Source organism: Saccopteryx leptura, chromosome 10, assembly GCF_036850995.1.
Source record: "Saccopteryx leptura isolate mSacLep1 chromosome 10, mSacLep1_pri_phased_curated, whole genome shotgun sequence".
NCBI lineage: Eukaryota > Metazoa > Chordata > Mammalia > Chiroptera > Emballonuridae > Saccopteryx > Saccopteryx leptura.
Genome location: NC_089512.1, coordinates 74,780,108 through 74,924,286, shown reverse-complemented (window position 1 = coordinate 74,924,286; position 144,179 = coordinate 74,780,108). Strand labels below are relative to the sequence as shown.

The 144,179-nt window shown below is 40.4% G+C and overlaps 1 protein-coding gene and 1 non-coding gene across 4 annotated transcripts; one reads left to right on the top strand and one right to left on the bottom strand.

The window, feature by feature from the left end:
* Window positions 1–28,097: 28,097 nt before the first annotated feature.
* On the bottom strand, window positions 28,098–140,930 carry LOC136382094 (cadherin-related family member 3-like). 3 transcript variants are annotated; one of them, XM_066350986.1, is made up of 19 exons: window positions 140,818–140,930; window positions 121,591–121,787; window positions 117,763–117,934; window positions 114,952–115,040; window positions 90,444–90,538; window positions 87,813–87,920; window positions 86,381–86,577; window positions 83,526–83,703; window positions 81,086–81,248; window positions 79,399–79,501; window positions 63,292–63,390; window positions 59,467–59,699; window positions 39,140–39,311; window positions 37,675–37,919; window positions 36,403–36,602; window positions 35,677–35,696; window positions 35,497–35,561; window positions 32,909–32,960; window positions 28,098–28,551 (listed from the first exon to the last, which is right to left on the bottom strand). In XM_066350986.1, exons 1-19 carry the CDS (start codon window positions 140,858–140,860, stop codon window positions 28,394–28,396), a joined length of 2,589 nt encoding a protein of 862 aa, XP_066207083.1. In that variant the 5' UTR covers window positions 140,861–140,930; the 3' UTR covers window positions 28,098–28,393. The 3 variants fall into 3 exon arrangements, 2 of the variants coding, with proteins under 2 accessions (XP_066207083.1, XP_066207084.1); XM_066350987.1 differs by having other exon boundaries at window positions 90,444–90,520; XR_010747193.1 differs by lacking the exons at window positions 28,098–28,551; window positions 32,909–32,960; window positions 35,497–35,561; window positions 35,677–35,696 and having other exon boundaries at window positions 36,532–36,602; window positions 37,494–37,919.
* TRNAD-AUC (transfer RNA aspartic acid (anticodon AUC)) lies at window positions 105,222–105,297 on the top strand. The gene has a single exon. It is a non-coding gene; the product is annotated as a tRNA-Asp (tRNA).
* Window positions 140,931–144,179: the final 3,249 nt, after the last annotated feature.

Sequence of the window (144,179 nt, the reverse complement as noted above, 5' to 3'; positions counted from 1 at the left end):
GGATGTGATGAAAAATGAAGATGGGACACCTGAATCTGCAGTGAGAAACCTAAGTTGGCAACGTGTTAACAAAAAGGAAAAACTACATTCCAGAATATCTAAGGCATAAAAAGTGAGGAGACAAGATCAGGTTAGACTTAGTGCTTACACCTCTGAACTGCGCAAGACAGGACTTAACTAAGGCAGGCCTTCAGGAAATTTAAAATTCTCTTTTATGTTGAGAGAAACATCATTCCCTCTAGCATTTCTGCCTAAATTCTGGCATAAACCAGCCCTGTGTTTTTAAAAGCAGGCTACTGTAACACCACGAGATTTTAAGAATCGATCCATTAGGCGTGCCTGGCCCCTGATAAATGCTATATATTAGTTAGGGATTATTTGGGGATTTTAGGAAGGCAAGCAGCACATAAAGATTTACATTTTAATGAGATCATTTGGGCAGAGGGATGGTTGGAGGATTGAATGGAGGAATGACACTGAGAACAGGAAGTTCCATTGGGAAGTAGTGACAGGAGAGAGACCATGGTGGCCGAGACTTCCTGGCTGCCTTCAGGATTCTGATGGTTCAGGTCATGGCAGGAACTGGCTATGAGTGTAGAAGTAAATAGAGAAGTCGTGGATGACACCCAGGTTGTCTGGGCAAGTAAGAGGATAATAGTGGCATTTACTAAGATAGGAAACATGGAAAGAGAGCAATTGGTTAGATAATCCAGATTCTATGCCTCAAGTGCTTCAACAGTAATACATAAAGTTATTGAACTCAAGTTTTACTCATCATAAAATTCATATGACTCATCACTGTCAAAACTCTCATCCACTAGTTTGTCCTCATCTGTGTCTGATGATGAATCACTGTCGTCATATATTGCCTCATCCTCAGTTCCATCTATGGCATGTGAAATGCCACACTTCTTAAGTGACTTGACAACAATCTGAATCTTGATATTATCCCAGGATCTTTCACCCAAGCACAAACTTCTCCTACAGTTGATTTCTTCACTCTTCCTGCTGGTGTCAAATTATCCCCAGAAGGCTTCATCCATTGGTTCCATTTGTCTCTCATGGCAGCTTTGAAGGGTTTGTTAATGCTGATATCAAGTGGGAGGAGCTGGGATGTCAAGCCTCCAGATATGATAGCAAATTTTGTTTTTTGCTCTGCAGCAATCTTCTTTGTGTTTTTTGTTATGTGTGCTCTGAACTGATCAAGCACCAATAGGGCAGGTTTGCATAAGAGCCCACCTGGTCTCCTCCAAACTTTCTCAAACCAGATCTTCATCCCACCCTGATCCATCCAACCCTTGTCATGACAAGAAGACAATGTTTTCTTTTGACATTGTTTTGCATTTGAAAATCAGCATAGGAGGCAGCTTGCTTCCGTCGGCACAACAAGCTAGAATAACTGTATAACAACTCTTTTCATGTCCACTTGTCTTCACCATTACAGTTTTCACCCCCTTCTTATCAACAGTTCTGTTACTTGGGACATCACATTGAAGGGGGACTTTGTCCATATTTGCAATCTGTCCCAACTCAAACTGATGTATCTTCCAACATTGAATGACAAAATGATGAAATTCAAGCTCATATCTTTCAGGCATCTTTTGAGCAAGTCTGGTGCATGTACGCATGCTTAGTCCCTTCCATTTCATGAACCTGAAGCACCAATTGTGTCCTCCTTTGAAATCAGTAACTTCTTTATCATCAGCCATTCTTCTTGCCTCAGGCTGAACCATCTTTGTGGACACAGGAATTCCAGTTGCCCTTTGCTCTTCAATCCATGTCTTCAATTCCTCTCTAAATCAGGCCACTTTGCTGACTGGCCTCTCATGGCCTTCTTCTGCCGTGGCGTTTTCAGTAGGATTTCTTCTTCCCGTAGCCAGTCTCAGATTGGTTTCTCAGTTGGAGGAGGGCCAAACTTACGTTCAGCAACACAATTTCCATTCATTTTTGCAAACTGGATCCCTTTTAACTTGAATTCAGCACTATATGAAAATCTTTTCTGAGCCATTTCTGAGCAGAACTGGCAAATGTAACTTACCATAATACCGGTAAGAAGTGCAAAACAATGAACGCAAAGACAAGTGCAAAAAAGCAAGAAATGCAAGTAACAAAGATCTACAACCACTGCAAAAAATGCACCCAGTTTTTAGACCCCCTAAATTTTTTTAAAAGGGTGCATCTTATACATGGGGAAATACAGTAATGTCCATCTTCCCATTCTAGGCTCTGCAACAGCTGTAACAGCTGTAACCATTTGACAATCATATCACCAGTGCCTGGCTTCAGAGGGGCACAAAACTAGAGCTTGGTAAATAATTGTGAAGTGAAGAACAGTATGTTTGTGTTTAAAGTATTATTTCCAAACTTATTTTGAATGTTCCTACCCCATCAAATACTAATACCTCTTTCCTGTGTTGTTACTTCCTGGCTGTTCTTTTGGTAAAGAAATAGCCCTTGGGCCCCTGGGCACACACACATCTGCCGTTTTCGGAGCCTCAGGTGCTCCCACCACACAATCATTTGGGTCTTGGGTTAAAGTGTCAGCTCTGCCTTTTAACAGCCATGTGACCTTAAGCAAACAACTTCATCTCTTCGAACCACAATTTCTTCATCTGTAAAATGGGGATAATAATGCTTCCTACTTTGTGAAGTTGTAGTGATATTTAATAAGAGCAAGTTGTAAAGTTCTTTGCACAAGGCTTGGACCAATTTAGTGTTCCAGATGTGTTGAGTAATATTAATATGATTGTGATTACCTTTGTATTCACTTCTAGGTGTTCCCTCCATGAAAAGAACTCCTTACTCAGCCTCTTCACAGACTCACTGTAGTTTTCATATAAAAGACCATTGTTTCTCACTCTCATTTTCTCCAACTCTTTTAACATCAAATACTAAGAATTCTCTAAACTGTCTTGATAAGAAAATAGATTTTTTCCCCTTGAATCTCACATTATCCTATAGGTCAGAGCAAAATGAGAAGGAGGATTATTGCCTTGAGGCACATCATATATTTACTGATGCAATTAGATCACCATCTTCAGCTTTGTTCTAAAATTTCCATTAATCTGAGATTTTTATCACAGGAGAAAAAAAGCAAGTAAATAAATAAATAAAGATTGTTCTCTGAAAAACAAAGATAAGATTGACTCTCTCAACTCAAAAGAATAAGCAATGTTTCCATTTCTACATCATTTGCAATAGCTGTGATTGACACCTTACCCAGGTCTTCCTGTACTTGGCCTGCATCAACCCCCAGCTTCTGCAATCATTGGCTATTGGTGCTCACACCTGAGCCTGTCTCCAGAGCCTTGCCCTTGGCTGATGACCTGCTTAGTCTAAAGCTTCCTAGGAATTATAAGCCACACTCTCAAGGACAGCCTGTGGTCAGTGATTGACTAATAAGCCCAGGCTCCTGGCTTCCAGGCAGGACAGCCTCTGAGGTGCAATTCATATTCCAGAGCTCCTCCTGGGCTCAGGCTGAACTTCACCTGACAAATGCATCTCACTTACTATTCCCCTTCCTCATCCACCCTCCCTGCCTTGCAAGTCTCTGCTGAGGTTCCCCCTCAGTGGATCATTTGCACAAGAATCCCCAGCTGGGCTCTGCTTTTAAGGAACCCAACGTAAGATATTGGCCCCTGACATGTCAAACTAGCTATTAATAGGGTTAATGGAGCCATTGTAAAAGGGAATTTTTTTTTTTTTTTGTATTTTTTCTGAAGCTGGAAACGGGGAGAGACAGTCAGACAGACTCCCGCATGCGCCCGACCGGGATCCACTGACACGCCCACCAGGGGCGATGCTCTGCCCACCAGGGGGCAATGCTCTGCCCCTCCGGGGCGTCGCTCTGCCGTGACCAGAGCCACTCTAGCGCCTGGGGCAGAGGCCAAGGAGCCATCCCCAGCGCTCGGGCCATCTTTGCTCCAATGGAGCCTCGGCTGAGGAAGGGGAAGAGAGAGACAGAGAGGAAGGAGGGGGGGGGGTGGAGAAGCAAATGGGCGCTTCTCCTATGTGCCCTGGCCAGGGATCGAACCCGGGTCCCCCGCACACCAGGCCAACGCTCTACCGCTGAGCCAACCGGCCAGGGCCGTAAAAGGGAATTTAATTAGAGCACATGAGGATAATGTACCAAAGAACAGGAAAAAGGGACATTTTAAGGGATGAACCAACATCATCCCACCCTGTCATTTCCATCACTGTATAGTTTGCAAGACATCTTCACATGTATCTCCAACAGATAAATGCTGCCCTTCCACTTTTTAAGATAAAAAAACTGAGGCTTAAAGAGATTAGACTCAAAAACAAAGAGAGAGAGAGAGAGAGAGAGAGAGAGGGAGAGAAAGGGAGATTAGCCTTAGCATATTCAGATACATAGTAAGTATTTGGTTTGAATTGTTGCTTGAAATAATTAATTGTTTAAACGCACAGCCAGATAATGTAGGTTGACTCAGTCAATACCCAACACAACCATCTTCTTTTCCTCTCTTTAGAGGTTAGAAAGTGCAATGCATACTTTCCCAGTGTTAAGCCTAATTCGGAGGGACCCATAACATTGAAGACAGGAACAAGGTTCGTTTGTTACACATCAAAGCTTTATTGTCTAGCTTGGCCAAGCTGCGGCTACTCCGACAGAATTCTGAAGGAAAGCATGCGCCAGCCCTTTGTTCTACTTAGTTTTTATAGTTTTGTAAGTGGGAAGTGCAGAAGCAAAAATTGCAATTAGGAGCCCCTTACCACTATTGATTATAGTCATATGTCCTTTAACATGATAGGACCACGTTCACTTTGCAAGCCATGCATCCTTTTGGGGAAAACAAAGTTTACAAGTCAACACAATGGTAGAAAGATGTCTCTTTACATATTAAAAGGCATTCCTATATTATCTAGTGTTCATCTGCTATCTCTCTGTCCAGAGTCACACGTGTTAACCACATGCATTTACATAGGAGAGGTAGTTTCGTTGGGGACAAATTCCCGCAAATGGCTCATTGCTATGAGAAAAGGTTTATTTTGGCTTTTCTCTCCCTGCACCTGGCTAGCCATTCACTCCTTTCCCCACAGGCGTGGTGGAATGTCTGGGGATCCATGTTTTCCTTCCCTTTGCATTTACAACACAATGCCAAGGGCTATCCTGACTATGCCAATCACACAGTACAGAGACTATTCTCACAATTTCTCTGCACACCTTAACCCAAATCAACAAAATGTTTCTCAAGCCTCCCAAAATATTAATATTAATTCTGTAGCTTTTGGTACTTTACAGCACCTGCGGGTGAAGTGGCTCAGTGGCTCCTCACCCAGAATCCTTATCTCCTAGTGGATCCCAGGTGACATGTCTCTGAAAGATATGAAATGACACAAAATAAAATAAAAACTCACGAGAAGGGCCTTTCTCAAAAATAAAAAGGCAAAGTCTCCAAATGAAATTCCTATCTTCTTCGTGGTTGCCTGGAATGGGGACCAGAGGCCAGAGGTGCAGCAGGGATCCGGGATGCAAGGAGAGTCGGGCGTGGCAGATGGTGGAGCGGAGCAAGACCCAGAGGTGCAGCAGGGATCCGGGACGCAAGGAGAGTCGGGCGTGGCAGATGGTGGAGCGGAGCAAGACCCAGAGGTGCAGCAGGGATCCGGGACGCAAGGAGAGTCGGGCGTGGCAGATGGTGGAGCGGAGCAAGACCCAGAGGTGCAGCAGGGATCCGGGACGCAAGGAGAGTCGGGCGTGGCAGATGGTGGAGCGGAGCAAGACCCAGAGGTGCAGCAGGGATCCGGGATGCAAGGAGAGTCGGGCGTGGCAGATGGTGGAGCGGAGCAAGACCCAGAGCCTGGGAGGCTGAACACGGAGCTGGTGCACACGTGGACAGCTGCCTCTGTCACAGGCACACAAACATGTGTCAGCTCAGACAGATCCTAATGCTGGTTCAGAGAAATTCAGAAATGTTGCACATGGTTAGAAGAAAACTTCAAGTGTTATTTAAAGGTTAGAAAAGGAGACGTATTGAGGAGCTGCTGTTGTAAAGTACCAAAAACTACAGAATTAATATTAATATTTTAAGAGGCTTGGAGAACATTTTATTAATTTGGGTTAAAGTGTGCAGAGAAATTGTGAGAGTAGTCTCTGTACTGTGTGATTGGCATTGTATTGTAAATGCAAAGGGGAGGAAAACATGGATCCCCAGACATTCCACAACACCTGTGGGGAAAGGGGTAAATGGCTAGCCAAGTGCAGGGAGAGAAAAGCCAAAATAAACCTTTTCTTATAGCAATGAACCATTTGCGGGTATTTGTCCCCACAGAAACTACCTCTCCTATGTAAATGCGTGTGGTTAACACGTGTGACTCTAGACAAAGAGATGGCGGATAAACACTAGATAATATAGAAATGCCTTTTAATATGTAAAGAGACATCTTTCTTTCTTTTTTTTTTTTTTGTATTTTTCTGAAGCTGGAAACGGGGAGAGAGTCAGACAGACTCCCGCATGCGCCCGACCGGGATCCACCCGGCACGCCCACCAGGGGCGATGCTCTGCCCACCAGGGGGCGATGCTCTGCCCCTCCGGGGCATCGCTCTGCCGCGACCAGAGCCACTCTAGTGCCTGGGGCAGAGGCCAAGGAGCCATCCCCAGCGCCCAGGCCATCTTTGCTCCAATGGAGCCTTGGCTGCGGGAGGGGAAGAGAGAGACAGAGAGGAAGGAGGGGGGGTGGAGAAGCAAATGGGCGCTTCTCCTATGTGCCCTGGCCGGGAATCGAACCCGGGTCTGCTGCACGCCAGGCCGACGCTCTACCGCTGAGCCAACCAGCCAGGGCCAAGAGACATCTTTCTGCCATTGTGTTGACTTGTAAATTTTGTTTTCTACAAAATAATGTATGGCTTGCAAATTGAACATGATCCTATCATGTTAAAGGACATATGACTATAACCAATAGTGGTAAGGGGCTCCTAATTACAATTTTTGTTTCTGTACTTCCCACTTACAAAACTATAAAAACTAAGTAGAACGAAGGGCCACTTGGAGTTCCCGCTGCTTGGCCAAGCTAGACAATAAAGCTTTGGTGTGTAATCGACGGACTTTGTTCGTGTCTTCTATGTTTCGGGTCCCTCCGGGTTAGGCTTAACAGTTTGAAAAATGTCAGTATAGCAGGAAATTTATTCAGCTTGCTAAAGAGGAAAGTCATGGAAGATTATGACAAATTGTTCTCTTTTCCAAGGATGTAGGACCTAACTCCAACCCTCCAAAAAAGTGAGATGTCCTTGCCCACCTGGATGGATGCAAATGTTTTTATTCCTACTGAATATAGCCCAAATGCTATTATATATTATTGACCACATATCTATTAGTAAATAGTAACCTTACGAGATAGGTTCTGCTATTACCTCCTATATATTGGGTTGGGGAATAAGTTCGTAGCATTTTTATATTTTCTTTTATTTTACAATGATTTGTTTGCTGTTTGGCAAAGGGTAAGTATTCATTCGATAAAACTCTTTCTGCTCTACAAAACTGTGTTAATTGTATTTTTGAGTTATTTAATTTTTTATTAGTTTTGAGGCTTAGAAATGGAATACCCAGGAGGCAAAAATCAACATTTTCGACACCTGCTCTTCTTTGCTTTTCATCAAGGTCAAAAAGCTGCCGAAGCAGCCCGGGACATTTGCGACGTGTATGGAGAAGGTGTCATAGGCGAGTCTACAGCACGGAAATGGTTTGCAAAGTTCAAAAATGGCGACTTTGACGTCGATGACACGTGCCGCAGCAGAAGGCCTTCTGAATTCGATGAAGAACTGGGAAATGCTCGAAAAGAATGCCACGGTCAACAAGGAGCTCTACATTGCCCAGCTACACCGTGTGAATGAGGCTATTCGACTGAAAAGACCTGATCGACATGGTCAAACCATACTCCTTCACGACAACGCCAGGCCCCATGTTGCACAAGTCGTCAAAGCCGCACTCCAAGAGCTCGAATGGGAGGTCCTTCAGCATCCGCCGTATTCTCCGGACCTTGCACCGACCGATTACCATCTTTTCCATTCCCTGTCAAACCATATGAAGGGCGTTACCTTCGATAACAAAGAGGTCCTTAAAAACTGGCTCAACAACTTCTTCGACACCAGACCAGGCGATTTTTGGTGGAACAGCATCAACAAATTGGTCGAGAGGTGGGAAGAGGTTGTAAATAGCAATGGCAAATATATAATTCATTAACTTATTGATATAATTATTGTTTTTTGTTTAAATAAAAGTCTTCGGTAAAAACGCTACGAACTTATTCCCCAACCCAATATATGACAAAGCCAAGAAAGACTCTGACACTATGCTCTCCAGTGTGATAAGCACTAGCCAGGTGAGGTTATTTTATTTTAAATCTAAGTTAATTAAAATTAAATTAAAAATTCTGTTCCTCAGTCATAGAAGCCACAGTTTAAAAGCCCACCAGACACATGTGGCTAGTGGCTACCATAGTGGACAGCACAGATATAGAATATCATCATCATTGTGGAAAGTTACTGTCAGTGAAGTTGCTCTAATTGGTAAAGTAGTTTACCCTAGATTCTATGACTAGTAAGAATTTGGACTTATCCCAGACCCTACCTCACAGGACATACAACAGCTCTCTGAGACAGTGCATTCACTTCCTATTGCTATTGTAACAAATGATCACCAACTTAGTGCCGTACACCGCCACAAACTGATTTTCTTCCAGTTCTGGGGGCAGAGTCTGAAAGGGTCTCACTGGGTTAAAACCAAAGTGTCAAGAGGGCTGTGTTTTTCTGGAAGCTCCAGTAGTGACTGCTCTTCATTGCTTTTTTCCAGCTTCTACAAAGCACCCCATCCTTGGCCAGCAAGCAGCTCCTTCTCCATCTTCGAAACCCGCAGCGTCAGGCTGAGTCCTCCCCACTCTGCCGTCTCTGGTTACCCCTCGTCTGCCTCTGTTCCACTTGTGAGAACATGTGATTACACTGGCCCGCCCAGATAAATCAGGGCAATATCTCCATCTTAAGGTCAGTTAGCAACACTGATTCCATCGTAATGTTAATTCCCCTTTGCCATGTCACCTAATGTAGTCACAGGTTCCAGGGATTAAGATGTGGATGTCTTTGAAGGCCTTATTCTGTCTCCTACATGCCCTCCAGAATATGACCCCATCTGTTTTCCAACCTTTTTCCCCTTGATTCATCTTTATAGTGTTTGTGATCAGCCATGCAAAAGTGTGTGCCCTCCTCTAGATGGGCCATTCATTCCAGTACGCATGATTAAAGATCTTCTATGCTCTTCGATCCCAGGAAAGTAAGGCTGATTAGAGCAGGTCCCAGCTAGAGGACTCCTCCATGCTTTTGTTATAAAATGTTCCTGCTTCCACACATGACATTTTGAAGCCCCACCTACAGTGCAACTAATTCTACTTATTCTAAAAATTCTATTCAAATACTACCTCATCCATGAGACAATGCCTGAAATTCCTTGATTACCAGGTGGTGGCCATGGGTCAGTGGTGGAGCATTTGGCTGAAGCTCCAGAGATGTCTGCAGCCACATCTAGTCAACCCTTTGGTGGCTCCAAGAGGTAGGTTGTATACATGCTTGTAGAATGGGGATCAGAGTATGGACTCTCCAGTCAGAAGGCTGGGGCTTAGATCCACTGAAATGGCTTTACCTTCTCAGAAAAGACATCGCTCTCCTTTGCTCTACTCTGTGCATGAGTATGGGGAAAGGGGTGGGGCTAAGGTCAAGAAGAATGTTGAGGTATTTATCTTACTCATTTAATCTTGTTTTATTTCCTTGTTTTTAAACCCTTTTAGCTGAAATGAACCTTACCAATGTTTCTTATCCTTTCATTTCCCCATTTCTTTTCATGACGTTTGCTGGTGTGAGTAGAGTATCCAGCCAGAGTCTGTGAACACAAAGTATCACAACAATGCAAAGGACATTGTGATAGTGATACATAAACTTAAATTTAAAAGAAATTTGGGACCCTTCAAGCAGGACAGATGAAAAATAAAACCACATTTTGCAATGTGATTTATCTAAAGTCATTTATGACCAGACATTTCAAAGCAAACAGGCTATATGGGAGGTACGTATCTCTCAGGAAAAATAAACCACAAGGAGGGTAAGATCATTTCTTTACAGCAAGGCCCCTAAATGCAAACCAACTACTTCATCTAGTGCTAAACTAAGAAACAGAGAACTAATACAACACTATGGGGAAAATGACTAGGTTTTTAGACCTACTGAGAGACTACAGAATATAAACAAAGTCATGGTTTTTTGGCATTTTATGGATGACTCAAAAAATTTTCAAGGGAAATATATATATATATATATATATATATATATATTTTTTTTTTTAGATGAGAGGAGGGGAGATAGTGAGGCAGACTTCTGCATGCACCCTGACCAGGTTCTACCTAGCAACCCTGTCTGAGGCTGATGCTGGAGTACTGAGTTATTTTTTAGCATCTGAAGCTGGTGCACACCAACTGAATTATCCTCAGCACCTGGTGCCACGCTCCAACCGATCGAGTCATTGGCTGAGGGAGGGAGGAGGGAGAGAAGGAGAAGTGGGGCCGAGGAAGCAGATGGTCATTTCTCCTGTGTGCTCTGACCAGGAATTGAACCCCTGAAGTCTATATGCCAGGCCAATGCTCTATCCACTGAGCCACCAGCCAGGGCCTCAAGGGTAATTTTGACTCTATCCAATTTTTGCCTAATGCGCTGACTTCGCACAGTAACTCCCACATAAGATATGACTCAACTCCTAAGTCCTTTAGCACCTGAGGCCTCAAGATCATTCATATTATATAAATTTCTTGAAAGGCTCTCTGATTCTAATTGAAACTGGTCTCACTAAACCCTAATATTCGTGTTTGTTTTTAAACAACTCCCACTTTGGTTTAATGTGCAGGAGCTTTTCCAGTCTTATTGCTGCTGCTTTTAGCATTGCGAGCTCTGGCCCCAAAGAGCTTAGGGTGAGATACGCTTTGAAGTTTAATTATTTAAGCAGCAGTTATACAACAGAGAAGAGTGAAATTGGAAACGAATCCAGCATTGGATGGTGGGGTGAATCTGAGAGGGGTCACGGGGCCTGTGAGAACTGAGAGCCACAGACACAACCAAGCTATTCACCAGGGTTTACATAACCAAATGAGAAGCAACAGTGTGCTTTAGAAAATAACAAAATATGTCTTTCCCTTCATTGTTGCCATCCTTTTACCAAAAGAGTGAATGTAATTCTGAAACATTGCCGGGCTTATGGGAAAGAGATTACAGCCCTAGAAGAAGAGACCTCAGCTCTGGACACAGCTTTCAGTGGGCAGTGAGGGCACATCAGCAAATGGCTTCATTTTTCTATTTCAAAACAGAAGAGAGTGTTCTCACAGTGTGTTCCATGGGACACCAATCATAAAATGCATTTGTTCCAAATGTAAAAAGTTTGACCTCGCAAGTCTCTCTTACCACATTCCCCTCTTGGAAATTCACAATGTACATTAGCATACTAAAGCCTCTGTGAAGTCCTGTAGTAAAGGAATTTTGTTTAAGAATGTCTTTCAGGCCTGACCTGTAACAGCTCAGTGGATAAAGCATCTACCTGGAACACTGTCATCGCTGGTTCAAAACCCTGGGCTTGCCTGGTCAAGGCACATATATGGGAGTTGATGCTTCCTGCTCCTCCACCCTTCTATCTCTCTCTTTCCCCTCTCTAAAATGAATAAAAATCTGAAAAAAAAAGTTTTTAAAACTTTCTTGAGCATAAATACATTTTTGGTGAGACATTAATTAAAATGTGTTCCAAGAAACACACTTTGAGGAAGCTGAACAATGCCACCCAGCCCTGCACGTCGAGGCCATGTCTGTGTGTTCATACTGGTACTGTGTCAAGCAGGGCTGGCAGGCTACTGCTGAGACACAAAGCCAGCCCAGGAGCGGGGTGTGCTTTGCATGTTTTAGTGGGTGAAAAAAATCAAAAGACTATTATTTATAGCATGTGAACTTTATATGAATTCAAATTCTGGTGTTCATAAATACATTTTTTGGAATATAGCCAAAAAATGTTTATGTAACTTTCATGACTGTTTTCAAACGACAAAATCAGAGTTGAATAACTGTGACAAAGGCCACAATGGCCCACAAAATGGTCAGAAAGTAAGTATCTCTTCCATCAGATACTTACTCTCTGACCCTTTACAGAGAGTATCTCTTCCATCAGATACTTACTCTCTGACCCTTTACAGAAAACTTTTGTAGACCTATGTATTCGACCAGTGGTAGTCAACCTGGTCCCTACTGCCCACTAGTGGGCATTCCAGGTTTTATGGTGGGTGGTAGCGGAGCAATCAAAGTATAAATAAAAAGATAGATTTAACTATAGTGAGTTGTTTTATAAAGATTTATTCTGCCAAACTTAGTAAAAATCTGAAATAAAATACTTGGTAATTAATTATTATTATATGCTTTAACTTGCTGTAACTCTGCTTTATAAATTTTATAAAGTAAAGTTACTTCCCTACTTTATAAATCACCATTACTGTGGAACCGGTGGGCGGTTAGAAAATTTTACTACTAACAGAGATACAAAAGTGGGTGGTAGGTATAAAAAGGTTGACTATCCCTGGACTAGACAATCAAATTGTGCAAATGAATGAATATCTCTTCCTGCCTCTCTCCACACCAAGCTGCCTCACTTTCTTGGAAGAGGATCTGATTATAACTTGGTTCCGGAATGAGGCCTCCCTTTTCAAATAGGTCTTGTCTTCTTTTTTTCTGGCCTCTGCTATAATTCAGTATTGACCTAAGCTAAGAAACTGCTCAGATTCCCAATCATTCCATACCTCAAATTGTTCCTAGTTTGCTTCATAAAAGTTTTACCCAGAAAAAAAGGGTGCACTCAGGTGGCAATGTCAGGAAAAGAAAATAAAGAAAAAGGGAGAAATGAATTTAAGTTTGAGTGACTTTGGCTGGGGTGTCAGGGCTTGTTTGCAAAAGCATCACCCACCAGATTTGTTGGAAAGGTAAGAGATGATAATGGGCTAGAAGAGGAAGGATGGGAGGGACCCTTTCAAGTTATCTATAAACATTCTGATGGAAGGCAGATAAAACCAGCCCACTGAGGACAGACCTGAACATGGATTTTCATTGCTCCAACCCTCGCTGAATAAGCCACACAGGGCACTAGAATCAGAAAGAACTTAAAATTTGAGTCCTGGCCCTGCTACTTAGCGTCCATGTAACTTTGGGCAACACACTTAATTCATCTGGAGAATTGACAAAGTAGAGTCACAGTGAGAATTAAATAGTATAGCTTTTACTTAACCATTATAAGAATTATGTAGTTGCTGTTATTGTGAGATGATGGTGATATATCCTAGTGGGTCTTTTCTAAATCACTTTCCATAGTTAATACGAAAAACTGTGTTCCATACCTTGTCTTTATAGTAGGAAATATTTCTTCATGAATGTCCCTCTTTTTCCAACTGTTTTGTTTAGAAAATCACTTCAACTAATGCTGAATTCTCATCGTCTTTATGCTATCTCATATTTAGACTAAATGAATTATGTGGAAATCAAGAATAAAAAAGAAAGTTTCTGAATCCTCACAATAGCCATGAAAAAGGAACTATTATTGTCATCTTATGCAAACGGGGAGATGGAGACACAGAGAGGTCAAGGTAGAGCCTGAACTGAAACCCAGGAAGTGTGGTTTGAGGTTCTGTGCTTATAGCCACTGTACACACACAGACTGGCACATGGAAAATATTTGGTAGATGTTAGTTTAAAAATACCTCTTAAAATTAAAAAATACAACACAGAGACATTATTAGACTGTTTCCCAACAGATATTTGAAAAACAGGATTCCATTAGCCTGACCAGGTGGTGGCGCAGTGGATAGAGTGTCAGGCTGGGATGCCGAGGACCCAGGTTTGAAACCCTGAGGTCAATGACTTGAGCGTGGGCTCCTTCGGCTTAAGTGCAGGCTCACCAGCTTGAGCACAGCAGCTCTGGTTTGAGTGTGGGATCATAGACATGACCCCATGGTCTCTGGCTTGAGCCCAAGCTCACTGGCTTGAGCCCAAGCTCACTGGCTTGAGCAAGAAGTCATTCACTCTGCTGTAGCCCCCTGGTCACAGCACATATAAGAAAACAGTCAATGAACAACTAAGGTGCTGCAACAAAGACTTGATGCTTCTCATTTCTCTCCCTTCCTGTCTGTCTGTCCCTATCTGTCCCTCCCTCTGTCTCTCTCTGTCTCTGTCACAAAAAGAAAAACAGGATTCAATTAATATTTATAGGAAGATCAGGAATGTCACTTAACCTCCAATCTTTAATGTAATCTGTAAAATGAAGATAATAATGCCTAGCTTAAAGCATCACTTAAAAATCAATTGAACTGTTGCCTGCTGAACACCTATAAGAAATTGGGAATATGATCATGGCACAGTGTTTCATGGGAGTTATTTTTTACTACCTAGAACATCCTTCCCTGCCTTCTTGGTTCGTGAAATCTTGTTCATTCTTCAGCCCTACCCCAAAACGTCTTTCTAAAATTCTTCTGGATTTCTTGTTAGAATTCTACCTCACTTTTATTATGGAGGGGACTTCAGCTGGGTCTGTCTCCCTACCTCAGGTGCATTCCTGAAGTCAGGGTTAATGACTCCTTGGCAGAATTTCAGAAGAATCCACCTGAAATACCACCATGAAGATAAGGGGTTCTGTCCACTTCCCTAAGGACTCAGCCTGATTCTTCAGCTAGAACTATTTGATTTTTTAAATGTATGAGTCACGTCATTCCTCTGCTCATCCTTCCTAGCCATCCCTCAGGATAACTCAACACGGATTCCCCTCCACTTCTCCACCATGTCCCCTTTTCTCTCTGAATCTGGCCATGCCAGCCCTCCTCTTGTTCCTCAAATTTGCCAACTCATACTTGTGTTCTTTTGGTCTGGAAGCTCCTCCCCCCAGCACCCACTTGACTATTCACCTCGTTCATGCTTTCTCAGGCCCCACAACAAAGAATTATCCAGTCCCTAATGTCAATGGTTGAGAAACACTGTCTTACTTAATGAAGGAAAATATTTGAATACTTTGAAGGAAGTCATGTATGTGTTCTGGAATGAGCCACGTTCCGCATGCTTAGCTATATTCTCTTTGGCCTGCAGGCCAGAGGAGAGTTTGAACTTACCTATTTTTAGGAATTACTTGAATGTTCTGAGTATCTTTGCTATTCACTTATCAGTGAGAACTCCTTAAGAAGAACAGGTGTGGAAGACGGGCTGAATTCTACCTATCAGCTTCAGTCTACTGGTGGTGACTGCTGGGTAGGTTCTCTGGAAGCTGACCCTAGTACAAGGTTTGTAGTATAAGGTGTTTATTAAGCTAATAAAGTGACCGATCATCCTCCTTTAGGGAGGACAGTCCTTTTGTAAGTTCCGTCTTCCCTCGAAAAGAGTACTCCTACATGTATGTCCTCCTTTTTGATATTGGAAGACTAATCTGTAAATGTTCATATTCGATTTATGCAGAGTTGATCCACTGCGTGTGATGTGACATATTTGTATTTGACATGACTATTCGTCAAGGATCAGTACAGTTCGGCGAGCCATGATTATGAGACACATGCGCTTTGTACGGGAGACCTTTGAGAACACGTTATACCAAGCGTGAATGGCTTTGTGTACTTCTTACTGAGACACAACATGGCACATACGACATTGTAGACTCACGATTATTTCTTTCTCAGTGAATATTCAATCATAGACAGGTAAGCACAATTCACATTTTATTAATTCATTATCTATTTACTAATTTCCAAATAAATATAATTTTATTTACAAGTATTTCCCCAAAATTCAAGTTTTAAAGTAGAAATCTAACCTCAAACCATATCTTTTTTTTTTCTTTTTTTTTTTACAGAGACAAAAAGTCAGAGAGAGGGATAGACAGGGACAGAAAGACAGGAACAAAGAGATGACAAGCATCAATCATTAGTTTTTCATTGCATGTTGCAACACCTTAGCTGTTCATTGATTGCTTTCTCATATATGCCTTGACCACAGGCCTTCAGCAGACCAAGTAACCCCTTGCTTGAGCCAGTGACCTTGGGCTCAAGCCAGTGAGCTTTTGCTCCAACCAGATGAGCCTGCGCTTAAGTTGGAGACCTCGGGGTCTCGAACCTGGGTCTTCTGCATCCCAGTCCGACGCTCTATCCACTGCACCACTGCCTGGTCAGGCAAACCATATCTATTAATAATGCATTTTGATCAAATAGTTGCATAAGACAAACCTTTTTTAATTAGAAAATGATAAATACACATGAATACACTCCAAATTAGTGGTTTTGTTTGATACTTAGTTTTGTTAATTTAGCTTCCAGAAAATTCGCCTACCATGATGTAATGTTTTTAGTTCCTAATGTGCCTGCATCATTCGTGTAGCTCTGTATTTTATTTTTAATTTTAAATTTTATTTAAAGGATGAAAAAATCAAAAAGAAAATGTCATTTCAACGATAAATTAAAAAAGAAATTTCCATTCCTCATATCAAAGAAAGGTACCATTGTTTTCTGCAATATTTGCAGTGGAGAATTTTGTATTGCAGTTGGGGGCAGACCAACAATAACAAAACACTTGACCCCCAACAAACATATGCAGTCATTAGATGCATCAGCTTCCAGTTGTAAAGTAACAAGTTTTTTTAAAACTTCAAATATTCTGAAGATGAAAAACAGTTGCCTGCAATGGAAAGAAACATTTGCATTTCATACCATAATTCACAATCAAAGTTTTTGTAGTATGAATTGTACAACTAAATTATTGAAAAAGTTTTACAATGCAAAATTTTCATGTGCCAGGACAAAATGCCAGGCTATTTTGAAATCAGTATTTAAAAATTACTGTGACAAAATACTTACAGAGGACTTGGAAACTGCAGCATTTGTAACGATTTTATCTGATGCATCTAGTCATAATAAATTAAATTGTATCCAATAATAGTAAGATATTTTAATGTTACCAATGGCATTCAAGTAAAAATTTTAAATTTAGAATCCATTGAGGGTGAAACTTCTGAAATTTTGTCAAACCATCTATACAGAGTAATAAATAAAAACAATTTGAAATTCAAAGTTGTTGCACTAACGGTTGAGAATACAATACAAATTTTGGTGGGTGAAGATGCAAATTTTGGTGGGTGAAGACACAAAGGGGTGAATAATGTGTATGTAAAATTACAAGAGTTTTTCCAAAAGAAAATACTAGGAATAGGTTGTGATACACATATTTATCAAATGCAATCAACACAGCATCATGTACCATGCCAATTGATATAGAAGTAATAATAACTACAGTTTATTTGCATTTACATTTTAGTCGTTTTACTGTTAGTGTTGCTACTTGAAAACAATTTTGTGAAGAAGCAAATGTTGAATACAAAAACTTTTAGGATATTCAAAAGTTAGATGGCTTGCTCTAACACCTGCTATATAGCATGCTCTACAATTATTTGAGCCTCTCTGTTCATATTTTTTAAGTTTAGACAAATGTCTTAAAATCCTGGAATTGTTTTTCAGTAATAAAATATCTGAGATATTAATGTATTTTATACATAATCAAACATCTATTTTTCACAAAACGATTCAAAAGATTGAAGATGAACACATTTCAGCTATGGAAGATAGTCTTATTTTGAATGGCTTTATCCTTCAATATAATTCTGTTTTGAAGAAAAGTTTCTTCCTTTAATTATAAAAAAAAATTGTCAGACTTAAAGGAATCAAATCCAGGCATAACAGAAAAGTTTATCAAAGAAGTGCAGAATTTTTACCAGACATGTTTTTAATATATGGAAGAATGGTCTGAAACAAACATCATGGGAAATAACAATTTTCAATGGTGTTTTTTTTACTTCATTGCAAGTATATTGGACAGATATTGAATCTTGTCTTGAGTTTTTACCTAAATAAATGCCAGACATCAAAACAGATGACGACAATTGTTTCTTTGAAGAAATTAGAAGACTGGATGTATATTTAAACTCTGGAAAATTAATACAATGGGAAAATAAACACATCGAAATTGATAAAAGATGGGTGGAAATATTCAGCCATTTAAAAAATGAACATATTCTATGTGAAAATTTATTATTCTTGTTCAATTTACATTGTGTTGCCATGAAACTAATGCAGCAGTTGTAAGAGATTTTTCAATTGCTAATGATTTTTGGACAAGTGAGAAATCGAGATTGAATGTTGATACTCTAGCTGCAGCACTTGCCATAAAATTCAATATGAAGAATATTTCTTGTTCAGATATTTCCAATATATTGTTACAAGATGATACATTGAGAAAAAAATTCAATGGAAAAGTACTCATTTTAAGTACTTTTTTCTTAAAATTATTATTAAAAATTAATAGGCATGTAAGCATAATTACAATATAAAATATTACAAATGTGTTTATTATGTATTTATTATATTATAGTGCAGCGGTTCTCAACCTGTGGGTCGCGACCCCAGCGGGGTCGCCTAAAGCCATCGGAAAATACATAATGCATATCAGGTATTTACATTCCGAATCATAACTGTAGCAAAATTACAGTTATGAAGTAGCCACCAAAATTATTTTTTGGTTTGGGGTCACCGCAACATGAGGAACTGTATCGCAGGGTCACGGCATTAGAAAGGTTGAAAACCACTATTATAGTGTATTATTGTTGCAATGAATAAAAAGTTTCTTTTATTTATGATATTATTTTCTTCAATTTATTTTTGTCCTCCTTTTCATTGAAAAAAGTTGTCACATTATTAGGGATTAGCATCCTGAAGAGAAGGGAGCAGAAGCAGGATTGGGCAGAGGAAGCACAAAGGCCTGACCAAGCCTCAGCCAACATGGCCGGGGGTAAAACTGATGATTCTCATTGAATGTATGGTTTTGATGCAACTTGTATCTAGCACTCTAGTCAGTTTCCCTCAGCCCTTTCCCTAACTAGTCATAAACCCCCCAGGGCCAACAGAAACAATGGCCAGGCCTTTACTAAGGGTCACAAGTATGGGTTTCTATTAAGCTAAAGAGCACATCTTTTTTTTTTTTTAATTTTATTTTTTCAGAGACGAAGAGAGAGTCAGAGAGAGGATAGACAGGGACAGACAGGAATGGAGAGATGAGAAGCATCAATCATTAGTTTTTCATTGCGCATTGCGACACATTGGTTGTTCATTGATTGCTTTCTCATATGTGCCTTGACCGCAGGCCTTCAGCAGATAGAGTAACCCCTTGCTTGAGCCAGTGACCTTGGGTCCAAGCTGGTGAGCTTTTTGCTCAAACCAGATGAGCTTGCGTTCAAGCTGGCAACCTCGGGATCTCGAACCTGGGTCCTCGGCATCCCAGCCCGACGCTTTATCTACTGCGCCACCGCCTGTGTCAGGCACATCTTTTTTTTTTTTTTTAAGTGAGAAGAGGGGAGATAGTGAGGCAGACTCCCACATGCACCCCAACTGGGATTCACCCAGTGACCCTGCCTTGGGCTGATGCTCAAGTATTGAGCTATTATTAGCACCTGAGGCTGATGTTCAGACCAACCAAGCCATCCTCAGCACCCAAGGTCACACTTGAACCAAATCAAGTCACTGGCTGCAGGAGAGGGAGAGGGAGCAAAGCAGATGGTCACTTCTCCTGTGTGCACTAACCAGGAATCAAACCCAGGACATCCATACACTGGGCTGACACTCTATCCACAAAGCCATGAGCCAGGGCCTAAATATCACATCTTGACCTAGACTGTTTCAGCTCCTGAGCCTTAAGGTGGAATGACCCCATGAGACCAGACAGAAGGACACCAGAGCAGACCTCAAGACTTGAAGAATCATTACCCTTACCTCACTTCCAACCAGTCAGCTCCCAGTGTGACCCCAAACCCTTAACCTATGGTGTCTGTGAGTTTGCCTTATATCATCTATAACCTACATGCCATCAAGAAGTTCAGGTTTTTGAGCATCAATGAGTTTCCATTGTCCTGGGTTGCGCCATTCATGGTAAAATAATCGATCTTTCTCCACAGTAATTCAGTGCTTAATGTTTGGCTCTGTGAGCACTAGGTAGACATACTTTCTGTTCTACAACAAGGCAGGGGTGGGGGACACTCTGGAACCGGTGTTCTCATCAGAATTGTCTGACAATGAGCTGAAATAGTGGGGCCCTTATGAGCCCCTCTTCCTTAGCCAAACGCCAGACTCAGTTACTAGTGAAGGTTGCCCTGGAAAGACCACGACACCCAGGCAGGTGGCCTGTACAGCTAAGGCTGACCTTGAAGATGCTGACAGCCGGAAGGTCTGCTGACCACACTCCCTATAGCTGGATAGCAAGTCCTTCCTTGAAAGGGAATCTGGGTGGCATATCTCCATGTCCATATGGGCTGCATCCACACTCAGCACGAAGGTGTGCTGCAATACATTGGCCATGTCTGCCACCGGCCATGTGCAGGACAGCATCTGTACCAGGTACTGGGCAACTCAAGGACCAAGGGGTAGGCGTACAATTGCAATATATGGTAATACCTAAAAGTAAACTGGATCTGGAGAAAGTAAAAAAAAAAAAAAAAGCATATAAGTCAAATGAGGAATGGAACCCGCCGGCCATCAGTTAACTATTGGGCTGGATTGAATGGAGAAACGTCCCGTTCATTCTGACAAGAAGTCACTCCTCCTCTCTTTGCTCAGTAGTAATAGTATATAGTTGCATACAAAAATAAATGTAACTTATAACCTTTCTCAAACACTTACTATGCGTTATATATTTTGCTAATAACTTTGTATAAATTGAAAACAGACTTTCATATTGGCTTCTTAAAATTAAAGGGTGAGAGGTAAGTTTTTGTCTTGGAGCCTTACCTGTTAAGATACTTCATAATATTAAATAATGAACTGTTTAAATCTTAGTTCACAGCAATAAGCACAACTTAAATTTCTTTTTAGATCCAGTGAAGTGTGTAGACTGACCCTACAGTCATACAAATAGGTAATGTTTGCAAGACATCAAGAATACAATAAAACTGCCAATTTTTTCTATTTAAAGCCATCCTGAGAGCATTGGATGATAAGCTAACAAAATGAGATGCTGGTAATTACATTCCAAGGTAATACTGATTCAAAAGGGATCATTTTGCTTTATATAACCAGAGTAAATCATTTATTACGGACTAAGTGGTGTGCTCTTGGAGCAGGTTGAAAGATAAGGTAACAATGCTGAATGGAAGCGATTCTGCAGACACTCTGGTCCAGAGAAGTGTCTTCTTTTATTTTCCTTTTTTAATATTAATTATATTGATTTTAGAGAGAGAAAGAGAGAGGAAGGGAAAGAAGGAGAGAGAGACAGGAACATAGATCTGTTCCTGTATGTGCCCTGACCGGGGATCAAACTGACAACCTCTGCGCTTCAGAATGATAACCACACGAGCTATCTGGCCAGGGCCATGGGAGCTTCTTCATCAGAAGGTGGAAATATGCTTGCTTCATCCATTGGGCTTTCTTAATAAGGAGAAACCGTATTTCTGAATTATTTAGCTCAGATTTCATACTGTCAACCAGATGTTCTTCTTCTTCAATAAAATGATTCTGATGATTGTTGTTTGACAGTGGAAAGAGCTGCCTGGTAGGTAATGAAGTTCTTGTTGTAAGGTATTTAAGCAGACCAGAATCAACACTGGAAACACTGTAAGGAAATTCTTTTTTAATATATTTTTTAAATTTTTCTTTTAGGAAGAGAGGAAGGGAGGGAGGAAGAGAGAGAGAGACAGGAACATTAGTCTGTTCTTTTTTTTTTTTTTTTTTTTTTTTGTATTTTTCCGAAGCTGGAAACGGGGAGAGACAGACAGACTCCCGCATGCGCCCGACCGGGATCCACCCGGCACACCCACCAACACCCACCAGTGGGCGAAGCTCTGCCCACCAGGGGGCGATGCTCTGCCCCTCTGGGGCGTCGCTCTGTTGCGACCAGAGCCACTCCAGCGCCTGGGGCAGAGGCTGAGGAGCCATCCCCAGCGCCCGGGCCATCTTTGCTCCAATGGAGCCTCGCTGCGGGAGGGGAAGAGAGAGACAGAGAGGAAGGAGAGGGGGAGGGGTGGAGAGGCAGATGGGTGCTTCTCCTGTGTGCCCTGGCCGGGAATTGAACCCGGGACCCCTTGCACGCCAGGCCGACGCTGTACCACTGAGCCAACCGGCCTGGGCCCATTAGTCTGTTCTTGTATGTGCCCTGACAGCAGGTCAAACTGGCAACCTCTGTGTATTGGGACAGTGCTCTAACCCAGTGGTCCCAACCTTTTATGGGCCACGGACCAGTTTTATTGTCAGAAAATATTTTCACAGACCGGCCTTTAGGGTAGGACGGATAAATGTATCACGTGACCAAGACAAGCGTCAAGAGTGAGTCTTAGACAGATGTAACAGAAGGAATCTGGTCATTTTTAAAAAATAAAACATCGTTCAGACTTAAATATAAATAAAACAGAAATAATATAAGTTATTTATTCTTTCTCTGCAGACCGGTACCAAATGGCCCACGGACCAGTACCGGTCCATAGCCCAGGGGTTGGGGACCACTGCTCTAACCAACCGGGCTATCCGGGCGGGACAAAGGAAATTCTTTCAATTAGCCCACAGATAAAGATTTGTCTAGGAATATTTTGAAAGTGATTTATTTAATAAATGTTTGCTGGTCCTTCTGTTGGGCCAGGCACTATAAAATGAAACTTGAAATAGATCACAGTTCCCGTCATCAAGCAAAAGACAGTTCAGTGATTCTTTTAACTGAGGTTCTACAAATTCATCTTAATGAAATTTATATCAGCTCTTTCTTTTTCACCTTTTCAATATTTCCTTGGGTCTCAATTTTTTAAATAACATTTTTGTGTCTGTGTTATTAAATATGAAAGGACAGCATCCCACCTGTTTTCTGGTATCAGGTTTTGCTGTATAACAAACCGGAGGCTTCGTGAAACAAGTGTTTATTACTGGAGTTCATATGTGTGAGTGTCAGGGGAAGGTTGACTGAACGGGGCTGCCTTGCTGGGCTGTTCTGCTCAGCTAGGCTAGATTCATGCTTCTCTCAGCTGGCCGGGGTAGCTCCAGGCAGTACACAGATTAGGCATGGAGAAAGTGATTGACGGCTTGCCAAGCTTTTCCCCCTCTGCACCAGAAGAGACGGTAGGACCAGCATCAGAGAGCCCTGATGCATGGATCTGGGTCTCACTCCTGGAGATCAAGCTCTCAGGACCTCTCCCCACGGCCAGAGAGACGAGACACTAGCCAATAAGGAGATGCCATGTCTCACTGGCCCACAGGGATGATTGGAAGCACCAAAAGGATTGGGTAAGTCTCCTTTGTCCCTGAAACAGAGATGACCAGCAAAGCCCTGTCCTCACAAGGGAGCCCATGATGTCCTCTGCTGTCCCGTCATCGTCAGCCCACACAGGGAGAGGCCCTCATTGCCTCCAAAAGGTCTATAGCAACTCCACCTCGGCCCAAAGCTGACAAAAAAAAAAAAAAAAGAAGAAGAAAAAGAAAAGACAAGCAGTCCAAGGGGCCCGAGAGCCTAACAGAGCAAAACACCCCAACACACACACACCTGCCTGCAACTAAAACTATGATCTTAAAACTTAAAAATCAGTAGATGAGAGGCCCTGGCTGGTTGGCTCGGTGGTAGAGTGTCGGCCTGGTGTGCAGAAGTCCCAGGTTTGATTCCCGGCCAGGGCACACAAGAGAAGCACCCATCTGCTTCTCCACCCCTCCCCCTCTCCTTCCTCTCTGTCTGTCTCTTCCCCTCCCACAGCAGAGGCTCCATTGGAGCAAAGTTGGCCCGGATGCTGAGGATGGCTCCATGGCCTCAGGTGCTAGAATGGCCCTGGTTGCAACAGAGCAACGCCCCAGATGGGCAGAGCATCGCCCCCTGGTGGGCACGCCAGGTGGATCCCAGTTGGGCGCATGAGGGAGTCTGTCTGACTGCCTCCCTGTTTCCAACTTCAGAAAAATACAAAAAAAAAAAAAAAAAAAGAAAGAAAGAAAGAAAAAAAAATCAGTAGATGAGATATAATAATTGAGGGCAATCTCTGGTGAGACTAAGATTAGTGACCCAGAATATCAAGTGAAAGAAATCTCTAAGAGCAGAGAAATAATTAGAAGTCATGAGAGGAAAGGATAAGAGATTTAGCTACTAAGTCCGGAAGAACTAACATGAGAACAATCAATTGCAAAAGGAGAAAAAGAGACAGATGAAAAGCAACAATAATTACACAAATTAAGGAAGAAAATACCCCAAGCAATAGACAGAACTAAACCTAATTTCAAATTAATTTGAAAGAAAAGCCTCAGTCTTCTCACAAAATTTCAGAATAAAGTATTTAAAAAGTAATAAATGTACCAAAGTCTCATCACCAGATAACATTACCAAAAAGTAAAAATAACATGTACAAGTTTGGAAAATTCAATTGTTCATAAACATTGATAGGAAAAGTAAAAATATCTGCCTTCATCCTCTGCATACCCTTCCCCAGAATGTCTGTACAAGGTAGTAGCTATTGAGTTCCCTGCGACTGCCCATTGCCCCTCAAGTTTATACCTGTACCAACATGTATATCTCTATAGATGTTTGTCTTTATTTATATTAATTAAATTCTGTAGTTTACAATATTGTTGATCACTTAATACATCTTGCATATTGATGTGGGCTTAATTTTAAAAAATCTTAGAGTACAATATGAACATGATATAATTTTCCAGCTGACCCCTTTTTTAAATAGACACTTTGATTTTATTCCACTTGTTTTTCTCTAGCAATGCTACCATGAGGAACCATCTAAAAAAAGAATCTCATAGATCTTTTGTGTTTTCCTATCTACAGGGACATTTCAAGCAAGGAATTTACCAGGTCAAGAATGCATTTACCCTTATATTTTTATTGATTAAAGGCCTTAATACATTCCTGACACATATTAGGCACTCAATAAATGTATTTGTTTAATTAAGTGAGAGGCAGGGAGGCAGAGACAGACTCCTGCATGTGCCCCGACTTGGATCCACTCACAATTCTCATACCAGGTGATGCTCTGACCATCTGGGCCACTCACTGCTCCATTGCTCAGCAACTGAGCTATTTTAGTGCCTGAGGTGAGGCCATGGAGCCATCCTCAGTGCCCAGGGCCAACTTTGCTTGAACCATTTGAGCCATGACTATGGGAGAGGAAAGGGGGGGGGAGAGCGGTGAAGAAGCAGATGGTCACTTCTCCTGTGCCCTGACCAGGAATCAAACCCAGGAACCGAACCCATGACTTCCACCCACCGGGCTGACACTGTACCACTGATCAAATTGGCCAGGGCCTTGATAAACAAACTAAAACATCATATTATTCTCCAGAAAGATAGTATTAATTTATAACCCATTTAAAAGACTTTTAAAATCATTATAGTTTGTAGAATGGGTGACCCTCAAAAAAGATATGTTTGTGTCTTGATTCCTAGAACCTGTGAACATGATCTTAGTAGGGAAAAATGGGTTTGCAGCAGTTAAGGCACTTGAAATGAGGCGATGTCTCCTGTCTCACCCAGGGGGTTCCTGTATCCAATAACAGACATCCCTATAGGAGTGAGGTAGAGGGAAATTGACAGACACCTCAAAGAGAAAGTGACCTAAAGACAGAAATGAGAGGGAAGTAGCCACATGCCAGCTATATGAGGGCAGCCACCAGACCTGCAGAAGGCCAGAAACAGCTTCTCCCCACAAGCCTCCCGAGAGAGCGTGGTCCTGCCGAAGTTTCATTTGAGGATCCTAGCTCCCAAACTGTGAGAGAATATTTGCTGTTGTTTAAGCCACCAAGTCTGTGTTCTTTCCTGACGGCAGCCTCAGAAAATGAACACAGTCATTATTATTTAATTGAGGCCCTGTGGGAAAGTGGAAAAGAGCATCTAGAGTTTGAAGGCAAATTGATTATGAACCAAAAAAGAGGTTGATTTCCAGATCTTGCTCCTGAGTGCAGCCCTCTTTAGCTTCCTTCCAAACTCCCTGTAGTCTGCAATGCATACATTCTCTCTTATCCAGATCTGAAACTGAAACTCAAAACAGCTAAACAGCCTGACCAGGCAGTGGTGTAGTGGATAGAGTGTTGGACTGGGATGCGGAGGACCCAGGTTCGAGACTCCAAGGTAGCCAGCTTGAGCGCGGCTCATCTGGTTTGAGCAAAGCTCACCAGCTTGGACCTAAGGTCACTGGCTCAAGCAAGGGGTTACTCGGTCTGCTGAAGGCCCATGGTCAAGGCACATATGAGAAAGCAATCAATGAACAACTAAGGTGTCAAAACGAAAAACTGATGATTGATGCTTCTCATCTCTCCATTCTTGTCTGTCTGTCCCCGTCTATCCCTCTCTCTGTCTCTGTAAAAAAAAAAAAAACTAAACAAAGGAAAGCTAACACAACTCACCAATTTTTATTGGTTTCAGCACAGGCAGATTTTGAGAAGGAAGTTTATGAATGCTTTGGGTTTCTTTTTTTTAAAGCTCAAGTGGTGGCAGATGGAGACCCACATGTCTACATCCATCTTACTGTAATTGGTCTAGTGGGAGTCTTTCTAGAGAGGTAAGAGCATTTTCCCAATCTTTAGTCTCTCCCCTGGTGAAGAATTATCATGCCATCTGGAACAACACAGTACACTCCTTTCCCAAAAGTTGTGAAGCTAATTACCAGCCAATTCCAACAACGGCTGGCTTAAAATCGAGGAGTGACCCTCTCCATGTTCCAAAGCCACTGCTCTCTCACAAGCCAGTTTTGACCTAATGAAACTAACCCTTTTTTACACTTAGATAATGCCTATGGTTTATAAAGCACTGCCACATGTAGAATCTCAATTATAAGATAGAAATGAGGCAGAGACCATTGTATGTATTGTACAGGTAGTCTAGAAGAAAACCGAACTTCAGCCTGTGCAGGCTCCAGACCTAAAACCCACTGATGTCCTCCACACCGTAATGCCCCATGAGGACTGACCCATCTTAGCTAGACAAAATTTCAAAATTTAAAATGAGCCTGTTCATGTTTAGATGGTCTCTCTTCCTGGGGGATGAGTTGTCCCAGGACCGCAAAGAAACCCTCTGCACACATGCGAAGGAGGGTGCATATCAAGGCATTCTGATCACCCATTATCCTCTGACTCACATTCATGGCTCATAGCGTGTTTTACTTTGAATAAGATATAGTTTAAAAAAAGTTGAACTCTATTTTGGGTTAAACATGAATTTAGACTTTATCACCAAGACCTCTCCGGTGTCCTGCTATCCTGTGTCTTCTGATGCCCAAGCAGGGAAGTCACCAGAGAGCTCATGTGTATTTAAAATTTACCTAAGTACAGGCCCTGGCCGGTTGGCTCAGCGGTAGAGCATTGGCCTGGCATGCGGAGGAACCAGGTTCAATTCCCGGCCAGGGCACATAGGAGAAGCGCCCATTTGCTTCTCCACCCCCCCCCCTTTCTTCCTCTCTGTCTCTCTCTTCCCCTCCCGCAGCCAAGGCTCCATTGGAGCAAAGATGGCCTGGGCGCTGGGGATGGCTCCTTGGCCTCTGCCCCAGGTGCTGGAGTGGCTCTGGTTGCGGCAGAGCGTCGCCCCCTGGTGGGCAGAGCGTCGCCCCTGGTGGGCAGCGCATGCGGGAGTCTGTCTGTCTCTCCCCGTTTCCAGCTTCAGAAAAATACAAAAAAAAAAAAATTTTTTTTAAATTTTAAAAAAATTAAAATATACCTAAGTACAAAGCTCTCAAAAGGTGAGATGCCTACATTTCCTTGGCAAGTCATCTTTAATAATAATTAAAGTTTCCAAGGTTCATTCTCCATAGTGTTACAGAGAGCAAAGTAAAAGGAAGATCATTTGTGCTGTTTAAAAATGCTGAAAAGAATTCCTTTTTTATGACTGGAAATCAAAAATGTTCTCTAAAAATAATTCCCATTTCTGTTTCATGCATTATAGGAGTAATAAGCAATTTGAATTAAAGAAGAGAGATCTAAATTTATATATTCAAATTCATTTATTTATCAAATATGTATGGAGTCCCCACTGTGTGCCAAGCATGTGCTGGGGCTACTGGAGTGAATAAAACAAAGTCTCCAGGTGTAACAAGCACACCCTCCACTGGGCAAAGGCGGACAATGAACATTATCAATTTAGCCTCTAGTTTTCAGCAAAGCATTTTAAGAGACTCAGGGTCAACCAGTCCTGCTGCCCTCACCCAGACACCTTGAACTGGAAGATCATAGAGAGCTATAAACAAATAAACAAAGCAGTTGACCTCACATCTACAGTTCAATTTTAGATAGCCAAGAAAAATTCCTGAGAGTGACATACACCAAAAAAGAAATAAATTATTCAGAGACACAGGAAAATGCTATTTCTGCATGGGAATTTTTACGGATGTGGACTCCTCAGAAGAGTGGGACTCTGGAAGGGAGGGCATGTTTGCCAAGGGCGCCTCCTGGTGCCTGGGGGGCTTCTTCCACTTTCTTGTGCCTGTCCTGCTATTGTATTCATACACATTCCCGGACACTGTGGGGAGAACACAAAACACAGAGAAAGCAAATTATGATGACCTCACAAAGCATTTGCTGATCTCACAAAGTGTTTATCGAATATTTGCTACATCGCCAGCATAGTGACAAGTTATCTTTCCAAGCTTGCTCTGTTACCAAAGGAAAAACTAGAAGCTGTATGTGATTTAACATGAACTAAAAATTGCCCATTAGAGAGCTCTTTTGTGGTGAAGAAGTGGGTTTGAATCTTGACCATGGTAGTGGTCACAGGAATCTATACTGGTAATTAACCCTTTAGAGGACTATGAACATTCATGTACATCCTCACGCCTTACTGACCATCCAGAGTAAGATTGTAACAAAAATTTTTATTTTAAAAATAAAATGTGTAAGGCAACATTTAAAAAAGGCAAATGTGCCTGACCTGTGGTGGTGCAGTATATCAAGCGTCGACCTGGAATGCTGAGGTCGCTGGTTCAAAACCCTGGGCTTGCCTGGTCAAGCATATGGGAGTTGATACTTCCTGCTCCTCTCTCCTTCTCTCTCTCTCTCTCTCTCTCTCTCTCTCTCTCTCATCTCTATTCTCTAAAATAAATAAATAAAAATAATTAAAAAAATAAAATTAAAAAGGCAAATGTATGTTCTTCTTGTTTCCATAAATTAGTTATCAACAAACATGATTTTAAGTTCATAGAACTGTAACTGGAACTGATTTTATTTTTTGAAAAAAAAACAAACCTCACTCCTGGGAGTCAGCAAGCATGAAAAAACTCACTACTCAAAGGGTTAAATGTCGTAGAACTATTCACACAGACATATAAAGAAATTAGTGCATGCCCAAACTGGTCAAATCTTAGTAAAATCTATAATCCAGTTCATTGACCAATGTCAATGTTCTGGTTTGGTGCTGTAGATAGGAACAATGTTACCTTTGGGGGAAGCTAGGTGATAGGTACAGAGTACCTCTTTGTACAATTTTTGCAATTCTTTGTCAATCTGTAATTAGTTTAAAATCAAACATTTAAAGAAAGAACATGTCAAACTATTTTTAAATTGCCCTTCAAATGATGTACCATAGTAAGAATTCAACAAATATTTGCTATGATTAGATATTAAAAGTGTCCTAATAAGATCTTGTCATAAGTCTGCAACTGCATAGTCAAATATAAAGCTTTTCAGTACAAGGAAATAATATTAAAATTAAATAGGTGATATTGCAGCATTGATAGCCAAGAGGTGGAAATAGTCCACATGTCCACTGCCGGATGAATGAATAAACAGAGTGTGGTAAACACTGAAAAGGGAACATTACTCAGCCTTATAAAGAAAGGAAATTCTGGCACATGCTACCACATGGATGAACCTTGAAGAGGTTATGCCTAGTAGAATAAAGCCATCATTGGAGGAGAAACATTATATGATTCCACTTATAGGAAGTACCTAAAGTAATCAAGTAAGTAGTCAAATTCACAGAGATGGAAAATAGAAGGTGGTTTTCAGGGGCAGAGGGAAGGAGAAAATGAGCAGTAGTGTTTCATGGGTACAGAGAAGGTGGTTTTCAGGGGCAGAAGGAAGGAGGAAATGAGCAGTAGTGTTTCATGGATACAGAGAAGGTGGTTTTCAGGGGCAGAGGGAAGGAGGAAATGAGCAGTAGTGTTTCATGGGTACAGAAACATGGTTTGGGAAGGTGGGAAATTCTGGAGCTAGGAGCAGGTAATTGCTGTAACGTAAATGTGTTTAATGCCATAGAAGTATACAATTAAAAATAGTTAAAATAGTAAATTTTATTTTATATATATTTAACCCAATAAAAATTTAAATAGGTTAAAATTATAATGTGCTTTGAATAAGCATGCTAAATAGGTATTTATTAAATACACATTCTAAAATTTTTTAGAATTTTATATGTATGATGTCAGGTGGGTACTTGAATTATTGGGGGATCACTTTGAAAATTCTATAATTGTCTAACCACTATGCAGTACACCCAAAACTAATATAAAGTAATATTGAATGCCAACTGTAATAAAAAAATATTTTTAAATTTTTTAAAGAGTAAGTGGGACCCATTTGAGCTCATCCATGCAATTATCCCCACCACATTGTCAGGCATATGATTAAGCCACTTTGGACCCACCAGACCAGATCGGCCGCCACCGAATATCACTGAAGTTCCTTTCAATAGAGAAAAGCAATGATTTGCCCAGGTGATACTTGCACAAATTTTTGACCCAAAACATTTTGAGATCTAATGAAATGGTTGTTGTTCTAAGCCAGGAAATCTTGGGGTAGTTTACACAACAAAAGGAAACAGGAGGAAAAATGTGTTTTATTTGGCCTGCACCACAAAGCTTGTTTTAAGTCAATTACTAACCTACATTTAACAATGGGCAGATTTCTTTTTCTTTTTTTTTTTTTTTTTTTGTATTTTTCTGAAGTTGGAAACGGGGAGGCAGTCAGACAGACTTCTGCATGCGCCCGACTGGGATCCACCTGGCATGCCCACCAGGGGGCGATGCTCTGTTCATCTGGAGAGTCACTCTGTTGCAATCAGAGCCATTCTAGCGCCTGGGGCAGAGGCCACAGAGCCATCCTCAGCACCTGGGCCAACTTTGCTCCAATGGAGCCTTGGCTGCAGGAGGGGAAGAGAAAGACAGAGAGGAAGGAGAGGGGGAGGGTTGGAGAAGCAGATGGGCACTTCTCCTGTGTGCCCTGGCCAGGAATCGAATCCGGGACTCCTGCACGCCAGGCCGACGCTCTACCACTGAGCCAAAAGGCCAGGGCCAGATTTCATGTAACACTTTAGATTTTGTGTGACCCTTAGATTTCATGGAACTTAGATTTCACATAACACTTAGATTTTATGTAACACTTTTTTTTCTTTTTCTTTTTTTAATTTAATTTTTTATTACTTTTTTTATTAATTTTAATGTGGTGACATTGATAAATCAGAGTACATATGTTCAGAGAAAATATCTCCAGAATATTTTGACATTTGATTATGTTGCATACCCCTCACTCAAAGTCAAATTGTCTTCCATCACCTTCTATCTGGTTTTTTTTTTATAAATAAATTTTTATTTTAATGGGGTGACATCAATAAATCAGGGTACATATATTCAAAGAAAACATTTCCAGGTTATCTTGTCATTTAGTTCTGTTGCATACCCATCACCCAAAGAGAGATCGTCCTCCGTCACCCTCTATCTTTATGTAACACTTTTTAAGTGTCAAGAATTCTGGCAACTCCAGGCCTATCCCAATGTGGTCATAATTTGATGGAATCCAGAAATAGCCATGTCTTTCAAGCCTCAATTACCATTGATAACTGAACTGTCTTACATGGCCCCTTTCAGCATTTATTTTACCTGCCCAGCCTTTAATGGTTTGCTTTAGGACAGTCACATTATGCACAGCATCTTTATTATATGCGGCTTAAGTGTCTGTTTGTCGCCGATAGCTTATTCGTTGCTTGCATAACTGTACTAGCCAATGGGGTGAAGTTGCCACGGCATTCAAATAGTCCCGCCTTCTGGCATGCCATCTCACAAATTGAGGTTAAAGATTGGAGCAATTATTATGCTGTTAAGAAATCTTAACACCAGAACGGGTCTTTGCAGTGGTACAAGACTAGAGGTTCTCCAATTGAAAAATAATGTCATAATAGCTAAGTCTTTGACTGGCTCCTCTAAAGGTGAAATACATGTCATTCCAAGAATTGATTTGGCTCCATCTCAAACAGGGTTGCCGTTTCAATTGAGACGTAGACAATTTCCTGTAAAACTTGCCTTTGCTATGACCATCAATAAGTCTCAGGGCCAAACGCTTAAGCGTGTTGGCATTTTTTTACCTGAGCCTGCATTTGGACATGGTCGATTTTATGTTGCCTGTTCAAGAGTTCGTGAAAGAACGGAAGTAAAGTTAAAAATAATTGATGGTCCTCTGCAAGGCGAGCTTAAAAATGATGGAAAGATCTACACAAGAAATGTTGTGTACAAAGAGATCTTTGACATGTGAATTAACATTTTATTATTTAAATCACCTTTATTTATTGAGCTAGTGGTGGCTCTTAAGAAATGTACCGCCAGTGGTTTCCTTCATTGCACTCTACTTTAAGCAATTAAGCAAGTAGAAGAGGGAAAGCCCGTGGGGCAGTAAGCAAAGGGGCGTCCTCGCTGCCTGCCCTGGGTAATTCAGTTTGAATTAGCAGACACCTTTGCACAAATCATTTTAATTACAATTTATAATATCTAGAACAGCAGTCATTTCGTATGACTGCCGGGCTTTCTAGTAATGAATAAGTGATTTATTCACACAGCTTAGCATCGAAGTGGGTAACGTGGACTTCACTGAAAAGATGATGCAGCACGTACCTGGGTCAATAGCTTCTCCATCAAAAATGGTTTCATACATCATGATTTCCTTCTGAAAAACAAAAAATAATAGCAATAACTTCAGCTTGATAAAATTAATTTGGACATGTGTGGAATACTTTGAACAGGTGACTTCTTATACATTACTTCATTTTTCTTTTCTTTTTTTTTTTTTTTTATTTATTCACTTTTAGAGAGGAGAGAGAGAGGGAGAGAGAGAGAGACAGAGAGGGAGAGAGAGGAGAGAGAGACAGAGAGAGAAGGGGGAGGAGCTGGAAGCATCAACTCCCATATGTGCCTTGACCAGGCAAGCCCAGGGTTTCGAACCGGCAACCTCAGCATTTCCAGGTCGACGCTTTATCCACTGCGCCACCACAGGTCAGGCTCATTTTTCTAACGTAGAGGGCTAGCGGCCTGGGTTCAAAACTTTCCTGCCATTATTGTCTCCTCCCAGCCCGCCCACCCCCGCCTCAGCCCCCCTCCACAGCCCTGCCCCAGCCCCAGCCCCGCCCCATGCCAGCCCCAGCTCAGCCCCAGCCCCGCCCCCCCCCACACCAGCCCCAGCCCAGCCCCATCCCCACCTCAGCCCCAGCCCCGCCTCAGCCCCAGCTCCTCCCCAGCCCCTGCCCCAGCTCCCCCACTCCAGCCCCGCCCCACCCCCCACACCAGCCCCAGCCCCGCCCCATCCCCACCTCAGCCCCAGCCCCTGCCCAGCTCCCCCACTCCAGCCCCACCCCAGCCCCCCACCCCGCCCCAACCCCAGCCCAGCCCAAGCCTCACCCAAGCCCCAGCCCACACAACAGTTCAGATCTTTTTCTTGATGTAAAGTCTCTTATCTTAGATGGAAGTGTTAGGAGCTGAATTGTATACCCTCAAATTTCATATGTTGAAGCCCTAACCCTCAGTACTTCAGGATGTGATGATATTTAACGATAAGGCTGTAAATAGGTGATTAAGGTAAAATGAGGTCATATGGGTGTGTTCAATCAAATACGACTGGTGTCATGATAAGAACAGGAGATGAGGACACAGAACAAATGAGGAGCAACCATGTAAGTACACAGAAAGAAGGCAGCCCTGTGCAAGCCCAGGAGAGGGACCTCAGAAGAAACCCAGCCTGCCAACGCTTCCCCTGAGACTCCTCACCTCTAGAACTGGAGGAAAATGAATGTCTGTTGTTTAAGCCACCCAATCTGTGCTAGTTTGTTTTGGAGCCCTAGCACATCAATACAGGTGATTGGCCACCATCAGTTTCATGAGAGGAGAGGCAAGGGAAGGGAGCATTGAGAGAGAGCCGGCTCCTGAAACAACATCACAGTCATTCAGGATGCAGATAGAAATGTCCGTTGTTAAGGGGCAGCAGGTAGAGAGTGAAAAGGGAAATGGAGACTAAAAATGCCTTTTCTTATTCTGCTCCACATTTATATTTCCTGGAACAGCCTTTACCCTTGTACAGTTGTTTACATGAGTTGTTTTAATGAAAGAGTGTGGGTCAAATAAGTTTGTAAATATGATATAGGTTTGCTTGCTTATAGTTTGCATTGAGTGTGGGGGACAGGCTGTAAGCAGGCAGGGTGGTTATAGCCTAAGGCTTAGTTTTAAGACTAAGCTTTTCCCCACACCCCTGACTGTTCATGATGTGGGTGGTGCACTCTCATGAGGAATCCCATTATGCCTCAGATAAGTGGCTTTGTATCAGAGACTTCCTTGTTTGTATATTGGATTAAAGGTTTTGATTTTTACACTATAAAGTGGGGCAGAGGAGCCCATGCTGGAGGAAAGCAGAGAAAGGCCATGTGGAGATGAGGAGAAGCAGCCAAGATGGTGGAGTGCTGATGGAGAGCCAGTTTGTACAGAGTTTGTGCAAAGAGAAGGAGATGGGGAAGAGAGGTGAATAAGGCTGGTGAGATACAAACCTTTGATTCTAGGAAACTCGGAAAAGTCAGTGGCTTTGGGAGCCCTGAATGGAAAGGGAGGTGTTTTCCCACTGTGTGTATTTCTTGCCTGCTGGGTGCAAGCTAGAATTAAAGCTAATGGCCCACCGTTCTTGGCTCTATTGTTTCATTATTGTCTGTCTGAATCAAATGCAAACCTGCGTTGGCCAGGCATCTGTGATGGTGGCTGTGGCTACTGGCTTTACAAAGAGCATCAGCCAGTTTCAAGATTTCAGTACTCTAGGGTGTAGATTTTACCATCTTCTAAGAAACTCCAGGGTTGAAGGACCTACTCAGTTTTTCACATATATAACCTATTTTTAAATCTAGATAGCATTTTTAAGTAATGGTAGATAATGCTGCATTTCCACTTGTCTAGAGTTGTTTATTTTTGTTATTGTTTTTTTAATATACTTACAATATTTGCAGATTTTGACCTATTGATCAAAACAAGATCAGAAATCCTAGTTTTGTAATACACAGACACTCAACAGAAACAGACAAATTGAAATAATTCTATTTCCTTTCTACAATGCCTGAGTAGGTTTACCATATGTTTATGTGAAGGAACTTTTAATTGAACAATTACAGAGGAAATGTAGTCCTACATCTTCTATCATAGTGGGATCATAAAAATTATAAAAATGAACTTACTGTTAGTACTTCTGGTTTCTTATTTCTGTTTTCCATGACAATCTTTTCTGTTTGATTTCTATCTCCTGTTAAATAAATAAATAAATAAATATATACATAAATGTAAGGTATCTGATGAGTGGCTTTTTGAAATCACATAATTCATAAAAATGATGTGACAATTAGCAATCTGTATCTTACCTGCAATATACTGTATTCTCCTGTATAAAAAGAAAATTTAACAAAATATAAGCTTCATTATGCTACCACATGGCAAAAAAAAACCACTCAGTTTTTGCAGCACATGACTATGATCACAACTCTCACTCCTAATTTTTTTTTAATGTTGTATGGTGAATAATAAACTGATCTTATTAACCATCACCATCTTTCATCACTGAGTCATAAATTATCTCTTAGTTCATAAAAACTCATAATCAACTGTACTTTTGAGGCCGTGCTATTCTACTTGTTCTTTGAAGAACTACTTTTGGATGGTGATAAAAGCATCTGCATTTTCTCTCCATTTCTTTGGCCTCTGCCGAATGTCACACAAATTCAAAACACGTGTGGAGAGGGTGCCTGGATTTATCACCTGTCTCTTGGCTAGTCCCAGAGGTTTCAAACACCTACCTGTGAACTGCTTGGCTCAAAATAATATGGAGAATTGTTTTGCTTTGTCTGTTACAAATTGATTATTTAAAATATCCTTACAGAAAATCTGTCTCAGATGTTCTAAGGTAGAACCCGAGGATATGTTGTTGTTTTGTAAAGACAGAGCGGGTTTGCAGCCATGGTGAAGGGAACCACCCAGCACTTTCCTCTGTGCCCCTCCAAAGCATGTAGGCAGAAGGTCTCAGGGAAAAATCAAACCTTAACCTGATTTCAACTCTTTGCATCAGAAGCTTAAAAAGAAAAATCACATACTTGGGTTTGGCCTTGGAGACTTCCTTGGTCATCCTCTGACAGCACTCCATAGTGTTTCCATATCTCCAAAGCAGGAAACACACCCAGGAGACCAAGCCAGCAGAGAAAACAGCCAGCAGAGTGAGGATGAAAGGAATGTACCAGTCACTGGAAGTATATGTGTTGATGGCTGTGTACACAATGGTCAGGCCTTTTCTTTGCTGGAAGAGAAATATTATTTCAAAGCAAATAGAGCAGTAGTTTACGCTTCCAGAGAGCATCTGTTTACAAATAGTAGCATCAGTATAGAGCCGTGGTCCTATACAGACAGTGGGGAACTGACTAAGATATATGAGTTTTTGTAAATACCACAGGCGATACTGAGAACACCCAAGCCCACAGAAGGCACCAGTTTAAGGATCTGAAGACTTGAACTGTATTCAATGACTGCAAAGACTGCTCGGCGAACCTGAACAAAAATATTTCTTCTCTTGACTCCAGTTTTCTCATCCGTAAAAATCAAGGGGGTAGACTAGACGGCATCAGACTTTTCAGGCTTGTCTGCCTCCATTATCTACTCTACAAAGGACAGAACCCTTTGCGCAGCATGAGAGAACAGTGTGTTGCTGAAAATCAAATATTCTAGTGGAAAAATTTATCATCCATGTTATAAAAGAAAAAGAAAAAGAAGACTGTTTTAAAGGCTAGGGGACAATAAAAGATACTGTCTCCTGAACAGATTCTACCCTTGGCTGACTCAGAAGCCATTCTGGAATCCTGAAGATGCTTTGCTTATCAAGTTTTGAAATAACAAAATACTAACTGGTCTGTTAAATTTCACAGAATTGGACCAAACATTAGATGAAATGATGAATATAAGCCATGTAGCCCAATGTGTGGCACATGGTAAGTGCTCGTGACTATGATCACTATAGAATAATGTTTAAAAGTGCCCATTTCTGGACATTTTTAACTGACTGATATCACTGCCTTGTGGACCTTTCTGGTGAGCAGGACTTTCAAACCATTCACACAGAATTAGTTCCTTGGAGCTCCTCTATGCTCCACCTGCAACTGTCACAACTTCTCTCTCCCCCATGGTTTATACTCACAGTTTATACTCACAGATGCACACTCTCAAAAGTGGCCTAGTGGATGGTGGGGCAGTGAGCAAGTGGAAAGGTATCTTGGTGAAGGGATGCCCTTACAGCCTTTAGCCTTTCAAGAGGAAGCTGGAATTTACGAGAGAACATTTCCCACACAGAGACCCAATTAAATTCCATAACTCTTTACTTCAGCATTGATGGTTGGAAGAGGTGGCACATTGGCTCTTGAGACATAAATATCTATAATAGCAGTGCCCGTCCTGGGCGTGGTGGCTTTGCCGTATTTCAGGTTGTCATCAATTACATGCACCACGAGGTGGCACTGCCTCTGCATGTCAGCTCCAGAGTCAAAGTTAAAAGGATTCTTCACAATTAATTTTGGAGTATTTGAACCTCGACTTGGGTCAAATCCAAAATGATGGTTCTCATTTCCTTTAAATGGGATAATTTAAAAATTATAATTATTTTATGATGTGTTGTTAAAAGGTCTTCTCAGCAGACATATGTAGCTTGTGAAAGACAATAGATGTAAATAAATAAAATTTCTAGCCTATGAATTTCTACATCTAACAAAGTTTATAATAAATTGAAATCTAGTAAGTGATAAATCCAGTTGGTTAGAAAAAAAATGTTTTAAAGGTTAGGATCATGAGTCTGATCTCCATATAAGGTCAACAAACATTAGGTTATTATCAAATTATTCCACCTTAATTGCTTCACCTTCTTTTATCTCCCACTTAGAGAGATTTTATTTCTACCTTTAGCTTAGTCTATGTGCCAGTCGGGCCACAAATATCTATTGAGCCCCTACTAAGTTTCAAGTCCGGTCTCAACAGCCCTGAAGACACTGTGTAAACAACAAGCACATAGTCCCCCACTATCATCTAGCACAGCGGTTCTCAACCTGTGGGTGGGGTCGCGACCCACAGGTTGAGAACCACTGATCTAGCAAGAGAAACAGACATTGAACCAGTCCTGATAATTAACTAGCAAGGTGTTTATAAATGTGTACACTCCTATTCTTTCAAATACATGACAACAGGTCTGCCTCCATACTTTAGGTATTTCTCTTTGTTATACGGTCTCATGGTACTCAATAATTTTTCTTAGTAGAACTTTACATACTTTATAATTTTTATAATTGTTGATATTACTACTAGTTTAATGAATAATGACTTCTATGAATATAAGATCCATTTCTGTCTTATATAGTTTTAGTCATATTTAGTCTCCAATAAGTTTCTTCCATATATCACAAGATGATATGGATCTTTGTGAACCCAATAGTAATACAGTTGAAAACATCTGTCCTAGAGAAAATGTCTTACCATCCCATGGAAAGGTGGCTGCTGTTTTCAGCCAGCACCAAGGACAGTAGACTTAGTTCCTTACCGCTTAACCTTCAGTGTTCCTCATGCAGTTTCAAAGTTTCTTCATTGTCAAGTATCATTATCACTGATAGTTCCACAAGAAGGATTAGATTGGATGTGTAGAAGTGAAAAGACTCCCTTAATGAAACTTATTGCCATAGATATGAAATAGCTTCACCTTATATACATAGTTATTTCTAAGGGTATATCATGTCCAAGAGGGTATAACTAATATCAATTTAACATATGCACATGATTAAAAGAAATAATAAAATTATTCACCAGAAACTGTCTCAAAGCGCATTTCAAAATCTTGTGAATCTCTGTCATGGCAATTTAGTTTGAAGCCATTGACATTTGTCCCAGCAACAACATTGTCAAAAATGACCGCCTTATATAGAGAGGGTATGCAGACAGGCGCTTCATCATTTTCATCTTTGATGTCAACAGTGACCTGTCAGCATTAAGGGAGAAAGAAACATCACATCCAAATCATATGACTATTTATACACAAAGTCAGAAATAAGCATCTGTGTAGAAACAGATCACTTAGAATTATTAAATTAAAAGTCTGAAATTTTTGAATTTTAAGAAATGTTCCTGCAGATTCGAGTTCTGGCTGTCAATCAACTATTCAGTTGGCTTATTATTCCTGGATCTACTGTGACATTCAGTGTAGCCATTGGGAGAGCTTTGGGCTCATTAGAAGAACCTGTGGAAAATTTACAAACTACATAAATGATGAAGAAAGGAGAGCTGAAGAATAATGCTTCCAAAAATTGTAATCCTTTGAACCTTATAAATATCTATGCTCAAAGGCAAATATATCCTGCATTTACTTCTTTGTTCATAATTTAAGACCTCCTCTGCATCATTCTCCCAGGCACGATATTTTTTTTTGTAACAGTATGATTACTTCAAAGTATGCTCTGATCTTAATCAAGAGCTGTTATCAACCTTTTCTTATTTAAAATACCATAAACCAGGAAACTGTGATTTACATGGAAAAAGATCAAAATATCAAGGATTTTAAAATGTCAGTGATCAAATGCAAGTCAGCTTAGAAAGGTTATTTTCCCACCTCTTAGATAAGTAATAACTTTTTCAATAATGTTTGGGGAAGAATCCCTGATGTGCTTGTATTTGCAAGTGTTATATTTTTAAATGTTTTCTGTAACATTTTAACAACACAGCTAAATTCCCAGGAAATAATTCACCCCTTAATGATACTTCTATAGATTGAATATAGTATATAGCTAACTGTTCTATTAAATATGTGAGGTGTTTTCATAAGATTTTAGGAAGATTGCTGTGATATAATGGAAACAGCACAGGACTTGAAATCAGAAATCTGCATTAAAACTTTGGCCCTTCACCTTGCCAGATCCTTTATTTGGTACAAGTGACTTCATCTCATTTTCCTCATCTGTAAAAAGGAGATCTGAATCTCTCCTTTCCTAAGACAGTTAGAGCAGGATATATTTTCCCATTCATGAATATTTAACACTTACTATGTGCTAAGCACTGATCTAGACACAAAAGATACTCTGGTAAACCAAAAAGCCTGTCCTATTGCAATTTATATTCTAAATGAAGAGGCAAAGCAATAAACAACAAATACAGTAGTCAATGTCATGGGAATTGACACTTGGAGATTGAGGTTAGCAAGGGAACTGTTTCAATAGAGTGTTCAGGGAAGGCCTTTCTTCCTGACTCAATCTCTTATTTCCTTCCTCCTCTCCATATATAATATGCCCTCAAGCAAGTATATATCCTCACAGGATGTGCAGTGTTTTGTCATGTGGTTTTAATTTGCATAAATGATATGCTATTTCTTTTTTCCTACGTTTTCCACAAAACAGCATGTTTTCTTGCTTCTTCCCTGTTGCTGTTTGGAGAACTAGTTCTCTATTTCTTCTTGATTCTCAGTATTTCATCATATGCATGTACCATATTTTCTCATTCATTCTCATCTTGATGAACACATGGGTTGCTTCAGAATTTCATCATCACATACAACAGAAGAGACCTCTGTGAGTAGGTTTTCTTTGTGCAGAAATGTGATTAAAGTGAGAATGAGTTCTGTGGTTGTCTGGATGGTAAGACTACAGCTGGAGGCAAAGGCTCTGAGGTGCAGGCTGTTGCATTCACCAAGCGCGAGAACAAACATCGGAGACTTTCAGGGGTTTGGATCTAACTTTATTGGCCAAGTTTAACCTGCGCAGGGACGAACTCTCAAGGCATCCGGAGACATCATATCCACAAGGGGCTGCAAATGAGAGTCACGCCTGGCGCTTACTAGGTCCTTATATATCCTAAGTGAGCAAGCATTATACAGAAGCAGATGTGGCAGTTCGCTATTCGCTAGGGGGGTCGCGCACAGCATAGCAACAGGGGAGGGGTTTAGCTCAGTGGCAAATTTCAAACATAAACTTCTGATAAGGGTCTCTGACCAATAGAATGCAGGATGTTTGCCCAGCTTTGTGCTGATCTCTTTGTTCTCGGCCTCACAGGGACCCTGTCAGCATTTCCCTGTTCCTTCTCCTCCAAGAGTTAGACTCTGGCAGCCACAGCACACCTCCCCGAACCTAACACAGACATTCTTGGAGTGTTGAAACAATGGCAAGAAGTTTGTACTGCTGGATTGAAGTAAAAAGGAAAGAGCTAGAAGCTAAAGACAAAAAGACCCAGCAGACCTTAAAAGATTACATTAGAGCTTATGCTAAGTATGATGGGAAGCCATTGGAGAGCTTTGAGGAAGAGGGTAATGTCTTTTTAAAGTTTCACTCTGACTGCTGTTTGAAGAGTAGATTATAAAAAGCACAAGTAGAAGTAGAGGTTCCAGCTAGCAGTCAGAAGCACCAGACCAGGCTTGGGATGATAGAGGCACAGGCAGGGTGTTAGTTGTGAATGGGTGAGAATGAAAGGATTCAGGATCTATTGTAAAAGTAGAGACACCTTATCTGATTTTGCTTATGGATTAGAGTGATAATTCAGGGCATAAAACAGTGATTAAGAATCCAGAGTTAATCCTCCTACTTCATTGTAGCTGCGTAAACTTGATAAATTACTCAATTCTAAACCTTGGGAATGAAAATTCTTCTATATGTAAAAAAGAGAATCTGTAATTATCTCATGGAATGGAACTGAAGACTAAATGAGACATCACAGCACTTGGCCTTTGGGAGGTTCTCAGTAAAGGGTGGGTGATATGATGATGATAGTGACAATGTTGATGATGGATTTCTAAACTTGGAGTCTAAAGACTTATCTCTCTTTTCTGAACTTAAAAATCACATTTATCTATATCATCAATTTACTTGCTATATACTGTTTAACTTTTCCTATGTTAAAAAATCTTAAGCTCCTTAATGGCATCTTAACATGTTTTTTGTAACCCACGGTGCTGTGCACAGAGTAAACGTTCAATAAATATATATATATATATATATATATATATATATATATATATATATATATATATATATATATATTTGTATTTTTCTGAAGCTGGAAACGGGGAGAGACAGTCAGACTCCCGCATGCGCCCGACCGGGATCCACCCGGCACGTCCACCAGGGGGCGATGCTCTGCCCCTCCGGGGCATCTCTCTGCCGCGACCAGAGCCACTCTAGTGCCTGGGGCAGAGGCCAAGGAGCCATCCCCAGCGCCCAGGCCATCTTTGCTCCAATGGAGCCTTGGCTGCAGGAGGGGAAGAGAGAGACAGAGAGGAAGGAGAGGGGGAGGGGTGGAGAAGCAGATGGACGCCTCTCCTGTGTGCCCTGGCCGGTAATCGAACCCGGGACTTCTGCACGCCAGGCCGACGCTCTACCACTGAGCCAACCGGCCAGGGCCCAATAAATATTTTTTAAAAGAAGGAAGAAAATTGTGTAACTATGTAATTGTGTAAACTATGTTTGTCCCTATCTGCCCCTCTCTTTGACTCTGTAAAAAAAAAACTAAAAAAAAACCAAACAGCCTGACCTGTGGTAGCACAGTGGATAAAGCGTCGACCTGGAAATGCTGAGGTCGCCAGTTCGAAATCCTGGTAACAGATGATGTAAGGTAACAGATGTTAACCAGACTTATTGCAGTGATCATTTTGCATTTGTACAAATATCGAATCATGGTGTTGCATAACTAAAACTAATATAATGTTATATATCAATTGTAGTTCAATTTTAAAAAGAAGGAATAAGGAGGTTCCTTTTCTGTCTTTAGCCAAAATATACTTTTTTTTTTTATAAGAACTGTCATTTGGCCTGACCAGCCAGTGGCACAGTGGATAGAGCACTGAATTGGGAAATGGAGGACCCAGGTTCGAAACCCCGAGGTCACCGGCTTGAATGCAGACTCATCCACCTTGAGCGCAGGCTCACCAGCTTGAGCACAAGTGGCAGGCTTGAGTGTGGGATCATGGACATGACTCTACGGTCACTGGCTTGAGCCCAAAGGTCGCTGGCTTGAAGGCCAAGGTTGCCAGCATGAGCCCAAGGTACTAGGGGTCACTTGCATTGCTGTAGCCCCCAGTCAAGACACATATGAGAAAGCAATCAATGAACAACTAAGGTGCCACAACGAAGAATTGATGCTTCTCATCTCTCTCCCTTCTTGTTTGTCCCTATCTGTCCCTCTCTTTGACTCTGTAAAAAACAAAAAAAAACAAAACAAAACAAAACAAAAAACAAACAGCCTGACCTGTGGTGGCTCAGTGGATAAAGCGTCAACCTGGAAATGCTGAGGTCGCCGGTTCGAAACCCTGGGCTTGCCTGGTCAAGGCACATATGGGAGTTGATGCTTTCAGCTCCTCCCCCTTCTCTCTCTCTGTCTCTCTCTCCTCTCTCTCTCTCTCCTTCTCTCTCCTCTCTAAAGATGAATAAATAAAAAAATTTTTTTAAATTTTGGTCAAAACAATTAAAAAAAAAACACCCAAAAAAACAGAGTCACTTGAAGTTGCTTTTTTTTTTTAATTTATTTATTAAATTTAATGCAGTGACATTGATAAATCAGGGTACATATGTTGAAAGAAAACATCTCTAGATTATTTTGACATTTGATTGTGCTGTGTACCCCTCCCCCAAAGTTAAATTGTCTTCTGTCACCTTCTATCTGGTTTTCTTGTGCCCCTCCCCTCCCCCAACCCCTATCTCCTTATTCGCCCCATATCCCCTCCCCGTCCCCCCCCCCTTTGCCATCCCATTCTTGTTCATGTCTCTGAGTCTCATTTTTATGTCCCTTCTATGTATGGATTCATATAGTTCTTAGTTTTTTTCTGATTTACTTATTTCACTCTGTATAATGTTATCAAGGTCCATCCATGTTATTGTAAATGATCCTATGTCATCATTTCTTATGGCTGAGTAGTATTCCATAGTATATATGTACCAAAGCTTTTTAATCCACTCGTCCTCTGACAGACACTTGGTCTGTTTCCAGATCTTTGCTATTGTGAACAATGCTGCCACAAACATGGGGGTGCATTTCTCCTTTTGGAGCCGTTCTATGGTGTCCTTGGGGTATATTCCTAAAAGTGGGATAGCTGGGTCAAAAGGCAGTTCCATTTTCAGTTTTTTGAGAAATCTCCATACTGTTTTTCACAGTGGCTGCACCAGTCTGCATTCCCACCAGCAGTGCAGGGGGGTTCCCTTTTCTTCACATCCTCGCCAGCACTTATTCTGTGTTGTTTTGTTGATGAGCGCCACTCTGGCTGGTGTGAGGTGATATCTCATTGTGGTTTTAATTTGCATTTCTCTAATGATTAATGATGTTGAGCATTTTTTTATATGCCTATTGGCCATCTGTATGTCCTCTTTGGAGAAGTGTATATTCATCTCTTTTGCCCATTTTTGGATTGGATTGTTTGTCTTCCTGGTGTTGAGATTTACAAGTTCTTTATAATTTTTGGTTATTAACCCCTTATCAGACGTATTGTCAAATATGTTCTCCCATTGTAGTTTGTCTTTTTATTCTGTTCTTGTTGTCTTTAGCTGTGCAAAATCTTTTTAGTTTGATATATAGTCCCATTTGTTTATCCTGTCTTTTATTTCACTTCCCCGTGGAGATAAATCAGCAAATATATTTCTCCGAGAGATGTCAGATAGCTTACTGCCTATGTTTTCTTCTAAGATGCTTATGGTTTCACGACCTACATTTAAGTCTTTTATCCATTTTGAGTTTATTTTTGTGAGTGGTGTAAGCTGGTGATCTAGTTTTATTATTTTGCAGGTAGCTGTCCAATTTTCCCAACACCATTTGTTAAAGAGGCTGTCTTTACTCCATTGTATTTCCTTACCTCCTTTGTCAAATATCAGTTGTCCATAGAACTGTGGGTTTATTTCTGTGTTCTCTGTTCTGTTCCATTGATCTATATGCCTGTTCTTATGCCAGTACCAGGCTGTTTTGAGTACAATGGCCTTGTAGTATAACTTGATATCAGGAAGTGTGATACCTCTCACTTTATTCTTCTTTTTTAAGATTGCTGAGACTATTCGTGTTCTCTTTTGGTTCCATGTAAACTTTTGGAATATGTGGTCTATATCTTTGAAGTATGTCATTGGTATTTTAATTGGTATTGCATTGAATTTATAGATTGTTTTGGGTAAAATAGACATTTTAATGATGTTTATTCTTCCTAACCATGAGCACGGTATATGCTTCCACTTGTTTGTATCTTCCTTGATTTCTTTTATCAATGCTTTGTAATTTTCTGAGTACAAATCTTTAGTCTCCTTGGTTAAGTTTACTCCTAGGTACTTTATTTTTTTGGTTGTAATTGTGAAGGAGATTGTTTCCTTAATTTCTCTTTCTGACTGTTCATTGTTGGCGTATAAAAATGCCTCTGGTTTCTGAGTATTGATTTTATATCCTGCCACTTTGCTGAATTCATTTATCAGGTCCAGTAGCTTTTTGATTGAGACTTTAGGGTTTTCTATATATTAATACAATATCATATCATCTGCAAATAATGATAGTTTTACTTCTTCTTTTCCAACTTGAATGCCTTTTATTTCTTCTTCTTGTCTGATTGCTGTGGCCAGGACTTCCAGGACCATGTTAAATAAGAGTGGTGAAAGGGGGCACCCCTGCCTTGTTCCTGATCTTAAGGGGATTGCTTTTAATTTTTGCCCATTGAGTATGATGTTGGCTGTGGGTTTCTCATAGATGGCTTTTATCATGTTGAGGTATGTTTCCTGTTTTCCCACTTTGCTGAGAGTTTTGATCATGAATGGGTGCTGGATTTTATCAAATGCTTTTTCTGCATCTATTGAAATTATCATATGGTTTTTCTCCTTCTTTTTGTTTATGTGATGAATCACATTGATTGATTTACGAATATTGTAATAGCCTTGCCTCCCCAGAATAAATCCCATTTGATCATGGTGTATGATTTTTTTCCATATATTGTTGGATCCGGTTTGCTAATATTTTGTTGAGGATTTTAGCATCTATATTCATCAGAGATATTGGCCTATAATTTTCTTTCTTTGTGTTGTCTTTGCCTGGTTTTGGAATCAGAATTATGCTTGTCTCATAAAAGGAGCTTGGAAGTCTTCCTTCCTCTTGAATTTTTTGAAATAGTTTGAGAAGGATAGGAGTTAGTTCTTCTTTGAATATTTGGTAGAATTCTGTTGTGAAGCCATCGGGCCCCAGACTTTTCTTTGTTGGGAGTTTTTTGATAATTGTTTCTATCTCATTTGTTGTAATCAGTCTGTTTACGTTTTCTGATTCTTCCAGATTGATTTTTGGAAGATTGTATGTTTCAAGGAATTTGTCGAGGAGTGACGTCACGGAAATGGCACCGTGAGCAGCGCATACGACAGATCTCCCCAAAATCTCAACAAATTTATCAACTAGAAACAGAAAAATTTATGCTCGGAGCATTCCAGAGTTCCACACACACTGAAGGCGAAAGGGCTGTTATCACTTGAATCTGAGAGACGGGATAGAGCTGAGGGTGTGGAGGAAGCTAACTACCACACGGACGTTCATTCAAGCCGAGGAGGGAGTGTGCCTGTGGTGAGTCAACCCATGCGTGCAACTGCCTGCCCACACTCGGGGAGGAACAGCCTGAGCGCTGCGAGCAGCCGCCGGCATGCCGTGAGAAACCGCGCGCGCCACCGTGCCGTGGTCCGGTCACAGAGCGAGCTCCCTTGCGCCGCGAGCGTCCCCAGCGGCCTGCACACTGCGAGCGAGCGTCCCCAGCCACCGGCGTGCCCAGAGCACCCCATTTGCTAGCGTGCCCTGAATGTCCCACTCACCCATGAGCCCAGAGCACCCCACTCACCCGCACACCCAGAGTGCCCCATTCTCCTGCGTGCCCAGTGCAACCCAGCCGCCAGCGGCAAAGCAAGCAGGAAGGGCGCCAAAGCTATCTTCCCTATTCCGGAGCTTCTCTCCGTGGGCGGGGCACCTCACCCAGCCATTCAAGCTAACAATCAAGCGTTGGGGGAGGGGCGCGCGGGCAGCGTGAAATACTTTCTGGAGCACAGATTCGGATCCAATCACTGAAATTAGCTTAACCCACGAAATCTGCGCACCCACGGGGCTCTAATTGATAAGATCTCTCTCAGTTCAGCGATCCAAGACAAGAGGCGTGATATTTTTTAGTGCCTCTCTCTAAAGGGGCAGGGGAAACTTCTGATTGACAGAGCCTTCATATTCAGGGATATACGCTAACAAGAGGGACTTGGCAGATGTTAAGATCTATACAGCAAGCAGCGACTAGTGCCTCTTCTTCCCAGCCAAAACAGGCTACAAAGTGTGGAAAGCCTGGGTTGAGTGGTCCAACTGAATGCTAGGCGCTGAACAGGCCTAGAGGCTTATTGAAAGTCACCTTGACAACAATTGGCTCCCAGCCCCGCCTGATTACGCTGGAGGCTCTGACTGCCAGAGCCTTACCCAGAGCCTTGCGCTGAGTGGGGATAGAGTGGGGATTTCCCAGCTCTTTGAGCCTCTTACTCCCCAGGCAGAAGCAGTGGCAGCCTCATAGCTGGATCACCAGGCTGCTAATTCAGGAAATGGAGACTAGGAGAGAGGCTCTGGGAAAGCAAACTCTCTCATTGTTGGACCCTGCAAATGCCAACAAGCCTTGACTACCAACGAGACTAAAGCCAATTATATGACATTGCCATAGAAACCCATCAACTGAAAATTCCTACCTAAGCGTGACACAGGGGCAGAGCCTGGGGTACAGAGTCACTGACCAGGAAGAGGGAGAGAAAAGAAAAAGGAAGAAGTTAACCTCTCAAAATCAAGAAAAATCCACAGACTTTATAACTTGTTCCACGATTTTTTTGTTGTTGTTTGTTTCTTCTATCTTATTGCCTTTATTATTATTATTACTATTTTGTCCACCTCGGTCTTTTTATACTCTGCCCATCTTATTCTTCCCTTGTCTTGAACTACACTACCCATGAGTGTTACATTTCATTTCTTTTCTTCGTCCTTACTCTCCTTTAGGGTTACACTCCAAAACCCTTAACTCTCACTCTCTCCCCTTTTGTTTTTTTTCTTTTCCTTTTTTTCTTCCTTTGTTTTTCTCTTTTTCTTATTTCTCCCTTTCTATTTGTTTCTTCTTTTCTCCTTTTACTTTTCTCCCATTCAATCCTCAATCATGAACAAATTATTTAATTTGGGACTCAAGGTTTTTGGGGGGTTTTTTTGCTTTTGTTTTGGGGTTTTTTTGTTTGTTTTTGTGGCATTTTGGGTACTTTTTACTTTGCTTTTTAACTCATTAGCATTCCTCCCAACCCAAGGTCTCCATTGTATTTAGTCTTTGCTCCACTTAATACAACAGACTTTTACTTATTTTTTTATTTTTTTTCTTCTTTAATTATTATTTTTTTCTCCTTTTTTCTGTTTCCCTCTTATCCCTCTCATTATATCTCTTAGTCGACCATCACTTAAAAGAAAATCATTTTATACTTGTCTAAGGTTTTCTCCTTTTTTTGCATTTAGTAGGTCCCTACTCCCTTTTTTGCCCCTTGAACTCTTCACCCCAAATCAGGCCCTATGTTATAGGCAGTTTTTGTTCCATTTAGGATAATATAATTCACAGGTCATCACGATATTTCCCTAAGGAGGGGAGAGGAGGGGAAGAGAAGAAAGAAAAAAGGGGGAAATAATAAATTATTACTGGTTTTTTTTTGTGGGGTGTTTTTCTTTTTTCCTTTTTTTTTCTTTTTTCCTTTTTTTTTTCTTTTCCCAAAAAAAAATTTTTTTTTTACTTTTTATTCTTTATTAATTCTAATTAGTGCTATCAACAAGACCACCCTCAGATGCCAATAAGAAAAAGGAAATCAAATATTATGGATACAAAAGATAGAGAGGTAACACAAATAGATGTGGAAAAATCTATGGAGAAAAAATTTAACATATTGGAAACCTTGGAGCTAAATAACAGAGAATTTAAAATAGAAATCCTAAAAATACTCAGAGATATACAAGAAAACACAGAAAGGCAATTTAGGGAGCTCAGAAAACAACTCAACGATCACAAAGAATATATTACCAAGGAAATTGAAACTATAAAAACAAATCAAACAGAAATGAAAAACTCAATTCATGAGCTGAAAAATGAGGTAACAAGCTTAGCTAATAGAACAGCCCAGATAGAAGGTAGAATTAGTGAAATAGAAGACAAGCAACTTGAGGCACAACAGAGAGAAGAAGAAAGAGACTCAAAAATTTTAAAAAATGAGAAAGCCCTACAGGAATTGTCTGACTCCATCAGAAAGAATAACATAAGAATAATAGGTATATCAGAGGGAGAAGAGAAAGAAAATGGAATGGAGAATATACTCAAACAAATAATAGACGAGAACTTCCCAAGCCTGTGGAAAGAACTAAAGCCTCAATTCAAGAAGCAAACAGAACACCGAGTTTTCTTAAACCCAACAAACCTGCTCCAAGGCACATCATAATGAAGATGGCACAAACCAATGACAAAGAAAAAATTCTCAAGGCAGCCAGGGAAAAGAAGAGTACAACACATAAAGGAAGGCCTATTAGATTATCATCAGATTTCTCAGCAGAAACTCTACAAGCTAGAAGAGAGTAGACCCCAATATTTAAAGCCCTGAAAGAGAGGAACTTTCAGCCAAGAATATTATACCCATCAAAGCTATCCTTCAAGTACGAAGGAGATACAAAAACATTCACAAATACAGAAAAGATGAGGAAATTTATCATCAGAAAGACCTACTCCAGGAAATACTAAAGGGGGTTTTCCAACCAGATTCAAAGAACAAAACAAAACAAAACCACAAGTAACAGCTCCACCAAGAACACAATAAAACCAAATTTATACTGTGACAACAAAAGATAAAAAGGAGGGGAGAGGATGGAGATTAACAGTAGCAAAGGACGATGAAGCGCAGAAATACTCATAAGATAGGGTACTACAATGAATATGGTAGGTACCCTTTTCATTACTTAATGGTAACCACCCTTGAAAAAAACACCACAAAAACACTTGACTTAAAAAAAGGTAGCAACAGAGGAAAGAAGTATGGAATACAAACAAACAAAAACAAATGATAGAAAAACAAAAGAGAAGAATCAAACAAGATACAAAACTAACAGAAAGCAATTTATAAAATGGCAATAGGGAACCCACAAGTGTCAATAATTACACTAAATTTAAATGGATTAAACTTACCAATAAAAAGACACAGAGTAGCAGAATGGATTAAAAAAGAAAATCCAACTGTATGCTGCATACAAGAAACACATCTAAGCAACAAGGATAAAAACAAATTCAAAGTGAAAGGCTGGAAAACAATACTCCAAGCAAACAACACCCCAAAAAAAGCAGGTGTAGCAATACTCATATCTAATAATGCTGACTACAAGACAGAAAAAGTACTCAGAGACAAATATGGTCATTTCATAATGATTAAGGGGACACTGAATCAAGAAGACATAACAATCCTTAATATATATGCACCAAACCAAGGAGCACCAAAATATATAAGACAGCTACTTATTGACCTTAAAACAAAAACTGACAAAAATACAATCATACTTGGTGACCTCAATACACCGCTGACGGCTCTAGATCGGTCATCTAAACAGAGAATCAACAAAGATATATTGGCCTTAAACAAAATACTAGAACACCTGGATATGATAGACATCTAAAGGACACTTCATCCCAAAGCGACAGAGTATACATTTTTCTCTAGTGTACATGGTACATTCTCAAGAATTGACCATATGTTGGGCCACAAAGACAATATCACCAAATTTAGAAAAATTGAAATTGTACCAAGCATATTCTCTAATCATAAAGCCTTGAAACTAGAATTCAACTGCAAAAAAGAGGGGGAAAAACCCACAAAAATGTGGAAACTAAACAACATACTTCTAAAAAATGAATGGGTCAAAGAAAAAATAAGCGCAGAGATCAAAAGATATATACAGACAAATGAAAATGACAATTCTTATATCAGAATCTCTGGGATACAGCAAAAACAGTAATAAGAGGAAAGTTCATATCACTTCAGGCCTATATGAACAAACAAGAGAGCCCAAGTAAACCACTTAACTTCACACCTTAAGGAACTAGAAAAAGAAGAACAAAGACAACCCAAAACCACCCAAAGAAAGGAGATAATAAAAATTAAAGCAGAAATAAACAAAATAGAGAACAGAAAAACTACAGAAAAAATCAATAAAACAAGGAGCTGGTTGCCCTGGCCGGTTGGCTCAGCGGTAGAGCGTCGGCCTAGCGTGCGGAGGACCCGGGTTCGATTCCCGGCCAGGGCACACAGGAGAAGCGCCCATTTGCTTCTCCACCCCTCCGCCGCACTTTCCTCTCTGCCTCTCTCTTCCCCTCCCGCAGCCAAGGCTCCATTGGAGCAAAGATGGCCCGGGCACTGGGGATGGCTCTGTGGCCTCTGCCCCAGGCGCTAGAGTGGCTCTGGTCGCAATATGGCAACGCCCCGGATGGGCAGAGCATCGCCCCCTGGTGGGCAGAGCGTCGCCCCATGGTGGGCGTGCCGGGTGGATCCCGGTCGGGTGCATGCGGGAGTCTGTCTGACTGTCTCTCCCCGTTTCCAGCTTCAGAAAAATGAAAAAAAAATAATAATAATAATAAAAATAAAAAAAAAACAAGGAGCTGGTTCTTTGAAAAGATCAACAAAATTGACAAACCCTTGGCAAGACTCGCCAAGGAAAAAAGGCACAGAACTCAAATAAATAAAATCAAAATTAAAGAGGAGAAATCACCACAGACATCATAGATATAAAGAATTATTGTAGAATACTCTGAAAAACTATATGCCACCAAATACAACAATCTAGAAGAAATGGATAAATTCCTAGAACAATACAACCTTCCTAGACTGAGTCATGAAGAAGCAGAAAGCCTAAACAGACCAATCAGCAGGGAGGAAATAGAAAAAACTATTAAAAACCTCCCCAAAAATAAAAGTCCAGGCCCAGACGGTTATACTAGTGAATTCTATCAAACATTCAAAGAAGACTTGGTTCCTATTCTACTGAAAGTCTTCCAAAAAATTGAAGAAGAAGCAATACTTCCAAACACATTTTATGAGGCCAACATAACCCTCATACCGAAACCTGGCAAGGATGGCACAAAGAAAGAAAACTACAGACCAATATCTCTAATGAATACAGATGCTAAAATACTAAACAAAATACTGGCAAATCGAATACAACAACATATTAAAAAATAATACATCATGATCAAGTGGGATTCATCCCAGAATCTCAAGGATGGTTCAACATACGTAAAACGGTTAACGTAATACACCATATCAACAAAACAAAGAACAAAAACCACAAGATCTTATCAATAGATGCAGAAAAGGCTTTTGATAAAATACAACACAATTTTATGTTTAAGACTCTCAACAAAATGGGTATAGAAGGAAAATATCTCAACATGATAAAGGCCATATATGATAAACCCTCAGCCAACATCATATTAAATGGCATAAAACTGAGGACTTTCCACCTTAAATCAGGAACAAGACAGGGTTGTCCACTCTCTCCACTCTTATTTAACGTGGTACTAGAAGTTCTGGCCAGAGCAATCAGAGAAGAGAAAGAAATAAAAGGCATCCATATTGGAAAAGAAGAAGTAAAGGTATCACTTTTTGCTGATGATATGATCCTATACATCGAAAACCCGAAGGACTCCACAAAAAGATTACTAGAAACAATAAACCAATACAGTAAGGTCGCAGGATACAAATTTAACATACAAAAGTCCATAGCCTTTCTATATGCCAACAATGAAATATTAGAAAATGAACTCAAAAAAATAATCCCCTTCACAATTGCAACAAAAAAAATAAAATACCTAGGAATAAACATAACAAAGAATGTAAAGGACCTATATAATGAAAACTACAAAGCATTGTTAAGAGAAATAGAAAAAGACACAATGAGATGGAAAAATATTCCTTGTTCTTGGATAGGAAGAATAAATATAATTAAAATGGCCATATTACCCAAAGCAATATATAAATTTAATGCAATTCCCATCAAAATTCCTATGAGATTTTTTAGAGAAATGGAACAAAAAATCATCAGATTTATATGGAACTATAAAAAACCCCGAATAGCCAAAGCAATCCTAAGGAAAAAGAATGAAGCTGGGGGTATTACAATACCTGACTTTAAACTATATTATAGGGCCACGATAATCAAAACAGCATGGTATTGGCAGAAAAAATAGACACTCAGACCAATGGAACAGAATAGAAAGTCCAGAAATAAAACCACATATATATGGTCAAATAATCTTTGATAAAGGAGCCAACAACACACAATGGAAAAAAGAAAGCCTCTTCAACAAATGGTGTTGGGAAAACTGGAAAGCCACATGCAAAAGAATGAAACTCGACTACAGCTTGTCCCCGTGTACTAAAATTAATTCAAAATGGATCAAAGACCTAAATATAAGACCTGAAACAATAAAGTACATAGAAGAAAACATAGGTACTAAACTCATGGACCTGGGATTTAAAGAACATTTTATGAACTTGACTCCAATGGCAAGAGAAGTGAAGGCAAAGATAAATGAATGGGACTACATCAGAATAAAAAGTTTTTGCTCAGCAAGAGAAACTGATATCAAAATAAACAGACAGCCAACTAAATGGGAAATGTTATTTTCAAAGAACAGCTCAGATAAGGGCCTAATATCCAAAATATACAAAGAACTCATAAAACTCAACAACAAACAAACAAACAAACAATCCAATAAAAAAAATGGGAAGAGGACATGAACAGACACTTCTCCCAGGAAGAAATACAAATGGCCAACAGATATATGAAAAGATGCTCATCTTCATTAGTTATTAGAGAAATGCAAATCAAAACTACAATGAGATACCACCTCACACCTGTTAGATTAGCTATTATCAACAAGACGGGTAATAGCAAATGTTGGAGAGGCTGTGGAGAAAAGGGAACTCTCATCCACTGTTGGTGGGACTGTAAAGTAGTACAACCATTATGGAGGAAAGTATGGTGGTTCCTCAGAAAACTGAAAATAGAACTACCTTATACCCAGCAATCCCTCTACTGGGTATATACCCCAAAACCTCAGAAACATTGATACGTAAAGACACATGTAGCCCCATATTCATTGCAGCACTGTTCACAGTGGCCAAGACATGGAAACAACCAAAAAGCCCTTCAATAGAAGACTGGATAAAGAAGATGTGGTACATATACACTATGGAATACTACTCAGCCAAAAGAAATGATGACATCAGATCATTTACAGCAAAATGGTGGGATCTTGATAACATTATAAGGAGTGAAATAAGTAAATAAAAAAAAAAAAACAAGAACTACATGATTCCATACATTGGTGGAACATAAAAACAAGACTAAGAGACATGGACAAGAGTGTGGTGGTTACCAGGGGTGGGGGTAGGGAGGACGTGGGAGGGAAGGAGGAAGAGGGTTAAGGGGAGGGGGAGGGGCACAAAGAAAACTAGATAGAGGGTGATAGAGGACAATCTGACTCTGGGCGAGGGGTATGCAACATAATTTTTTTTTTTTTTGTATTTTTCTGAAGCTGGAAACGGGGAGAAACAGTCAGACAGACTCCCGCATGCGCCCGACCGGAATCCACCCGGCATGCCCACCAGGGGGCGATGCTCTGCCCCTCCAGGGCGGTTGCTCTGTTGCAACCAGAGCCACTCCAGCGCCTGGGGCAGAGGCCAAGGAACCATCCCCAGCGCCTGGGCCATCTTTGCTCCAATGGATCCTTGCTGCGGGAGGGGAAGAGACAGAGAGGAAGGAGAGGGGAAGGAGTGGAGAAGCAGATGGGCGCCTCTCCTGTGTGCCCTGGCAGGGAATCGAACCCGGGACTTCTGCACGCCAGGCCGACGCTCCAACACTGAGCCAACCGGCCAGGGCCCTGCAACATAATTTAATGACAAGATAACCTAGACATGTTTTCTTTGAATATATGTACCCTGATTTATTAATATTATCCCATTAACATTAATAAAAATTTATTTTAAAAAAAAAGTAATTTGTCCATTTCATATAGGTTGTCTAGTTTTTGGCATACAGTTCTTCGTAGTATTTTCTTACAGTATTTTGTATTTCTGTTGTGTCAGTTGTTATTTCTCCTCTCTTATTTCTAATTTTATTTATTTGAGTCCTCTCTCTCTTTTTCTTGGTGAGTCTAGTTAAAGGTTCATCAATCTTGTTTACCTTTTCAAAGAACCAGCTCCTACTTTCATTGATCCTCTGTATTGTTTCTTTAGCCTCTATGTCATTTATTTCTGCTCTGACCTTTATTATTTCCTTCCTTCTACTACATTTGGGTTTTACTTGCTGTTCTTTTTCTAATTCTTTTAGATGCAGGGTTAAGTTTTTTATTTGAGCTTTTTCTAGCTTCTGAAAGTGTGCCTGTAGTGCTATGAACTTCCCTCTCAGTACTGCTTTTGCTGTGTCCCATAAATTTTGAGTTGTTGTATGCTCATTGTCATTCGTTTCTAGAAATTTTTTTATTTCTTCTTTGATCTCATTCTTAATCCATTCATTATTTAACAACCTGCTATTTAGTTTCCATGTGTTTGAGAATTTTTGAGCTTTTCTGTTGTGGTTCATTTCTAGTTTCATGCCATTGTGATCGAAGAAAGTGCTTGATATGATTTCAGTCTTCTTAAATTTGTTGAGAGCACTTTTGTGCCCTAACATGTGGTCTATCCTAGAGAATGTACCATGAGAACTTGAAAAGAATGTATATTCTGCTGCTTTAGGGTGAAAGGGTCTGAAGATATCTATTAAATCGAGTTGATTTAGTGTTTACAATAAGTCTGCTGTTTCTTTGTTAATTGTCTTTCTTGAGGATCTATCTAGTGATGTTAGTGGGGTATTGAAATCCCCTACTATTATAGTATTGCTGTTGATCTCGCCCTTTAAATCCATCAAAGTCTGCTTTATATATTTGGGTGCTCCTATATTAGGTGCATAGATATTTATAATAGTTATATCTTCCTGTTGGATTACTCCCTTTATCATTATGTAGTGGCCTTCTTTATCTCTTACTATATCCTTTGTTTTAAAGTCCAATTTGTCTGATATAAATATTGCTACCCCAGCTTTTTTTTCATTTCCATTTGCATGAAATTTTTTTTCCATCCTTTTACCTTCAATCTATGTGTATCTTTTGTTCTAAGGTTTGTCTCTTGTAGACAGCATATGTATGGGTCCTGTTTTCTTATCCACGCAGCTACCCTATGTCTTTTGATTGGATCATTTAATCCATTTACGTTTAAGGTTATTATTGATATGAAGTTGTTTATTGCCATTTTCTTCTTTAAGGGTGTATTCCTTTTTTGCTATATTCTTTTCCCACTTTGATCTGTTTATAACAGTCCCCTTAACATTTCCTGCAGCATTGGTTTGGTTGTAATGAATTCCTTGAGTTGTTTTTTGTCTGGGAAGCTTTTTATTTCTCCTTCGATTTAAAATGATAGCCTTGCTGGATAAAGTAGTCTTGGTTGTAGGTTCTTGTTCTGCATTACTTTGAATATTTCTTGCCATTCCCTTCTGGCCTCAAGTGTTTCTGTTGAGAAGTTGGATGTCATCCTTATGGGGGCTCCTTTGTAGGTGATAACTTTTTTTTCTCTTGCAGCTTTTAATATTTTCTCTTTATCGCTTAGCTTTGGTATTTTAATTATGATGTGTCTTGGTGTAGGTTTCTTTGGGTTTCTCTTTAATGGAGTCCTCTGTGCTTCTTGGACTTGTGAGAGTTTCTCTTGCATTAATTTAGGAAAGTTTTCAGCTATGATATGATTGAACAAATTCTCTATCCCTTGTTCTTTTTCTTCTTCTTCAGGAACCCCTATGATGCGGATGTTATTTCTCTTCATGTTGTCACAGAGCTCTCTAAGGGTTTCCTCTGACTTTTTTGAGTCTCTTTTCTCTTTTCTTCTCTGCTTTCATGCCTTCATTCCAGTTGTCCTCCAACTCGCTGATTCGATCCTCAGCTCTATCTATCCTGTTTTTAATTCCTTCCATTGTGGTCTTTATTTCTGATATTGTATTTGTCATCTCTGACTGATTCTTTTTTATACTTGCTATTTCTTTATTTAGGTGTTCATAATGACCATCCACTGTTCTAAGATCCCTAAGCATCCTTACAATCATTATTTTGAACTCCGCATCTGGAAGTTTGATTATTTCCATATCACTCAGTTCATCTTTTGAAGGTGTCTCTTGTGGTTTCATCTGGATTGCACTTCTTTGTTTTCTCATTGTTTTTGGGTTTTTTATTTGTAGAGTTGGTTGAGTCTATGCTTGGTGTTGTCTGTCTCCAGTTTTCAGTTATTTCTAGGTCTTCTTGGGGTGGTATCAGCTGTTATCTGTAATCCACTTTCGGATTTGGGCAGCTTTGGAGTCTTGATTTGTTTGTTTTCTTAACAGATGATAGTCTTTTTACTGATTTTACTGATCTCAGCAGGGGGCTTCCTTGAAACTGTATCCAGGAATGTGTTGGGTGTAACCTGAGACTCTGAAGGCCTCTTTAGCCAATTAATCTCTCTGGGGGCAGGGTGTTTTCTCAGCTTTAGTAGGGGGAGGTGTATCTCAGATCTCCATGGAGACCTGAGTTACTGCCCCTCCTCCCCACTTCTTGTTTTCAGCTGTGTCTTGTTGCACTGATTGGAGCTGGATAGATGTCCAGCGATCTCTGATCCGGAAGCAATTCAGCTCTGTTTTGTGAAAGGTTCAGTCCCTCCCCCAGCTATGGCCGCCTCCAGCACGGATGAGTCAGCTTTTTTAGTTCATCTCCTGCATTCCTAGCCCCTCACAGTCTGTCCCTCTCCCTGTCCTTTCCACTTGGGAGATAATCTGGTCTTTTCAACACCTCACTCTCTGGTCGCCAGGCAAGTGGCTGTGAGCAGTAGTTTCTCCCCTTTTCCCTTGTGTGAGATCCCCTCTGGGCTCTCAGCCTCCCCCCCCCCCTCCATTCCTGTAAGCAGGGGAGATTCAGGCGCTCCCTACCAGGTTTTTTGTGGCTTCTTCTTTGCTCCTTGCTTTTTGAGAGCTGTTCTTGTAGTTCAGAGTTGGTTTTTCATGTTGATTTTTCCTAAATTGATTTGTATTCCAGTTTGGTGGTGAGAGCTGGGCGTCTGTGAGTTTGCCTACTCCGCTGCCATCTTTTCAGTCCTGAAGTTGCTTTCTTTTTAATCTGCTTTCCCCACTTCTCATTTGTAGTAAGTGAATGATAATTGCAAGTGATATCATCTTATACTATTTTGGGAGCTCATAAATGTCTGCAAGAAAAACTGCTATAGATACCTAAGTATGGAGATCACTCTCATAGGTATTTTTCTGAGACAACCAAGCCACACAATTCTGCTCACATGACTGTAGTTCAGTCTCTGTGAAAGTCATTCTAATTGCTGATGTGAATGGGCCTCATGTTTTCTTCACAATGACACACTCAGGAAACCTAATCACCACATGTGCAGCAAGCCAGGGGTCTCTGTACAGTAGGAGGAAATGCACAGTAATCATCAGGGGATCTTAAAATTCTTCAATCCTATTTTTGTCTCTTTTCTAATGACAACACCCTATAGTTATTAATAACACATACCACATCATCAACATAGCAGTATTCATTCTTGATATCTTTTAAGTCCTTTGATGTCTCCAAAATAATTTAGATACCCACATACACTTTCCCCACGATGATGACCAATGAAAGAATGCACCTTGATTAACTACCTGCACTGTAAACATTACCTCCCAGTTAGAGACTGCCTAGGTTTGAGTGCAGTTCTACAAACCCTGAGTAACTTGAGGTAATTTTCCTTAACTCTGTGCCTGAATTTTCTCTTCTGTAAAGTGAAAATGATGATATTTCTTCCCATGAAGATTTAATGTGAAGATTAACTACATCAACATATAAAATGTATCAAGAACAAGAGCTTGCCCATGATAAATTCTAGATGTATATTTGCAATTACTACCATTTTTCAATCTCATGAGAATTACTGCTACTACTTGACCATTTTTCATTATTATTGTTTGACCATTTCAATGTTAATATATTAGAACTTAATAGATCTTTATTATATCCAAACCTGTAGCCCTCTACTTACCATGGTCATTGCTGTGCGAGGATGAAATTTGTCACAGTCCACCCCTTCTACAGTGAAGTTATACTGCTTTACAGTCTCATAGTCTGGCTGTGTGGCGAGCTCAATCATTCCAGAGAGAGGGTGAATCCAGAATCTTTGTATGACTTGAATGTCTCCATTGGTTATTTTGTATGTCACACAGTTTGGTGGGTGGTCTTCATCAATGGCAGTCACTCTTCCAACTTTGTAAAAAGCTGCCAGTAACATTTATTAAGGTTCATTCTTGCTACACAGATGCATGACTTTAAAAAGCTTAATAGGTCTTTGCCTTCAAAATGGTACCATATTTTCTCAAAGGATCAACCTGAACCCTTTTGGACAATGAAATGTGTTTGAAAACCCCAGCTCTACATGATGGAAGGAGGATTTATAGACAGTCTTCTTCCACTTTAAACCACATGGCATAAATCAAATTATATGAGTTAACAATAACTTCATAATATTAATAATTACTTACATGTATTGCATGCTTATTTTCTACCAGGCAATATGCTAAGATTAGCATCAGATAATGGTTAACAGTACAAACTCTGGAACCAGAGTGCCTGGGTTCCAAATCTCAGCTCTGCAACTTACTAGATGTAACTCATTGAAAAATTCTATAACCTCTCTGGGACTCATATTTCTTACCTGAAAATAAGGAATAATAACCATAGCTATTATATAGAGTTGTTGTGAGGATTAAGTAAATTTAAATATTAAATATATAAAGCATTTAGAATAATGTCTGGTATATAGTAAATGCTATGTATTTACACACATTATCTTTTTGAATATTCTCAATAACCTTATGATATATTTACTATTACTGTCCCCATTTTAAAGATAAAGAAAATATCATCCAATGGTCTTAAGTAACTACCCAAGGTCACAAAGCTAATAATGTTAGAGTCAGAATTCAAATCTGTATCTGTTGAATCTATAATCCACATTTTTAAAATCACTTTGCTATGATTTTAGTGTGTAGTTCCCTCAAATAAAGTTTTAGAAGAAAGATGAATGTGGCAAATTAATTGGATTAATAGGCTCATATTCTTTATCCTTCCCACTGTCATGCTTTTTGTCCTCCCATGTAACTTGTTTTGGCCAATGGGATATTAGCAAAACTGATGAGCGAGGCCTGAGAAGCACCCCTGCAGTTAGGCTTACCTTACTTTTTCCCCTCCCCCTCTGCCCCAGAACACATTCAGACTAGCCTGCTGCAAGACCAGACAGGAGCCAAATCCTCAGTGGCCTCAGAAGAAGCCAGGCTAGAGCAGCAAAAAGCCAGCCCAATGCCACAGCTTTGAGAAACCCCAGCCAAAACCAAAGAGACAGCTCTGTCACTTCTCAGACCCATGCGCTAAATAAGTATTTACTGTTGTATTACTCTAATTTGGGGGTGGGGTTAATACATCCCATACTTATAGTAGCAGATAGCAGGTATAACAAACTTACCCTTCAATCATTTCTCTGACTGATTATAAACTCCAGGCAGGTACCATACCTCCTCCATGTAGCGAATACTACCACACAATGACTAGTCTCAGCAACAGAGAACATTTCAGTTGCTGATAATAAAGACTAAAAACTTACAATAAAGAAACTATTTAATTGTGGGTGACAGGCTGTAAACTGACAAAGTCCTTACAGCCTAGGGCTTAGTTTAAGAATTAGCTCTTCCCCACACTCTTGGCTGTTGCATTGTGGAGGGTCATGGAAATCTTTCAATTCTAATGAAGGTTATGGGTCTTTTATTTAGGGACCCTTGAAGCCAATGCTCAGATCTTCTGTTTCATAATTTTAATTTATCAGCTAGAATATAATTAGAAAATTGTGAACTATTTAACTTCTGCCAAAGGACCCACTACAAAGCTCCTTTAATAAAACTCCCTAGAGCTAGAAGACTACTTTAGGCCTGGGAAAATACAAAGAGAGGAAAGTAGTTAAGGCACTGAGACTCTATCAACAAAAGATTACCCAGAAATCAACATTGAGTACTTCTGAGATGACAGCAAAATTCTGTGGAGGGAGCAGGATCTTGTTTATATGTAATTTTTCTGGAATTGTCTGGTCATAAATTGTAAGACTTAACTATGTTATGTTCCAGAACTAGAATAAAAGTACTAGATGTGCACTTATTTTACAGAGAGTTTTAAGGATTTGTCCAAAACTGCATAGTTAGGCCAACAAAGAACTGAAATCCAAATACATGGGTTTTTGCTTCCTAGTCTCTCCTCAAAACAATTGTCTAATCAGTGTAGTCTGTCAAGGAAATAACCTGGCTCAATGTAGTGGGTTTTACTTGATAATGTATTGGCAAATGATTAGCAACCAATTCTCTGAAGAAAAAAAAAAGAATGTGTGTGTGTGTGTGTGTGTGTGTGTGTGTGTGTGTGAATATGTCCATACAATACATAAGCTTATTATAAATTTTATTGATATAAAAAATACATAGCATAAAATTGTAAAAATAATAATAAAATGCATAGTATTTTTTATTGTGACTTTCTATATATACGATTCCCACAGAATACTTTCATTGATCTTTGCCTAACTCCCCTGTCCATACACATACTACGATTGTAATTGACAAATGATAGTAGTTCCAACATGAATGTTAACTAATGTTTTCTTTATGTTAAAGCAGAAGGTGAAAGAGAAACACTGTCAGAGTTTCACTAGTTTATCGATGATGCAAATGAGTTCTTTGCTGAATTGAGTTTTTGATTACCAGAAGAATATTTTGCAATCAACAATTCAAATGCTATAGAGGTGTTTACCTGAAACCTATGTATTCTTATTGACCAATGTCACCCCATTAAATGTAATTTCTAATTAAAAGAATAAGAAAAAAATTAAGCCCTGATATGCAGTTTTTGCCTATTTCCATGGTGTAAATACCCTCACTATTGCCAATATTGACCTATCAACATAATAATAATAAATTGGGAAGAGTGGTGCAATAGTAAACCTTCACATATACAGAATTTCACCATGCAGATTAAATAGATATAAACAACCTCGAGGCTATAGATAATAGCAAAATATTGTAACATAATTAAGAAGAGCTGAATTTTTTTAGTATTAATTTTATTTTAATATAATTTATATAACTAAATTTATATAAATGAAGTTTTAATGACAGTAATAATCAGTTTATAAAATTCTTAAAAATTGAATAATTGTCTTTTGTGAGCAAGTATGATTTAACTTCAGCACACAATCGGTTTCATCCATCCCTTGAAGTATTCAAGCTAACCCTGGAGGACCCACCACCCAGAGATGCTGAGAAAGGGATATGCTGGATGACAGAAGATATAAGCATTATCTCTGCTATCCCTTTCAAATCTAACGTTCCAGGGTTTTTGCTAAAAAACAAGTTCTAATTCATTTCTAACTCATGACTCAAAAAGAATCCTGACCAGGATTTTTCTCTGGACCTGATATCTGACCTCAGATGTTCACAGGATATAAATTGATTGGACAATGGCCACATTGTCCCTGCAATCTTTACATTGGACCTAATTCAGAGGCAAGAGAAAACAGAAATGAAACAAAATTTTTATCCTGTCAATTTGTCCATTACAAAAAATCTGAGCTCTGACATCAAATTGCAAGAAGGCCTTTGGGCAACCATCAGGATGATACACTGAAGTCGTTGCCAACAGCAATAAATTCTCTGGAGGTCTGGAGCCCCACATTGTTCCCTCTCTTGCTTATGTTTTGTCATCTTTCCCTTGGTACTCCTTTGAGATTGATCGGAGTTTCTTGTGCTTCAACACCGTGGAGAGGGGGATCTCTTACCTCCTGATGTTTCCGGGACAGAGAATGAGTAGTGCGCAGCTTTAAACACAGGGCTGAAATCATTGGCCGGAGCAACCTGTACAATGATCGTCACAGTCACTGTGAAATTGAACAGTGAATAAATGTTTTGTTGTGCTGGTGGTTTTAGTCTACAAACAAGCTAAATGTGCTCCCAGGAGCAGGCTTGCTAGAGGATTTTGAAACTTCAATGGGATTCTCTCTGGTCCCAAATAATCCCTGTTTCCAGACTCTGCATTCTCAAGGAACACAAATTAATTCTAGCCAAACAACTAGTCAAAGATATATAATGTCATATATCTTTGCCATATTTTATTTTATACAGTAGTGATATATGTGTGTATATGTCCTATATAGCACATATAAATAAATAGACGTATATTTTACAAAAGAAAGTTTACTGTATTTTTCAGAAGTACAATCTCTTCCATTAGAGTGTTTCTTGGGATGTCATTCTCAACCCTGCATGACATTCTATATTTTGTTTTTATTGTATATCTGAGGATGTGAAATGGAAAGAGACTCAGAAAATGCATGTTCAAGGATTGGCTTTGACACGTACCCTATTGTTTTGAACTAGCTTAACTCCTCAGTGGCCCCACTTCTTCAACAATAAAAAGGGAAAAACATCAGTTTCAATCTCCCACTTCACAGTGTATGTGTGAGGACAAAATGGGATTCTGCCCAAGAAAGCTTGCTTACACTATAAAAAGTTAAGTAAGAAGTGGTGAATATCTGTATCTTTTACTAATCTCATCCAGATGTTTGTATAGAGTGTGTCATAGAAAAAGAATTTTATATTTCAGACCAACAAACTCAAACTAGAATATTAGAAAATTGTCAGCCGGTTGGCTCAGCGGTAGAGCGTCGGCCTAGTGTGCGGAGGACCCGGGTTCGATTCCCGGCCAGGGCACACAGGAGAAGCGCCCATTTGCTTCTCCACCCCTCCGCCGCGCTTTCCTCTCTGTCTCTCTCTTCCCCTCCTGCAGCCGAGGCTCCATTGGAGCAAAGATGGCCCGGGCGCTGGGCATGGCTCTGTGGCCTCTGCCTCAGGTGCTAGAGTGGCTCTGGTCGCAACATGGCGACGCCCAGGATGGGCAGAGCATCGCCCCCTGGTGGGCAGAGCGTCGCCCCTGGTGGGCGTGCCGGGTGGATCCCGGTCGGGCGCATGCGGGAGTCTGTCTGACTGTCTCTCCCTGTTTCCAGCTTCAGAAAAATGAAAAAAACAAAAAAAAAAACAAAAACAAAAAAAAAGAAAATTGTCAAAAAAAGAAACTTCATGATCAAACATAAAAACAAACAAATTACAAAGAAGAAATAAATATTTTGTAATAAAAATGAAATAATAATTAACATTTACTAGACAAGTCATTAGTAGTTTTTTGTCTGCATTTTACAGATGAGGTAAGTGAGTTTCTCAGAGTTAAGTGTTTTACTAGGTAACACACAGACAAGTTGCAGAGTAGGTATGGGAATTAGTTGTGCCTGCCCACATCTCCTACAGTATCTCCTCTGAAATGTTTAATATGTCAAATGCAAAATGTTGAGTTAAATAAAGATTAAAAGATTTCTTTATGGCAAGACTCCATGAGGTTTCTGCATGATATTATGTATTTTGAATCTCTGGGTATGCATTACTATCTACACTTATTTGACCATGAAATTCTTCTTTAGTAGACTATCTTGTAGAAATCATGTTCTGAAGAACACTTGTATATTATATCTCCTGAAAATATATGCCACATATGTCAAACATGAAAACTTATTTGGGGAACCTTCACTGCACAGAATCTATGGCATTTTTTATATTTTGGTATATAGTATTATTTTTTTTTTCTAGGAACAGGGTCTGTACTTTTTTTTTTTTTTTTTTTTTTTTTTATTTATTTATTTTTTTCTGAAGCTGAAAACAGGGAGAGACAGTCAGACAGACTCCCGCATGCGCCCAACCGGGATCCACCCGGCACGCCCACCAGGGGCGGTGCTCTGCCCCCCAGGGGGCGATGCTCTGCCCATCCTGGGCGTCGCCATATTGCGACCAGAGCCACTCTAGCGCCTGAGGCAGAGGCCACAGAGCAATCCCCAGCGCCCGGGCCATCTTTTGCTCCAATGGAGCCTTGGCTGCGGGAGGGGAAGAGAGAGACAGAGAGGAAAGCGCGGCGGAGGGGTGGAGAAGCAAATGGGCGCTTCTCCTATGTGCCCTGGCCGGGAATCGAACCCGGGTCCTACGCACGCTAGGCCGACGCTCTACCGCTGAGCCAACCGGCCAGGGCCAGTGTCTGTACTTTTCATCAGCATTTCAAATATATCTATGACCCCAGGAAAAGTTAGAAAGCATTGTTTCACAGAGACAGATGATTTATGTGAAAGCTTGTATGTTTCCTTCAGTAAATCCCATTCAGATTCTACAAGAGCAGGTGCCGTTCCCAGTTCTGCTATACTATGGTTTTTATTGCATCCATAAATACTCAAAATTGTGCTAATTGAGGTGACGTCACAGAAATGGCACTGTGAGGGGTGCTCCCGATATCTCCCCCTGAAATTTCAACAAATTCAATAACTAGAGACAGAGAAACAATCTCAGGAGCATCTGAAATATACACACACCAGACAAAGGTACGACTGGGCAAAAAGGTGGTTGAATATATAATCCACTCTGAAGGAAATAAGATGGAAAACGGGAGTATTCCACTTTCCTCACTGACCTGAGGAAGGGCCACTTTTGCCTGGAACCAAGAGAAATGAAGGATTTTGGGAAGAGGGAAGAAGCTGGGCTAGGGCAGATGATCAAGCAGAGGAGAGAGCATGCCGGCTCAGCCCGAGATCACGGATGGGGGATGAGCATGGGCGGCAGACTCTAATGCAGGTGGCTGGAGCAGGTTGCCCACAGAGGCCAGCACCAAAGTGGCTTTGGGCTTTGTGTGGTTCTGGTCTGCAGTTGCGGGAGGTCTGTGAGTGGCTCTTTCTGGTGCCTCTGGCATGGCGCACCATGTTCCTGGGTGGAGGGGCTAGGCCCGAGATTGTCAGCAGTGGACTTCTGCATGGGCTGTAGCTGGTATTTCTGTGTGGTCCCAGCTGCCAGACCAACAGCACGGGAAGTACACAAGGGCCAAGATCCCTAGGCCTGGACCTATCCAGGAGGGCACCTCCACATGCCGACATAGGTCACAAAGCGCATTCCTGCAGAGCAGAACTCCAAGTGCACTGCAGGAGTCATGGGAGCTGGGCTGTGGGCTTCCAAACAGGGAACAAAGAAAAAAAGCCTGTGGAAATTAGACCTGCAGAGCACTGAGGCAAAGTAGATATGCCCAGGGGCCCTTAGAAAGGTGCCTGATCAGCAGTCGGCTCCCTGCCCTGCCTGCTTTTGCTGGCGGCTCTGCTTGGCACAGCCTTAACCAGAACTGTGCTTTGAGCAGTGCTGGAGGAAGGACTCGGCAGCTTTTAGAGCCTCTTGTTCTGCAAGCAGTGGCTGAGGCAACCTCACAGCTGAGTCCCCAGGCTGCTGGCTCAGGAGGGAGAGATGTGGGGAGAGGCACCTGGAAAACTAACACTCCCATTGTCGGAGCCTGCAAACCCTAACAAGCCCTGCCTACAAACAGGATTGAGGCCCAGCCTACATCATCGCCATAGCAACACATCAGCAAATCTCTACTCCACTGTAGTACAGTGCCACTGGCTAAAAAGCAAAAAAGAAAAAAATAAGAAGCTACCTCTCAAAACCAGAAAAAAACTACATTTTTTTATAACTTTTTTAAATTTTTCTCTTGTTTTTTTTTATCTTTTTTTCCCCAGTTTGGTCATTTTATCTTCTTTCCATCTTATTCTTTCCTTTTCATTTTGAACTTCATAATCCATAGGTGTTACATTTTTCATTCTTGTTTTTTTATGAGGGTTATATTTCAGAAATCTTAACCTTTTCTTTCTTCTTTTATCTTTTTTCTCTTTTACTTTTCCTCTCATTTGGTCACCATTTATCAACAAATTATTTTATTCTGGATTCATATTTTTCTTTGTGGCATTTTGTGTGTTTTATTTCATTTCTTATCTCTTTGTCATTTTCCCCAGCTCTGGCTTCCCATTCTATGTAGTTTTTGTTCTACTTATTATAATAGAATTTTCATGTTTTCAAAGTAATTTTTCAATTATTATTTTATTTTTTAATCATCCCTTATTAGTGTTATAAAAAATACCACTCTCAAATGCCATTAAGGAAAAAAAATCAAATATCATGGATATAAAAGACAGAGATGTAGCTCAAATAGATGATGAAAAATCTCTAGAAAAAAATTCAATTGCTTGGAACCTTGGAGTTAAATGATAGAGAATTAAAAATGAAGTCCTAAAAATACTCAAGGAAATACAAGAAAGCACAGAAAGGCAATTTAGAGAGCTCAAAAAACCATTCAATGAACAAAAAGAATACATCACCAAGGAAATTGAAACTATGAAAAGGAATCAAACAGATATGAAAAACTCAATACATGAACTGAAAAACGAGGCAACAAGCTTAGCTAATAGAAGAGGCCAGATAGAAGAGAGAATTAGTGACATAGAAGACAGGCAACTAGAGATACTACAGAGACAAGAGGAGAAAGACTCACAAATTTTATAAAATGAGAAATCTCTATAGGAATTGTCTGACTCCGTTAGAAAGAGCAACATAAGAATAATGGGTATATCAGAAGGAGAAGAGAGAGAAAATGGAATGGAGAACATATTCAAACAAATAATAGATGAGAACTTCCCATGCCTGTGGAAAGAATTAGAGCCTCGAATCCAAGAAGCAAACAGAACACCAAGTTACCTTAACCAAAACAGACCTACTCCAAGACACATCGTAATGAAATTATCACAAACCAATGACAAAGAAAAAATCCTCAAGGCAGCCAGGGAAAAGAAGAATACAACATATAAAGGATGGCCCATTAGGTTATCATCAGATTTCTCAGCAAAAACTCTACAAGCCAGAAGAGAGTGGACCCCAATATTTAAAGTACTGAAAGAGAGGAACTTCCAACCAAGAATACTATATCCATTAAAGCTATCCTTCAAATACAAAGGGAAAATAAAAACATTCACAGATATAGAAAAGATTAGGGAATTTATCACCAGAAAACCCTATTTCAGGAAATACTAAAGGGAGTTATCTGATCAGATACAAAAAACAAAACAAAACAAAATTACAAGTAAAAGCTCCATCAAGATCACAAAAACAAGATTAATCTGTGACAAAAAAGGGGGAGGAGGATAAAGATTAATAGTAGCAAAGGAGGATAGAGTACAGAAGCACTCATGAGATAATGTACTACAATGAATATGATATATATCCTTTTTATTACTCAGTGGTAACCACTCCTGAAAAAAACACTACAGAAACACATGGCTTAAAAAAAGGAAAAACAGAAAAGAAGTATGGAATACAACCAAACAAAAACAAATAACAGAAAAACAAAAGAGAAGAACCAAACAAGATACAGAGCTATCAGAAAGCAATATATAAAATGGCAATAGGAAACCCTCAAGTGTCATTAAATGTAAATGGATTGAACTCACCAATAAAAAGACATAGAGTAGCAGAATGAATCAAAAAAGAAAATCCAACTGTATGCTGCTTTCAAGGAACACATCTAAGCTACAAGGATAAAAACAAATTCAAAGTGAAAGGTTGGAAAACAATTCTCCAAGCAAATAACATCCAAAGAAAAGCAGATGTAGCCATATTCATATCTAACAATGCTGACTACAAGACAACAAATGTAATCAGAGGCAAAGATGGTAATTTCATAATAATAAAGAGAACACTGAATCAAGAAGACATAACACTTCTTAATATTTATATATATGACCAAATCAAGGAGCACCAAAGTATACAAGACATCTACTAACTAATCTAAAAATGCAATCATACTTGGAGACCTCAATATACCACTGATGGCTCTAGATCGTTCATCTAAACAGAAAATCAATATAGAAATATGGACCTTAAACGAAACACTAGAACAATTGGATATGATAGATATCTACAGGACATTTTATCCCAAAACACCATAGTATACATTTTTCTCCAGTGTACATGGAACATTCCCAGGATCTGACCACATGTTGGGCCACAAAACTAACATCAACAAATTCAAAAAGATTGAAATTATACCAAGCATATTCTCTGACCATAAAGCTTTGAAACTAGAAACTAGAATTTAACTGCAAAATAGAAGTAAAAAAACCCACAAAAATGTGGAAATTAAACAACATACTTCTAAAAAAAATGAGTGTGTCAAAGAAGAAATAAAAGCAGAGATCAAAAGATACATACAGACAAATGAAAATGACAATATGACATATCAGAATCTCTGGGATGCTCAAAAGCAGTAATAAGAGGGAAGTTCATATCACTACAGGCTTATATGAACAAACAAGAGAGAGCTCAAGTAAACAAGTTAACACCATATGTTAAGGAACTAGAAAAAGAAGAACAAAAGCAACCCAAAACCAGCAGAAGAAAGGAAATAATAAAAATTGGAGCAGAAATAAATGAAATAGAGAACAAAAAAACTATTTAAAAAATCAATAAAACAAGGAACTGGTTCTTTGAAAAGATCAAAAAAATTGGCAAACCCTTGGCAAAACTCACTAAGAAAAAAAAGGACTCATATAAACAAAATCCAAAACGAAAGAGGAGAAATCACCACAGATATCATAGATATACAAAGAATTATTGTAGAATACTATGAAAAACTACCAAATTTAACAATCTAGAAGAAATAGATAAATTCCTAGAACAATACAATCTTCCTAAACTGAGTCATGAAGAAGTAGATAGCCTAAACAGACCAATAAGCAGGGAGGAAATAGAAAGAACTATCAAAAATCTCCCCAAAAATAAACGTACAGGGCCAGACAGCTATACTAGTGAATTCTATCAAACATTCAAAGAAGACTTGGTTCCTATTTCACTCAAAGTCTTCCAAAAAATTGAAGAAGAAGCAATACTTCTAAACATATTTTATGAGGCCAACGTAACCCTCATACCAAAACCTGGCAAAGAGAACACAACAAAAGAAAACTACAGACCAATATCTCTAATGAATACAGATGCTAAAATTCTAAACAAAATACTAGCAAATCAAATACAATAACACATTAAAAAAATAATTCATCATGGCCCTGGCCAGTTGGCTCAGTGGTAGAGCATTGGCCTAGCATGTGGAAGTCTCAGATTCGATTCCCAGCCAGGGCACACAGGAGAAGCACCCATCTACTTCTCCACTCTTCCCCCTCTCCTATCTCTTTGTTTCTCTCTTCCCCTCCTGCAGCTAAGGCTCCATTGGAGCAAAGTTTGCCCCGGGTGCTGAGGATGGCTCCATGGCCTCTGCCTTAGGCACTAGAATGGCTTCAGTTGCAGCAGAGCAATGCCAAGATGGGCCAAGCATCGCCTCCTGGTGGGCATGTTGGGTGGATCCCAGTTGGGCACATGCGGAGTCTGTCTGACTGCCTTTCCGATTCTAACTTCAGAAAATTACAAAAAAAAAATTTATCATGATCAAGTGAGATTCATCCGAAATCACAAGGATGGTTCAACATATGTAAAACAATTAACGTAATACATCATATCAACAAAACAAAGAACAAAAACCATATGATCCTATCAATAGGTGCAGAAAATGCATTCAATAAAATACAACATCATTTTATGTTTAAAACACTCAACAAAATGGGTATAGAAGGAAAATATATATCTCAACATAATAAAGACCATTTATGACAAACCATCAGCAAACATCATATTAACTGGCATAAAACTGAGGACTTTTCCTCTAAAATCAAGAACAAGACAAGGTTGCCCACTCTCTCCACTCTTATCCAACGTAGTGCTGGAAGTTCTAACCAGAGCAATCAGACAAGAGAAATAAATAAAAGGCAGCCCTGGCTGGCTGGCTTATCAGTAGAGCATCAGCCCGGCATGTGGAAGTCCCGAGTTCGATCCCAGTCAGGGCACACAGGAGGTGTGCCCATCTGCTTCTCCACCCTTCCCCCTCTCCTTTCTCTCTCCCTCTCTCTTCCTCTCCCACAGCCAAGGCTCTATTGGAGCAAAGTTGGCCTCGGGCGCTGAGGACAGCTCCATGACCTCCATCCACGTCAGGCACTAGAATGGCTGCAGCTGCAATGGAGCAACGGCCCAGATGGGCAGAGCATCACTCCCTGGTGGGCATGCTGAGTGGATCCCAGTCAGGTGCTTGTGGGAGTCTGTCTGACTGCCTCCCCACTTCTAACTTCAGAAAAATACAAAAGAAAGGAAGGAAGGAAGGAAGGAAGGAAGGGAGGGAGGGAGGGAGGGAGGGAGGGAGGGAGGGAGGGAGGGAGGGAGGGAGGGAGGGAGGAAGGAAGGAAGGAAGGAAAAGAAAGAAAAGTCATTCATATTGGAAAAGAAGTAACGGTTTCACTTTTTGCAGATGATATGATCCTGTACATCGAAAACCCCAAAGACTCCACAAAAAGACTATTAGAAACAATAAACCAATACAGTAAGGTCGCAGGATACAAAATTAATATATAGAAGTCTATTGCCTTCCTATATGCCAATAATGAAAGAAATGAGCTAAAAAAAATAATCCCTTTTACGGTTGCAAGAAAAAGAAAAAAATACCTAGGAATAAAAATAACAAAGAATGTAAAGGACCTATATAATGAAAACTACAAAGCATTGTTAAGGGAAATCAAAAAAGATACAATGAAATGGAAAAATATTCCCTGTTCTTGGATAGGAAAAATAATTAAGTCAAAATGACCATATTACCGAAAGCAATATACAAATTTAATGCAATTCCAATAAAAATTCCAATGTCATTTTTTAAAGAAATGAAACAAAAAATCAAGTTTATATGGAACTATAAAAACCCCGAATAGCCAAAGTAATCCTACGGAAAAAGAACGAAGCTGGGAACATTCCAATACCTGACTTAAAATTATATTATAGAGCCACAATAATCAAAACAGCATGATATTGGCAGAAAAAATAGACACTCAGATCAATGGAACAGAATAGAGAGCCCAGAAATAAAACCACATATATATGGTCAGATAATCTTTGATGAAGGGGCCAACAACACACAATGGAGAAAAGAAAGCCTCTTCAATATATGGTGCTGGCAAAACTGGAGAGCCACATGGAAAAGAATGAAACTCAACTACAGTTTTTCCCTTTGTACCAAAATTAATTCAAAATGCATCAAAGACCTAAATATAAGACCTGAAAGAATAAATTACATAGAAGAAAACATAGGTACTAAACTCATGGACTTTGGCTATAAAGAGCATTTTATGAATTTGACTCCAAAGGCAAGGGAAATGAAGGCAAAGATAAATGAATGGGGCTACATCAGACAAAGAAGCTTTTGCACAGCAAAAGAAACTGACAACAAAACAGACAGCCAAATAAATGGAAGATGATATTTTCAAACAACAGCTCAGATAAGGGCCTAATATCCAAAATATACAAAGAACTCACAAAACTCAACAACAAACAGGCAAACAATCCAATAAAAAAGTGGGAAGAGGACATAAACAGACACTTTTCCCAAGAAGAAATACAAATGGCCAACAGATATATGAAAAGATGCTCATCTTCACTAGCTATTAGAGATATGCAAATCAAAACTACAATAACACCTCACGCCTGTTATATTAGCTATTATCAACAAGACAGGTAATAGCAAATGTTGGAGAGGCTGTGGAGAAAAAGGAACCCTCATACATTGTTGGTGGGAATGTAAAGTAGTACAACCATTATGGAAGAAAGTATGGTGTTTCCTCAAAAAACTAAAAATAGAACTACCATATGACCCAGCAATTCCTCTACTGGGTATATAGCCCCCAAACTCAAAAACACTGGTACGTAAAAACACATGCAGCCCCATGTTCATTGCAGCATTATTCACGGTGGCCAAGACATAGAAACAACCAAAAAGCCCTTCACTAGATGACTGGATAAAGAAGATGTGATACATATATGCTATGGAATACTACTCAGCCATAAGAAATGATGACATCGGATCATTTACAACAAAATGGATGGATCTTGATAACATTATACTGAGTAAAATAAGTAAATCAGAAAAAACTAAGAACTGTATGATTCCATACATAGGTGGGACACAAAATTGAGACTCATGGACATGGACAAGAGTGTGGTGGTTACCAGGGGGAGGGGAAGGAAGGAGAGGGAGGGAGCAGGGGGAGGGAGGGGCACAAAGAAAATTAAATAGAAGGTGACGAAAGACAATTTGACTTTGGGTGATGGGTATACAACATAATCAAATGTCAAAATGATCTGGAGATGTTTTCTACTCTAATTGATCAATGTCACCTCATTAAAATTAATTGTCTAAATAAAATTAAAAGAAAATTGTGCTAATTATCTGGCTTATAAAAATAGATTGAACCATGTGGGGGTGTTAAAAGCACCCCTTCTGAGCAGTTTTTGTACGTGGTGTGTGAGGACCAGAGAGGATGTGGATTTATTTCAGTGAGACTTTTTATTTCTCTCTCTGTATTGAAGAAAAGCTCAAACCTAGTAAGGGAAACAGATTCTTTATTTGATGAATTAACCAACAGAATGAGTAGCTGCAGGACCAGCATTTTTCCTAAAAAATCAGTCAGGCTTTTACATGAAAAAATAAAACTCCACCAGTGGGAAACAGAGAAAATATAACAGGTACACTTCTGGGCATGCCTGCCTACCTATCATTTTTCAACATAGTTGGGTCACTCAAGTCTACAAATCACATTTGTAAATTAAGCCCCATTAAAACTCTTAAATCTGTGAGTCAAAAGTGATTTTAAGAACTTTAGGTCTGTTGCTAAAAGTTCAGCATTAAGTTCCCTTTGGTTGTAAACCTATAGACCAGGGGTAGTCAACCTTTTTATACCTACCGCCCACTTTTATATTTCTGTTAGTAGTAAAATTTTCTAACCGCCCACCGGTTCCACAGTAATGGGGATTTATAAAGTAGGGAAGTAACTTTACTTTGTAAAATTTATAAAGCAGAGTTACAGCAAGTTAAAACATATAATAATAATTAATTACCAAGTACTTTATGTCGGATTTTTACTAAGTTCGGCAGAATAAATCTTTTTTTTTATTAAATTTAATGTCGTGACATTGATAATTCAGGGTACATATGTTGAGAGAAAACATCTCCAGATTATTTTGACATTTGATTATGCTGTATACCCCTCATCCAAAGTCAAATTGTCTTCTGTCACCTTCTATCTGGTTTTCTTTGTGCCCCTCCCCTCCCCCATCCCCTCTCTCCTTCCTCACCCCATTCCCCCTCCCCCCACCCCCACCCTTGTTGCCATCACATTCTTGTTCATGACTCTAAGTCTCATTTTTATGTCCCATCTATGTATGGATTCATATAGTTCTTAGTTTTTTCTTATTTGCTTATTTCACTTCGTATAATGTTATCAAGGTCCATCCATGTTATTGTAAATGATCCTATGTCATCATTTCTTATGGCTGAGTAGTATTCCATAGTATATATGTACCAAAGCTTTTTAATCCACTCGTCCTCTGACAGACACTTGGGCTGTTTCCAGATCTTCGCTATTGTGAACAATGCTGCCACAAACATGGGGGTGCATTTCTCCTTTTGGAGCCGTTCTATGGTGTTCTTGGGGTATATTCCTAAAAGTAGAATAGCTGGGTCAAAAGGCAATTCGATTTTCAATTTTTTGAGGAATCTCCCTACTGTTTTCCACAGTGGCTGCATCAGTCTGCATTCCCACCAGCAGTGCAGGAGGGTTCCCTTTTCTCCACATTTTCACCAGCACTTATTCTGTGTTGTTTTGTTGATGAGCGCCATTCTGGCTGGTGTGAGGTAATATCTCATTGTGGTTTTAATTTGCATTTCTCTAATGATTAGTGATGTTGAGCTTTTTTCATATGCCTATTGGCCATCTGTATGTCCTCTTTGGAGAAGTGTCTACTCATTTCTATTTTTTTTTTTTTTTTTTTTTTTTTTTTTTTTTTTTTGGTATTTTTCTGAAGGTGGAAACGGGGAGAGACAGTCAGACAGACTCCCACATGCGCCCGACCGGGATCCACCCGGCACGCCCACCAGGGGGCGATGCTCTGCCCCTCCGGGGCGTCACTATGTTGCGACCAGAGCCACTCTAGCGCCTGGGGCAGAGGCCAAGGAGCCATCCCCAGCGCCCGGGCCATCTTTGCTCCAATGGAGCCTCTGCTGCGGGAGGGGAAGAGAGAGACAGAGAGGAAGGAGAGGGGGAGGGGTGGAGAAGCAGACTAGCGCTTCTCCTGTGTGCCCTGGCCGGGAATCGAACCCGGGACTTCTGCATGCCAGGCCAACACTCTACCACTGAGCCAACCAACCAGGGCCTCTTTTTCCCATTTTTTGATTGGATTGTTTGTCTTCCTGGTGTTGAGATTTACAAGTTCTTTATAAATTTTGGTTATTAACCCCTTATCAGACGTATTGTCAAATATGTTCTCCCATTGTGTAGTTTGTCTTTTTATTCCGTTCTTATTGTCTTTAGCTGTGCAAAAGCTTTTTAGTTTGATATAGTCCCATTTGTTTATCCTGTCTTTTATTTCACTTCCCCGTGGAGATAAATCAGCAAATATATTTCTCCGAGAGATGTCGGATAGCTTACCGCCTATGTTTTCTTCTAAGATGCTTATGGTTTCACGGCCTACATTTAAGTCTTTTATCCATTTTGAGTTTATTTTTGTGAGTGGTGTAAGCTGGTGATCTAGTTTCATTTTTTTGCAGGTAGCTGTCCAATTTTCCCAACACCATTTGTTAAAGAGGCTGTCTTTACTTCATTGTATTTTCTTACCTCCTTTGTCAAATATCAGTTGTCCATAGAACTGTGGGTTTATTTCTGGGTTCTCTGTTCTGTTCCATTGATCTATATGCCTGTTCTTATGCCAGTACCAGGCTGTTTTGAGTACAGGCCTTGTAGTATAACTTGATATCAGGAAGTGTGATACCTCCCACTTTATTCTTCTTTTTTAAGATTGCTGAGGCTATTCATGTTCTTTTTTGGTTCCATATAAATTTTTGGAATATGTGATCTATATCTTTGAAGTATGTCATTGGTATTTTAATTGGTATTGCATTGAATTTATAGATTGCTTTGGGTAATATAGACATTTTAATGATGTTTATTCTTCCTAACCATGAGCACGGTATATGCTTCCACTTGTTTGTATCTTCCTTGATTTCTTTTATCAATGTTTTGTAATTTTCCAAGTATAAGTCTTTAGTCTCCTTGGTTAAGTTTACTCCTAGGTACTTTATTTTTTTGGTTGTAATTGTGAAGGGGATTGTTTCCTTAATTTCTCTTTCTGACTGTTCATTGTTGGCGTATAAAAATGTCTCTGATTTCTGAGTATTGATTTTATATCCTGCCACTTTGCTGAATTCATTTATCAGGTCCAGTAGCTTTTTGATTGAGACTTTAGGGTTTTCTATGTACAATATCATATCATCTGCAAATAATGATAGTTTTACTTCTTCTTTTCCAATGTGGATGCCTTTTATTTCTTCTTCTTGTCTGATTGCTGTGGCTAGGACTTCCAAGACTATGTTAAATAAGAGTGGTGAAAGGGGGCACCCCTGCCTTGTTCCTGATTTTAAGGGTATTGCTTTTAATTTTTTCCCATTGAGTATGATGTTGGCTGTGGGTTTCTCATAGATGGCTTTTATCATGTTGAGGTATGTTCCCTGTATTCCCATTTTGCTGAGAGTTTTGATCATGAATGGGTGCTGGATTTTATCAAATGCTTTTTCTGCATCTATTGAAATTATCATGTGGTTTTTCTCCTTCTTTTTGTTTATGTGATGAATCACATTGATTGATTTACAAATATTGTACCAGCCTTGCCTCCTCAGAATAAATCCCACTTGATCACGGTGTTTGATTTTTTCCATATATTGTTGGATCCGGTTTGCTAATATTTTGTTGAGGATTTTAGCATCTATATTCATCAGAGATATTGGCCTATAATTTTCTTTCTTTGTGCTGTCTTTGCCTGGTTTTGCAATCAGAATTATGCTCACCTCATAAAAGGAGCTTGGAAGTCTTCCTTCCTCTTGAATTTTTTGAAATAGCTTGAGAAGGGTAGGAGTTAGTTCTTCTTTGGATATTTGGTAGAATTCATTTGTGAAACCATCAGACCCTGGACTTTTCTTTGTTGGGAGTTTTTTAATAATCGTTTCGATCTCATTTGGTATAATTGGTCTGTTTAGGTTTTCTGATTCTTCCAGATTGATTTTTGGAAGATTGTATGTTTCAAAGAATTTGTCCACAGAATAAATCTTTATAAAACAACTTACTATAGTTAAATCTATCTTTTTATTTATACTTTGGTTGCTCCACTACCGCCCACCATGAAAGCTGGAATGCCCACTAGTGGGCAGTAGGGACCAGGTTGACTACCACTGCTGTAGACAGATACCATCATTCCGCCCTCCTATGTCCAAGACAAAGTTCTTTTCCACTGCTTCCAGATGCAACCTCAGAATCCTTTGCAACTCAATGATCCAGGAACACACCACCAATGGATCAGAGTTAGCACAAAAAAGAAGACCCAATTGTCTTTCCTATTCTAGGTTCTTCTTTACCAAGCATTGACATTTCACTGCTAGCTCCGTGTTCACAACCCAAAAACTCATGTCATCTTGAATGTCTTTGATGCCAGTCACCAACTAGATCACTTATGACCACACATTTCAGATACAATAGACACCAGGCATTAATAATAGATGTATTCAGAAATCTTTGTAAATTCCTCTTTTCACAAATGCCTCACAGCAACACATTCACTCTTAATGTGTGGTAATGTGTAATTGAACATATAAATGACCCCTGGAGTCACTCAATGGGAGCTCTCATTTGTACAGCAATAAGCAGAAAGAAGCAGATGTCAAATGGTTGGTTAAACTTACTCACTAGCTAAGCATGCTGCTCTGGCTCCACAGTATACAATCACATCTGTGCCTCAGGGTGTTTTACAACTAGAAAAAATGTGACTGTTAACTCTACACACATCAAAGGTCTATGACCATGCAGTCTGGGTGGATTTAATCTCAGTGCACCAAAGGCTTGTTCTGGCACAGGCTAACCCAGAATGGTATGACAGTTATGAGAAGACCAAATGGTAGAGAGGACTGACAGTTCTTTGTACTTTCATAAAAGGAATGAGCTGTGAAACTGGCAGGTGTCCCGTGGTTTGTGTTAATAATAGCTGTACTTATATTATGTAAAATAATTCCAATAAAATATCAAAAAAGCATCCAATTACCTATATGTTCACACTACATGTTACCAATATCTGGATCTTTTCAAATAATAAATGTTTGGCATTACTAAATGCTATGGACTGAATATCTGTGTCTCTCTAAAATTTATAGGTTGAAACCTATTTCCCCAATGTGATGATATTTGGAGGTGGGGCCTTCAGAGGCATTTTGGTTATAAGGGTGGAATCCTCATGTATAGAATTAAAGCCCTTATTAAAAAAAAAAGACACCAGGCAGCTCCCCCACTTCCTCTGCCATGTGAAGTTAATGAGAAGACCTTAGAAGTGGATTTTACCAGACACCAGATCTGCTAGCCCTTACCCACCTCCAGAGTGTGAGAAATAAATTTCTATTTTTTATAAGTCATCCCATCTAGGGTATTCTGTTATAGTAGTGAACCCTAGCTGGGATGACTTATAAACAACAGAAATTTATTTCTCACATGTACATTAAAAAAGTCATTAAAATTGTCAAGCATAAGGGGTGGGCTCTACATATCCCCTGCCACTTCAAACACCAAGGATCTCTAGGCAGAGCTGTGTTTAAGAACTGTGTGTATTGTTGAAGGTGCTGCTAGAAGGTGAATAAGACTTCCCAGATCTAATGATAACTTCCAATGAAGTATTTAATTCTGCCCTTCCGCCTTTGCCTAACTTAACAAAACTGCCCCAGAAATAATGACTCTTTATATTTTAAAATCTAAAGTAAAGAGTCTAAAGTGAATGCCTTACTTAATGCTCCTTGAAGAGTTTGTCAAGCTTACCTGTGTGGGAGGGATGTAGGTCATCAAATACTGAAATTGTCATTTCATAGGTATGTCCAACTGCAACCATCTCTGGGTTTTCATAATCCATTTCTTTGGCAACCTTTTAAAACAAAATTATTTCAGTAGAAGGGCCTGACATTTTTTAATGTACATGTTTTAAGTAATAAATCATTCTGAAAAAGGCAAGGGTATGGTCATTTTTCTCAATAAAGATGACATCAGAATATGCCTGAGACTGGTCAAGTGTGATACACAGAAGGAAACATTTTGGGAGAACAAAGGGAAAGTACTTCATAATTGATAAAGCACTATAATAAATGTGCATTAATCCTATTATGACAAGTTACTCATAATTTAAAAAATATTTACTGAGTACTAATTAAGTTCCAGGTAGAGTCAGAGACATTAGGGAATATAACAATAAACTATATCATCCTGAACAGAAACTTGAAGACAATTCTAATATAAAATTGGCACTAAGCTCAATTGTAAAGGGTCAATATGACCCAAGTGTACAAGTGTTTGGTAAAAACTACATTTTTAAAATGTAGTATCTGATTCATATATTAATTCATTTATTTATTCAAGTATATTGAGTAGCCAGTATGCACCTAGCACTATAGGAGATACACAAATGGACTCAGAAAAAAATACAACAATTAAATAGGCAGTTATAACAGAATCTAATAAATTTTTGACAGAAGTAGAACTTATAATGGGAGGGAGCTCATATCCAGGAGAACTAAGCCAATTATGGTAGTAAAAGGAAGCTTATAGAAATACGTGACAGTTAAGACCTAACGAATGGTATGAAAATGTAGAAATGAATTGGAGTTGATGATGGGTCGAGGGGTCATCCATAAACAAAGCAAGCGTCTATAAAGGCCCAGACGTTAGTTGTTAGCATCTTGTTTACAAAACTTCCATCTTTACCCAAATTCCATTTTTTTTTAAGTGACAGCTTGACATGGCATTTCAAAATGAACATCAACACAGAAAACCTCTTGGTTCATTATATAACCTTCCAAAATTCACAACATATACAAAAATTCAGTGTTTATTTCTTGGAGTTTGTCAAGAACATTTAGTGTCAGGACCAAAGTAAAAGAGAGGTCTTCGGTGGATCTCTGAGCCAGATCTCCTGGCCGGGGGTGGTGTTCAGTGAGGTTTGGGTTAGGAAACAATTATGCCAACCTAACAGGGAGTGGCATTTTGAAATAAAGACCTGTGGAAAGTAAGAGTTAAAAGGATTTCTTCCAGGCAGCACATCATCGTGGAAAGTGAGGAAAAGCTTATTGCTTCATCCTCCGCCATTTGAAACTCTCTAGAAGGCAGAGAGAGGAGGAGCTGAGCCACCACTGCCAATGCCAAGAGATTGTTCCTCACAGCACACGCAGCCACATGGGCTTCTTTCTGAGGAAATCAACATACAAGTTTTAGCCTCTGATTCATTTCCCCAACTAAATAAAAAATGAGTTATTTTGTGCACTTTACAAGAAGAAAAAGATAGCTGGCAGTGTGATAATGAAGGACTTGCTCACATGCTCTCCAGCAAGACAGCAGAGGGGCCAGACGTGCTCTGCGGTGTCAGGGCTCCTCTTGCTGAATCTGCCAGGACCTGACTGCGGCCATGAACTGACTCCACCTCCTTAGGAAACTCCTGGGCAATACAGCTGGTGCTCACCTGGATAAAATATCCAGCATTTGGCACTTGCTCAAAGAGTTGTCCAGAACCAATTGGTCCCGAGCGTGGAGCATAATGTATCATATCAGGAGGCTCATCAAGGTCGTGACACAAGAGTTTTGCAACTACTGTATTATTTGCAATCACCTCTTTGCCTGTGTACCTGTTTTTTTAAGAGGAAAAATTTGTTTAGCTGGATAGTCTTTTAAAATATAATGTTTTAAAGTACTTTCAATAGCACGTGTGTGACTGCTCTATTTATCCTGGGGCGGAGAGTCCCAGTGTGGAGCATCGTCTGGGCAGCCATTTCCCAAAAGGCCACTATGAACTTGGTAAGACCTTCCTCGTTTTCTAGGAGTGTTTTTCACCTGCACCCAGCCAGGTACTGGTTTAGCAGCCTATCAAGGACATCACCTGAGTGGAGACGCCCAAGTGGAAACGTTCCAGTCTAGAGCACCTGTGTGGCATGGTCAAGAGGGACAATTCTTACCACTCTGTAGCCACAGTGAACTTACCTTCTTCTCCGAGTGTGCACTCACTTGTTCCCTGGGCTCTCTCTGACCCCGAGCTCACTCATAAGCCTTCAAAGTCTAAATTCTATTCATTCATCAAAGACCAGCATAGATCTAACTCCTTCAGGAAGTTTCCCTGAATATTCCAACCCCACATGTCCCTCCTCTTAACAAAAAAAAGCACACAAAGTTTAAACCATCTTATTCTTTATACTGTTGTTTTGTATGTAGTCATCTTAACACCCTGACAAGATATAACCTCCTGACAGCAAATGCGCATAGCAAATACTTCTCCCGTCACCTCCAGGGACTGTAGCACTGGGTACAGTGTGTGGTAGGTGTTTGGTTAATTATCTCCTGGGGAAAGAAAAAGGCAAAAGAGGAGGAGAAAAAAAGAATAACATTACTGATGATATGCCAAACCCTATACTGAACAAATTCCAAGCATGGTTGTTTTTGATCCTTATAACAATGCAGAGGGGTAGATGCGATTATCATCTACAATTAATGGAGGTCCAAACAAGACCATGTGGGTAGTAATTATCAAAAGCTAGATAATTAGTCAGTAGTAGAGCATCGGCCTGGCGTGCAGGAGTCCCGGTTCGATTCCCGGCCAGGGCACACAGGAGAAGCGCCCATCTGCTTCTCCACCACTCCCCCTCTCCTTCCTCTCTGTCTCTCACTTCCCCTCCCGCAGCCAAGGCTCCACTGGAGCAAAGTTTGCCCGGGCGCTGAGGATGGCTCTGTGACCTCTGCCTCAGGAGCTAGAATGGCTCTGATTGCGGCAGAGTGACACCCCAAGATGGGCAGAGCATCACCTCCTGGTGGGCGTGCCGGGTGGATCCCGGTCAGGCGCATGCAGGAGTCTGTCTGACTGTCTTCGGAAAAATACAAAAAAAAAAAACAACACAAAAAAAACCCCCAAAAAGCTAGATAATTAGGATTAAAGCTTGGGAAAGATGAGGCAACTGTCCTGCGTTGCTGAGAGCTTGGGGTTCAGGGGACATAGAAGAGTGACAGAGATGTAGGTTTGGAGACTGAGCTTCAAGTAGTAAAAGCAGCCAGGCTGATGGGAGTACAGCCCCATAATCCCTATTCAAATTTCAAAATCCAAAAGCTCTGACACTCAGAATAGTCTCATAATCTTTTGTCATCAAAACCTGACCTGACCTTAAATTGTTGACATCCAAACATTACCTGAACTGTCAATTCTTTCTTGTCTCACTTACTGGGAGTATTCATATACATGGGTGGGCAAAAATTGGTTAATAACCAATAATAATAATAATTAATACATAATAATACAAGAATAAAGTCTCTGTTTCTTATGCTTACAACCATAAGCCTACTTTTGCCCACCCTTGTATTTTACTGCAGAGATATTCATGGATTTGAATCAGGGGTATTGGCATAATATATGGTACCTTTCTAAAATTCAAAAAAAAATTTTATGCTGAAACATATCTAGTGACCATGGTTTCAGAAAAGGGATTATGGAACTGTGATAAATAACATATTTGAAACAGACCACATGCTCAGCACTATGCTCAGAATGTTACAGAAATTATCCCATTTATTCTTCAAAACCACCCTATAGAGTAAGTACTATTGTTATCCCATATTATAAAGAAAGAAACTGAAGATCAAAGGGCTTAAGTAAATTATCCAAGATCACATAGCTAATAAGTGATAGAACCAGGATTCCAAGCCAAGTCTGTGACTTCGAAACATACGCTTTTAACAACTTACTAACTATCAGATCCAGGAAGCTCAGCTCTCAACAGGTCATTTCTGAAGACCAGAATATGAGACTGAACAAGAGTCAGTGTGATGATTAACCACATGTTTAGCTGAGCCAGCAAATATAGCAATACCTCTACTCTCCACTCACTCTGAATTGTTAAGCCAATCCACTCATCTCAGCTCACCTAATCATATACTGATCACAGAAGGGGGAGTTGTCATTAATGCCATGGATATTGACCACCACTGGAATTGCTGCACACTGCTGGTCATAGTCACAAGCCTTAACAGAAAAGAACTGAACACGTGTGAACCCAGCTCTCTCCACGTCAAGGCGGGCAGCAGTAACCACGGTCCCAAGCTCTGTAAGAAAACAACACATCTTGCTGCAAACTGGCCCATGCTGTTATTTTCAAAATTACTTTATTACATAGCAATTAAAGAGATAAAGTATGAATTAGGTCTTGTTCAGTAACATTAAGAGACTGATTTAAAATGTAGGCACAATGTGTAATTGTGTATCACCAAAATACCCACACCAATTATATTATGTTAGCTGATATCAAAAACAAAATTGAAGGCCCTGGCCGGTTGGCTCAGTGGTAGAGCGTTGGCCTGGCGTGCAGAAGTCCCAGGTTCGATTCCCGGCCAGGGCACACAGGAGAGGCGCCCATCTGCTTCTCCACCCCTCCCCCTCTCCTTCCTCTCTGTCTCTCTCTTCCTCTCCCACAGCAGAGGCTCCACTGGAGCAAAAGATGACCCGGGCGCTGGGGATGGCTCCTTGGCCTCTGCCCCAGGCGCTAGAGTGGCTCTGGTCGCGGCAAAGCGACGCCCCCGAGGGGCAGAGCATCGCCCCCTGGTGGGCGTGCCGGGTAGGTCCTGGTCGGGCGCATGCGGGAGTCTGTCTGACTGTCTCTCCCCGCTTCCAGCTTCAGAAAAATACAAAAAATACAAATAAATAAATAAATAAATACCAAAATTGACTTTTATTTTTTTACTTAGGGGACCAGGGACAACTTTCTAAAAGAGGAGGCACTTAAGTTAGGTCTTGAAGGACATTGAAATTAAACAGATGGTGGTGATTAGGAGATCATTCCCAGCAAAGAGAATACACAGCAAACACAGCAACAAGATCACAACTGACTGTACTCCCTTCCACCCAACCCACCCACTCATTCAATCAACAAATATTTATGTAATGACAGCTATGTGCCAGGAACTGTGCTGAATTCTGTATATACCACAATGAAGTCCCTGCCTTTATGGAACTGACAATCAGGGCTGGGAGTCAAATCTCTAAACAAGTGTAACAAACATTCAACAGACATATTATTAAGGAAATAAAAACTATAATATGATAAATTTAATGTCTAATGGTCAGATTCTGAAGCAAGGACCAAGGTCCAGAAGCAGGCAGCCTAGTGGTATGGCTGCAGTGTAATGGACAAGGGGTGGACAAGAAACAAAGATGTTGAAGAGAAAGAGAGACAAGAGACAGAGAAGACAGGTTCTTGGGCCAAAGGTCAGAAGTCTGGATTGCATTCCAAGTGCAAAGGAAAATCACAGGAGGGTTTCACTTGGAAGGGGGTAGGACCCAATTTTCCTTTTTTCCTAACATTCATCTTTGTTGCTCTGCTGAGCCTAATGGAGGGGGTAAGTATGAAAACAGAAGCCCAGTTAAGAGATCTGTGCAGTAATTCAGATAAGAGGGGACAGTGGCTGTTTCAGCTGGGGCTTTCCTGGAAGCAAGACGGGAGATGAGGCTTTGTGTGCAATAGATTGTTTGAGAGGTGAGCCCAGGCAACGTGGCATGGGTGCAGTGAGACAGAGAGGGGAAGGCTGCCAGTAAAAAATTTTTACCAAGCAAGTCACCACTGTGCACAACTAGAACTTAATATCACTGGGAAGCTCTGGAAGCCAGTGCAGAATACACACTCAACACTGTTCCATGCCAGGGTTCCATGACAAACTCCCATTACTTATACAGCACTTCTCTTCAGTATCTGGTTGAGATCTTACGGGATGGGTAGTATTATTCCAACACTTTGAACTTGCTATTTGTGAAGGAGGAATAGGACAGATGTCATACCCCAGGTAATCCCTCAAGCAAAGAAATGCAGATATAGGCAGTTGGAAGTCAAACTGAAATATTAAAGCCTGAGGAGATACAGGTGGAACACCGACAGCTTCTGCTACAGTGGCTCAAACCTGCATATGTACTAAAGATGACCAGTACCTCTCCCCTCAGCCTCAGAAGAAGTCTTACATACCACATAATCTGACTGACACCCAATCTTAGCCATAGCTGATTGGCTGAGAAGTGAATGACTGACTCTAAAAAGTCCAATTAGATTCTCTCTCACAAAAATTTGGACCTGTAGCAGAGCTGAATGATTTACATCTTGAGAAGATGAGCTGGAAGGTCACATTGACCACAGAGCTCAGGCAGTCATTCTGTAGCAGCCCTGAAAAGCCACGTGTTAGCTCCTCATGGACAAAGAACTGGTCTTGCAGAGTTATTCAACAGATTTCTATCAAGCATCTACTATGTCAGGGGTCCCCAAACTACGGCCCACGGGCCGCATGTGGCCCCCTGAGGCCATTTATCTGGCCCCTGCCGCACTTCCAGAAGGGGTACCTCTTTCATTGGTGGTCAGTGAGAAGAGCATAGTTCCCATTGAAATACTGGTCAGTTTGTTGATTTAAATTTACTTGTTCTTTATTTTAAATATTATATTTGTCCCCGGTTTTTTTTTGTTTGTTTGTTTGTTTTTTACTTTAAAATAAGGTATGTGCAGTGTGCATAGGGATTTGTTCATAGTTTTTTTTATAGTCCGGCCCTCCAATGGTCTGAGGGACAGTGAACTGGCCCCCTGTGTAAAAAGTTTGGGAACCCCTGTACTATGTGCTTCTTGCAGGAGTTCTGCAAATAAAGACAATCTAATACCTACCCTCAAAAAACTCAGTCTTAGAGAGGAGACATAAACAAACGATAACAATAGGATATGAGATATAATGCTGAAAACAATTCCAAACCTACCTTTGTCGACTGCAAAGTCAACATTCCATGGATCTAGTTCAAAGGTTAAATCTCCCAAATTATCTTCATCAGTCGCCTGGCATTCTCCAATCACTTTGCCAACTGGAATTTCTTCATCCAGTGTGATGTTGACTTTATTTTGCAGAGGTGACTTTATAGAAGTAACACTCAAGACACCATTTTCAATATTGAATAAACTTATTTGAAGAGAAAGAACCATTAGAGTGGCGCTTGCTTGGTTCTTACTCTTTTCTACCTCTTGTGGTGGGGGGGGGGGGGGAGTAAGGAGCTGGAGGTCTAAATGATGACAATGGGAATAGACAGTGATGTTAATAGCTAACCCACTTATTCAGCACTTGCCTATTGTTTAAACACAATGCTCAGCATTTTTTACATTTTTCCCATTTATTTCTCACAGTCCCAGGAAGTAGATACATTTTTTCACATGTGAAAACTGAGTTTTTAAGAAAGTGAGTAACTTTCTGAAGTAAATATCAAATGGTCTGAGATAGGACTTGACCCCAAGACAATCTGACTCTGGAGACTGCCTGCTTGACCAAACTGTGCTTTTCTCCCCGCAGAGTGAGAGCCAGCAAACTGTGCCTTTCTCCCCGCAGAGTGAGAACCAGCAAACTGTGCCTTTCTCCCCGCAGAGTGAGAGCCAGCATCTTAAGTTGCTGACCCCCGATGTGTTTTTATAAACTCCCTGTGATCACCGTTAATAAGAATTTCCCTTGAAGGTAGTGAGAGATAACCCCTCCCATTAGGTGTTAAGAATATATTAACACTAATAACAAACACTTGATTCTGTTGCAAGTTCCACATGTTTTATACTTTAAAACTATTTTCTTGGCCCTGGCCAGTTGGCTCAGCAGTAAAGCATCAGCCCAGCGTGTGCAAGTCGTGGGTTTGATTCCCGGCCCAGGCACGCAGGAAAAGCGCCCATTTGCTTCTCCACCCCTTCCCTTCTCCTTCCTCTCTGTCTCTCTCTTCCCCTCCCACAGCCAAGGCTCCATTGGAGCAAAGTTGGCCCAGGCACTGAGGATGGCTCCATGGCCTCCGCCTCAGGCACTAGAATGACTCCAGCCAAAACGGAGCAACGCCCCAGAGGGGCCAAGCATCACCCCCTGGTAGGTATGCCGGGTGGATCCCAGTCACGCACATGCGGGAGTGTCTGTCTCTATCTGCCTCTTCCCCCTCCCCTGCTTCTCACTTTGGAAAAATACAAAAACAAACTTTTTTTTAGCTGTTTTGAAGAAAGCCTTTTCTTTAGACTTTACATTTTAAGTGATTGTTTACATTGTACTTGCTTGTTTTTCTTCTCAGAATAAAACCATTGCATTCTAAGAAAATTTCATAAATAAATTTCAGAGGCTACATTTTCATATCCAATTTTTAAGGTTAATTAAAAGAGTATGTTTTATTTTCTTACCTGCAAGTAAGAACTGGGTCTTTATTGTTGACATTGATGAGGAAAACCTTTAGATTCCCAGCAGCAAACAGTCCTCCAGGATCAACCACTTTAATAACTAGGGAAAAACTGAACATGCAGCCACAGGAGGGACAGTTAAGATTCCATAGTAACTAACAGGCTTTCACAGAGACAGAATCTCTGGGGCTTAACTGCCCAGTTAAAACAATAGATTCACTTAGTTAAATTGTCAGTCAAACTAGTTATTTTAACAGTTGGAAATGGCTGACACTTCATTAGAAGCCAAATTAATCAAATCTCTTGAAAGAACAGACAGGAATTTAGAAAAGTCCGTTAATCCCCATCAACAATAAAAAAGCAAAGTAGATTCCTTAGCCTGGTAGAGCAAAGCTGTGGCTATGGGCTCTTAGCCTTAAAAACGGACTTTTTTAAAATTAATTTTAATGGGGTGGCATTGATAAATCAGGGTACATATGTTCAGAGAAAACATCTCCAGGTTATTTTGACATTTGATTATGCTGTATACCCCTCACCCAAAGTTCAATTGTCTACCCTCACCTTCTAACTGGTTTTCTTTGTAAACACGGACTTTTCAATACAGAAAACTGATGACAAGGGCAAGGGGTAAGGTAGTAAGAACCCTTCAAAGCAATGTCATAACTACAGGGACATATTAGGAGGGCTAGATGACAAAGGGGTTTTATTTTAACAGAGGTGTGTATGGGTCTGAGGAATGAGAGTGCTTGAAATGGGGGGGTAGAGGGGTTGCACCCTAATGGAAAAATGATGTTTGTACCCATAAGCTGTGACTCGGATAACACTCCCAATTTGATAGGACTGTCTTGTTTTAGCAAAGAGTCCCACACATGACCCCAGAAACTTCTAAGTCCTAGGCAAACTAGACAGCTGGTCACCCCTTCAGAAAAAACAAAAAAATCTATTCTACCTTGAAATATACTGATAATTGAGATCAAACTACTCTTTTTTTTTTTCTGGTTATCCTAAAAATTGAACCAGTTCTCAATTTTTCTCCGATTTTGTAATTTTTTTTACCAGAAGATGATTGTTTTTTACATAATTTCACAGAAATCATAAAGCCAATTCACTTTTAAGAATAAAGACATTTAAAAAATAATTCTGAGACATCTAAGCTACGAGAAGGGAGGAATGAGCCGCAGACAGGGTTCTGCAAATGACTGGTCTGGCGGGGTGCTGGGCACTGACTGCAGGGAGTACCGAGGGAATCAGCTCTCTGACTCCTGCGTCAGCTTTGAATAGGCAATGTCAGGGCCCTATATCTCCTTTGAAGGGAAGGAATTAATAAAAATCAATGAGGCATTCCCAAATATCTTTTATTCCCACTTAAAGGGCTGCTCAATGACCCTAAAAACTCTAGGGTTGCAGAGAAAATTAAGGAATAGAGTTTAGTGAGGATCCCTTCTGGAACTTTAGCCAAATATTTATTTATTTAAGTCTACAAAGAAAGCTTCAACTTGTGTCAGTTTCTTTACTTTCAAAGATACTGATAAAAGGGAAAGTTTACTTTTCACTTATTAAGAAAATATTAATTTTTAAAACTCTCATTAATGACTTTTACTCCCATTTAAGATTTATAAATAACTTGGAATGTGCATAATCATTTTTCCATGAGGTATTCCAGGCCAAAATAAAAGTAATTGTGATAGACATTATCCATTATTCCCAGAGTTATTCTTGTGACCAGATAAACATGGGGCAGAGGGATTTTGGAATAAGGGATAATGGATAAAGATTTTAACAATTTTTCTACCCCCAAAATATATAAAAATAGACATTATCCATTATTCCCAGAGTTATTCTTGTGACCAGATAAACATGGGGCAGAGGGATTTTGGAATAAGGGATAATGGATAAAGATTTTGACAATTTTTCTACCCCCAAAATATATAAACATAATACAAATTTAGGAGAACTCTTCTCCAGCAGACTTCATCAAGTCAGCAGGAGAAAGCATACCCTGTTGTTGAACTCTCAACCTATTTTACAGAAGATACTAACACTTAGGATATATATCATCCTCAAACTGTGGCTTTGGGTCAGGAAGGATCTCCTTGTGAGATTCAGGGGCAAGCTTATTGAAAGGGGTTCACAGTCCATTTGCTTTTTCTATAAAGCACTTTGATATAGATCATATGACCAAAAGGTAATAAAAACCATTATAAAAATAGGAATAACAACTATAAACTAATAGCTACCCAGTTGGCAGATGTGAAGTAAATAAAAAAAAATGTCAGTCAATTAACTTTTGAAAGTTTCTGGATTATACTGTGAGTGAATCCTGCATCCCAGCTGTCCAGAGAGAGGTCCCCACTGACTTTCACCTCGGGTTTCAAACTGCACCACTGAAATCTCCCCAATGGTTGCCTCTAGGGAAAGCGGATGAGCAGGGAGAGGCCAAAATAGCCACATCGAGTGCCTATAGCAGCAATTGTGCAAATATATTTTGGGTGATAAGGTTATATTTAAGGCAATGCCAACAGCACCTTCATTTGGGACCCATTAATACCGATGTGGGGAAACATTCTTGCAGGCAGAAATATGAACCAGAGGTCAGATATTTCGAGTGAATACAATGCCAGGAGCAGTATTTACCTTCTAGCTTCCCTCTCAAAATCAAAAACTGCTACTGTAGAAATGGTTCCGATGCTGTCGATTATGAAGCCAGAGCCCTCTGGAGAAAGGGAGTACTGTTTATTGAAGAGTAAAAAGAAGGAAAAACATTACAGAGACACCAACAGCTTTCCTAGCCAGACGATGCTCACCAAGAACCTGGCCTGAAATCTCTTTGTGCTCTGGGTCCTTCTGCTTGCCCCATGGATGATAGGTGCTCATTCAACATTTGCCAGTAAAAATGATGATGAAATTATTCAACTACCACAGGCCAGACAACCTCCCCTTAAATATTACAAATGAATTTTCCTAATCTCTTACATTCAGTATGTTATCTGAATGTTTCTCACAACACTCCACTAAAAGCTAAAATGAAATTAACAGGAGTTACATTTATAGTCACAAGCTGACTGTATAATGAGAACTCAGAAATTATTTTGTTTATTTGGTGGTTCTGAAGATACACTTTTGGGGGACTGTTGAGGGACAGAGAGCTGTAGAGGGGAGAACTAAACTCCTGGGACACTTGTTCATCTTGTTTTCTGTGGGATAGATGGTGGCAACCCTTCATCAACTTGTTTCTCTTAGCGTCCCACTGACTCTCATTCATACTGTCATTTAGTTAGTCTGTTATACGCTTCAAACACATTGTCTTTTAATTGTCACAACTCTGTCATAGGTTATCCCTACTTCACAGGTAGGAATACTGAGTTTAGAAAATTCAACTGGCTTGCCCCCAGTCTGAGAGCTGAGCTTTTAGTCACTTTACAGAATGTCTCCCTGCTTACCACACTGCATGCCTGAGATGAGCTTTTGCCAAAAAGGGTAGGGAAGGCCAAAGTTCCCAGATTAGGTGAGTCAAATGATTAGAAAAGTCTAGGGCAAAAATCCATTAGAGGATTACCATCAGGAGTTAATTATACTGAGAGCTACAGACTTAATAATTGTATAGGCCCAGAGATAATTTAATAGAGATGATTAAACCCAGAAGGTCTGCAAAGCAAACTAAAAATTGTTTGAAGAAATTAGTGACCTTTTATTTTATCGACTTTCTGATGAATCATCATGTCCTGACTAATTTAAATCTATCCACCCATTTCTACACATAGATAAGATGGAATTGATTTCTGCTATTTTTTGTAGAAAAAATGCTATAGAGTATTAACATTCAGGAACTGCAGAAAAATCTATCACATATTTACTTTTAAGGCAAACACAGGAAAAATGATGCCTGTTTCAGGGCTCATACAAGCATGAGGTCTGATTATATATAAATGTATATCATTTTTTTGGTCACTCTAATTTATGTTTGTAGCCACTCAAAAAACTGCAGTTTTCCATTCCATTTCAGTGTTACCTGGTTGACAGCAATTGTTTGGAAGGGAAAGCATACATTGGGAAGCAGTATTTTTATGATGCTTAATTTTTCATAAAATGAGATAGTCTTTTTAAAAAATTGATGGCACTGAAATGCACAGCGGCTGTGTTGTTCCATGAAGGTTGGAGCTGGCAGTTGCTAGGCAGCCAAGGCCATTGCGGGGAAAGCCACCTAAATGAACGATCCTCTGAATAGGAAAGCAGTTCAAGGGATGAGAAATTAACTCTCTGTGGGGCCGGCAACTTAAATTCATTCCCCATTCCCCAATTTACCTGCAAGAACACCATCAGCTGTTCAGGCAATATCTGGGCCATAGGAATAACAATGGCAGCCCTATTGTCAGGCTCCAGGGTATGTGACAATAGCTGAAAGGAGAAAATTGAAGAAAGGGGAGTCTTTGGTCCATCTGGATGGACTTATTTTTCAAAACCCAGTTTCTCTGAAAGGCTTGTTCATAACTATTCACTCTCAGAGAAGCTGGGGAATTGGAAATGTCTGAGCTTGAACTGCAGGCCAAACACAGCGAGGACAACTGGGGCCTCAGTGTTGGGTGCTCCATGTCCGTAGCATCAGTGATAATAAAAGCAACAATTCTGGTGTCTACCAGTTACGCTGGCCCAGATTCTGTGCTCAGCATCTTTCTGAAGTATCTCATTTAAGCCTTAAAATGATGCTCTGAGGTTGTACTCTTCTCAGTCCCGTTTTATAGGTGGGGAAACGGAGGCTCACAAATGTTAAAGAAATGGCCCAAGAACACATAACCAGTGAGTGGTTAAGCTGAAACCCAAACCCAGGTCTTTCTGACTCCAGAGCCGTTGTGTTTCCTCCCTGTCTTTCTGGGAGAAGGCTGATATATATTTTTTAATTTCTTTATTTATTAATTTTAGCCAGAAAGGAAGGGAGGGAGAGAGAGAGAGACAGGAACATCGATCTGCTCCTGTATGTGCCCCGACTGGGGCTCAAACTGGCAACCTCTGTGCTTCACAGCGATGCTCTAACCAACTGAGCCATCTTGCCAGGGCATTTTTTTTAACATAATATTTTAAATTGTTTTTAAATGTTTTGTATAGGGATTAAAGGAACATAGGTGGCTGAAGACAGAGTAACAGCACCGCAGTGTTACTGTTTATAGAGGAAAAGAAGGGAGACTAAGAGCAAGCCTGGAGAAACTTTCAAAATTTAAAGATCAACAAAGAAAGATGAATCAGGAAAGAAAATAAGAAATAGTTGTCATATATGTCGAAAAAAATAGCAAGAGTTTTATTATTCCAGTATAATACTAATAATATTAGCTAATATTTATTAAGTACTGTCTGTCAACCACTATTCAAAGCCCTTTACATTTTTTACCTCATTTAATCTTTATAATAGCCCTGAGGAGGCTCCTATTATTCCCCCAATTACAAATTAAAAAACTGAGACACAGAAAGACTAAGAGACTTGTACAAGATCACAGGACCAGAGAGAAGTAAAACCTAAATTTTAACCTAGGCTGTCTGACACTAGAATCTGAGCTCCTAGGCTGATAGACTGTGTTTAATTTGTTAGTTTGACGAGTTATATTATCTTGAAACAATTAGTAAATAAGTATGATATGGGCTAAATTTTTTTTATGTAACAAAATATTCTCTGATTTTTCTAAAGTACAAATACTGGCTAATCATTGATCACCTACAAATCCTTTTTATTTATTTTTTGTGTGTGACAGAGACAGAGAGAGGGGCAGATAGGGACTGACAGGAAGAGAGAGAGATGAGAAGCATCAATTCTTTGTTGTGGCACCTTAGTTGTTCATTGATTGCTTTCTCATATGTGCCTTGACCAGGTGGTGGGGGGAGGTTACAGCAGAGTGAATGATCCCTTGCTCAAGCCAGCGAGCTGGTGAGCTTTGCCCAAACCAGATGAGCCCACACTCAAGCTGGCAACCTCGGGGTTTCACGTCCCATTCCGATGCTCTATCCACTGCGCCACTGCCTAGTCAGGCATAAATCCTTGTTATAAGATATATATATATATATATATATATACTGGAAAGCCCGGTGGTCATACGAAATGACCGCTGTTCTAGATATTTTAAATTGTAATTAAAATGATTTGTGCAAAGGTGTCTGCTAATTCAAACTGAATTACCCAGGGCAGGCGGTAAGGACACCCCTTTGCTTAGTGCCCCATGGGGTTTCCCCCTTCTACTTGCTTAATTGCTTAAAGTAGAGTGCAATGAAGGAAACCACTGGTGGTACATTTCTTAAGAGCCACCGCTAGCTCAATAAATAAAGGTGATTTAAATAATAAAATGTTAATTCACATGTCAAAGATCTCTTTGTACACAACATTTCTTATGTAGATCTTTCCATCATTTTTAAGCTTGCCTTGCAGAGGACCATCAATTATTTTTAATTTTACATCCGTTCTTTCACGAACTCTTGAACAGGCAACATAAAGTTGACCGTGTCCTCTGAGGGATCAAGTATATATAATTGAGCAAACTTTCTTTTCCCGTCAGAAGGATGCAAAGTTCCAGTTTGATGGTAAACTTGACCATGAAGTTGAAAGCAATAAAGTCCTGGTCCAGGCAAGTCAATTGGTTTGTTTCCCATGGACGCAAAAGCAAACGAACTATTAATGGATCGAATGCTATCCATGTACTGTTTGCTATTTGGATGCTGATTAGTCAATAATTTATTCAAGAGTGGTGGATAATTCTCAATTAGTGGAACTACAATGTTTCCGTACTTGCAACATTGAGAAAATCCTTTCTTGCCACAATCAAATCGATTAGTTTCTAACTTGATGTTTAAGGACTGACAGTGTTCACATTTAATATTCATGTCACCAGAGAAATGCTCAAAAATTAAAGTTTCTCCATTTGAAACTGTTTTAATCCTTTTTGCGTTTCAGTCAGCATTACTCTGTCGTTTTTTTGCATTTCTCTCCTGCCTTTGTTCAAGGGACTCATTTTGTCGAGACAGGCTTTTTTGTCTTGCATCTGAGGCAAGCCTTGTTTCTCTATGCTCATCAGTCTCATTTTGCCGAGAAAGATGCATTTGCTCTGCGACTGAAGCAAGCCTTGTCTTTCTCTGCTCAGTGGTTTCTTTTTGTCGAGAAAGCCGTTTTTGTGCAGCTTTAGCTCCTTTTCTCTCCTCTTCAATGCTGTATTTTCTAGGAGGCATTCTTAAAAGAAATTACGTTAAGACGTAGTTTTTATGTAAAACAGATGATTGCCAATGCAAACAAATGTTCACCTTCCCCCTGACACACTCAATTTGCATTCAGCCGTGGCAACTTCACCCCATTGGCTAGTACAGTTACACAAGCAACCAATAAGCTATTGGCGACAAACAGACACTTAAGCTGCATATATATATATATATTGTATTTTTCTGAAGTGAGAGGCAGGGAGGCAGAGAGACAGACTCCTGCATGCACCCGACTGGGATCCACCCGGCAGGCCCACTAGGGGGCGATGCTCTGCCTATCTGGGGCCATTGCTCCTTTGTAACTGGAACCATTTTAGCACCTGAGGCAGAAGCCATGGAACCATCCTCAGCACCCAGGCCAACTTGCTCCAGTGGAGCCTTGGCTGCGGGGGGGGGGGGGGGGAGAGAGATAGAAGGGAGAGGAGTAAGGATGGAGAAGCAGATGGGCACTTCTCCTGTGTGCCTGGCCAGGAATCAAACCTGGGACTTCCACATGCAGAGCCGACACTCTACCACTGAGCCAACCAGCCAGGGCTTAAGTGAGTTACAGTTTTTGTTTTGTTTTGTTTTTGTTTGGTTTTATTTTGGTGACAGAGACAGAGAGAGTCAAAGAGAGGGACAGATAGGGACAGAGAGAGGGACAGATAGGGACAGACAGACAGGAAGGGAGAGAGATGAGAAACATCAATACATCAATTTTTGTTGCAGCTCCTTAATTGTTCATTGATTGCTTTCTCATATGTGTCTTGACCATGGGGCTACAGCAGACTGAGTAACCCCTTGCTCGAGCCAGTGACCTTGGGCTTAAGCTGGTGAACCTTGCTCAAACCAGATGAGCTCGCACTCAAGCTGGCAACCTCGAGGTCTCAAACCTGAGTCCTCCACATCCCAGTCCAACATTCTATCCACTGCACCACTGCCTGGTCAGGCAAGTGAGTTAGTTACAGTTTTAAGAATATATTTTTAAACTATAAACACAGATATGACTCTAAACTAAACATTAACCTTGCATTTTAGTCCTAAGGCCATATAAAAAGTAATAGCACCTCACCCTGAGCAGTTTCTTCAAGAAGCATGATGGGACTTACACTTGCCCTTTAAAGCCTTGGAGTTTCACACAAGATCCTTTTACTTTCCTCCAATTATTAGGGCACTCTCTTACATTCACTTTGTAAACAAAAGGAATAGTTTGCTACCTACACACTTACACTGAACTATTGGAGCCCTCATTCTTCCTAGAACAAAGCCTTATTAACCTTGTTCCAATGGTTAGCTAAAGTTAAGAGACCTCTATGCAAACATTCATCCTGCAATTTTAATACTGAACCCAGACTCAGTCTCAGGATCCTCAACACTCTTGAGCTTCTAACCATCAATGAGATAGATATGCAAGTTGAAACTGATCTGCCATCCCTGGCTGAGCCAGATGTTCCAAGTGGACTTATCCAGGTGTTTACTACACACACAGTTATGGTTACGGAATTTACAAAGCTAACTTTACAAACCTTTCTCAGGGATGACCTACACATTAAGAGCCTTCATTCAAGAGTTAATTGTTGAAGCTGGATAATTCAGTGGAATTCATTATACTGTTCTGTCTACTTTTATATATGTGAAATTTTCATTTTTATTAAATATACAGACCTAATGGATTCAGAATATTTTGGGCAGGGAAACCTGATAATGTGAATTTATAACAATAAGCTACCCAGAATGATTTTTATGTACTCTAACATTGTTTTTTTTAAAGTGATTTTTTTATTGAACTTATTGGGGTGACTGACACTGGTTAATAAAATTATACAGGTTTAAAATTAAGGTACACAATCTCACAATACCTCATCTGTATATTGTATTGTGTGCTCACCACCCCAAGTCTCATCACCATCTACCTCCCCCTTTACTCTCCTCCGCTTCCCCCCACGCCTTTTTTCTCTGCACCCTTGGGTGTACAGCTCAGTTACCTGGCGAGCTTTAAGGACTAATGAAATCAGGCTTTCTGGGGGTAGAACCCGGGCATCTCTGCTTTTTGAATTATACACATGCTCCCGCAGCCCAGTGGCCTTAGGTTTTGGCATCTGTCTTAAGGCTTCCTCAGAAACAGATCCAGAGGTGAAAATCTGTGTGCAAGTGATATATTAGTTAAGTGATCCTGGAAAATGAGAGTGGAAGTAGGAAGAGAGGACAGAGAAGGGGAGGGGCCAAGCAAGAGTGCTACCCAACGTCCACACAGGCCGTTGCAGCCTGAACCCACCAGGCAGCTGCGGTGGGGACCTCATGCCTGGGAGCTGTTCCCACCCAGGGCAAGGAGAGAGGCCATGGGAGCTGTTCCCACCCAGGGCAAGGAGAGAGGCCATTCCTACTCTTGCCCCTCATCCAGCGGTAAGCATTACCCCAGAGAGAGGTACACTCCCAGGGACTTCCTGCTCTGTGAAGTGCAAGGAAAGTCCAAGGGCAGCTGTTCTCCTGCTGAAAGAACCAAAGCACATTGAAGTTGCTGGGAGCAGGGAGCAGCACACAGAAATGCTACAAAGGTTTCCAAGGAGACCAGGGAACAGCACAGATATTACCCACTGCAATCTCTAAAGCGCCCTTTGTTGCAGCGCTGAAAACTATTGTTTGGCTGAATCATGCTAGAAAACAGAGTTTGTTACCACATTAAGACACCCGTCACCTTATGTGTGAGTAACCGAGTTCTGTCCAGTATTCTTTAGTAACTCTGATAGCAAGTCAGCTTCATTTCAACTCTGATTTGATTGGTAAGGACTACCTGGTACAGTATAGCAAGAAAACCTGTGAGCTCAGGTTGGAAAAATACCACATTCAATTAGTGATGTCTTCCACAAGCCAACAAGAAAGTGGTCACAGCTGTATCAGAGAGCTTTGCTACCTAAGAGACGGTTGGAATGGCTGGGGAGCTTTTTAAATACTGATGGCTGGGCCCCACCCCCAGAGATCCTGATTTAATTAGTCTGAAGGACCCTGGCATCTATGTTTTATTAAAAGCATTCCAGGTGATCTTATAAGAAGAACCACAGTAATACTCAGTATGACTTACCATGCTATTTCCCAGGAAACATTTTAATGCACACTTTAAAATATTAAAATAAATCCTCCAAAACCAAATATTTTATTTATAATTCCTTTCTCAATTTCATAAAGATGTTTTTTTAACATAAATGTTAGAACACAGTTTGTAAGGACTGTCATTGCCAAATCTTCATTTGACTTGTGTAAATATGCATATTGATACTTTTCACATATTCTTTAAATAATTACATTTTGATGTGCATATCTTTGTAATATAATAGCCTCTACATATGAAAAACATTGCCTGGGTGTATACCTTTGCAATTTTTAAGGCAAAAACAACAACAACAATAATATATCATGTAATTGTTCAGTGCTATTGCTTGTTACAAGTGATTTTGCAATAGCTACAGGCTACAATGTGTTACAAACTTGCATGCCATCTTGTGGAAGATGGTACACGTGCAAATATGAAGTAAATACTCCCAAAAATATTTATTAAAAATTTGACTGTGGTTTTCTATAAATACCTGCCTTTTGTGTGGAGAGTTAATGATTATTTTCTAGGTAAGTACAGCTTTTCTTAAAAATCTATTTTTCTCTAATTATGCACCATTTCAAACAAAATTGTTCTTTTGCTTGAATAACCCAGATGATGATCGCCTGAGGACTCGAACTCACTGGGCATGCCTCAGCAAACCTTTCTCCACACCCCAGGCTTTCCAAGAATGTGAGTATATGAACCAAACTTTTCTCCCCCTTCTCTTTGCTGTGACAAAGAGATGAAATTTTAAATTGATGTTAAGGTTGAAAACCAAGACATTGATGACAACTCAGAGATAAATCTTTTGGATAAATACCCAAAAGATTGTAGTTCTAGTTTTCATTTTTGTTTTCTATAATGGCTGCACCATTATGCTTTCCCACCAACAATGCTCAAGGGTTTCCAGGTTCTCCACATCCTTACCAGGACTTGCGAGGGTTGTTTTGTTTTGTCTCGTTTTTTATAATAGCCATCCTGACAGTGTAAGGTGATACCCACTGTGGTTTTCATTTGCGATTCCCTGATAGTAGTGATGATGAGCATTTTTTCATATACTTTTTGGACATTAGCATAGCTCCTTTTAGAAATGTCTAGTCAAGTCCTTAGCCCATTTTTTAATCAGGTTATTAGATTTTTGCTATTGAGTTGCAGAACTCCCGTATGTATTTTGGACAGTAACCTCTTATCAATATCTGATGGTTTGCTTATACTTTCTACCATTCTGTAGGTTGCCTTTTCACTCTGTTGATTTTTTCTATCTTTGTAAAAAGTGCAACTGGGATTTCGATAGGGATTGCATCGAATCTGTAAAACTGAAATCAGAATCTTAAAAACATATTAGTCCTCCCAAATCACAGCATTATTCACACCAGCCAAATGTAGAAACAATCAATCTAGAATGTCCATTAACAGATGGATAAAGATAACGTGGCCCTGGCTGGTTGGCTCAGTGGTAGAGCGTCAGCCTGGCGTGTGGGAGTCCCGAGTTCAATTCCCGGCCAGGGCACACAGGAGAAGCGCCCATCTGCTTCTCCACCCCTCCCCCTCTCCATCTCTCTCTTCCCCTCCCACAGCCAAGGCTCCATTGCAGCAAAGTTGGCCCGGGCGCTGAGGATGGCTCCTTGGCCTCTGCCTCAGGCGCTAGAATGGCTCTGGTCGCAGCAGAGCGATGCCCCAGATGGGCAGAGCATCGCCCCCTGGTGGGCATGCCAGGTGGATCCTGGTCAGGCGCATGCAGGAGTCTGTCTGACTGCCTCCCCGTTTGCAACTTCAGAAAAATACAAAAAAAAAAAGAAAAGAAAAGAAAATGTGGTATATACATGCAATGGAATATTATTAAGCCTTTCAAAAGAAAGAAATCTTGCTATACACAACAAAATGGTTGAACCTTGAGGGCATGTACTAAGTGAAGTAAGACAGTTACAAAAGGACAAACTACATGATTTCACTTGTAGAGGAGTGACATGGTGGGTGCCAGGTGCAGGCAGGAGGGGAATGCAGACGTGCTATTCAAAGGATGTAAAGCTTCAGCAATGTGAGACAGTTAGTTCTGGAGATCTGTTGTACAACCTTGTGTTTATCGCTGGCATTATAATGTACACTTTAAAATCACTTAACAGAGTGGATCTCAAGTGCTCTTGCCACAATAAAAATTTAAATTGAAAAAAATGAAATGAATCATTCAAGTTATCCTGCCAATACTTCCTGAGAGTTTTCCATGAATCAAGAAAAATAAGACCACTGCTTGTTTTGTGAAGGAAAGACACAAATGGAGACAATACATTTTATAAGAACATTGATATGTCTACACTACAACAAACCAATTAGGTACATACCAGCTCCATGAAGGCAGAGATTTTCATCTTTTTTCATCACTGCTGAAGCCCTACTTCCTAACAAACTGCTTAACACTAGTACAAGAGTCCCCTTATGCATGGTTTAGCTTCTTGTGGTTTTAGTTACCAGTGGCCCGCTGTGGTCCAAAAATATTAAGTGGAAAATTCTAGAAATAACCAATGCATAAGATTTATATTGCACACTGTTCTGAGTCGCACGAAGAACTCTGGTGCCATCTCTCAGGAGGCCTCCCTCTGCCCGGCCCCTCCCGCTCAAGACGCTCACTGCCCACATGTCAGCAACAGCTCTCTCAGGTGCTATATGCTTGCAGTGTTTGTGTTCAAGTCACCCTTACTTTACTTAATAATGGCCCCCAAATCCAAGATTAGTGATAGAGCAATTTGGATGTCAAAGAGAACCCTTAAGGTGATTCCTTCAAGTGAAAAGATGAGTACACTACAATAAGATATTTTGAGAGAAATGATATTCATATAACTTTTATTAGTCTATTGTTATTTTATTTTACTATTAGTCATTGTTGTCAATCTCTTATTGTGCATTATTTATACATTAAAATTTATCATAGAAATATATGTATAGAAATAAGCATAGTATTTATAGGGTTCAATACTATCTGTGATTTCAGGCATCCATAGGTGTCTTTTTTTTTTTTCAATAGCTGTCTTTAATGTGTCACCAGCTCAAAGGGGGACTACTATAAATGCTCAGTAAATGTTGGATAAGCAAGAGAATGAACATGCAACTACTATTCCTATTAAATGTTTGCATTCTTATACCCTGCATTCTTCCCTGTTTCTACAGATGAAAAGTTGTGCTTCTAATGTCAGGCACTCCACCATGCCCTGATGCCATCCCTGGTTGCCTACTTGAGGTTGTCACTCCAGCAGTTGTTGCCACTATCCCTTGCATTATTAATTTTCTCTTCTCTACTGGATTATTACCACTAAAAATACAACATGCAATAATATTTCTCATCATTCAAAAATAAAAATTTCTCTTCATACTACATCTTCCTCAAGATACAGTCCAATTTCTCTGCTCTGTGTTTTAAGAAAACTCTTTGCAAGTCATCTATGCTCACTGTCTCAATTATCCTCACCTCTGATTATCTTGAAGCTTCTTCCATCAGACTTTCATTCTCACTACTCCACTGAATGGCTCCATTTATCAAGGTCACCAAAGATCTCCATTTATTTACTCACTAAACACCTGCTATATGCCAGACACATAACTGAGTTCTAGCAATGAACATTTTGCCAGCTTCAGTGATCAGTAATCTCAGTTCTCATCACCTCAGCAGAACTCAATCAATTCTCTTTTGAAATACATCCTCTGGGCTTCTGGGAAACACTCTACTCTCCTGATCATATTTTTCTTACTGATCTTATTCAGTTTTCTCAATCCTCTTCCTCTTTCTAACTTCCAAATGTTGGGACACTTCCAGTCTCAGTTCTTGACCTTTTTCTCTTCTCTCTTGTATCCACACTTACTCCCTAGGAGATCTCATTTCATTCTGAATAATAAATTCTAAGTGTTAGTTGGTAACTCCAAATTGATGCCCCTGCCCCATGTCTTTGCTGAGCTCCAAAAATTTTAATCAAGCTGCCTAATCTTCCTGGATGTCTACCTGTCCTTCCAATCTTAACTTGTCTGAAACAAAGCACTTGATTACTCTCTTCAACCCCACTCCTCTTCAAGAGTTGCTCCAGCCAAAATCCTGGAAATCTTCTTGATTTCTCTCATTCCTTTACATCCTATGTCTAATTTGTCTACAAGTCTGTCAATATTACCTTTAAAATATATGCAACTTGCCTTGTTTAGTAGTGAAGGATACTATCTCTGTAACTCACTTTGTAGTAAATAAAATAAGTGATTGATGGATGAATACAAGGATGGGTAGCTGAGTGATAATAAAGACATGGCAAAATATTAACTATAGAATCTAGTGATGGATATATGTGTGTTCACCCTTTCAATTTTTTAGCTTTTGACTTTTCAACATGTTTGAAATTTGTCATAATAAAACATTGGAGAAAAAAAATTGAAGATTCCAATTACTTCTCACAACCCCAACTGCCATCATCCTAGACCAAGCCACCATCATCTCTCACCTGAACTATTGCAGTCATCTCTAAATGGTCTCTCTGCTTCCAATCTTGCCTTTTACAGTTATTTTTTTATTCACACAAAAGCCAGCATAATTTTTTAAATATACAAATAATAAAATTTGTCCCTCTGCCCAAAATGTCCCAAAAAAACCACATTAATCAAAATAAAGTCAAGTCCTTACAAATGTTTAAAAAGATCTTTGTAGTATGGTTGCTGGCTGTAGTGTCATCATTTCTCCCTCTCACTCTTTGCTTTTTAGCTACATTGGTTTCTTTGTAATTCTGTAAGTATGCTGACCCTGTTTCTGCCCCAGGGCTTTTGCACTTATTGTTGTCCTTGTCTGCAATATCCTATCCCAAGATACATGCATAGTTCCCTCCCTCACTTCATTCAGGTCTCTGATCAAATGTCACCTCCTCTCCCTTAACCATCCTATTCAAAATAATACAAACCATTGCCCCTTCTCCTCATCATTCTCTTTCCCTTTGCCCTACTTTATTATTATCTTTTCCAAACCACTTACTATCTGACATTACATCATTTATTTATACCTTTGATTGTTCTCAATTTTCTTCACTAGACTGTTAACTCCAAGACTTTACATGCCATATTTAATGTTTTATTCTTAGCACCTGTAATAGAATAGTCACTCAAGAACTATTCATGCATCATGGCCAGTTAGTTCAGTTGGTTAGAGTGTAGTCTGGAAGCACAGAGGTTGCCAGTTCAATCCCCAGTCAGGACACATGCAGGAATAGTATGATGTTTCTCTCCCTCCCTCCCTCTCCCCCCCTCCCCCCTTCCTCTCTCAATAAAATGAATAAGTAAAAATTAAAAAAAGAAAAAAAAAAAGAGCTATCTATATACAATGGATAAATTGAGGTTTCAAAACAGTTCTGGCCCTGGCCGGTTGGCTCAGCGATAGAGCGTTGGCCGGGTGTTTGGAAACCCCCGGTTCGATTCCCAGTCAGGGCACACAGGAGAAGCACCCATCCGTTTCTCCACCTTTCCCCCTCTCCTTCCTCTCTATCTCTCTTTTTCCCTCCCGCAGCCAAGGCTCCATTAGAGCAAAGCTGGCCTGGGTACTGAGGATGGCTCCATAGCTTCAGCCTCAGGCACTATTTGGGCACTTATAATAGCAGCTCTTTGTTGAATCAACCTCTCTCATTCTCATTCCCTAAGAGTTTACAGTCCAGATGTCTCCCACCTAAAATTCCTGGTGGTCATATGGCCTAGGCCTGAGCCACAGTAATTGGTTAAGGGCTAGCACACGAAGCAGTCAGAACCATGAGGATGACCTGAACTCTGGAAGAGAGTTTTAGAAAGGTCTCAAACTGGTAGGCTGTAGGGACTCAGATCCTTGCCCTCTACATGTTATCAAAGTGGAGGACAGAAGAGACTGAAGTTCATGGGTCCTATAGTAAACCAGCATATGTCATGCCCTGCTTACATCATGGGAACCCAGAATTCAGCTGTGCTGGAAGCACAGTCCTTTAAGTTGTTGCAGCCAAAAACCTCTTTTGGATCAACTTTTCTGTTAGTTCCAACCACTCGGATTTTAATATACTGTCTGAATGATTAAGGGTTACAAAAGAAAGAAACAAACTCCAACTTATTAATTCTGCCTCCAAAATATGTTCAATAGTTGGATACATTTTTACCTATTTGATGTGTTTTTCCACACACAAAACTTACAAAAATTGAAAATGTAAATGCTATTCAAAGGACAACATGGACCTTTTCCTTAAAATGATTATACTTAAAAACAACGCATGAAAACCAGAATGGGCACCCAAAACTATAAAGCAAAATTTACATATTCTGGTTTCTAACTCAATAGACTCATCTCTTCCCCCTTTAATGTTTGTTTTACAGCTAAGTTATGAAGCAGGAGTATATAATTAAAATCTTTATATTCATAATTATAAGCTCTAATGCAGTGTAATTATTGAGTCATTTGATAATTCCACCACTAATTATGCCTCTTAGAATTTCCAAATACCACTTTACCATAAAATCTGATCATGGTCAGCCTTCAGTCAATATATTTGACTGCATGGAAAATGTTGTTTATTTCCATATATAGTCTGTGTCCTACATTTATTCATTGCATCTAATTTATCAAAAAGGGAAAAATAATATCATCTTTTTATCTTTCAAGGGCTACCATAAAACTTTCATGAATTATTCTTTATTAGAATTTTTTTTTTTTGCCTGACCTATGGTGGCGCAGTGGATAAAGCATTGACCCAGAACACTGAGGTCGCTGGTTCCATACCCTGCGCTTGTCTGGTCAAGGCACATATGGGAGTTGAAGTTGATGCTTCCTGCTCTCCTCCCTTTCTCTCTCTCTCTCTCTCTTTCTCTTCTCTCTCCTCTCTAAAATTAATAAATAAAAGAAAATAAATAAAAACATAGATTCTCTCATTTAAAAAAAAGAATTTTTTAAAATCTGTCCAACAATTTATTAGAATGCTGGTTTAGCTCATTTTTTCCTTAGCCCATGATATAATTCCCAAAAGAAAATAAAAGTTTATTAATGAAATAAAAATATATATCTAGGATCTATATGCTAAGATTTGTCATAAATTTTGAGATACCTTGAATGAGTTTACCTTGAAATGAATATATTAAAACTTATTTCAGCCCTGGCCGGTTGGCTCAGCGGTAGAGCGTCGGCCTATCGTACGGAGGACCCGGGTTCGATTCCCGGCCAGGGCACACAGGAGAAGCGCCCATTTGCTTCTCCACCCCTCCGCCATGCTTTCCTCTCTGTCTCTCTCTTCCCCTCCCGCAGCCGAGGCTCCATTGGAGCAAAGATGGCCCGGGCGCTGGGGATGGCCCTGTGGCCTCTGCCTCAGGCGCTAGAGTGGCTCTGGTCGCAACATGGCGACACCCAGGATGGGCAGAGCATCGCCCCCTGGTGGGCAGAGCATCGCCCCATGGTGGGCGTGCTGGGTGGATCCCGGTCGGGTGCATGCGGGAGTCTGTCTGACTGTCTCTCCCTGTTTCCAGCTTCAGAAAAATGAAAAAAAAACAAACAAAAAAACAAACAAAAAAAAACTTATTTCATAAAAATATGTCAATTCCATCCCAATTTCATCCTTCCTAACCTCAATCTTATTCTCTTCCCTCTCCACTATCTCCTCATGCTGTCTGTCCTCAAAACCTGGACTTATTTTCATAAGGTCTTAATTACCTGTTTTGGTAGGCACAATAAGCACAACATACTATTTGAAAGATAACTTTTGGCCCTGGCCAGTTGGCTCAGTGGTAGAGCGTCGGCCTGGCGTGCAGGAGTCCCGGGTTCGATTCCCAGCCAGGGCACACAGGAGAAGCGCCCATCTGCTTCTTCATCCCTCCCCCTCTCCTTCCTCTCTGTCTCTCTCTTCCCCTCCCGCAGCCGATGCTCCATTGGAGCAAAGTTGGCCCGGGCGCTGAGGATGGCTCCTTGGCCTCTGCCCCAGGCACTAGAATGGCTCTGATTGCAACAGAGTGACGCCCTGGATGGGCAGAGCATCGCCCCCTGGTGGGCGTGCCAGGTGGATCCCGGTCGGGCGCCTGCGGGAGTCTGTCTGCCTCCCTGTTTCCAGCTTCAGAAAAATAAAAAAAATAAAAAAAAGAAAGATAACTTTTAGGGTATATGTTTATGTCACCATTGAGAGAGGAAAATACGTATTGAGTAAGATGACTCTCTGGCCCACATCTTGTTAATAACAGTCAGTAGCAGCTACACAACTTCAACCTCAAAAAGTAGGATTCTTAAAGCAGAATTGAGTTGAAATAACATACTTAGACTTCTACAACGGACTTTCAATGTAATAAACAATAGGGAAAGACACATGCCACCCCCTCACCACCAATAGGCCCACCACCACTGAACCAGGGATGTCTAAAAGATCATACTGGGGGTGGGAAGAGTTGTACTTTGAATGAAGTGTGACATAGAGAGTAGGGGAAGAGTTGAGACCTGGGGAAGCATCGGGAGGACCTAACCTGTGCAGCGGGGAGTGCGGTCAGCCCCCAGTCACTCAGGGATGTCATTACTGTAGTATGGGAAAGAAGGTGGGTCTTCTCTCTGCATCCCATCGCTGACTTGTCCTTTGGGACATTCCCTCACTGACCACTCACACTTTTTGTTTGAAATTAGGTATCTACTCCAGCTTTCCTCCGATGGTTGCTATCAGTGTACATCTTTCTTCATGCCTTTACTTTGAACCTGTTGGAGTTTTTATATCTAAAGTAGGTTTTTGCAGTCTGATAATCTTTGTCTTTGAATTGGTACATTTAGACCCTTTGTATTAGCTGAATCAATATATACTGTGTTTGTAACTGTTCTCTACTCATTGCATTTACTCTTTGGGTTATTCCTTCTTTTGTTTTAACTGATTATATTATCCCATTTTTATATCCTCTTTTTGGCATATCAATTTTGCTTATTTTAATTTTTTTAGTTATTGTCTCAGAGTTTCCAATATACATTTTTTCCAGTACACATTTTTTAATTAATGTAAGTATAGGTTTGAATAACACAATGACACTTTATAGTGCAAGTATCTTATGCCAGAGTATGTCCAAGTCCTCTCCTGTCACTTATGACATTGCTATCATCCATTTCATTTATCATATGCTATAATCTTTTCAAACATTATTACTATTAAAGTTATATTTTATATACATTAAAAATAAAAACATTGTTTTACCTTTATTTATTTCTCATGTTCTTTCTTTCTTTATGTAGACTTGAGTTTCTGACCTATGTGATTCTCCTTCTTGCTGACCAACTTGCTTTAACATTTTCAGGTCAGTTGTGCTGGTAATAAATGTCTTCAGTTTTTGCTTGTCTGGGAAGATATTTCTCTTTTGCTTTGAAGGATAATTTCAATGGATATCGACTTACTGGTTGATTGGGTTTTTCCCCAACACTTTCAGTACTTCATTCTACTCTCTTCTTGCTTGCATGGCTTCTATTGAAAAGTCTCCTACATTTCTTATGCTTGTTCTTTTACAGGTAGGGTGTTTTTTTCTATGACGTCCTACGAGATTGGGGGCGCAGAGAGAGTTCTGAATCTTGAATATAATTTATCTAGGGCCATCTGTGTGTACCAGTGTGTAGGTAGGTGTGGGTGTGTGTGTGGGGGGGGGGGGAGTGTCCCAGGTGAGATAAGGCTCAAGAAAACTCTTTTTCCCTAAAGAATAGGTTTTTGTTATGGGAAAGGCTCTGGATTCAGTTCACAATGAATCTTTTCTCTGCTCTCTTCCAGAGACAGAAGTTGATCTTTCCCAGACCTTCCCTGTGAGAACTTAATGTAGTCCTTGATGTAAAAACCAATGAAAGAATAAGGCCCCTAGGACTGTGGTACCCGTAAATGTCTCACTCTCATACTAGTCCATACTCAGACTCCAACAATTCATCAGAATTACCACATAAGTCTTAATACAAGGTTATGTATCTAGCAATTTCTGCATCAAGTAAGCAGAACTTTCTGTTACTCTGTATTTAATTGACTATCCAGGTTTTGATGTACTGATTTGCTCTGGTATGTCAAGAAAAGTAATTGATTTTTAGTTTGTTCATGATGAGAGGTCCCACTGCACCTATATCTTGAAACACCCCCTTAACTAGAGTGTCAGGGATCTTAAAACATGTGCAGTAGCAATAGTGGTGCCTCATCTCATGAAAAGTCTTAGTCCTGGAACTTAGGGGTTCTATCTATGGATGAAATCCAGTCTTGTTACATGAATTACTATGAAACAGATCCTCACCTGAAATTTCAACTTTTGTTATTGTAAAGCCAGTAGCCACAGCCATCATCACAGCCGCCTGGCCAGTGCAGGTTTGCATTTGATTCGGACAAATGGTAATGAAACAATGGAGTCAAGAACTGGTGGGCCATCATCTTTATCCGAGCTTGCACCCAGCAGGCAAGAAATTCACACAGTGGGAAAACACTTCCCTTTCCATTCAGGGCTTCCAAAGCCACTGGCATATCCGAGTTTCCTAATACAGTGTGTCCATAAAGTCATGGTACACTTTTGACTGGTCACGGGAAAGCAACAAAAGACGATAGAAATGTGAAATCTGCACCAAATAAAAGGAAAACTCTCCCAGTTTCATACCTATTCAGTGCAGTTCGATGTGGGCTCACGCACAGATTTTTGAGGGCTCCTTAGGTAGCTATCCCGTATAGCCTCTACAGACTTGTCACTGGCTGATGGTCTACCAGAACGGGGTTTCTCCACCAAACTGCCGGTTTCCTTCAACTGCTTATCCCACCGAGTGATATTATTCCTATGTGGTGGCGCTTTATTATAAACGCGCCGATATTCACGTTGCACTTTGGTCATGGATTTGAATTTAGCAAGCCACAGAACACACTGAACTTTCCTCTGTACCATCCACATCTCGACTGGCATGGCCATGGGCTGCTCCGCTGTATACACGGTGTTACGTCATCATCTGCACGTGCGCACATGCTGCCACATCATCCTACAGAAACTGGGAGGGTTTTCCTTTTATTTGGTGCAGATTTCACATTTCTTTTGTTGCTTTCCTGTGACCGGTCAAAAGTGCACCATGACTTTACGGACACACTGTATTAAAGATTTCTACCTCACCAGCCTTATTTACCTCTGTTTCCCATCTTCTTTCTGCACAAATTGGCTTCTCCTTCACCACTCTGCCATCTTGACTGCTTCTCCTCTCCTCCATGTGGCCTTTCTCTGCTCTCCTCTAGCATGGATTCCTCTGCCTCATTTTATAGTGTAGAAATCAAAACCTTTAATTCAATATACAAACAAGGAAGTCTCTGATACAAAGTCACTTAGGGTGGGAAAGGCTTAGTCTTAAAACTAAGCTTTAGGCTATAATGACCCTGCCCGCTTACAGCCTGTCTCCCACACCCAATGCAAACTATAAGCAAGCAAACCTATATATATTTACAAACTTATTTGACCAACAATTATTATAACAATCCCAGAGATGTTACATTATATCAATCTTCCAGTAGGATCTAATATAATCTTTATACTCTGTGGAATGCTAGTCAATAAGTAAAATGTTAACAGATGTTAAATTGTATTTAAAAGTGCTGTGAGAAAATAATTAGAAGAAAATGCTATTAAATAAATACCTCTCTATTAGAGCACTCAGGGCATTTAACATACTGTATATTTTGAATTGAGAAGACATATGAAGACCTTATTTCCCAACATTATTTGATCACAGGATCTTTTATTTTTCAGATGGAGCATTTGGTAGAGCTTGTGTTTTGTGTAAGCAATTTGGAAATATTTGGTATGATAGGAAACATACAGGCTTTAGAGCAAAATGGACATGAGTTTGAGTCACAACTGCACTACTTACTCTTTAGGCAAATTATTTTATCTCTATTAGCCTAAATACCCCTTATCTATGAATTAAAGATATAATATTCTAGCTTATTGGGGCATTTTTTAATATCAGATGAGACCATAGTATCTACTTTGGGAATTAAATGAAGATTCAGTTATAGAAGGTATGTGCCTGTCACATGATAAACATTTAACAGTTATTAATTGTATCGTTATTATAACACATCAGGCCCCAAAACAGTGGTAAGCTCTTGTCCAGATTAAAACAAGGTTTTCTCTGAATCAATATGAAGACTCAGACAAATGAATATTGTTGCCCAGTCATGAGTACTTGAACAACATATCCGGTTTGATACACTGTGTTAGAAGAACGTGTATAGCAGTGTGTCTAAATGTAAGTTTCCGCAGCCTATGTCACCCCATATTTGGTAAAATTCACAAAGAACACTGCATTAACCTTCCAAGTATGGTCCAGGAACCAGTTATCTTCAGAGAAAAGTATAGATTCAGGGCCAGAAGCATTTAATCTATATAAACAGGCATTTGGTAGGACTTCATCTGAAATAAATTACTTGCATTAATTGGATAGTAAGTCATTATATTGCATGTTAGAGGCACTGCTCAACTCTATTTGACCATGATGTGCATTCCACACTAAAATATCAACATGGAGGGTGAGCTGTCCTGGGAAACACCAGGGAAGCCACTGCACTATGATATCTGATCTTCTTATGACTGGACTGCTCAGAGCTGGATGTAGTACTGTAATCTTGAATGTGTTGACTTGGAGCAATATACATGATTAGAAGGCTTAATATTGCATTTTATAAAGGGAGCTGTGACCTCTCCAGTCCCACCCTGGATGTAGTATTGTTCTACTGGGAGGAAGATGAGACAGATAGGGGGAAGGGAAACCCTGACAACAGCAGTGTTTTTTGTGTGTAATTACTTAAGTGTATTCAATGCTTTTAAAAAGCACATGAACAATGCTTCAAATATTAGTGGCCATCTATTTGTTTAAATAAAATGTAAAAGGCAAGTTGCCTTGAACAATGACCTCTAAGTAACATTACCAAAATTGTGAATGTTGAAACTATAGCATCAACATGTATTATTCTCTCATTTTTAGCCAATTTGGGAAACTGATACAATATTAAAAATTAAAAACATGATATTCTTGTCCATCAGGCAACTAGCTAAAAATGTTACACCTTAATAATGCCATAACCATTCCATCCAGCATCAAAAATTAATACAGTAATGTACATTTTGTCACTTGTAAGATATTTTACAGTTTAAAACTACTTTCAAGTTCATTATCATGTGGAAGAAAACAATAGGAGAGAAGACAAAGCAGATATCCTCTCCCCAGTTTTTCAGTTGGAACAGAAAGGCAGAACTGTTAAAGGACTTTTCAGCAGCGAAGTTCAGATTTAAATCCAATCCTCTCGGCACAGTCCTAATTTCCTCCCCCTCCCACTGTGTTGGTAACTGGAAGATACCTATCCTGAAAATAAGCGCATTCCTGGGGCATTTATTTAAAGCCTGAGGATGAGACCCAGCACTTCAAAATACAAATTAATTCTACCAGAGAGCTGTATTGTCTCTCAACAGTGTGTGGTAGCCCCTGTTCTTGTTCAAGATCCCCAAGAACAACATGGCTTGGCATCTTTTCTCAATACCCAAGGGTTCTCTGGGCCTGCTTGTGCAGGTGGAATTGTGATAAGGTGCCAAGGAACTGTAAAACTTAGCACTAGCAAGGCCATTTTAAAGTGTCAGGCCTCCTAACCCCTCCTTTCTGTGGATAAAGGAAAGAGAAGAATGCAGGAGCTTCCTGGATTACAAGGGCAACTGGGTCATCTAGCCATAGTTTAGCTGATTCCTAGAATTCTCTGAAAGGGTGACTGGGGCCACTTGCCACACAGAGCAAAGAAGATAGAACTTATCTAAAAACCTTAGAAAACAATGTTTATGTACCTTACTCAAGAATTCCTATCCTACGGGTCTACCATATCATGCTTTTTAACTTAAAATTTTTTTAAATTTCTTTTGAATGCTGATGAACAAATATTTCTCTCCTGCAAACTACTACCTTCTTTATTTGATCCAGCTAATAACACTGTTTTGTCTTTTCCAAACAGCTCCAGATATATGAAAAAGATTTATATAGGCGGATGGGGATCCTCAAACCCCTCAGTGAGATCTTCTGAGCATGGCTTTTAACATACCAGGAGGCAGAAAAAGCCCAATAGAGATCAGGGGAACTACCAGCTTTTAGGATACACCCTTAAAGGCTCCAACACCACAAAGGGGTCTCATAGGATGCAATCTGGGTCCTACTTCAATAGTGGAAAGGAAGGTAATTGAGCTAAAGCCTGCCAGAGTTACATGCCTCTGCTGTGAGGAAACAGGGACACTGGAAGGTAGGCTTCCCCCTCGCTCTTCTAAGGGAGGGTCCAGTCTCTTCCAGCCCTGCTCCAGTCACCTATGACCTAACCTTGCCCAGAATGCTGGGGTTTGCCACTGAAGGCTGAAGGTGCCTAGGGCCGTCGGCCCCATCTACGACACTGTGGACGAGCCTAGGGTATTTCTTCCAAGAAGCAGGTAAACTGATCTCATTTGCACAAGGGCCACTTAACTATGTCTTGCTTAATAGTCAGGTTTTTTATTCTTCCCTCGAAGGTCTCTGTTGTGGGTGTTGATAGTTCTACTTTCTGCTGCTTTGTTTAATATATAGTGTTTCCTTTATTCCTCCTACCTCAATGCCCCACTCATATTTCAGGCTGGGACCTACTCCTAATTTAGAGCTCTCTTTCCCCCTTTTGCCAACTTCTATTATGAATCTACCTTTGCCACCCAGCTTAGTGTATCCCAAAGTTCTCTTTACCAAGCCACAGTTGCAGAGCTCCAGGGAAAAGCAACCTGGTCTCATCTCTTCAGGCAGAGGAGAACAGAAGCTTCATATCCACGCATGCTACAGATGGCTTTTCCAGTCTGCCTCAATCATTACCAGCTAGAAGCAGTGGTCATTGGGACTTGGACGTGAGCTGCAAAGTATAGAATTGTGACAACAATTCCAGTGCCATGCGGACTTTTCCTGGAGGTGGACTTTTCCTGGACTCCTGCTCCTTGTGACAGCTCCTAACAGTGAACTGGGGTTGGGTTGCATTTTTCAGGGATTTGGCATGGTGATGGGCCCAACTTGGACTTGGTGAACATGTTAAGGACACTACTCTTTTATGGATTCTTGCTGTATTGGCCAAGAGTTTGCTTTAATCACTGTAAAAAAAAAATAAAAGACTGGATAAAGAAGATGTGGCACATATACACCATGGTATACTATTCAGCCATAAGAAATGATGACATCGGATCACTTACAACAAAATGGTGGGATCTTGATAACATTATACGGAGTGAAATAAGTAAATCAGAAAAAAAAAGAACTGCAGGATTCCATACATTGATGGGACATAAAAACGAGACTAAGAGACATGGACAAGAGTTTGGTGGTTATGGGGGGGGGGGGGGGGAGGAAGGAGAGAGAGGTAAAGGGGGAGGGGGAGGGGTACAAAGAAAACTAGATAGAAGGTGACGGAGCACAATCTGACTTTGGGTGATGGGTATGCAACAGAATTGAATGACAAGATAACCTGGACATGTTTTCTTTGAATATATGTACCCTGACTTATTGATGTCACCCCATTAAAATTAATAAAAATTTATTTATTAAAAAAAAAAAGAATTCCTATACTTGGACTCATCCTAAAGTCATGAGAGTAATGTATACCTCTAGACCCCTGGTCAGCAAACTGCAGCTCGTGAGCCAAATGCAGTTCTTTGGCTCCTTGAGTGTGGCTCTTCCACAAAATACCACATGTGGGTGCTACCTCAATAAGGAACGTACCTACCTATAGAGTTTAGGTTAAAAAAATGTGGCTCTCAAAAGAAATTTCAATTGTTGTACTGTTGATATTTGGCTCTGTTGACTAATGAGTTTGCTGACCACTGCCCAGACAAAGGGATCATAAACCCCTTCTTACCCACTCCAACCAGTACTTGATTTTGTATAAAAGCAGTGTTGGTCAAATAAGTTTGTAAATATGATATATAGGTTTGCTCGCTTATAGTTTGCATTGGGTGTGGGGGACAGGCTGTAAGCAGGTAGGGTTGTTATAGCCTAAGGCTTAGTTTTAAGACTAAGCCTTTCCCACCCTAAATGACTTTGTATCAGAGACTTCCTTGTTTGTATATTAGATTAAAGGTTTTGATTTCTACACTATAAAATGGGGCAGACTAGGAGCTTGCTCTCGCTCGGTTCCTGAGATTAGCATTAGAGGAGAGCAGAGAAAGGCCACGTGGAGGAGAGGAGAGGCAGCCAAGATGGCAGAGTGCTGAAGGAGAAGCCAGTTTGTACAGAGTTTGTGCAGAGAGAAGGAGATGGGGAACAGAGGTGAATGAAATTGGTGAGGTTAGAAACCTTTCATTTTAGGAAACTCGGATGAGTCAGTGGCTTTGGGAGCCCTGAATGGAAAAGGAAGTGTTTTCCCACTGTATTTCTTGACTGCCGGGTGCAAGCTAGGATTAAAGCTAATGGCCCACCAGTTCTTGGCTCCATTGCTTCATTACCGTCTGTCCGAATCTAATGCAAACCTGCATGGGCCAGGTGGCTGTGATGGTGGCCATGGCTACTGGCTTTACAAGCAGGCTCAGAACTGTATGAGGGCCTACATGATTTGGGATTGCGCCCCTTGTAGCTAGCCAAATAATTAATAAACTCCTCAAAAATTCATCTGGACTTGGTGTCTTGGTGGAACTCGCTGGTTACATTACAACAGAATGCACTAAAACAGAAGCAATTACTCACAGTCCAGCCCTAAATCATTTTCACCTGAAATGTCCTGATGTTTGGGACCTGAATTGTGGTATAATGCACTGCTTATGCCTGTGGCTTTATATATGAATGCAGTCACATGTAAAAAAACTACCAGGCACTGATCTTCTCTGCCCCAAACAGTAAATTACCTCCAAAACAGCATCCTCTGGATCCTTGGCCATTGCTCTGTAAATGACCGTGCCCAGGGCAATGTCTTCTAGGATATAAATCTCAGTACCTGTCAGAAAATGTGTAATAGGTATCATAAGCCAAAAAACCCTCATCCACTCCTGGACTTTAGATAAAACTTAAGGCATTTTGCTCAGCACAGACATTTTTATAAGGTGATTCTCATTAATTGTAGTAATCACAGGCATAATAACACTAATAACACCATTTGTAAAGTATCGTGTCAGGTAGAGAGAAAAGAGATTTATATATTTAAACAATAACAGTATTAAATATTTTCTGATTGCTAAGCACTTGACATCATTGGTGATGTTATTATTTCTATTTTACTGAGGTTTAGTGTCATGGAGACAATGATTACTCAGAAACCACATGGTGTGCACTGAGGGACCGAGAGGAGACCGCCTCACAGTCCCCTCTACAGGTTTCATGAGAAGGCCCTGACCCCCAGGCCTTACAGGTATTTATTGATACACACAAAATAGAAGCAGGGAAAGAATGAAGAACTCAGGAAGCAGAGAAGAAAATGAGGAAGTCAGGAAGGGGAACTCTTTAGAGTTGATTGAAGGGCAAGCAAGTGGCTCAGATGTCCTCACCCATTGATTAATCAGAATTGCTGATTCTCTCCTTATTGTGCTGCATTCAGCACAGTGCTGTGTTCAGTACTTTTACCAGTAAAGCCACTATGCTCTTTGCCTCAGGGCACTGAATTCCCTGTTTTATGTTCCTATTCAGGGCCTCTACAGTTTAGAAAGATTGAGTAACTGACTCACAGTTACACAAGTAATACATTACTATTGTGTGATGATTTTATTGTCTGTCTTTTCCTCAAGTTTGTCCTCTTTCTAAGCCATTTTGAAAACAGCAGGGACCACAAACTTGCCAATGTACTGGTCAGATCACTCTTCTGGGATCAGGAGCTGAGGCCTGAGGGAACAATGCACCCCTAAGAAGCTGTGCCTCCATTTTCCAGGGGGCAGGCTTTGCGGATAACAAAGGAGTCCGCAGGCCTGCCTGACCCATAGCTAAGACCCTGGCATGGCCATCCCACGAGAAAATGTTATGGAGCATCCACAAGCAACCTGGCTTCACTGTTTTAGAAGTTGAAAGCACAGAATTTCACCTTGAATCTGCCCTTGAGGTGTTTATCATCTGTTAGGGAAGGGGATGAAGAAGACTAACATTTATTCAGCACTACTGCATGCCCAGCACAACAGCAGGTTGCCATGTTAACACATTATCTCAAGTGAGTTTCATCAAAAGGAGATTAATATCTCAGTTTAAACAATGAGGAAACTGAGGCTCAGACAAGATTAGTAACTCTCTCCAGTTTATGGGCACCGCAACATCTAAACCTCAAGTGTTTGTTTTCAACAGGGAACATGAATCATCCAGATGCAGTTCGAAAATATTTGACTACAGAGAAAAAGGCAGAGATGAGGAAGACAGAGACAAGAGTGAGAAGATAACAGAGTTTATGGAGTCCCTCTCCCAACTCTGATTTGTCAGGAATTATCCCATGCACTTAACAAACATGTCATTCTATCCTTTTTTATCGAAAATTATATTACTGGATGCATTTTACAATGCAGAAATTGAAACTGAAGAGGTTAAGCAGTTTGGCCAAGTTTTCACAGAAAAACACAGTGGCTCTGATTTTATTTGACTTCAAGCTCACGCTCTCAATCAAAAGACTGTAAACCAGAAGCCACAGCCACCATCGCAGCCGCCTGGCCCATGCAGGTTCGCATTTGATTCGGACAGACAGTAATGAAACAACAGAGCCAAGAACTGGTGGGTCATTAGCTTTAATCCTAGCTTGCACCTGGTGGGCAAGAAATACACACAGTGGGAAACACTTCCCTTTCCATTCAGGGCTCCCAAAGCCACTGACTTATCTGAGTTTCCTAGAATCAAAGGTTTCTACCTCACTAGCCTTATTCACCTCTGTTCCCCATCTCCTTCTCTCTGCACAAACTCTGTACAAACTGGCTTCTCCTTCATGTGGCCTTTCTCTGCTGTCCTCCAGCATGGGCTCCTCTGCCCCATCTTACAGTGTAGAAATCAAAACCTTTAATCCAATATACAAAGAAGGAAGTCTCTGATACAAAGTCAGTTATCTGAGGCATAAATGGGATTCCTCATGAGAGTGCACCACCCCACATCATGCAACAGTCAAGGGTGTGGGGAAAAGCTTAGTTTTAAAACTAAGGCTTAGGCTATAAGGACCCTGCCTGCTTACAGCCTATCCCCCACACCCAATGCAAACTATAAGTGAGCAAACATATATATCATATTTACAACCTTATTTGACCAACAGAGACCAAGAAAGCATGCAAAACATGCCTGACCTCTGCCCTCACAAAGTTGCCATTTAATGACATAGACACACTACTAATTAAATAATCACACAAATACAAGAATGACTTTAGTACATAATAACCAAACAGAAAAATCAATTTTTTTAACACTGAACAAGCTGCTTCACCTTTCTAAATCTGTTAGCTCACCTATACTATACAAATATGAATAGCACACACCTCCACTGGTATGAACATTTCATAAACTAATCCATTGGCACTTTTAAGAGAGTGCCAGCTACATAGTTAGCGTTCAGTAAGTGGCAGCTCTTTATCATTAGCTTTGTTATCATTATTCTCTTTATTACTCAGATAGCCATAACACTATGAGAGCACATAGGATACAGGAGACAGAGTCCACACACATGTATCCACTGGACCTTCTTCCCATCAGAAAAGAGTTCTCTGTACCTTGGGTTCTCTGAGCAAGGGTTCCAGTGAAGGTGGGTGGCTCATTCACATCCGCAATCTGCGTTACAATGGTCTGTGAGGCTGTTGCCCCTTGGCTGTCTTTGGCATAGATTATCAAGGAGTAGAGATTCACCATCTCAAAGTCCAGCTTGGGTACTCCACTGTATAATAGCTAAATTAAACAAGGAAATGCAGAATAATGGAGTGAGTGACTAGCCTCATAAAGATGTAGACAAAATATTTTAGATCTTTAATCCCCACATTTTATCTTTTTTAAAAAGAGATAAAAGTTTTGTATATAAAATGTGGAAAAAGTGTGACCAAACTTACTGAAAACTGCTGTGAACAGAGTTCCCACATGTGGTCTCCATCTTGCCCTTCCCACCTTTCTATTCTATTTTTCCTGATAACAGAGTTTATGGAGTCCCTCTCCCAACTCTGATTTGTCTGGAATTATCCCATGCACTTAACAAACATGTCATTCTATCCTTTTTTATCGAAAATTATATTACTGGATGCATTTTACAATGCAGAAATTGAAACTGAAGAGGTTAAGCAGTTTGGCCAAGTTTTCACAGAAAAACACAGTGGCTCTGATTTTATTTGACTTCAAGCTCACGCTCTCAATCAAAAGCCTAAATTGCCTCACACCTAAAAATGGAGGGAAAGGGAGCCAGGCAGTTCTTCACCTTATATAAACATGAAAAAAATAAACTGTGAGGCAGATACTATTATTGCCACTATTTCACAGCTGAGGCAACTTAAGCTTAGATTATATAGACAGGTAGAAAAGTCATGCTGCAGGAAGAGGAAGACCTGGACCTGACCCCTGCCAGTAGGCCCCAGGACCCTTGCACTGACCAGCACTATGACTGGCAGTAACGCCTGAGTGTTACCCTTCCACTGCCATAAGAAGTCAGTAATACATTCATATTTGACAGCTCTGCACTACCAAACACTTAACACAGAATGGACACTTTATCTCTTTGATTCATAGAGCAATGCCATTATCCTCTTCGTGCTACCAAATGAGAAAATTGAGGCTCAGAAGTTAGAAGCCCGAGCAATAAAGCTAGTAAGTGACAGAGCTCAGATTTAAAGCCAGGTTTTCCTGACTATAAAATCTTTTTTTTTTTTTTCATCACAGCCTGATGTTTCTGATAATTGGCTTCGATACTAGAGCCTGATTTAAAAATATATAGCATTTTCAAGCTGTCATTAAGCACATTCTGTTTCCAAGGACTTTCTTACCCAGGAACCCAGCCCCAGGATGGGGCTGGCCCTGCTGCTGTGGTCCCCTCTGCCCTGGAAGCCTGTGGGGGTAGCACTGTGTCCTTCTTGCTCCCTAGCACTTTATGCAGTTATCAGGTTCTCAGCAAACACATTGAATTTTTAAAAACACAAATCTTACACTTCGCACTTGTCAGTGGAAGAAGACATGAAGGTGTGAGGTGCTCCCGTCCCCCGGTGACCACCCCTGTCCAGGAAAGGGAAGGGTAGTCTGGATCCCTTTTCCATCTACCAGTGCAAGCCATTTATGTTGCTCAGTGACAGGTAGCAATTTGAAGATTACGTAACCAGAGCGCACCTTGAGCATTTCCATGAGAGTTTGATTTATCTTTATAATCAGTTCACTTCAAGCCATGCTGTTGTTGCTCCAGGAGGCTGGTTTGGTTTTGGCAAATTTTTTTGACTACCTGCCCAGTCACCTCTCTTTTACAAACTGAACAAGCCTATATCCTTCCAGGAAGGAAGTTCAACAAAGGATAATGATATGCTAAACCTCAGAAAAGTATATGCCCTTTTATACTGGAAAGTCATAGAGGGAGATATCCATTCAGTTCTGCCTTTATCTGTAGATTTATTTCCATGATAAAAAACTTTTATAATTGAGCTGTTTCTAAAGCTCTCTAGAGATGGTCTATGATACAGTTATTATAATGTGACTATCTTTCTTACAGCTTTTATTACCTGTAGTTGGACTATGCTAGTGCTGAATATTGAAGTAAAAGCATATTGATTATATTGACCACCACTCTGTGTTCATCCCTCATTGCAGGCCAAGCACTGAGGTAGCACTTTGCATATGTTATCTCAGAGGGTCTTCTTCCCAAGCTCTGAGTGAGCTATATTATTACTATTAATCTCTTTGCACAGAAAATAAAACCAAAGCGCAGAAAAGTCAAGTAACTTATCCAAGGTCATGTTGCTACTAGTTGGAGAGCTGTGGTTTAATCCTAGCTTTGTCAGACCCCAAAACTTGTGATTTACGACCCCACAGGAGAAAAGATTTAGGTAAACTAAAAAAAAAAAAGCTCAATAAGCTTATCTATTGAACATTCTTTGCTGCCATTTTCCTGCTTAGACTTGTTTTAAAAATCTAATAAATTCATGAATAAGATTTTGCATCTCACTGGAGTTGGAAGCAAATTTAAAATCTGACAATACCAAGCTTGGCAAGGGTATTTGGTAACGTCCTGACAGATATGTTTTGCCCCTCTATTGTCTGTGCTCCTCACAGCTGCAGAAGTGTTCTTGTAAAATGTATGCAAATCATATCTTTTTTCCATAAGTGGTTTCTTAGATGTGGCAGTAAATTGAATGTCCCAACCCTTTAGCTGTCCTTATAATCGTGTCCTCCTTAACCATGGACTTCCCAGTTCCCCTGCTAAAAGCAGTGTGTCTATCTCCATCCCCGTGGCATGGACATATGACCAGTCAGAGAGGTTAAGTCATTTTCCCAAAGCAATAAATACAACACCAGGATCTGAACCCAGGTGATTTAGCTGTGGAGTCCCTGGCTCTTAACCACTCTTTTCTACTGCTTTTCATGATACACCACAATGGTCATTTAGGTATCTGTCCACTCTACCAGTTTCAGAGTCTCTTAAAATCAGGAGCTAATTCAGATTCCTCTTCATAAGATCATTGCTGGAAATCACACATTGCTTTTAAGAATTTTATTATTCATAACACAGCAAGCAACATGAGCTTCATGTCCATATGGTTCCCCTTGCTCCGGGTCACTTTGGAGGATGAAGAGAGACCCAGGTGGATGCTGTGCAGGTAGTGGGCTTGTATCAGATTGGAGAAACTCTGAGTTTAGGAAACCCAAATCTTCTAAAATGAGCAGTAATCCTGCCTGATCATTACCCCAGAGGAAAAAATAAACTTTATTATACTGGATGGTAAACAAAACTTCCTAACATAGCTCAGAGGCCTGCAGGCTCTGCTTCCCCACTCCTTTACACTCTAACTTCTCACTACACTTCCTCACCAGCTCCTGACACTTTGACCTCCTCTTGTTCCCATCTCCTCACTATACTCCTTCTTGTCACAGTGCCTTTGCACATGCTCTACTTGGAGTTCTCCTCTCTCTTCATCACTGAATTTCTATTCATTCTGAAGATTGATTCTCATGTAGCTCTTCCTCAGGGAAGCCTGATAAGTTCAATGTCCCCTTTAGGTGTGTTCACAGACCTGTGGAACTTTCATGGCTCTTATTACACTTACACTTTTATACTTGTGTGAGTATTCACTTGATTAATAGATTTCCCTATGAACCAGTAAACACCATGAAGGAAAGGACCATCTCCTACCATGAGAGCCCCAGTGCTTTGCCCTGTATCTGAGAAGTTCTTCAGTAGATTTCTGTAAATAAATGCATCTTAATAACCTCAAGAATATTTAAAGGGTCTGGCACATAATGAGGTCCCAATGAGTGGATACTAAATAATATGCAGTAGAAAGTAAGAAGGGCAAGAATGATAGTTTCGTTTTAGAACCTTTGTGGTACTAAGTGATGGTGCCATTTGCCTAGATACTCACTTCCCACTGATGTGTGGCTCGACGAGACAGCACAAATGGATGAACTACAGGATCGGCATTAATGATAACAGGATCTCCAAGCAAAGAAGCAGGAGGTGAGACAGACACCGTGATTAATGCAGCCTGTGTATGTTCAGAGACATTCTCCAGAAGAAGGCTGGCATTTTCAATGACAATATTTGGAAAAGCTAGAACATCTTAAAGAAAACACAAATATTACTTTTATAAGGGTTTTTGCAATGTTTCCCAACCTCTTTCATATTTTAAAACCACAAAGGAAAAGCACAATAAATACTTACAGTTACTTTTTTATTAAAAGTGATAAAATTGGCTGAGGAGGCTTAGTAGGATCATTAAAAACTGTGAAGGATCTGAGACTTTACCCTAATTTCCAGTTAACAAGTAGCCCACCGGTTTCACAGATGCTAGTAGAACACACAGACTCTTTGGTCAGAGACTGTGAGGGTTAATTATATGTGTCAATCTGACTGGACTACAAGGTACCCAGACATTTGACCAAACATTATTGTGGATGTGCCTGTGAGCATGATTCTGAATGAAATGAACATTTGAATCAGGGCTCTTGAATTTGGGCAAAATGCAGTGGGCTGATTTGTGTGCCCCCAAAATTCATATGTTGAAACTTTAACCTCCAATGTGACTATCTGGAGAGAGGATATTTAGTAGGTAATTAATGTTAGATGAGGTTATAGGGGGGGACCCATAAATGATAGGACTGTGCCCTTATATGAAGTGGCAGATCTCTCCTTTATATAGGGGGTCCTCAGGTGACAACACAGTTCCATTCCTACAACAATGACATAACCCAAATTTTGGTGTAAGTTGAAACACACCCTAGCCTAAGTTACTTACCTATCATAACACAGTTATAAAATCATAATCTAGATCATAAAAACACAACGAAGCCACAGAAAAAGGAAAAGTACATAAATATACTATACTGTATGCTGTACAGTGTATTCTCCCACTGCGTGCAACCAAACTAGTTTGCCCACATATTCCACAAGTACAACACTAATGGCATAAGCCAAAACACTCGCATTTCAATTTTTTTAAAGTTTTTATGGGAGTGAGTGTCATAAACTTGAAACATCATATGTCAAGATGATGTTTAAACCCAAGGAGCCCCTGTACTTGATATATGACTTCTATTAAAGTTTATATTTCTTTTAGTTTGAAAAAAATAAATAAAATTATACAGAATCTGCCCCCCACAAAAAGAGGCAGATCTCTCTCTCTCTTTCCCTTCCTCCCTCCCTCTCTCTCTTGTTCTCTGCCACATGAGGACACAGTGAGAAGGCCAGGAAGAGAGCCCTCACCAGAGTCCGACCATGCTGACACCCTGATATCAGAGTTGCAGCCTCCAGAGCTGTAAGAATCAATGTGTGCTGGGTCAGCCCTTTGTTGTTGCCACTTGGTTATGGCAGCCCACGCTGACTAATCCAGAGGAGGACTTCATCACTTTTGGCACAACAAGCAGCACAAGTTCCACAGTCACACAGGCCCCCCTTGCTCTGCAGCCCCTGAAAACCACACAGTGGACCTGCTGGATGCTGTGTGTGCACCTCACGTCACATTTGAGAAACCCTGAGCATAGGGAACCCAAATCTTTTTAAATGAGCCATGAGCCTGCCTGAACCTTGCCCTGAAGAGAGAACAGAGCTTTGCTTAGTATGTGGAATACAAACCACTCTCACACAGAGAGGCACTATCTTCACCACTATTTAAATACCCTTGGAAAAACAACCCAGACACTGGCACCCCGGCCGCCAGGGCCTCTGAGCACGTGACGCACAGGAACGCACACACTGGCACCCCGGCGGCCAGGGCCTCTGCGCACGTGACGCACAGGAACGCACACACTGGCACCCCGGCCGCCAGGGCCTCTGCGCACGTGACGTACAGGAACGCGGACACTGGCACCCCGGCGGCCAGGGCCTCTGCGCACGTGACGCACAGGAACGCGGACACTGGCACCCCGGCGGCCAGGGCCTCTGCGCACGTGACGCACAGGAACGCGGACACTGGCACCCCGGCCGCCAGGGCCTCTGCGCACGTGACGCACAGGAACGCGGACACTGGCACCCCGGCGGCCAGGGCCTCTGCGCACGTGACGCACAGGAACGCGGACACTGGCACCCCGGCGGCCAGGGCCTCTGCGCACGTGACGCACAGGAACGCGGACACTGGCACTCCGGTGGCCAGGGCCTCTGCGCACGTGACGCACAGGAACGCGGACACTGGCACCCCGGCGGCCAGGGCCTCTGCGCACGTGACGCACAGGAACGCGGACACTGGCACCCCGGCGGCCAGGGCCTCTGAGCACGTGACGCACAGGAACGCGGACACTGGCACCCCGGCGGCCAGGGCCTCTGCGCACGTGACGCACAGGAACGCGGACACTGGCACCCCGGCGGCCAGGGCCTCTGCGCACGTGACGCACAGGAACGCGGACACTGGCACCCCGGCGGCCAGGGCCTCTGCGCACGTGACGCACAGGAATGCAAGAGACCAAGCAGAGTTGTCTTCAAGCAGAGTTGGTCTTTCTCGCTCTCTTTTTATTTTATTGTTTTTCCAAACTGGTTTAGAAAATTGTAGCCAGTGCTCAGTGCCGCACCCCCACTCGGTTCATACTCACCTCCGTATGCAGAAGGTACTTCTTGAGAGCGTGCACAGCTTTGCTGGGGTGGGTGCCAGAGTCACCTCTCTGGAAGTAGTCCTCAACTGATGACCAACAAGGACCTGGTAGTTAAAGATCTCGACCTCCTCGCCCACCCTTCAGCGTGGGTGACTCAGGAACTCAAGATGGGTGTCTACACTGGACCCCTGAGGCTGCAGTGGGACGGAGCTCCTGTTGACCTCAGTGCTCACATGTTGTAAACACACCCATTACTGGTTACTTTCCACTAACTGTTTTATTTCCTTATCCCCATAGTGGTGTTTCCTGGGATAACCTCCCAAATATATTACTTATACTTGAACCCTTCTCTTGGCATCTACTTCCAGTAGAATCCACACTAAGATGGTCTAATATAACCGTTTTTTGCGATGTACAATAAAACAAAGGACATTGCAATGGTCTTCAGAGCAATGAGAATCAGCAAAATCGGGCAGCTGTCTTAGGTTAACGCTGGAGTTTGGAAAGGTCTCTGGTCCTGCTGGGTCAGATCCCTGGACACTTCTCTGGCCTGATCTTTCCATTCTCTTCCCTGCACACTCTCTGTTCCTGATCTGCTTCTCATTCCTCCAGTGCATCTCTGGACACTTATATAAGTTGTCACTAAATTGTTTGGGGGGGGGGGGGTTGCTTTCCAAAATTCTATCCATCATTGCCTCTTCAATGTCACTGCCCTGACCTGCTGCTGAGGTTGGATTAGATACTCCTTCTCAGTGTCTCCATGTCCCCCATCATGACATTTGACCATTTGACATTGTATGATATCATTGCCTTCTATGTGGGTGACTCACCAGAGAACCAGAAACTCTAACTGCAAAGAATGTATTTATTTTAAACACTAAAGAAGAGCACATAACACACATTTGTTCAATGAATAACAAATAATAGCAATGACCATTTATAGGACACTCTTTTCCTTGAAATTTTTTATTAAATCCTCACCATAGCTCTGGGCTGAGGGGTACAATTATCATCACTTGCTTATTAGAAAACTAAGGTACAGAAAGGCCCTGAGGGATTCCTAGATGGTAATGTAGTAGGTGGATGTTCCAATTGCCACTTCCCAGGTCCAAACTGGAGTCATAACTAAATTTAGGAAGAATCATTCTGAAAAACCAACTTAGGACTAAATGGAGAGTCTACAACCAGGAGCCACAGAAGAAGCCACCCTGAGACTGGTAGGAAGGGTGGAGATGAGACCAGAGTTGCCCTGCTCCCAGGAGCAAGCACTGCCTGAGGGGCTGGACGGACTCTCACTGTGGGGAGGGTCACCTGAAAGGCTTTCCTTGAGAGCTGTAAGCCCAAAGCCCCGGGCCGGGCACCCCAGCCTAGAGCACCAGAGACTAGCTAGAAGAGGTGCCTACATAGCATTTGGTTATGAAAAGAGTTAGATTTCTGTCTGCAAGAGATAGATGTTATAGATGCAAGCACTGTCTTAAAAGACCAGTGTAGAGAATCTTGTTCACAGCCACTTACCCAGGGTCCCAGCAGTGGGAGGGTTGAGAGGACTAGAGTTGCATGAAAGCATATGAAATTGGAGGCCCAGGGAGAGATGCAGTGGGAGACAGCTACTGGAGGCTCTGTGCTAACTCATTCTTCAATACTGTAGTCACAGTCTTTTTTGGGTAGAGCAGTCCCCTCTGTGAGGCGCCACTCTGGGGGAAAGCAACTGCTGCACCCTTAAGAATCTCTCTTGCGCTACCCGATGGAGACTGGGCTCTGCTGAAGAGTAAGAAGCCTGACCAGGAAGCAGAGAGTGGGATAGTGACTCAGTTGTCTGGCATTGAGGCTGGAGCTTTCTTCCTACTTTCCCAAGAATGTGACTAGTGCTTCTGCCTCATGGGAAGTTCAGTAGAAACTGTCCAGACTGCAGGCAGACCAAATCTCTGAGTTTCAGAGGCCATGCCCACTGAACTCCTAGTGGCCACACCCACCTGAGGTCTGTGAAAAACTTCAGGACAGACTGACACCTGAGGCCCTGTGGTGAGAGCCACACCCACCACCTTTCTTAATTCCTAAATTGCCTCAGCCTCTAGACCAGGGGTCCCCAAACTAGGGCCTGCGGGCTGCATGCAGCCCCCTGAGGCCATTTATCCGGCCCCCACCGCACTTCTGGAAGGGGCACCTCTTTCATTGGTGGTCAGTGAGAGAAGCATAGTTCCCATTGAAATACTGGTCAATTTGTTGATTTAAATTTACTTGTTTTTTATTTTAAATATTGTATTTGTTCTCATTTTGTTTTTTTTACTTTAAAATAAGATATGTGCAGTGTGCATAGGGATTTGTTCATAGTTTTTTTTTATAGTCCGGCCCTCCAACGGTCTGAGGGACAGTGAACTGGCTCCCTGTGTAAAAAGTTTGGGGACCCCTGCTCTAGACTCTACCAGAAGTTTTATTCAGTGGTGAAGCCCAACAAGCAGCTAACACAGAGAGGCAGCAGAAGGCAGAACTCAGAGAACCTTGGGCCTTTTGCTGACTTGCCTCCAGGCCCAGTGTGGGTAAAAGCCAGCACAGGTGTACAGCTTGGTCCTTCCATGTGCACCTAAGCCTAGTAGAGGCAGCCACAAACTCTGGTTTGCGTATAGCTCCAAAAAGGTTGCTGAGGGCCAGTCACAGGAAGTGTCTTACACTGGATTACACCAGGTTTCCTCCTAAGAAACCCAGAACCAATACACCCAGTAGCCAGCTACAGAGAAAAGCAGAGCAGAACCTAACTACCCTTACTAGCAGCATATCCAAAGGAAGAGCCCTTCAGACACCAAACCCAGCTAAGGCAAATTCTGCTTTCTGAAGTCAACACTTGTGCCGTAGTTCACATGGATTGGAAGAGAAGGAGCTTCACAGTCAGCCAGCCCAAGTCCCAAATACCCTGCCCCACTGGACCAAGTTCCACAGGGGGAAGGGAGAGAAGGTTAGAGCACAGACGCTCATAGTGTGAGTTCCTTGGAGCGTATTGTTGAGATTTGTCAAGAGGCTTAGCCACATTTTTTTGGGGGGGAGGCACAATCAGTGGAAGACCCTCTCCTCAATCTTCCTTCCGGAGATCAGGTTCTCCCCAGCTGAAAGAACTTTTGCAGAGGAGACTGTCAGCCCCACCAAATCTGAACCTGCTACTCATATTGCTGGGGAGAAATGGAATTGGAGTATCCAACAGTGGCTAAAGGATTAGGCTCTAAAGTACAGGCCACTTTCCCCATACTGAGCTCCTTACCTAGAGACCCTCAAAGTAGGGGGTCCCCCTAATGTTGTCATCCTAACCTCAACTGCCTGAACCCACCAATCTTGCAACCTGTGGAGGGATTGATGGGGTGAGGCCAGTCTGTACCCACTCTACAGTTTTTCTATAGAATATTTTGTGGGAAGACCAGGCAGCTATAAGAGGAGGTAGAGCAGCTGAGAAGTGGAAGCAAATCTTATGGAACTTGGATCCTTCTTTGGAGCTGTTATCAGCTCAAAGCAGGAAGAAGCTGATTCTTATACACAGGTTAGCCCCTCCCCCACACACCCAGGCATAGAAAATGCTGACACAAACAGCAAACAGAACAGTACCTCCAGACAGGTAGCCCATGGTGGGTTATAAACAATGTCTGACATCAACTCATAGCTGAACCCTGCCCAAGAGTACCCAGAACCAACACAGCCAGTAGTAGGTGGCAGACCACACCAACACTAGATTCAACTAGCCACATAAGCAGTATGACCAAAGGAGAAGTCCAACAGGCACAAGACCCTGCTGAGAATAACTATGCTTCACAGGACAGATACTGCACAGTGTCTAATACATGTGATCAAGGTTGACCCTTAGAGACAACAGTTTGAAGAATTAACTCCACCCAGGAGAGGGCCAACAACATTCACATATAAAAAGAGGGTAAATATAACACTCAAGAAACATTCCTAGAGCAAGGAGCTCAGGTGGCCTAGAGGTCAATACCACTGAACACACCTTCCTCATAAAGATGTCACAACAAATTTGGGAATCAGAGCAGAGCTACCTAATACACAGACAAAATGGGTAGACAAAGAAACATGACCCAAATTAATCAACAAGAGAAACCCCCCAAAAAAGAATGAAATGAAATGGAAGTAACCAAGCTAACAGATGCAGAGTTTAAAATAATGGTTATTAGGATGCTCCAGGATCTTAGAGTAAGAATGGATCATCACAATGAGAACTTAGTAAGCACTTAAAAGGACATTAAAACCATAAATAGGAGCCAGTCAGAAATGGCAGATACAATAGCTGAAATGAAAACTGCACTAGAAGGATTCAACAGTAGGATGGATGAAACAAAGGATCACATCAATGATTTAAAGGACAAGATAAATGTAAGCATAGAAGCAGAACAGCAAAAAGAAGAGAAGCTCAAAAAATATGAGAAAACTCTAAGAGATCTCTGTGACAACATGAAGAGAAACAACATCCACATCATAGGGGTTCCTAAAGAAGAAAAGAAAGAAAAAGGGATAAAGAACTTGTTTGAAGAAATGATAGCTGAAAACTTCCCTAAATTCATAAAGTCACACAAGTTCAAGAAGCACAGAGAGTCCCATTAAAGATGAACCTAAAGAGGCCCACACCAATACACATCATAATTAAAATGCCAAAGATAAGAGACAAAAAAAGAATTCTAAAAGCTGTAAGAGAAAAGCAATTAATTATCTACAAAGAAGCCCCCATAAGGCTGACATCTACTTTTCAACAGAAACACTTCAGGATAGAAGGAGTTAGCAAGAAATATTCAAAGTGATGCAAAACAAGAAACAACAACCAAGACTATTCTATCCAGTAAAGCTATCATTTAAAATTTAAATAGAAATAAAGAACTCCTCAGACCAAAAAGAAGCTCAAAGTGTTTATTACCATCATATCAGTATTGCAAGAAATGTTAAAGGGCCTACTATAAGAAGAGTAAAGCAAAAAAATTTAAAAAAAGAGGATTATAGGTTTAAGAAATAAAATGACAATAAATAGGTACACATCAATAAAAACCTCAGACCTGGACAGTTTGCTAAGTGGGTAGAACATTGGCCTGGCATATGGACATCCCAGAATTGATTCCTGGTCAGGGCACAAAAGAGAAGCAACCATCTGCTTCTCTCCTCCTCCGTCTCCCCCTTCCCTCCCTTCTCCTTTCCCATAGCCAGTGTCTCAATTGGTTCAAACGTTGGCCCCAGGCAGTGAGGATAGCTCAGTTAGTTCAAATGCATAAGCCTCAGATGCTAAAAATAGCTCAATTTAGTCAAGCATCATCCCTAGGCAAAGGTTGCCAGGTGGATCCCAGTTGTGGCACATGCAGGAGTCTATCTCACTATCTCCCCTCCTCTCATAATAATAATAATAATAATAACAACAACAACCTTAATGTAAATGGATTAAATGCGCCAATAAAAAGACATAGAGTAACTTCATGGATAAGAAAACAAAACCCAGTCTGACCAGGCAGTGACACAGTGGATAGAGCATCAAACTGGGATATATGGAGGACCCAGGTTCGAGACCCCAAGGTCAACAGCTTGAGCACGAGCTCATCCGGTTTGAGCAAGGCTTACCAGCTTGAGCCCAAGGTCACTGGCATGAGCAAGGGGTCACTTGGTCTGCTGTAGCCTCCTGGTCAAGGCACATATGAAAAAGCAATTAGTGAACAACTGAGGTGCTGCAACAAAGAATTGTTGCTTCTTGTCTCTCTCCCTTCCTGTCTGTCTGTCCCTATCTGTCCCTCTCTCTGTCTCTCTCGCACTGTGTCAGAAAGAAAGAAAGAAAGAAAGAAAGAAAGAAAGAAAGAAAGAAAGAAAGAAAGAAAGAAAGAAAGAAAGAAAGAAAGAGAAAAGAAAACAAGACCCATATATATGGTGTCTACAAGAGATCCACCTCAGAACAAAAGGTACACATAAACTGAAAGTAAAGGGATGGAAAAAAATGTTCCATGCAAATAGAATTGAATAAAAAACTAGGGTAGTAATACTTATATCTGACAAAATAACCTTTAAAACAAAGGCTATAGTAAGGAAGGTCACTACATAATGATAAAGGGAGCAATCTAACAAGAAAATATAACCCTTGTAGATATTTATGTACTCAATATAGGAGCACCTAAATACATAAATCAGATTTTGATGGACATAAAGGGAGATATTAACAATAATACAATAATAGTAGGGGATTTTAATACCCTGCTGACATCAAAGAATAGACCCACCAGACAGATAATCAACAAAGAAACAGAGGTTTTAAATGACATACTAATCAACTAATGTTTGACTTTTTCAGAACATTTTACCCCAAAGCAGTAGAATATACATTCTTTTCAGGTGCTCCTAGTACATTTTTAAGGATAGACAACATGTAAGGACACAAAACAAGTCTCAATAAATTTAAGTAGACTGAAATCATATCAAGCATCTTTTCTGATCCCAATAGCATGAGACTAGAAATCAACTGCAGTAGAAAAACTGAAAAACATTCAAACACTTGGAGGCTAAATAGCATGTTATTAAATAACAAATGGGTTAACAATAAGATCAAGGAATAAATAAAAAATTTCCTTAAAAGAAATGAAAGTGACCACACAAATACCCAAAATTTATGGAACACGGTGAAAACAGTCCTGAGAGGGAAATTCATAGCATTTCAGGCATACCTAAAAAGCAAGAAAAATCTCAAATAAACAATCTTATTCTGCATCTAAAAGAACTAGAAAAAGAACAACAAATAAAGCCCAGAGGAAGTAGAAAGGACATAATAAAGATCAGAGTAGAAACAAATGGTATAAAGCCTAAAAAAAAAATACAAATGATCAATGAAACCAAGAACTGATTCTTTGAAAAGGTAAATAAGATTGATGAAACTTTAACCAGATTTATCTAGAAAAAAACCCAGAAAGGACCCAGAGGCAGATTTAACGGTGGACCCCAACTTCTGAAGGGCCCCACAAAACTCCAACTTTACAATTTTTTCTAATGTAAGGGGCCCATTATTTTCTTCTGCGCCCAGGGAACTCAACTGCGCCCAGGGACTCAACTGACCGTAATTTGCCTCTGAGAGGACCCAAATAAATAAAATTAGAAATGAAAGAAGAGACGTAACAACTGACATCACAGAAATACAAAAGATTCTAAGAGAATACATATATGCCAGAAAATTGGACAACCTGGAGAAAATGTGTAAATTCCTAGAAACATACAATCTTCCAAAACTGAATCTGGAAGAATCAAAACACCTGAGCAGACTGATTACAACAAATAAAATGGAAGCAGTTATCAAAAAAAAAAAAACAACCAAAAAACAAAAACCTCCCAGGAAATAAAAGTCCTGAACCAGATGGCTTCACAGGTGAATTTTAACAAACATTCAAAGAACAAACACCTACCCTTCCCAAGCTATTCCAAAAAATTCAAGAGGAGGGAAGACTTTCAAGTTTATTTTATGACACAAGTATTATCCTAATTCCACAACCAGGTCAAGACACTACAAAGAAAGAAAACTATAGGCCAATATCCCTGATGAACATAGATGTTAAAATTCTCAACAAAATATTAGCAAACCAGATCCAGCAATAAATTAAAAAGATCATACATCATGATCAATTGAGATTTATTCTGGAGAGGCAAGGCTTAGTATAATATTTACAAACCAATAATCGTGGTTCATCACATACACAAAATGAAGGATAAAAATCACATGGTCATATCAATAGATACAGAAAAAGCATTTGATAAAATTCAGCACCCATTTATGATCAAAATTCTCAGCAAAGTGGGAATACAGGGAACCTAATAAACGCCATATATTGCAACCAACAGCCAACATTATACTTAAAGGACAAAAATTAAAAGCAATCCCCTTAAGATCAGGAACAAGGCAAGGGTGCCCCCTTTCACCACTCTTATTCAACATAGTTCTAGAAGTCTTAGCCACAGCAATCAGACAAGAAGAAGAAATAAAAGGCATACAAATTGGAAAAGAAAAAGTAAAACTGTCATGATTTGCTGATGACATAATGCTGTACATAGAAAACCCTAAAGTCTCAGCTAAAAAACTACTAGGCCTATTAAATGAATTTGGCAAAGTGGCAGGATATAAAATTAATATTTAGAAATCAGTGGCATTTTTATACATCAATAATATGTGTGAAAGAGAAATTAAGAAATCATACCCATTCACTATTGCAACAAAAATATAAAGTACCTAGAATAAATTTAACTAAGGAGGTAAAAGATTTGTACTCAGAAAATTATAAGACATTGAAAAAAGAAATCGAGAAAGATACAAACAAGTAGAAGCATACGCTCAAGTTCATAGATAAGAATTTTTTTTTAGATCAGAGGAGTTTGGGTGCGATCAGGGTGCTATGGCCATGGGCTGGAAAGAACTAACATCATTCAAATGTCTACACCACCCAAAGCCATCTATAGAGTCAATGCAATTTCTCCTATTAAAATACCAACGGTGTATTTCAGATCTAGAACCAATATTTTAAAATTTTATGTGGAACTAAACAAGAAACTGAATAGCCTCAGAAATCTTGAAAATGAAAAACAAAGTGGGTAGTATCACACTTCCTGATATCAAGCTATACTACAAGGCCACTGTAATAAAAACTGCCTGGTATTGACGTAAGAACAGGCATACAGACCAAGGGAACAGAACAGAGAACCCAGAAATAAGCCCACACCCTTATGGCCAATTAATATTTGACAAGGAGTCAAAAGTATACAATAGAGTAAAAACAGTCTCTTCAATAAATGATGTTGGAAATATTGGACAAGTATATGAAAAAATATATAACTAGACTACCAACTTATACCACCCACAAAAATAAACTACAAATGGATAAAAAACTTAAATGTAAGTTACAAAATTATAAAAATTCTAAAAGAAAACATAAGCAGTAGATTCTCAGACATCTCTTGAAGCAATATTTTTGCTGATATATCTCCTAGAACAAGTGAAATAAAGGACAAAATTAACAAATGGTACTATATCAAATAAAAAGCTTTTGCACAACAAAAGACACCATTGACAAAGTAAAAAGACAACCCATTCAATGAGAGAACATATTCACCGATACATCTGATAAGGGATTAATAACCAACATTTATAAAGAACTTATAAAACTCAACACCAAGAAGGTCAACAGTCTAATTTTAAAATGGGCGAAGGGCCTGACCAGTCCATGGCGCAGTGGATAGAGCGTTGGACTGGGATGCCAAGGACTCAGGTTCGAGACCTCGAGGTCACCAGCTTGAGCCCGGGCTCATCTGGCTTGAGCAAAATAAAAAAAAAAAAAATGCTCACCAGCTTAGACCCAAGGTCGCTGGCTCAAGCAAGGGGTTACTTGGTCTGCTGAAGGCTCGTGGTCAAGGCACATATGAGAAAGCAATCAATGAACAACTAAGGTGTCGCAACAAAAAACTGATTATTGATGCTTCTCATCTCTCTCCGTTCCTGTCTGTCTGTCCCTATCTATCCCTCTCTCTGACTCTCTCTCTGTCCCTGTAAAATAAAAATAAAAATAAAAATGGGCGAAGGACCTGAATAGACACTTCTCTGAAGAGAATACATATGGCCAACAGGCATATGAAAAAAATGCTCAATGTCAGTAATCATTAGAGAAATGCAAATTAAAACCACAATGAGATACCACTCCATACCTCCTAGAATGGCTTTCATTAATAAATCAACAAACAACAAGTGCTGGTGAGGGTGTGAACAAAAGGGAACCCTCCTGCTCTACTGATGGAAATGCAGACTGGTGCAGCCACTGTGGAAAACAGTATGGTGTTAACTCAAAAAATTAACTGCCTTATGACCCAGCTATTCCACTTTTAGGAATATATCCTAAGAATCCCAAACCAATAATTCAGAAAAGATATGTACCCCCATGTTTATTGCAGCACTGTTTGCAATAGCCAAGATCTGGAAAAAAGCCCAGATATCCATCAGAGGTGAGTGTATAAAAAAGCTTTGGTACACTTATACAATGGAATGAATATACTACATGACTGTGAAAAAGAATATCTTACCTTTTGCAACAACATGGATGGACTTGAAGGTTATTATGCTAAGTGAAATAAGCCAGGCAGAGAAAGGCAAATGCCATATAATATCCTTGTATGAGGAATCTAATGAACACAATAAACAGAGGAACAAAATAGAAACAGAGGCACGGTCACAGGAAACAGATGGACAGTTGTCAGAGAGAAGGGAGAAGAGGGAACAAGATCAAAGAAGGTGAAGGAATTAGCCAAATTATATATACAAAACAGATAGATACAAACAACAGGGTAGCAATTCCCAAAAGAAAAATGGGATGGAGGTAGGGGAAGAAAGGTCAAAGGGGGTGAAATGGGGATGGAAGAGGCTTTGCCTGGGGCATGAGGAGCACGATGTGGTGGGTAGAGGGTGAAAGGTCAAAGGGGGTGAAATGGGGATGGAAGAGGCTTTGCCTGGGGCATGAGGAGCACGATGCAGTGGGTAGAGCATGTTATATTGAGTGGGACACTTGAAACCATGTCAACACAGTAAACTAAAAATAAATTTTTTAAATAAATTAAGTAATAAAAAATGTTAAACCAATAAAGGAAAAGAAAGGCCCAATGGCCTTAAATTACACAGTTTATAAATAGTAGAGCCAGGATTTTAACCCCAAACATGCTGAATCCAAATCGCATTTTCTTAAAGGATAGATAAGAAAGAGTTCATGATTCAGAGTGTTGTTCTTTGGGATAAAAAGTGGGAAGCAAAAGTCTTCAGAATTTCAAATTTGAAAGGCTCTTGTCAAACTGTTAACAGTAACTGCACGGAGGAAGGAGACCACATCAGTAATGGACTTGGGAATCAAACAGACCCTGACTTAGATATTAATTCTGCATCATACTGGCCACATGAGCACTTGTGCAAGCAATTAATCTTCTCTGAAACTAGATGTCCACTGCTGCTTGATAGGAAGCCTCTTTGTCTGAACTACACCGAGGAACAGATTACTGTATTAATATATAAGCAATTTAGATTATTGGTCATGATATTAATAAAGAATTGCCATTCACTCTCATGGGAAATGTAGTATTTCTTTTTACATCAATGCACTATAAGTTTTAGTATACAAAATTCATAAAATGGGGATAAAAATCATTCCCTAAATGTCAATATTCCATGTAACTCCTGTCTAACCCTGCAGTGTTCTGAAATTACTCATTACTCAAAACCACAATGCACTTGGAGATAAAAGTCATATGCCCTACTGGGCTGTCCTACTTTGACTCTTTCTTTCTTTCTTTTCTTCTCTTTTATTTGTTCTCTGCTTCCCTTGAATTTCAGCTGGACTTTGCAGAGGAGATTTTAGCTAAGGTGAACTAAGTCTAGAGACTCTCAAAACTTCTCTGGAAAAAGCCAATATTAAGACAGTGCCCTGAATTCAAGTCCTGTGTCCTCTCCATTCTCAAGAGAAAATTCTATTCCAATTTAGTTGGTCAAGCAATTATTGAGTGCTAAGGTAAGCCTGGTATTGTTTTATGATTTTTTTTTTGCAATGTACAACAAAACACAAAGAGCATTGCAATGGCCATTCACAGTAAAGTGATACAGATGTGCTCTTATACAATGATGAATAAGGCCACATGCTTGCTGTTTCTCTCCCACCTCAGACATGCCCAGTCTACTAGGAGGTGTGAGGTAGCCGGAAGAGGGATGAAGCCCACACTGTATCATTTCAGGGCATACAGGACCAACTCCATCTGCTGATACCTACACCTTTTGGCCTGATGGTATCCTCTAGTATTGAATAAAATGCTAGAGAATTAATACTTCTTTCTTTTTTCTTTTTCTTTTTTCTTCCATCTAAAGATCCTTCTTGGCTGAGTTATTTCATGAATTTGTTTCTAAAGATGATTGCAAGCCTCTCTCCAGTAATGAATATTTTCATCATCCTCTATCCTGAATCAACAAATTCTCTTCTGTTTCTAAAGGTGTGCTTAAGGTCCCAATACATCCTTTCTGTTGAGGAAATGATCTGAAGATTTCTGAACCATGAAGTTTGTAAATGGAAAATTTTAATTTCTGCTCATTGATTTCCCTCCGGAACTGCATTTCAAAGTCTTATTCAGAACTTTTTCTCCAGAGCTGAAATTTGCATTCTCCTAGGGACATGTGTAGGTTGGGGTGGGGTATTGTGGTTATTGAGCAAAGTATGATGCTTTGGGGTTATAATTGAATGGCCCCACCCCAAAGATATTTACTTTCTAATTCCCAGAACCTCTGATTATGTTACAGTACATGGCAAAATGCACCTTGCAAATATGATGATTTTTTTTAAGTGAGAGGAGGGGAGATAGTGAGACAGACTCCTGTATGCACCCCAACCAAGATCCACCTGAACCCCTGTCTTGGACTGATACTCGAATCAACCGAACTATCCTCAGCATTCGGGACAGACATTCAAGCCCTGGCTATGGGAAGGAAAGAGAGAGAGAAGAGGGAGACGGAGGGGAAGAGAAGCAGATGCTTGCTTCTGTGTGCCCTGACCGAGAATCAAACTCGGGACATCTATATGCCAGGCCCATGTTCTGTCCACTGAGCCAACCAGCCAGGGCCAAATGTGATGATCTTGAGATGGGGAGATTAACCTGAATTATCTGGATGAACCCAATGTAATCACAGGGGTCCTTAAAAGTGGAAGAGGGAGGCAGAAGAGAGTCAGAAGGAGATATGAAGAATGATGAGAAAGATGCAAATTGCATGGCTTTTCACCTGCAGGAAGTGTGTGACTAACCTAGGAATGTGGGTGGCCTCTAGATGCTGGAAAAGGCAAGGACATGGGCGCACCCCTGAGAATCCAGAAGAAAGCACAGCTGTGCCAGTGCTTTGACTTCAGCACAGTGAGACTCATGTCAGATTTTTAACTGCAGAACTGAAGTTCATAATGTATATTGACTTAAGTTACCACCAAGTTTGTGGTAATTTGTTACAGCAGCAAAAGAAAACTAATACAGGGATTATTTAGATTAGATAAGAAAATTTAATGAGCCACTTTTACACGATTGAGCTACCCACAATGTGCTAAAACTGAAATCAAGTAACATCACTCTTTTTCTCAAAATCTTTTAGCAGCTTCTCATCTCACACTGAGTGAAAGGAGTGAAAGCCAAGTTTATATGCTGGCCTACAGGCCCCATGTGGCAGACAAAACCACCATTTAGTTTATCTGGCCTCATGTTCCAAACTCTTGCTCTCCCTCCCTCTGCTCCAGCCACACACATTCCTGTTCCTTTTAACATGTCAAGCAGGCTTTGCCTCAGGGCCTTTGCCCTTGTCATTCTCCCTGTCCAAAATCACCCCCCGGACATCCACACTTCTTTCAGCACGCCCCTCAGGATTCTGACATAATGTCCCTGTGTCAGTGAGGTCTTCCTAGGCCACCCTTCCATAAAGTTACAGCATCTCTCACTCCTGCAGGTGAAACTTATAAAATGTCATATATTATTTGTTTCTTTTTATTTCATTTATTAATATTTTATGTTCATTTTCTGCCTCCTCCCTCCCACTTCAAATTCAAGTTTTATGAAATTGAAAACTTCCGTCTGCTAGGTCCCTGCTAAATCCTCAGGACCAAGAACAGTTCCTGGCCATAGTAGGATCTTAATAAATATTTGTTGAATGAATAAGTGAATAAATAAATGAATAAAATTTTTCTTTTCTTCTAACTGCAGTAGATCAATTACATAATATTGACCTATTAGGTTGTGACATGATATAAATTTGAAAGGTTGCAACTACATTCCATTTTGCTGGTTCAGACTTTCTAATAGGTGCTCTAAGTTGAGCCATGTCAAGAGTGACTTCTGCATTTGATGATATCTTGTTGACAATGCATTAAAGAATGAACTGATATTAGATTTTCTTCAATTTATTTCTAAGTGCTGAGAAATTTGGGAATACTTAAGTTTTCCACTAAAAGATGTATTCTGAAAAACAGCTTAATACCTGAACATATAATAATCCCTAGGAAGGAGAATAATTTTCAGAGCATATAAACCCATCTACCAAACTGTTATCTACATAAATTGACATTTTATTTTGCATTTCCTGTCACAATAGTTCCACAATAAACTCTGTACCTTCTGAAATTAAATCAAGTCAAAATAAAAAGGATCAAAATGATGGTAGTCTCATAGGATGATGGAGATTGGGAGGGTGTGCCTTTGTACCCAAAGACAAAAGGAGATTTGAAAAAAACTGGTTGCACTCTTTCAATGGAGTTAGTGAACCAATGCCCGATAACTGTGTATAAGACATCGGTGGAACTGTGGTGAAACCGAAAACTTGTTTCTACCTAATGGGGCAGCCACGACTTGCCCACACGGGAGTGTGGTCTGAGTTGCCGATCTTCTTATTTTTTTGTGAGGATCCTAAAATGGAGATGTTTTGGTGAAATATTCTGCTACTCAAAACATCTGGTATACCAAACACATTGAGAGTCTCTAGTGTGTGACCTTAGGTTTAAGATTAATATCTTCAGCCATGAAAAAAGCAAATAAACAAATTAAATTTAAATAAAATCTTTATTAAATTTCATTATAACTTTACTAAATGTCTCACCCATTGATTTGATGTGCTCAATTCACCAGTTATTTCAGTGTCAAAGAGACAGCTGCATCCACAAAACTAGAGCAGTGGACTCAGGCAGAGTGCTCGTATCTGAGAAGAAATCTGTTAACGACTATGTAGGCCTATGGAACACACCTGTCTATATGTAATTTAAAACTTTTTAGTAACCATATTTTAAAAGTTTTTTAAGGTGAAATTAATTTTAAAATTATATTTTATTTAACCCATTGTATTTAATATATTATTTCAAAATGTGATAAATATTTTTAATAAGAACTTTATATTAATGAGATAGTTTACATTGCTTTATTCATATGAAATCTTCAAAATCCAGTATGTGTTTTACATTTACAAGAAATCTCAATTCAGACTGGCCACATTCAAGTGGTGAATAACCACACTTGAGCAGTGGTCACCACACTGGACAGCACCACTCTAGAATCTCAGTGTTGTTTTTACAAATATTATCATTTATTTTCATTGGAAACACAAATCTAATCATGCTTACTAAGAATTTGGAAATTAGAGGGCTCTTTCAATTTTCAGATACCCTCATTTAGTCTTAGAATATTAAACATATTTTACATAGCTTTTTGTTGGCAACAATAACAGCATAGCTGTACCCAATTGTGAATGTGACTAGTTCTAAAGTTAATGGTTAAATTCATTAGTTGATTTATTTGTGAAATCAGTCCATGTAACAGGTAAAAAAGGAAAATCACTTAAACCAACATCTTAATGTTATACATTCAAACTTTGGGTAATTAATTTTTAAATTCTTGGTTTTGATTTTTTTAGTTTAATGTAAGTTTGACTTTTTAGTTTAATATAATATATATTAATATGAGCTTGGTTTTTAAATTTAATATAAGTTTGATTCTTTAGTTTAATGTATTACATTAAATCATTACTTTAATCATAAGATTAATAGTAATATGTATTATATTAAACTAAAAAAATCAAACCCAAGAATGTAAAAATTAGTTATCCAAATTTTGAACTCATAACATTAAGGTGTTTGTCTAAGTGATTTTTTTTTTTTACTGTTACATGAACTGATTTCATAAAATAACTGATGAATTTAGCCATTAACTTTAGCACTAGTCACATCTACAATTGGGTACAAGCCAACAAAAAGCTATGTAAAATATGTTTAATATTCTAAGACTAAATGATGAGTATCTGAAAGAGCCCTCTAATTTCCAAATTCTTAGTAAGCATGATTAGATTTGGTGTTTCCAATAAAAATAAATGATCATATTTGCAAAAACAACACTGAGATTCTAGAGTGGTGCTGCCGAGTGTGGTGACCACCATCCAGGTGTGGTTATTTGCTGCTCTAACTACCACTTTACTCCCAATCTCCAAAGTTAACACTGTTAAAATTGTGTATAAATTCTTCCAGAACTTTCTATGCCTGTGTGCATGTGAATGTAGAGTTTTTTGAAGGGTTCTTCTCATGTTCAGAAGTTTAGGACATCCTGTCTCCATTCCACAGGGCAGCATGGACCACATCATTTATCTGCACATAGTTCTGCCTCTTTCTTTGAATGGCACTAATGTCCACTGTATGCCTGGAGGACCATTTAATTAACCCTGTATTGCTGAACATGTGAGTTGCCTCTGGTTTGTTATTACAAATAAGTCCACATGTGTTTTTTTGTCTTTATGTATTTCCATAGAATAGGTGCCCAGGGTGGACTGCTGCCTCTAAGACCTGGTCAGTATTGCCAAAGTGCCCTCCAAATGATAACATGCATCAGTCTACAGACCAAGTGGGTCTGAGAGGACTTTGATTGAAATGTAGACTTTCCAAGGTGGCACGGCCCAGCGCCCTTGACGACTTCCAGGAGCAGCACTTAAAAGCAAACCAAATGACTATTGCAAAGCAACATGACAGAAATCCAGAGTTAAAGATACCAACCTGGGCCAGCAGCCAACACCAAAAACAAGTGTAGAAAAGGCATCCTGCACGGTCGGCGGTGGCCTCTTCAGAAACACTCTGTCTCAGCCCTCGCCTTCGCCGACTCCGGGGAGTGGCACCCTCGTGGTCAGGAGTCATCTCCAGAGAAACAGTCCGTCTCTAGGTGCCCCATATACACTTTCTTATGACACAATTCTTGCTAAGTGATTGGTAAAGTGACACCTTCTTCTCTCTAAAGGACAAAAGCTACAGTAAGGAGATCAGCTTGAATGAGGGGGAAATTCACAATTCATATTCCTCTACACAAAGGCCTCCCAATTCTTGGTAAACCTGGTGACAAGAATTAGTGAGGACTCTTCAAGAAATAGTCAGTTCACTAGACTCACTCATTTTCAAAAGGATTTTGTTTTAAAATGATTCCAGGTCACTAAGGTACATTGTACTTCCCTGTCCTATGTGTTTACCTCTCCCAGACTTGGAGTAAGACACAGAATCTCTGCTTATCAAGTTTGCAGAAGGCTTACAAGTTGCTAGGTGAGCTTAGTGTGCAACCAGATAGTGACAAGGTGCAAGAACTAGGCCTGGTCTGTAGTGGTGCAGTGGATAAAGCGTCAATCTGGAACACTGAGGTTGCTGATTTGAGTCCTTGGTTTGCCTGGTCCAGGCACATACAGGAAGCAACTACTATATGTAGATGCTTCCCACTTCACCCCTCTCTTTCTCACTCTCCCCCCTCCAAAAATCAATACATAAAATCTAAAAAAAAAAAAAAATGCAAGAACTATTTAACAACTGGTCAAAAGCCAATAGAATGCAAGTTAATACATTTAAGTTAAACCTCGGGGGGAAATCAGCGTTAGAACTGATGGGAAAGACCTGTCTGGCTGAATTCAGAGTACATACATAAAGATCTGGAGCAGTGGGTGGTGATTCACAGGCTAAATATGACCCGCAGACCACATTTTTATATGCACCAGTCTTCTTAAAAATTTGAAGTTCAGTAAGTTTTAGTCTAACACTGCAGTTTACCACTGTTCCCACCTTCCCTGTTACACCCACAGCCTCTCACCTCCACCTGCCTGGCTCCATTGCCACCTTCCCCGTTACACCCAGAGCCTCTCACCTCCACCTGCCTGGCTCCATTGCCACCTTCCCCGTTACACCCAGAGCCTCTCACCTCCACCTGCCTGGCTCCATTGCCACCTTCCCCGTTACACCCACAGCCTCTCACCTCCACCTGCCTGGCTCCATTGCCACCTTCCCCGTTACACCCAGAGCCTCTCACCTCCACCTGCCTGGCTCCATTGCCACCTTCCCCGTTACACCCACAGCCTCTCACCTCTACCTGCCGGCTCCTGCAGCCGTTCACATTTGCAGTCTCTGACTTAGAGGCTTCAATCCATTTCTATCTTAATAGAAGTCAACTGTTGTTATGGTTACCAGAATAGGATTATTCTATCTCAGATATGTTCAGTAGAAGGATAATATTGAGAACAAAGGGAGACTGTGTTTTGACCAAACTGCCCTGCTCTGGCTTTTTGGCTTCTCAGAGGGTCATTCACAAATATACAAGGAATGGTTGTGTGGGTATGACTCCAGGACACATCCCATGAAGGATCATTGAAAAGAAAAGGAGATTAATGGGAGATTCTTAATTTGTGCCTTTCTCTCTAGCTCCGTTACCCACTACTTAGTTAGTTAAACCACTACATTCTCACTCTAGAAAAACTGCAACAACCTAATTTTGCAGCCAGAATCTTCTTCCCTCTACTAGCCAGCCTCATACCCAGTCCATTTCAGTATTATACCTCCTAAGTATTTCCTGAGTCTGTCTTCTCCCTTCTCACTCTACTGACCACCATCCTGTCTAGCCTGGGACAAAGACTACTTAATGACATTTCAACATCATACTTTTCCCTCCCAGTGCATTTTCCAAGCTGCACAAAGCAATCTTTTTAAAACACAAGTATAACGTCACCTTCCCTTGTCACCTATGTTGCCACCACACTGGTCTCCACATGGCTCAGTCGCTGCCTGCCTCAGACCCTTTGCTTTGGTAGTCTTCCACCTTTGGAACAATGCTTCCAGATCTTACCAGAGTTTTGCCTCCTTTTCAACATGAAATGTCTCACCTCAAGTGTCAGCTCTATAAGAGGTCTTTCCTAATCACTTTGGCAGAAGCACCCACTTCCACTTGCTTTCTACAATGTTTTACTGTTTTCTTACAACATTTTTTATCTACTTATTAACATGCTTTGTGTCTGTCTTCTCCACTAGAATGTAACTCTTGGGCAGGGATGCTAGTTGTTTTATTCAAGGCTGAACCCCCACTGCACAGAATAAATCTGTATTGACTGACTCTGTAAAAATCCTTACCTAATTCATTGAGACAGAAAGGTAGAATGATGGTTTTGGGAGGGGGGTGGGTGCAGAAGAATGGGGAGTGAGTTTAATGGGTACAAAGTTTCAGTTTTGCAACATGAGAAAAGCTCAGGAGATGAATAATGATGGTGACAAATAATGGTTAAGATGGTAAATTTGGCTCTGGCTGGATGGCTCAGTGGTGGAGCATTGCCCGGCATGTGGAAGTCCCAGGTTCTCCACCTCTCCCCCTGTCCTTTCTCCTTTCTCTCTTTGCTCCATTGGAGCAAAGTTGGCCGGGCGCTGAAGATGGCTCCATGGCCTCCGCCTCAGGCGCTAGAATGGCTCTGGTTGCAACAGAGCAACGCCCCAGATGGGCAGAGCATCGCCCCCTGGTGGGCGTGCCAGGTGGATCCCTGTCGGTTGCATGTGGGAGTCTGTCTCTCTGCCTCCCTGCTTCTCACTTCAGAAAAATACAAAAAAAAAATGGTAAATTTAAATCATGTATATTCTACCTCTATTAAAAATTTTAAAATAAATTTTAAATACCCTAATTACACTTCATTGCTCTGAAGGTCAAGATCAAGATCACTAATTTATTCAGGAGGCTCCAGCAACTCTCTCTGCTCCCTCTCCAGTCCCTCACATCGATCCAGCACTCTGCTGCCGCCACCTGATGACTTTTGCTTTCTCTAAGGCATCAGACTCCTTCCACCTCAGGGCTTGGGTAGCTGCTGCCCCATCTTCCTGGGACAGATGGGTCTTTACATGACTGACTCTTTCTCCTTGTTCAGCTCTCAGGCCCAGGGACTCAACAGGCGGAACTGCTTGCCTGGCCTCCTCCTCTGAACTTGACCCTCACTATCCTAGCATCTTTTTATATTTTCTTCCTGGCACTTACCCCTAGCCAAAGTTAATTTGTTTTCTTATTTGTTGTCAACCTCTCCCACAGCATTTAAGTTATATTAGTTCAGTGATACTGTGTGTTGTTCATTGCACTT

Bases quoted from the DNA above. Each gene is read 5' to 3' on its own strand.
- LOC136382094 (XM_066350986.1), bottom strand. From the start codon at position 140,860: ATGCCTTTTCTACACTTGTTTTTGGTGTTGGCTGCTGGCCCAG. The intron at 117,935-121,590 runs GTGAGTATCTAG...TGTTTAATTTAG, and splicing joins GAGCCACACATCAGTGGGAA to CTATTATACAGTGGAGTACC. The intron at 59,700-63,291 runs GTAAGAGATCCC...TGTTACTGGCAG, and splicing joins TGTCCCGGAAACATCAGGAG to CTTTTTACAAAGTTGGAAGA.